At 53.6% G+C, this 139236-nt stretch overlaps 2 protein-coding genes across 2 annotated transcripts in view; one reads left to right on the top strand and one right to left on the bottom strand.

Annotated features, from left to right (window-relative positions):
• The window catches only part of SRD5A3 (steroid 5 alpha-reductase 3), a 10076-nt gene extending 2756 nt beyond the window's left edge, over window positions 1-7320 (bottom strand). Inside the window, 5 exon segments of the mRNA XM_064149291.1 lie at window positions 1181-1303; window positions 3759-3953; window positions 4969-5120; window positions 7117-7163; window positions 7165-7320. Coding sequence (XP_064005361.1) covers window positions 1181-1303; window positions 3759-3953; window positions 4969-5120; window positions 7117-7163; window positions 7165-7320 — 673 coding nt within the window.
• A 62210-nt stretch (window positions 7321-69530) lies between these two features.
• On the top strand, window positions 69531-117088 carry KDR (kinase insert domain receptor). Its single transcript, XM_064149290.1, has 30 exons — window positions 69531-69657; window positions 70887-70977; window positions 72214-72410; window positions 74075-74199; window positions 75462-75630; window positions 76834-76973; window positions 77125-77293; window positions 79304-79415; window positions 80140-80303; window positions 82114-82270; window positions 85291-85411; window positions 87186-87294; window positions 89070-89414; window positions 91084-91230; window positions 91383-91514; window positions 93559-93665; window positions 94105-94240; window positions 95910-96014; window positions 97713-97826; window positions 100371-100459; window positions 103861-104020; window positions 105156-105256; window positions 107268-107390; window positions 107663-107774; window positions 108972-109071; window positions 109281-109386; window positions 110670-110821; window positions 112964-113060; window positions 114012-114100; window positions 116508-117088. The coding sequence occupies exons 1-30, from the start codon at window positions 69606-69608 to the stop codon at window positions 116731-116733; spliced, it is 4047 nt and encodes a 1348-aa protein (XP_064005360.1). The 5' UTR covers window positions 69531-69605; the 3' UTR covers window positions 116734-117088.
• Window positions 117089-139236: the final 22148 nt, after the last annotated feature.

Below are 139236 nucleotides of genomic sequence, written 5' to 3'. Positions count from 1 at the left end.
GACAGGAGGGGACAGAGAGGTGACCTCAGCAATGGTTCTCAATGTGTGCAGGGTGAGTGGCAGGAGGCTGGAGCCAGGATCTGCTGGGTGATGCCCAGGGACAGCACAAGGGGCACTGGGTGGCAGCTGAGGCAGAGGAAGCTTCATGGAAACAGGAGGAGGATTTTTTCCCTGTGAGGGTGGCAGAGCCCTGGCACAGGCTGCCCAGGGGGGCTGTGGAGTCTCCCTCTCTGAAGATATTCAAACCCAGCCTGGCTGTGCTGCTGTGTGATCTGCTCTGGGTGCTGCTGCTGTGGCAGGGGAGCTGGCCTGGATGAGCTTTGGAGGTCCCTTCCAGCCCCTGATATTCTGTGATTCTCTTCCACCTAAGCTGGCACCTTGCACCTCTCAATGAATTCAGATGCCACCTGCTGCTGGTACAAACAGAGAGTAAGAAAACTAGAAAACTTGTTTTTACCCTACAAGGAGACAGAAGTGAGGTCCCCAAGGAGTGGCACAGGTTCTAAGCATTAGCATATGGCTCTCCTTGGGATGCTAGACCTTCATTTTAAGTTCTGTAAAGCCATATATATATATATATAGACAGAGGCTCTATATATAGAGATGCCCTATTCAATCACCTGGTCTCTCTTCAAGCAGCCTCATTTAGTCTACTGAAAGTCTTACAGTGTAGCACACTACAGGAGCTGCAACTCAGGTGTTAGGGCAGGAGGACAGACTGAAAGAGTTGGGGCTGTGCAGGCTGGAGCAGAGGAGGCTCCCAGGGGACCATCTAGTGGCCTCCCAGCATCTGAAGTGGGCTACAGAAAAGCTGGGGAGGGACTTTTGAGGCTGTGAGGGAGTGACAGGAGTGGGGGGAATGGAGCAAAGGTGGAGGTGGGGAGAGTGAGGCTGGAGGTGAGGAGGAAGTTGTTGAGCAGGAGAGTGGTGAGAGGCTGGCAGGGGTTGCCCAGGGAGGTGGTTGAGGCCCCATGGCTGGAGGTGTTTGAGGCCAGGCTGGCTGAGGCTGTGTGCAGCCTGCTCTAGGGTAGGGTGTCCCTGGGCATGGCAGGGGGGTTGGAACTGCCTGCTCCTTGTGGTCCCTTCCAGCCCTGACTGTTTCTCTGATTCTAGGTGTTAGGAGCTCCTGGAGCCTAATGAAACAAGCAGGGGAAATTTTACTTCAGTAACTTGCTGTTACCTGATTTACTTCTCCTAAGCTTAGCCAGAATCACAAGACATCTGTGCTGGTGAAGAGAGGCCCAAGTGTACATGGTGACTCCTACAACGTGGTACCAGCAGACGTGGACAGAAAGCTCTTTTCCTGAAAGAAAGCAGGTGTCATTAATACACAGACAGGAAATAACTTTCCAAGCATCACCCCAGAACATTCTAGACAGGTTTTTTAAGTCCTACTGTCTTACAAAATGCCAGCTCTGAGCCTCCAATGACATGGAAGAAGCTTCTGTCTAGCATCACTGAAGTGTTCTGCTGGCAGCTCCCTTTGAACACAGAGCAGTTAAAGTCTTTAGCTTTTAATCCAGCAGCTTGAGGCAGAGCATGATCTGCACAGTTCACAGAATCACAAAAACCAGCAGGTTAACAGAGAGCTCCAAGCTCAGCCAGCCCAACCTAGCACCCAGCCCTGCCCAACCAACCAGACCATGGCACTAAGTGCCCCAGCCAGGCTTGGCTGCAACACCTCCAGCCACGGCCACTCCACCACCTCCCTGGGCAGCCCATTCCAGTGCCAATCACTCTCTCTGTAATGAACTTCCTAACATCCAGCCTGAACCTTCCCTGGCACAGCTTCAGGCTATGTTCCCTTCTTCTGTCACTGCCTGGCAGCAGAGCCCAACCCCACCTGGCTACAGCCTCCCTGCAGGCAGCAATGAGCTCTGCCCTGAGCCTCCTCTGCTGCAGGCTGCACACCCCCAGCTCCCTCAGCCTCTCCTCACAGGGCTCTGCTCCAGGCTCCTCCCCAGCCTTGCTGCCCTTCTCTCCACACCTTCCAGCACCTCAACAGCTCTCTTGAATTGAGGACCCCAGAACTGGACACAGCACTCAAGGTGTGGCCTGAGCAGTGCTGAGCACAGGGCAGAAGGACTGCCCTGGTCCTGCTGCCCACACTGCTCCTGAGCCAGGATGCCACTGGCTCTTTTGGCCACCTGGGCTCACTGCTAGCTCACGTTCAGTCAGCTGTTGACCAGCACCCCCAGCTCCCTCTCTGCCTGGCTGCTCTCCAGTTGATAGCCTAAGACCTCAATATTCAACCCTGTAATTCTTATCTCATCAAAGATGTTGCCATGGCTCAGGTCAACATGGAAGTGCAGAGTTTTGTCTTCACAGTGAGAAGCTTACCTGCAGATAGCTACACACATGTGCAGTGTGACCACTAAGAGCCTTCAAAATCAAAATGTGAACTGGTCAAAGGATGATTTCCAAGCCAATACACCACCTCTGGGAACCTTCCAGGTGTGAAAAGCAGAAGGCATGTCCATACCATGAAAAGGCTTTACCTACACATGGAAGACCTGGTGGGTCTTCCACAAAACTCCCTGCCTTCAGGTAGAGCTGGTGGGGTTGGGAGTGGTTAAAAGCTTCACTGGACTTACACAACCACCTTACAGAAGGCAGCCATGGCAGGAGTGCTACAGCCAGCTCATGCTTCATCTTGTGCAGGGCAACAGCAGCTCAGCTGTGAGACTCAGTGGCATGTGCTGGTAGAAACAAGCCACACAACTCCCACGTCTGCTGTGCTGATGGAGGCATGAGAGTACTGAGGGGAAGCAGAGAGTGAGGGCTGCAAGGTAGAGCAGTGGGGAGTTCTCAATGGAAAGCAAAGGCCAAGCCAGCCTTGTAGACACACAGGGAAGTTTGCAACAACAGAAAAACCAAACTCAGTTTGAGAACAAAATTTGTGTAGCAGCATTTGAGAACCAGACCCTGTTTCTGTCCTCCATGAAGCAGAAGGATCTCAGTGCAGAACAGATCAGTAATGGGCCCAAAAGTATCTATGTGAGATGTCTTTCAGGAAACAACAGTGATAGCCAACATGAAACTCTGCCTGTGTCTGTAGAGGGCAAATTGTTTCCTAGGCTGCAGCCAGAGGAGTGTGGGCAGCACGGCAAGAGAGGGGATTCTGCCCCTTGGCTCTGCTCAGACCTCACCTCCAATCCTGCATCCTGTGCTGCTGTCTCCAGCAGGAAGAGGACACAGAGCTGCTGGAGAGAGCTCTGCTGTGAGCACAGCCTCAGGGAACTGGGGGGGTGCAGCCTGCAGGGGAGAAGGCTCCAGGGGCACCTCAGAGCTGCCTGCCCAGAGCTGAAGGCAGCCTGCAGGAAGGCTGCAGAGGGACTTTGCATCAGGGGCTCTAGAGACAGCCCAAGGGGCAATGGTTTGGAGCTGAGGCAGAGCAGGCTGAGAGTGGAGCTGAGGAAGGAGTTGCTGAGTGTGAGGGTGCTGAGAGTGTGTCCCAGGCTGCCCAGGGAGGCTGTGGCTGCCTCCTTGCTGGGGGTGCTGCAGGCCAGGCTGGATGAGGCCTTGAGCAGCTGAGAGGTGTCCCTGGGCATGGTGTGGAGTTCGGAGATGAGCTGTGAGCTCCCTCCCGAGCTGAGCCACCCTGTGCTGGTGTGACACACTGCCATGCAGCCACTCCAAGCTGTGCCAGCAGCACTTTCACATCCCAGCACCCTGCTCACACACGCAGCTCTCTGCAAAATGATGGAAACAAACGGGAGCAAAACTGCATCTCTGGCAACAACTAAGCAGGCACTCACCTTTCCCAGTGCTGGCAGGCAGCTGGCACAGCAGAGTTGAGCCAAGGCCAATGTAGTAGCCAAGGCCAAAGCAGTACTGCAGGATGTGAATGACGCCGTCGGAGAAGACGCTGGTCCAGAGGCACTCCGCCAGCCTTCGACAGCTGTGCAGCCAAAGCAGCAGCAGAGCAAGCAGCACAGAGCAGTGCTCACTATCTGCTTGCAGATAAAAACCAGCAACTTTGAGACAGACAGAGGCAATTTAACCCCCTTCAAGAAGGTTGTTTTTTCCCCCTCCTCCCAATAAGGCGTTACCCTCGTTTGAAGTTCACTCAGCTTTGGGGGAAAGGTGTGTGTATGTGTCAGGGAAATATTTGTGCATTTCAGGCACTGCTGACCACAGCAAGAGTCCTTCTGGAAGGTGCTAATGGCACTTGGTGCTAAAGGGACTGCTGAAAGCTACTATATCCCAAATCACAATGATTTCTACCTTGGATCATGACAAAAGGACTTAGTATATATGTGGGCAGCAGGGCAAGAGAAGTGATCCTGCCCCTCGGCTCCACTGAGACCCCACCTGCAGTGCTGCACCCAGTGCTGAGCCCCTGGAACAAGAGGGACATGTAGGGGCTGGAAGGGGTCCAGAGAAGGGCCATGAGGATGAGCAGAGGGCTGGAACTGCTCTGCTGTGAGGAGAGACTGAGGGACTTGGGGCTGTGCAGTCTGGAGCAGAGGAGGCTCCCAGGTGACCTTCTTGTGGCCTTCCAGGATCTGAAGGGGGCTACAAGAAAGCTGGGGAGGGACTTTTGAGGCAGTCAGGGAGAGACAGGAGTGGGGGGAATGGAACCAAGCTAGAAATGGGGAGATTCAGCCTGGAGGTTAGGAGGAAGTTATTCAGCATGAGGGTGGTGAGAGGCTGGCAGGGGTTGCCCAGGGAGGTGGTTGAGGCCCCATGGCTGGAGGTGTTTAAGGCCAGGCTAGCTGAGGCTGTGGGCAGCCTGCTCTAGGGTAGGGTGTCCCTGGGCATGGCAGGGGGTTGGAACTGGCTGATCCTTGTGGACCCTTCCAACCCTGACTGATCCTGTGATTCTATTCCATCAGAGTCACCTGGAGTCTAGTTTAAAGGCTGCTGGTGAAGCTGCACGTGAAGAATACAAAATCAACACAGGATGGTAGTGCTGCACCATTTCCAATGCTTACATGGCTGCACCATAACAGCTCAAATACTTACCCATGTCCTCACTCTGAGAATCCCTGCCAAGAGTGTGCTGCATGTGCTGGATCCATGATGGGAGAGATCCTCTGAGGAACTCTGCTTGGAAAAGCCTGACCAGCAGAAAGCCATTCCAGAGCACAGAAACCACATAGAAGTGAGTGAACCACCTGTGGGGACAAAAAGGGTCTTCAGTAAGGTGCTCACTGTTCCTTTTGTGGAGTTCATAGAATGGTTTAGGTTGGAAGGGAGCTCAAATCTCAGCCAGTTCCAACCCCCTGACATAGGCAGGGACACCTCCCGCTAGAACAGGTCGCCCAAAGTCTCATCCAACCTAGTCCTGAACACCTCCAGGGAGGTTGTGGAGCACAGAATCACCCAATGTGATCAAAGATCAAAGATCACATTGGGTGCTTCTGTGCTCCACAATCTCCCTGGGCAACCTGTGCCAGTGTCTCACCACCCTCACTGCAAAGAACCCTTTCCTAACATCCAGTTCCAGTCTCCCCTCTGCCACTTCAAACCCATTCCTCCTCCTCCTCTCATTACCAGACCTTGTCAGTAGTTCCTCCCCAGCCCTCCTGGAGCCCCCTTCAGATCCTGCAAGGCCACTCCAAGGTCTCCTGGAAGCCTTCTCCTCTCCAGGCTGCACAGCCCCACTCTCTCAGCCTGTGCTCACAGCAGAGCTGCTGCAGCCCTCTCAGCATCTTGGTGGCCTCCTCTGCACTGGCTCCAACACTTCCATGTCCTGCTTGTGCTGGGGGCTCCAGAACTGCCCCCAGGACTGCAGGTGGGGTGTGAGGAGAGCAGAGCCAAGGGGCACAATCCCCTCCCTTGTCCTGTGCCCACAATGCTCTTGCTGCAGCCAGCACAGGCTTGTGTCTGGGCTGCACTCACACTGCAGGCTCCTGTGGAGCTTTGCATCAGCCCAGACCCCCAGGGCCTGTTCCTCAGGGCTGCTCTCAGCCATTCCCCACCCAGCCTGGAGCTGTGCTTGGGGTTGTGAATTGCAGCTGCAGGACATGGTGAACACATTCCCTTCTGCTCCCCATACCAGTAAGCAGCAAACTCAGGGCTCCAGTGGTACCAAGCTTGCCTTAACAACTAAGAGGAGGAAGTGTAAACCACAGACTGCAAAGGCATTCCTCGGTGCTTACAACTGAACACGACAAGCTCGACTTTTCCTTTCTCATCTGCACCACCGAAAGCACATTCGGGCTCCTTGTCCCGGCATTTCCAGGCTGCTGCTCCCAGCAGCACCTCCAGTGTTTGCAGCTTTAGTGCCCGTCAGAGTCCACAGCTGAGTGCACAGGGCTGGGTGCTAGGCTGGGCTGGATGAGCTTGGAGGGCTCTTCCAACCTGCCTGATTCAATGATAAACGACACCGAATCTCGGAGCGTTAAAAGGTTGGAAAGGACCTCCAGAGAGCCTAACTAGCTGAGCACAGGGGCAGAATCACCTCCCTTGTCCTGCTGGCCACACAGCTCCTGGTCCAGGCAGGGACGCCACTGGCTCCGCTGCCCGCCTGGGCACGCTGCTGTTCATCCCCCGCACCCTGCGCTGCAGTAACCGCGGTGCCAAGGCAGTCAGCGCTGCCCCTGCTCCCGCGGCACAGGCAGGCAGCCCCCCGCACCCTGCGCTCACTAACCGCGGTGCCAAGGCAGTTAGCGCTGCCCCTGCTCCCGCGGCACAGGCAGGCAGCCTCCCGCACCCTGCGCTGCAGTAACCGCGGTGCCAAGGCAGTTACTGCTGCCCCTGCTCCCGCGGCACAGGCAGGCAGCCTCCCGCACCCTGCGCTGCAGTAACCGCGGTGCCAAGGCAGTTACTGCTGCCCCTGCTCCCGCGGCACAGGCAGGCAGCCTCCCGCACCCTGCGCTGCAGTAACCGCGGTGCCAAGGCAGTTACTGCTGCCCCTGCTCCCGCGGCACAGGCAGGCAGCCTCCCGCACCCTGCGCTGCAGTAACCGCGGTGCCAAGGCAGTTACTGCTGCCCCTGCTCCCGCGGCACAGGCAGGCAGCCCCCCGCACCCTGCGCTGCAGTAACCGCGGTGCCAAGGCAGTCAGCGCTGCCCCTGCTCCCGCGGCACAGGCAGGCAGCCTCCCGCCCCGGCACGGCGGCCCGCAGCCGCCCGGCCCAGCGCGGCGCAGCCCCCGGCCTCCCCCTCACCTCTTGGGCAGCTGGAGGCGGCGCAGCCAGCCCGGCTGCCGCCCCCCCGCCGCGCTTCGTCTTTCCGTAGCGGATGAGATCCTGCAAGAGCCCGGAGACGCCGCCGCCATCGCACCGCCGCCGCGCCGCGGCCTGCCACAGCAGCAGCGCCGCCAGGAAGGCGGCGGCCAGCAGGGCCCAGGCGGCGGCCAGCAGCGCCGGCATGGCCCCGGCCCCGGCCCCGGCCCGCCCCGCTCCGCCCACGGCGGGCGGATGGGGCCTGGCGGCGGCGGCGCTCGTCGCGCCGGGGAGAAGCGTGGCCCGCCCCGCAGCTGCTCTGCCTCTTCCCGCTCCGGGAAGAACGTGGCCCGCCTTGTCGGGACGGGGCAGCCGCCGGCGCTCCGAGGGAGCTGGCGGAAGCCGCAGCCGCGGAGGCTGCGCTGCCTCGTCTCGGGCCGGGGGACGCCGCAGCTGCGGTGGCCGCGATTTCTCCCCCCGCTCTGCGGAAGAGCCTGTCCCGCCTTACCGGGCCCGCGGAGCCGCCGTGGCTTGAAGGCAGCCGGGGGACGCCGCAGGTGCGGAGGTTGCGCTGCCTCTTCTCGGGCCGGGGGAGCCGCCGGGGTTCGAAGGGAGCCGGGGGACGCCGCAGGTGCGGAGGCTGCGCTGCCTCTTCTCGGGCCGGGGGAGCCGCCGGGGTTCGAAGGGAGCCGGGGGACGCCGCAGCTGCGCTGCCCCTGCAGCCGCGCCCGAGCAGCGCGGGGTCGGCATCGGTGCTCGCAACGTTACCCTCGCAGCCTGCAGCACCGGCGGCGGTTCCCTTACGGCTTCTCGGTCGGATGCAGAGGCGGTGAGGCAGCTGCTGGACAGAGACAAAGCTGCTGGTGCCGCCATGGCGCCCGGCAGCCCAGAAGGAGATCAGCTACGGCTGCCCGGAATCCCACCGCGTTGGCGTCTCGGCGCCCGGCTCAGCTCCGCGCTTAGCGCCAGCCACCTCCGCGTGTGCTGACATCTCTGCGTGGTCCCACACTCGGAGTTTTGCTCCAGCCGGGCTACAGGTTTTGTCGCGACAGGAAAGCCTTTCTTTGCCTTTCTTTTTGCCAAACCCACTCGGCACCAGAGCGGGACGGGTCCCTCTGACCCCTAGCGAGAAATGTCCTGTCCCCATTCCTCTTCAGGTGCACGCAGGGATGCAGATCAGACCCTCCCTCCATCAGAGAAACCTGAGTGTTGCTTGCCAGGTGTTGGTTCGTCTGCCCAAGCGCCGTGCGGTCAGTTACCTGACTCGCTGCCTCCCAGGAGATGGTGACAGACGCTTCAAACGCTTCATAACGTAGATAAGAAAAGGAATGGTGCTTAGCCTAGGCGTGGTAGTGCTAGAACTTAGTGAGGTGTAGTGGCTTGAGCCTGGCTGGACACCAGGTGCCCACCAAAGTCCCCTTCAGCTGGGCAGTGGTGGAGAACAGACATCAAAAAGCTGGTGGGACAAGGTCAGAACAGGGAGAGTCCCTGGGTACTGTCATGGGCAGCACAGATTGTTCATGGAAGTGACTTAGTTTTGTTACCAGTCGAAATCAGAGCGTGATAACAACAAACAAACCCTTCAGAACACCTTGTCCCCATCCCAGGCTTGGCTGCACTTCCCATGCCTTTACCTCTTCCCTCACAGGGACCAGGGAATGGAGACTGCAGTCAGTTTGGCACAGGTCGTCTCTGCTGCTGTTTCTTTCTGCTACTACCAAAACCTTGCCACAGAAACCCAACCCATAGTGCTCTAGAGTAAAGTAAGTTGTTGGTTTTTAGTGAGGATTCTCAGGAAAAAAACAGTTTGCCTGTATTTCCAAGTCATTCAATACAGGACAACTTAATTTAATTACTCTTCACTGCACTAATCCCACCATGAGTCAGTAGACTGAGAGTAAAGCAATGGCTACCACCTGGTAACTCACTGAGATTCAGGCCTGCAGTGCTCACAGGCTTTTGACTTCAGGAGGAACTTCTGTTGCTACTGATGTGCTTCCACAGTGCTGCTGTTGCTGCCTTCATAGTGATGCTTCTCCATGTACCATAGAGCACAGCTAGTTAGAGGACAGCTCCAAGCTCACCCAGCTCAACGCTAGACCCAGCACTGCAGAGACTAAACCATGTCCCTGAGTGCCAGCTCCACAAGCTGCTGGAACACCTCCAGGGGTGGTGGCTCCAGCACTGCCCTGGGCAGGCCATTCCAGTGTCTGAGAACCCTTCCAGTGCAGAAATGTTTCCTAGCACCCAGCCTGAACCTCTTCTAGTGCAGCTTGGAAGCATTTCCTCTGCTCCTGTCTCTTTCCACCAAGGAGCAGAGGCTGCCCCCTCCTTGCTCCAACCTCCCTGCAGGGAGCTGCAGAGGGCAATGAGCTCTGCCCTCAGCCTCCTCTTCTCCAGCCTGCACATCCCTCAGCCCCTCTGCAGATTCCAGCTGCTCCAGGCCCTTCTCCAGCCTCTCTGCCCTGCTCTGGACAGGCTCCAGCCCCTCAAAGTCCTTGCTGCAGTGAGGGACCCAGAACTGAACCCAGCACTCAAGGTGTGGCCTCCCCAAACTCTTAAAGATATCCCACCACCACTCTTAGAGATATCCCACCACCACTCTTAAAGCTGCCTTACCACCACTCTTAGAGATATCATAGAATCATAGAACCAAGCAAGTTGGCAGAGAGCTCCAAGCTCAGCCAGCCCAACCTAGCACCCAGCCCTGCCCAACCAACCAGACCATGGCACTAAGTGCCCCAGCCAGGCTTGGCTTCAACACCTCCAGCCATGGCCACTCCACCACCTCACCACCACTCTTACAGATGCCTCACCTCCACTTTTACAGATATTGATGACTTTATCCCATGTGGAGCTGAATTATGTCTTAAGCCCTTCAACTGCATCCCTACCAATCCCCATGCCCATGCAGTAGGTAGGTGAGGCTCAGTTGAAAGGTAAGGTTTTAATTTTACCAGTGCACTTTCCCAACCAAGGGCTCAGAGCCTCCCTAAATTACTCTGGCAGGTGTGACTGTGTTACTCTGTCCTTTGAGTGAACCCTGCAAAGCAGCACATGCTCAGCTGAAGCACTCAGGACATCAGTAAGGTTGCTTGGAGGTCACATCTCCTGCTGAGATATCTCTTGGCAGTTCTTCAGTTGTAACTGCAAAATGGATTCAAATAAATATTTGAAAGGCAATTTAAAATCTGTCAAGTTTTGGAGCTCAGTCGAATTCTGTCAGTTCAGTGTAATTGAATCTTCACTCAGGTTCTGGGATTTCATGGCCAATGGCTTTGGGTAAGTAACATAGAGTCATAGAGTCAGTGAGGTTGGAAGAGACCTCCAAGCTCATCCAGTCCAACCTAGCACCCAGCCCTATCCAGTCAACCAGACCATGGCACTAAGTGCCTCATCCAGGCTTTTCTTGAACACCTCCAGGGATGGAGACTCCATCACCTCCCTGGGCAGCCCATTCCAATGGCAACTAGCAGGAGGTGAAGGTGGCAGGCAGGTGAGTGGACATATGGGGAAAAAGAGAGGGAAGAACAGGTGATGTGCAGGTAATCCCACATCTGACCCTGACCCAAACACTAACCCTGACCCTAACCTAACACCTAACCCTAACCGTAACTATGATCCTGACCTTAACCCTAACCCTGGCTCTGATCCTGACCCTAGCCTAACCCCTAACCCTAACCTTGCAGTGGATGTCCGTCTCTTCTCCTAGTAGAAAATGATAGGACAAAAGGAAATGGCCTCAGGTTGATCCAGGTGAGGTTTAGACTGGATATTTGAAGAACCTTCTTCACTGAAAGGGCTCTCAAACACTGGCACAGGCTGCCCAGGGAGGTGGTCGATTCCCCATCCCTGGAGGTGTTTAGAAAATGCAGAGATACGATGCTAGGAAAGAACAACTCCAGGGGGCAGGATAGGTTGGGGACTGAACTGTTGGAAGGCAGCAAAGGGGAAAAGGATCTGGGGGTCCTGGTGGATGGGAAGATGGGCATGAGGCAGCAATGTGCTCTGGTGGCCAGGAGGGGCAATGCCATTCTGGGCTGGATTAGAAGGGCTGTGGTGAGTAGGTGGAGGGAGGTTCTCCTGCCCCTCTGCTCTGCCCTGCTGAGGCCACATCTGCAGTGCTGTGTCCAGATCTGGGCCCCCCAGATCAAGAGGGACACAGAACTGCTGGAGAGAGTCCAGCACAGAGCCACAAAGGTGCTGAAGGGAACGGAACAGCTCTGTTAGGAGCAGAGCCTGAGGCAGCTGGGGCTGTGCTGCTGGGAGAGGAGGAGCTGAGAGGTGACCTCAGCAGTGGTTCTCAATGTGTGCAGGTGAGTGGCAGGAGGCTGGAGCCAGGCTCTGCTGGGTGGTGCCCAGGGACAGCACAAGGGGCACTGGGTGGCAGCTGAGGCAGAGGAAGCTTCATGTAAACAGGAGGGGGAATTTTGTCCCTGTGAGGGTGGCAGAGCCCTGGCACAGGCTGCCCAGGGGGGCTGTGGAGTCTCCCTCTCTGGAGATATTCGAACCCCACCTGGCTGTGCTCCTGTGTGATCTGCTCTGGGTGCTGCTGCTGTGGCAAGGGGGTTGGACTGGATGAGCTTTGGAGGTCCCTTCCAGCCCCTGCCATTCTGTGACCGTGTGAGGGACAGGGCTTAGCACCAGACTTTAGGTGGAGGTAGAGAACGGTTGGACTCGACCATCTGAAGGCTCCTTTCCAAGCGCAAGCGTTCCGTGTCTCTCTGGGCATCGCGGGACCCGTGCGTGGCACATCGCAGCCCGCACCTTGGGCGATCCTTTTCCCCCTGCTGTGGCAGCGGCTCCCGCTAGGTGGCGCCAGCGCTCTGCGCTCCCTGCACCGCTTGCCCTGCGCTGCTCCGGCGCTGCTGCCCGGGAGAGTCTGGGGGCTGGCCCGGAGCATCCTGCGAGCATCCTGCGAGCATCCTGCGAGCATCCTGCCACCAGCAGCGCTGCGGCACTCGCAGCTCACAGTCCCTCCTTGCGTTAGCTGTTGGCACCAGCCGATAGCCGATCGCGTTTGTAGCCTTTGTAACTTGGCAATCGCAGGCGTCCGTGGCTGCGTGCTAGGCTTGCACGGCAAATAGCTCTTCTTCCATCACCGCGGGAGGAGTTGGGCTTGTCGAACTTCACCCACCTAGAAGTTAAGTGTCTAGCAGAAACAGTTATGTGGGTTGCTAAAATAGGTGCTCCCAGAGTGCCAGGTTTTTTGTTCTTAGCCACAGATGTCTCAGCTGTGGAGCTGAAATGTCCTCCCTGATGGAAAGAATATCTTACAGGATCCAGAATGAAAAAAAAAGGGTATAAATTGTTGATGCTTCTGAATCCAGAGTGGGTAGGATTCATGCCACACAAAGAGGCTATCACAGAGGGGAATCCCCCACCTTTGCACAGAGGCTTGGGCCATGTAACAGCTGTCTGTAAATGTAACTGCCTGATCGTGGAGTCATTGGGTCATAGAACCAAGCAGGTTGGCAGAGAGCTCCAAGCTCAGCCAGCCCAACCTAGCACCCAGCCCTGCCCAACCAACCAGACCATGGCACTAAGTGCCCCAGCCAGGCTTGGCTGCAACACCTCCAGCCACGGCCACTCCACCACCTCCCTGGGCAGCCCATTCCAATGCCAATCACTCTCTCTGCCAACAACTTCCTCCTCACATCCAGCCTAGACCTGCCCTGGCACAGCTCCAGGCTGTGTCCCCTTCTTCTGGTGCTGGCTGCCTGGCAGCAGAGCCCAACCCCACCTGGCTACAGCCTCCCTGCAGGCAGCTGCAGACAGCAATGAGCTCTGCCCTGAGCCTCCTCTGCTGCAGGCTGCACCCCACCAGCTCCCTCAGCCTCTCCTCACAGGGCTGTGCTCCAGGCCCCTCCCCAGCCTTGCTGCCCTTCTCTCCACACCTGCCAGCACCTCAACAGCTCTCTGCAATTCAGGAGCCCACAACTGGACACAGCAGTCCAGGGGTGGCCTGAGCAGTGCTGAGCACAGGGGCACAAGAACCTCCCTTGTCCTGCTGCCCACACTGCTCCTGAGCCAGCCCAGGATGCCATTGGCTCTGCTGCCCACCTGGGCACTGCTGCCTCCTCTGCAGCTCCTCTCTCCCAGCACCCCCAGCTCCCTCTCTGCCTGGCTGCTCTCAGCCACTCTGGCCCCAGCCTCTAGTGCTGCTTGGGGTTGTTGTGGCCAAAGTGCAGAACCCTGCACTTGGCCTTGTTCAGTCTCATCCCATTTTATTTCCTTTATTAAGGAGAACTGGGAAAATACTCAGTTACTCAGTTTTTGCTGCTTGTTTTGTTCAGGGTTTGGTGGTTTTGTTTGGTTTGGAGGTTTTGTTGCATTTGTTTTGTTTGTTTGTTTGTTTGTTTGTTTTTCCCCAATGAAGATTTTAATTTGCTAATGAAGCCCCAAATTAAAAAAGAAGCAAAAGCTTTGTGAGTAAAACAGCTTCAGGTGTGTTTGTTGTGGATTTCAGTGTGAGTTCAGCATGGGGACCACCCTGAAAGGACAAGCAGAGGCCACAACCTTTCAGACCTTCATGAACGTGCTTGAAGCCAACGTGAGCGAGGACTCCAAATGCTGGATGCTGAGTTAAGGGACATGATCACCTCTGTTCATTGAGCTGATCAGCAGCAGTGGGTCTAGAGACATTTGATTGCTAAAGCATTCCCTGATTCAGGTAAGTGGTGTCTTGGGGTAAAAGCACCCAGTTGTGTGATGTGTGGGAAAGCCAAGCAGGGAAGCCAAGCAGAATGCTGCGTGCTGAAGGCTGTGCAAGCCTCTTGCTGGACTGGTTTTAATCACTGGAAGATAATCCTGAGATTCTGGGGGCCTAGAAAGCATAAATCACAGAGCAGACAGAAAGGAGGTGCTTAGGGATGTGAGAAACTCCTGCTGAAATGCAGCTCCCCCTCCATCCAAGGATGAATGAGTGCCCTTGGCTTTCAAATGAGCAGCTCTGAGTGTTTCCCCTGGCTGATGGAAAGCAGGAGGCACTCTGATAAGAGGAGAGCTCCTGTGTAGGGCTGGGGATAAACACTGTTGTGTGTGCACAGCTCTCCCTGCAGGCTGCACACCCCCAGCTCCCTCAGCCTCTCCTCACAGGGCTGTGCTCCAGGCCCCTCCCCAGCCTTGCTGCCCTTCTCTGGGCACCTTCCAGCACCCCCACATCTTTCCTGAATGCATAAATCATGAATACTTTCTTTGTCAAAGGGCACCAGTCCATGCTAGAACCCCAGGGCTTGGCCAAAGGAGAATTCAGACCCTTAATAGCAGGAAATAATGGTCTGAGTCTGCAGCAAACTCCTTGCCCACCTGCCTCTGCCTTCTGCACACTGCTGCTAGCTCAGAAGCATGCCAGAAGGTGTTTGCCTTCAAAAGTGATTGGGGTTTCCCCCCTGGAACAGGCAGACTGCCTTCAGGTATAGGTTCAGGGATTCCTCTTGGGTCTTTTCAGGCTTGAACACAAGAGTGAGGAGTTCAGGGGCACCAACTGCCTACCAGAGGAGAAAGAGCAGCACCCAGAAAAGCTGTGGAGGGCACTTAGGTTTAACAGGGCTATCAGCTGGAGAGAGGGAAAGCCCTGAGGGAGGTTGGCAGCAAAGAGAAAGGTAAGGGTATGGTTTGCAGCTCACACTTGGGAAGGGGCAGCATTTCCTGAAGGAAACAGAGCCCATGTGTGCACTGCTTTGTGCACTGCCTGGCAGTGGGTGGCACCAGTGGCCCCTTCCCTGCAGCCCCTGGCACTGTGAGCAGAGAGCATGTTAATGCTGATAGCTGCTTCATAAGAGCCACCTGGGAAACAGAAAGGAGTCTGGGACACAACTGCTGTGCTCTGGGGCTCCAGGAGTTATTCCAGCAAGATAAAAGTTGCTTTAAAATGTTCTGAAGATAAATACTTGATCTAACTCAGAGCTGCCTGCCAAGAGCTGAAGGGATCCTGCAGGAAGGCTGCAGAGGGAATTTTCATCAGGGTGTCTAGAGACAGGCCAAGGGGGAATGGTTTGGAGCTGAGGCAGAGCAGGCTGAGACTGGAGCTGAGGAATTTGCCAATGGAATGGGCTGCCCAGGGAGGTGGTGGAGTGGCTGTGGCTGGAGGAGTTGAAGCCAAGCCTGGCTGGGGCACTTAGTGCCATGGTCTGGTTGGTTGGGCAGGGCTGCTTCTAGGTTGGGCTGGCTGAGCTTGGAGCTCTCTCCCAACCTGCTTCAGTGTGAGGGCAACCAGTTCTTCAGTGTGAGGGTGGTGAGAGTCTGCCTCAGGCTGCCCAGGGAGGCTGTGACTGCTTCCTGCCTGGGGATGTTCCAGGGCAAGTTGGATGGAGCCTTGAGCAGTGTGTTCACAGGCTCAGAGGATGTCAGGGCTTAGAAGGGACCCAAAGAGCTCATCCAGTCCATCCCCCTGCCAGAGCAGGACCACACAACCCAGCTCATGGCACACAGGAACACATCCAGACAGGCCTGGAAAGGCTCCACAGAAGGAGACTCCACAGCCTCTCTGGGCAGCCTGTGCCAGGGCTCTGGGACCCTTCCAGGCAAGAAGTTGCCCCTTGTGTTGAGCTGGAACCTCCTGTGCTGCAGCTTCCATCCACTGCTGCTTGTCCTGCTGGAAGGTGTCCCCTGCCCATGGAGGGGGTTTGGAACTTCAGGATCCCTTCCAACCCAAACCACTCTGTGAATGTGTGACTGTTGCACTGCAGCATTGCTCACCCAGAGCATGCAGCTCCATTTTAGACCCCCAGGCTTTCTGCACCTGCAGTCCCCTAGCAGGACACTTGAGGAGCATCACCCACAGTTATCGTGGGCTATGCTGCTGCTGCTGCCCAGCAGCTTCAGCTCCTTCTCGACTGGGCAGCATCCACAGAGGGTACCTGACTGTGGCAGACTAAGGAAAGTGCCCGTGTGCCAGAGGTGCTGCCTGCTTCTAGGCACAAGCTGGGTTGGAAAATGCTGAGCTGATGCCTTCTTCCAGAGTGCAGAAGTGTCTTTCATTTGCCCATGTCATCAGCGTGGTGCTGAGCTGTGTCATAGTGCCAGGACACAGCCTTCATTCACCTGGCTGCCCGTACCTGTGCTTATCCTGCCTGGGGACCCTTGCTCACACACACACAGTCACAGAGTGCCAGGGGCTGGAAAGGACCTCCAGAGCTCATCCAGGCCAACGCCCTTGCCAGAGCAGCAGCACCCAGAGCAGATCACACAGGAGCACAGCCAGGTGGGGTTGGGATATCTGCAGAGAGGGAGACTCCACAGCCCCCCTGGGCAGCCTGTGCCAGGGCTCTGCCACCCTCACAGGGACAAAATTCCTCCTCCTGTTTCCATGAAGCTTCCTCTGCCTCAGCTGCCACCCAGTGCCCCTTGTGCTGTCCCTGGACATCACCCAGCAGAGCCTGGCTCCAGCTCCTGCCACTCACCTGCACACATTGAGAACCACTGCTGAGGTCACCTCTCAGCTCCTCCTGTCCCAGCAGCACAGCCCCAGCTGCCTCAGGCTCTGCTCCTAACAGAGCTGTTCCATTCCCTTCCTGATCTTTGTGGCTCTGTACTGGACTCTCTCCAGCAGTTCTGTGTCCCTCTTGCACTGGGGCCCCAGAACTGGACCCAGCACTGCAGATGTGGCCTCAGCAGGGCAGAGCAGAGGGGCAGGAGAACCTCTCTCCACCTACTCACCACAGCCCTTCTAATGCAGCCCAGAATGGCATTGTCCCTCCTGGCCACCAGAGCACATTGCTGCCTCATGCCCATCCTACCAGCCACCAGCACCCCCGGGTGCTTTTCCCCTTTGCTTCCAACAGCTCAGTCCCCAACCTGTACTGCTCCCTGGGGCTGTTCTTTCCCAGGTGCCAGACTCTCCCCTTGCCCATGTTGGATTCCATTCCACTCCTCCCTGCCCACCCCTCCATCCCGTCCCAGGCTGGCTGAATGGCAGCACAGCCTCCTGCTGTGGCAGCCTCCCCCCTCTGGCTGTTGAACCCTTATTGTCCATGACCTGTGACTAGAAAGAAATTCAGGTTTCCAACTCCCAAGTGCAGTTAGCAGCTGTGAAAACAGCTGCAGAAAACACTTTGTATGGCTAAACTTAAACATGTCAGAGGGGAAAATGAAAGCTGTGTGTGAATATTCCATTGTTTTCCCATTTATCCTCGTTGTGTAAATGTTATCCTGGCAAATAAACTCTCCCTGATTAACTCAGAGCAGTATCAGAAAGGTACTGTAGCATCTCCGGGGGTTATTCATTCACACATTGCTGTGAAGGGTCTGTAGGGGGGGAAAGGTGAAGGTCTTTGCTAATGGTAACTGTTTTGTGCTTCAAAATGATGAATTGTCACAGCAGGACTGAATCATAAATATAGAAGCAGAGAATCCAGCAGGTTGGAAGAGAGCTCCAAGCTCAGCCAGCCCAACCTAGCACCCAGCCCTGCCCAACCAACCAGACCATGGCACTAAGTGCCCCAGCCAGGCTTGGCTTCAACACCTCCAGGGATGGCAACTCCACCACCTGCCTTAATTTGCTGTAACAAATCTGTGCTAGAGGCTTTTACACTGCAGAACCCCAGCAGCATGGTGATAAGTGCTGGGGAAAGCATGGAGAGAGAAAGTGTGAAAAGCTTGTTCAGATGCAGCTGAGCAGTGGTAAAGCCCTGGTGGGTTTTGGGCAGGAGAGCTGAGCTTGGCTTGCCTACCAGAGCTGCCTCCTGCATGGTGGCATGAGATGAACTCACAGAATCACAGAAACACACAACCAGACTGGCAAAGCCCCTCAGGATCACCAAGCCCAACCTAGAGTCCTACTCTACAAGATTCACCTTAAACCATAGCCCCAAGCACCACAGCCAAACCACCCTGAAACACAGCCAGGCTGGGTGACTCCACCACCTCCCTGGGCAGCTCATTCCAGCCTCTGACCACTCTCTCTGTGAAAAACTCTTTCTTAATGTCCAATCTAAACCTCTCCAGCCTCAGCTTGAGGCCCTTGCCTCTTGTTTTGTCTCCAGCTCCCTGTGTGCAGAGCCCAGCAGCAGCCTCTCCACAATGTCCCTTCAGGGAGCTGTAGACAGCAATGAGCTCTGCCCTCAGCCTCCTCTTCCTCACATTAACAATCCAGAGAAAAGAGAAGAGAAGAGAAGAGAAGAGAAGAGAAGAGAAGAGAAGAGAAGAGAAGAGAAGAGAAGAGAAGAGAAGAGGAGAGAGGAAGAGAGGGGAAGGGAGGGGAGGGGAGGGAAGGAGAGGAGAGTAGGAGAGGAGAGGAGAGGAGAGGAGAGGAGAGGAGAGGAGAGGAGAGGAGAAGAGAAGAGAAGAGAAGAGAAGAGAAGAGAAGAGAAGAGAAGAGAAGAGAAGAGAAGAGAAGAGAAGAGAAGAGAAGAGAAGAGAAGAGAAGAGAAGAGAAGAGAGGAGAAGAGAGAAGAGAGAAGAGAGAAGAGAGAAGAGAGAAGAGAGAAGAGAGAAGAGAGAAGAGAGAGAAGAGAGGAGAAGAGAGAAAGTCATCCACAAGTTAATCACTTGCAGTGCCTTGCTTACAGGTTAGCACTGCCATAGGCTGCTCTGTTGCTGCCTGCAGCTAGAGGCTAGAAAAATAAACCTTTCTGAGCAGGCAGATAGGACTGGGGGTGTGTGTGGGGTCTCTGGCCATAAATAATCTCAGGCCTCGTGTCCAGCCCCTGCAAGCAGCTGTAGCTAACGTCACGACTTGCTTCCCAGCTCGCTGTGTGCCAGCCAGCAGCAGCGACAGCTCTTAACAAGCACCCCTATTGTCTGAGCCAAAGCACGCCTGGGGGCACGCAGCCTGGCACTGCTGCCTAGGGGGAGATGCAGGCTCTGCTCCCCACGCGGATGTTTTCTGGGCTCTCTTGGTACAGTCTTCCCCTTGGGGGCTTCAGAGCTCTTGGGATGAGAGAGCAACAGGAGGGCTGTCAGGGCAGTAGGGATGCTTGACATTGGCAGAGTCTTGTAGTAAGAGGATGAGGGGTAATGGGTTTAAACTGGCAGAGGGGAGATTGAATCTGGATGATAGGAAGGAGCTCTTTACAGTCAGGGTGGTGAGACACTGGCCAGGAGCCCCCAGAGCTGTCTCCTTCCCCTTGCCTTCCCTGCACACCTTGCTGAGAGCTTGCTGTAAAAGTTCCCTCTTGGTTTCAGAGCCTGGGGACAGCAACCTAGGTCACAGTAACAGAATCATAGAACCAAGCAGGCTGGGAGAGAGCTCCAAGCTCAGCCAGCCCAGCCTAGCACCCAGCCCTGCCCAACCAACCAGACCATGGCACTAAGTGCCCCAGCCAGGCTTGGCTGCAACACCTCCAGCCACAGCCACTCCACCACCTCCCTGGGCAGCCCATTCCAGTGCCAATCACTCTCTCTGACAACAACTTCCTAACAACATCCAGCCTAGACCTGCCCTGGCACAGCTTCAGACTCTGTCCCCTTCTTCTGTTGCTGGCTGCCTGGCAGCAGAGCCCAACCCCAGCTGGCTGCAGCCTCCCTGCAGGCAGTACCTGGGGGTTATTGATCTTTAATGGTTCTTCAGTGTCCCCTGTGAAAGAGCTTCCCGAGCCTTACTCCAAGGTGTCCTTTCCCCATGGGAGATAAAGAGGCACAACCCCCAGGAGGAAGCGCCACAGCTTCTTGCTTACCTCCTTCCTTTCTGCCCTGGAAACAAATGCAGTTGGTGGGTCCTGGCAGTGGGGGCAGCCTGAGCCAGCTGCTGCTGAGGGTTTGGTCCATTCTGCTCTAAGGCTTTGGAAGGGAAGAACAAACTGGCAGTATTTTATGTCTTTCCTGAGCAAAACTCGTCCTCCTCCCCCTCCTCTTTCTCTTTTCCTGACATTTTTTTCCTCCTTTTTTCTTCTTTATATTTATTTACTCTTTTTTTTCCCCCTTCCCCTCTTCAAACCACTCAGGAAATGTTTTGGGAGGGAGAGTCAAGAGACTTAAGTCTGGAATTTTTATGTACACCAGAAACTGCAATGTGTGGCTGCAGCTGATAAACTCACCACACCTCTTTCTGCTCTCTTCCTAGGCTTGCTCCAAATAATCTGGCTTGGAACCTAGACTGATGGTGTGGACAGAAGAAACATAGGCCACAGAGACACCAAGAGATAAGTGTCAGCAGGAGACATCAAAGGGGTTTTGCTCAGCTTTTAAACTGCTTCTTAATGAAACAGAACAACAACACCACCAAAAATTACATCAGAACAGCCATCAAAAAGAAGAAAAGTTCATGTATAAAGGGGCTGCTGAGCAATAGAGATGCTGAACATAAAGCATCACCTCTGCCTGAGTTGTAATTGCCTTGCAGAGCCTTGGCCTGGCTTTCCTGGCACATCCCAGTCTGCATGGCTGGAGGTTGCTCCAGGGGCAGGAGCAGCATGCACAGAGTGTGGGACTTAGAGATTGAAACGAGGGCAGGGAGGCATCTAGGAGCACTCTGAAAAGGAAACCATGGTTTATTTCAGGGGCAATGTTGCACTTCTGTGGTGTTTCATTGGGCAGAGAATAAATAGGTAGAGTCACAGAGTCATAGAGCCACAGAGTCATAGAGCCACAGAGCCACAGAGTCACAGAGTCATAGAGTCATAGAGCCACAGAGTCATAGAGTCATAGAGCCACAGAGCCACAGAGTCATAGAGCCACAGAGCCACAGAGTCACAGAGTCATAGAGTCATAGAGCCACAGAGTCACAGAGTCATAGAGCCACAGAGCCATAGAGCCACAGAGTCACAGAGCCACAGAGTCATAGAGCCACAGAGCCATAGAGCCACAGAGTCACAGAGCCACAGAGTCATAGAGCCACAGAGTCATAGAGCCACAGAGCCACAGAGTCACAAAGTCATAGAGCCATAGAGCCACAGAGTCACAGAGCCACAGAGTCATAGAGCCACAGAGTCACAGAGTCAGAGTCATAGAGCCACAGAGTCATAGAGTCACAGAATCAGTCAGGGTTGGAAGGGACCACAGGGAGCAGCCAGTTCCAACCCCCCTGCCATGCCCAGGGACACCCTACCCTAGAGCAGGCTGCACACAGCCTCAGCCAGCCTGGCCTCAAACACCTCCAGCCATGGGGCCTCAACCACCTCCCTGGGCAACCCCTGCCAGCCTCTCACCACTCTCCTGCTGAAGAATTTCCTCCTAACATCCAGGCTGAATCTCCCCATTTCTAGCTTGGTTCCATCCCCCCCGGCCCTGTCACTCCCTGACAGCCTAAAAAGTCCTTCCCCAAAGAATCATAGAATCACAGAATGCTCCAAAGCTCATCCAGTCCAAGCCCCTCTGCACTCAGCAGAGACATCTTCAACCAGATCAGGTTGCTCACAGCCCTGTCCAGCCTCATCTTGAATGTCTCCAGGGATGGGGCACCAAACACCTCCCTGGGCAACCTGTTTCAGTGTTCCACTACCCTCATGGTGCAGAACTTGTTCCTAACATCCAATCTAAATCTGCTCTGCTCTAGTCTGAAGCCATTGTCCTCAGCCTGTCCCTGCAGGCCTTTGCAACACCTCCTTGGGCAGCTGTCTGCAGCTGCCTGCAGGGAGGCTGTAGCCAGGTGGGGTTGAGCTCTGCTGCCAGGCAGCCAGGGACAGAACAAGGGGACACAGTCTCAAGCTGTGCCAGGGCAGGTCTAGGCTGGATGTTGTTAGGAAGTTCCTGGCAGAGAGAGTGATTGGCATTGGAATGGGCTGCCCAGGGAGGTGGTGGAGTGGCCGTGGCTGGAGGTGTTGAAGCCAAGCCTGGCTGGGGCACTTAGTGCCATGGTCTGGTTGGTTGGGCAGGGCTGGGTGCTAGGTTGGGCTGGCTGAGCTTGGAGCTCTCTTCCAAGTTGTCTGATTCTATGATTCCAATGCCAATCACTCTCTCTGCCAACAGCTTCCTCCTCACATCCAGCCTAGACCTGCCCTGGCACAGCTTCAGGCTGTGTCCCCTTCTTCTGTTGCTGGCTGCCTGGCAGCAGAGCCCAACCCCACCTGGCTACAGCCTCCCTGCAGGCAGTACCTGGGGGTTATCGATCTTTAATGGTTCTTCAGTGTCCCCTGTGAAGGAGCTTCCTGAGCCTTACCCTGACCACAAGCAGCCACCCTATGGCAGTGGCACTGTGGCTGCTCTCAGCAGGCACTTTCCCCAGGGGTTAGGTAGATATTCCAAGGCCAAAATTCCTGCAGAGACAGACCCACGCAGCCAGCCTGCTCAGGATGCCTCTCAGAAGCAGAACTGAAGCACCCCAGCAGCACCAGGTGGGGGATTTATGTCACTCCTACCCGAGCTGTCATTTCCCTGTGGCTGAATCAGATATTTTGCTCCCTACCCTTCCAAGAACACGAAATTAACTTCAGGTTCAGCATCCAAATGTAAACAGATCCTCTCTGGTCCCTAACAAATGAGACTGCTGTGACAAATTATGTAATGCTCCAGGTTTGACCTCCAGTCAGTGCAAACCTTCAAGGGCAGCCTCATCTTTACAAGGGCTTTACTCCAAGCCTGGAGGCAGCTTTGGCTCTGTGGTTTTGTCATGAGCACGTAGTAAATGTGTCCAAACACAGCTACTGCAAACGTCTGGAAGTTACCAGCTCAGACAGGAGCAGCCAACTGAGCACAGCCCCAGCAGGCAGAGCAAACCCTGCCTTGATTTGAATGCTATCTGCAAGCCTTTAGTCTTCCAAGGACGAGATTGCAATTAATTGCATTGCTGATGGAGAAGATGCAAAGCATCCCCTGCAGCTGCTCAAACCTGGCTGCTGATTCAACTCCAACCAAGTGACTGAAATGCCAATAAAGCACCACCCAAAGTCTTTTCTCCCTCTTACTGCCTTTTTAAGGAGGGGGGAGAATGAACAAAATCATTCTGAGATGTTATTGGTTTTATTTAGGGGGGAGGGCAAAACAAGGTCACTCTGAGATGCTGTTACTGGTTTATAGGGGGGGAGTCTAAACAAGATCACTCTGAGATGCTGTTATTGGTTTATAGAGGAGGAGGCTAAACAAGATCACTCTGAGATGCTGTTATTGGTTTATATAGGGGGGAGGTTAAACAAGATCACTCTGAGATGCTGTTATTGGTTTATATGGGGGGAGGCTAAACAAGATCACTCTGAGATGCTGTTATTGGTTTATATAGGGGGGAGGCTAAACAAGATCACTCTGAGATGCTGTTATTGGTTTATATAGGGGGGAGGCTAAACAAGATCACTCTGAGATGCTGTTATTGGTTTATATAGGGGGGAGGCTAAACAAGATCACTCTGAGATGCTGTTATTGGTTTATATAGGGGGGAGGCTAAACAAGATTACTCTGAGATGCTGTTATTGGTTTATATAGGGGGGAGGTTAAACAAGATCACTCTGAGATGCTGTTTTTGGTTTATATAGGGGGAGGTTAAACAAGATCACTCTGAGATGCTGTTACTGGTTTATATAGGGGGGAGGCTAAACAAGATCACTCTGAGATGCTGTTATTGGTTTATATAGGGGGGAGGTTAAACAAGATCACTCTGAGATGCTGTTATTGGTTTATATAGGGGGGGAGGCTAAACAAGATCACTCTGAGATGCTGTTATTAGTTTATATGGGGGGGGGAGGCTAAACAAGATTACTCTGAGATGCTGTTATTGGTTTATATAGGGGGGAGGTTAAACAAGATCACTCTGAGATGCTGTTATTGGTTTATATAGGGGGGAGGTTAAACAAGATCACTCTGAGATGCTGTTTTTGGTTTATAGAGGGGGAGGTTAAACAAGATCACTCTGAGATGCTGTTTTTGGTTTATAGAGGGGGAGGTTAAACAAGATCACTCTGAGATGCTGTTACTGGTTTATAGGGGGGGAGTCTAAACAAGATCACTCTGAGATGCTGTTACTGGTTTATAGGGGGGAGGCTAAACAAGATCTCTGAGATGCTGTTATTGGTTTATATAGGGGGGAGGCTAAACAAGATCACTCTGAGATGCTGTTATTGGTTTATATAGGGGGGAGGCTAAACAGGCTCACTCTGAGATGCTGTTACTGGGTTTTTAGGGGGGAGGCTAACCAAGGTGATCCTGAGGTGCCAGCTGGCAAAGCACCAGTGCTGATGGGGATGTGTCAGGAGCCAGGAGAGTATTTTCCACTGCAACAATTATTTTCACTTAGCACCTTGATGTTGACAGAAAAAGACCAAAGGCAGCCCTGTGGCTCTAGCAGCATGTCATAACAAACCCAAGGCTTAACCTGTGTCTGAAGGATTGACTTTCAGGCAGGAAACTGAAGCTATTTTGGAAACTTAGCTAATGACACTGCTATTTTTTTTCCCCCTCCTGAGTGATAAGGTTGACGGACACAGACCACTTGTATTTGGCTTAATCCTTTTTCTCCCATGCTCAGGACTATCACTTACAGCCCAGGGTTGAGCAATCAGTGTGTATTAGTACCCAGCTCTACTGACAAATGCTCTTGCTTCATCTTTTGCAGCTGTGAATTTATTTGGACAGAATTATCTGGCCCACAGTGTCAGTTTTATCTCTGCTTTCTCCTCCACAGAACTGGAGAGGCTGAAACTTACAGAGAAAGAGTCACAGATGGCTTAGGTTGGAAGGGACCTCCAAGCTCAGCCAGTCCAACCTAGCACCCAGCCCTATGCAATTAGCTAATTAGAAGGGTTAGGTGATAGGTTGGACTGGTTAATTCTCTGGTTCTGTGACCTGGGAGCCCTGCTGGATAACAGGATGCCCATGGCTGAGTCAATTAGAATCATAGAATGGTTTAGGTTGGAAGGGAGCTCAAAGCTCAGACAGTTCCAACTCCCCTGCCATAGGCAGGGACACCTCATGCTGGAACAGGTCCCTCAAGGCCTCATTCACCCTGGCCTTGAACACCTCCAGGGAGGTTGTGGAGCACAGAATCACCCAATGGATCACATTGGGTGATTCTGTGCTCCACAACCTCCCTGGGCAACCTGTGCCAGTGTCTCACCACCCTCACTGCAAACTTCTTCCTAACATCCAGCTCCAATCTCCCCTCTGCCACTTCAAACCCATTCCTCCTCCTCCTGGCATTACCAGACCTTGTCAATAGTCCCTCCCCAGCCCTCCTAGAGCCCCCTTCAGATCCTGCAAGGCCACTCCAAGGTCTCCTCCAAGCCTTCTCCTCTCCAGCCTGCACAGCCCCAACTCTCTCAGCCTGTGCTCAGAGCAGAGCTGCTGCAGCCCTCTCAGCATCTTGGTGGCCTCCTCTGCACTGGCTCCAACACTTCCATGTCCTGCTTGTGCTGGGGCTACAGAACTGCCCCCAGGACTGCAGGTGGGGTGTGAGGAGGGCAGAGCCAAGGGGCAGAATCCCCTGCCTTGCCCTGTGCCCACACTGCTCTTGCTGCAGCCAGCACAGGGTTGTGTCTGGGCTGCACCCCCACTGCAGGCTCCTGTGGAGCTTTGCATCAGCCCAGAAGGATGTGCTAGTTCCAGAACGATGCCACAGCACACAGCAAGCTTCTATGAGATGTGGTGACTTAAAGAGCAATAAATGCAACAGACTTCGGAGATTTAGAAGGGGCACCAGCAAGAAGGGTTCCCACAGGTGTGCAAAACACTCTTCTTTTCACTGAGGTGAGCATTTCAGAGGATCCCAGGCTCACAGGATGTTAGGGGTTGGAAGGGACCCAAAAAGCTCATCCAGTCCAACCCCTGCCAGAGCAGGACCACACAATCTATCTCAGGGCACACAGAACACATCCAGACAGGCCTGGAAAGGCTCCACAGAAGGAGACTCCACAGCCTCTCTGGGCAGCCTGTGCCAGGGCTCTGGGACCCTTCCAGTTCCCCTTGTGTTGAGCTGGAACCTCCTGTGCTGCAGCTTCCATCCACTGCTGCTTGTCCTATGCCAGGGAGCAGTGAGCAGAGCCTGTCCCCCACTCCTGACCCTCAGAGATTTATAACCATTGATTCAATCCCCTCTCAGTCTTCTCTTCTCCAGACTAAGCAGCTCCAGGTCCCTCAGTCTCTCCTCACCAGGCAGTGCTGCAGTCCCCTCACCATCCTCCTAGCCCTCCCTTGGACTCTCTCCAGCAGATCCCTGTCCCTCTTCAGCTGGGGAGCCCAGAACTGAAGGCAGTGCTCAAGATGAGGTTTCAGCAGGGCAGAGAAGAGAGTGAGGAGAACCTCCCTGGATCTGCTGGACACACTCTGCTGAATGCCTCTCCAGGATCTTATTTGCCTTCTTGGCCACAAGGGCCAAGCAAGCTCCCCAGAGCAGAGCCTTCCAGTGAGCAGACAGTAAATGGTGTAAGTGGATTAGAGAGCTCTGCAGGATCAGTGCTTGGGCTCTTTGCAGCACTGAAAACACTTTTGAACTGCTGGGGAAGAGTTTGCAGCTGAGGAGAGAGAGATGCTCAATGAAGCCACAGCTTTACCATCGCCTGACACTTCTGCCAGGTCAGGAGGGCAGATAAACAACTTCCTGCAGCTGTGGCTGCATCTGGCACACGACTGGGGCCAAGAGCGTGCTCCACAGAGGTAAACAGATCAGGTTGTATCCCCATGGCCCCTGCCCTGCTGCAGAGAGCCTGGGGGGCTGAACTTGGCCCTGCAGTGCCAGCACCAATTCAGAGATGAAAATGCTTCACCCTACTGTGTCCAGCTCAAGGGGGACTTAGAACTGCTTGAGAGAGTCCAGCACAGAGCCACAAAGATCAGGAAGGGAATGGAACAGCTCTGTTAGGAGCAGAGCCTGAGGCAGCTGGGGCTGTGCTGCTGGGACAGGAGGGCACTGAGAGGTGACCTCAGCAGTGGTTCTCAATGTGTGCAGGTGAGTGGCAGGAGCTGGAGCCAGGCTCTGCTGGGTGATGCCCAGGGACAGCACAAGGGGCACTGGGTGGCAGCTGAGGCAGAGGAAGCTTCATGGAAACAGGAGGAGGAATTTTTTCCCTGTGAGGGTGGCAGAGCCCTGGCACAGGCTGCCCAGGGGGGCTGTGGAGTCTCCCTCTCTGGAGATATTCAATCCCCTTCCAGATGTGTTCCTGTGTGGTCTGCTCTGGGTGACTCTGCTCTGGCAGAGAGGCTGGACCAGATGATGTTTCTAGGTCCCCTCCAGCCCCTGATGTTCTGTGGTTGTGTGGCTCTGTGACTGCACACGAGGTCTGTAGGTAGTCCTGTTCAGTATCTTTATTATGATCTGGAGCAGGAGATTGAGTCCAGCAGCAGTGAGTTTGCAGTGACACCAAGCTAGGAGCAGCTGTGGAGCTGTTGGAGGGTAGGAGAGCCCTGCAGAGGGACCTGGCCAGGCTGGATGGGTGGGCAGAGGCCAATGGGATGAGACTGAGCAAGGCCAAGTGCAGGGTTCTGCACTTTGGCCACAACACATTGGGTGCTTCTGTGCTCCACAGCCTCCCTGGAGGTGTTCAAGGCCAGGTTGGATGAGGCCTTGAGCAACCTGTTCTAATGGGAGGTGTCCCTGCCTATGGCAGGGGGTTGGAACTGGCTGAGCTTTGAGCTCCCTTCCCACCTAACCCATTCTCTGATTCTATGGTTATGTCCTGGCCCTGTTGCCTGGAGCTGCTTGCAACATCTCCCACGAGAGAGATGAAGTTGCAGGGACCTTGTCCCCAACTTCATCCTTCCTGGAGACTTCTGACTGTATTTAATTCAGCCAAGCAGAGAGCCACAATTCCTGCATGCTAAACCATGTCTTTGCTTTGCCAAAGCCTCACCTCTGCAAGGAGCTGTGGCAGGTAAGGATTTGTCCACACTTCAGCACATCACAGGGGGGGAAGCCGCAGGAGCTGACACCAGGCGGAGCATTTGATGTGGTGTTTCTCCCCCTGCTTCCTGGCAGACACCTCTGAGGGATGACAAGGGAGTATCATTTTTACATGGCAGTGTTTCTACCAAACTGCTGATAGAGCCCTTCACAAGATCACAGAAGGGTCCATATCATCTGATTAGCATTTAGAGAAGCTGCTGGTCCGGGAGGGAGCCACAGGAGACCAGAGGCTGCCGCCCTCCAGGGCTGAGAGAGGAAAAGGCTCAATCAGGGCTTGATAAGGCTCAGCAATGATAAATCACAAACAAGACTCCAGGCTCAGGAATTCACAGCACAATCTGTCATGAATTTCCTTCCCTTCCCTTCCCTCCCTCCCCAATATCTGATGAGAATTTGCCTTTTAAAATGGTCTCTGGCAGCACCAGAAGTGAAGGCAGGGAGAGGTGCTGAGCCTGTGCCTGGCTTTTGTTAGCTTCCTCTGTGCTGTTGTGCTTTGTTTGCTGGCTCTGTCTGGGTAGGGATGGGTGTCTCTGGGCACATTTGTGCAGATCTGGCTGCAGGAGGAGTTTTAAGGTTCAAGGACATTTTGGTGACGTTATAATGCCAAAAACAAACCCCCCAAACAACCCCAAAACACAACCCTCGTGAGACAAAACCTTGGCACCAGCCTATCAAGGGGTGGCCTCTTCTCCCAGGCAACCAGCAATAGAACAAGGGGTCACAGTCTTAAGTTGTGCCAGGGTAGGTATAGGCTGGATATTAGGAAGAAGTTCTTCACAGAGAGAGTGATTGGCATTGGAATGGGCTGCCCAGGGAGGTGGTGGAGGCACCGTCCCTGGGGGTCTTCAAGAAAAGACTGGATGAGGCATTTAGTGCCATGGTCTGGTTGATTGGATAGGGCTGGGTGCTAGGTTGGACAGGATGAGCTTGGAGGTCTCTTCCAACCTGGTTGATTCTATGATTCTATGATTCTATGATCAACACTGTAGCACTGGAGACTGGAAACCTGCCTGGGGGCAGACTGCAAAACTCAAAGCTGTAGACTTCCCTTTGGGATTGACTTCAAATCCAAAGCTCTTCTCTACAGGAGGGATTTCTGCCAGGAAGAGTCCTCTCCACATCAGTTTTCCCACCAGCTCTGAGAGGCTGTGATGCCTCAGTCTGCCAGCTGCAGGTACCCACAGTGCCCAGGTATGGTGGGTACAGGCCACTGCCAGGGCTGGGGACACATCTGCCCAAGCTGTGGCTGTGGAGGAGGATGGGCACTGTGGTGCTGGTGTGGTGGGTAGTGAAGGGACACCTTGGCACTCAGTTGTTGTGGGTGATGGCATTGCTCTAGGTCTGCCCAGGACACTTCTGCTTTGTTCCCTTTTCACCTGTTAATGAGTGAATTGATACAAAGGAGAGAGGCAGAGATCTTCAGGCCTCTCTTTGCCTAAGAATGGTATAAAGAGGACTCAGCAGAGTATGATCACAGAATCATACAATCAAGCAGGTTGGGAGAGACCTCCAAGATCATCCAGTCCAACCTAGCACCCAGATGCAAGATAATGGAGCAGATCATCCTGAGTGCAAGCACAGAACACCTACAGGATGGGCAGGGGATCAGACCCAGCCAGCATGGATTTAGGAGGGGCAGGTCCTGCTTGACCAACCTGATCTCTTTTTATGCCCAGGTGACCACCTGGTGGATGTGGGGCAGGTTGTGGATGTAGTCTGCCTGGACTTCAGCAAGGCCTTTGATACTGTCTGCCATAGCAGACTCCTGGCCAATCTGGCAGCCCTTGGCTTGGACAGGGGCACTCTGCTGGGTTAGGAACTGGCTGAAAGGCAGGGCCCAGAGAGTGGTGGTGAATGGTGCCACATGCAGCTGGCAGCTGGCACTGGTGCTGTGCCCCAGGGATCAGTGCTGGGCACAGTCCTGTGCAATATCTTCAGTGATGATCTGGAGCAGGGGATTAAATCCAACATCAGTGAGCTTGCAGGTGGCACCAAGCTAGGAGCAGCTGTGGAGCTGTTAGAGGGCAGGAGGGCTCTGCAGAGGGACCTGGACAGAGGGGCACAGTCCAGTGCCAGGAGTTTTAACAAGGCCAAGTGCAGGGTTCTGCACTTTGGCCACAACAACCCCAAGCAGCACTCCAGGCTGGGGCCAGAGTGGCTGAGAGCAGCCAGGAAGAGAGGGAGCTGGGGGTGGTGGCAGAGAGGAGCTGAAGAGGAGGCAGCAGTGCCCAGGTGGGCAGCAGAGCCAATGGCATCCTGGGCTGGCTGAGGAGCAGTGTGGGCAGCAGCACAAGGGAGGTTCTTGTGCCCCTGTGCTCAGCACTGCTCAGGCCACCCCTGGAGTGATGTGTCCAGTTGTGGGCCCCTGAATTGCAGAGAGCTGTTGAGGTGCTGGCAGGTGTGGAGAGAAGGGCAGCAAGGCTGGTTCTGTGATTCTGTGGTTCTGTGGTTCTGTGGTTCTGTGGTTCTGTGGTTCTATGACTCCATGCTGAGTGAGCAAAGCACTTGGGAATTAGGTGGCTCCCAGCTGCAGCTCTCCTGCCCTTCTCTTCTCCGGCACCTTCAGAGATGGGCTCAGAAGTGAGGTTAAATGCTCTGCATCTATCCAGCCAAGAAGCTAAAAACAATGAAGAAAAGTAGAGTTAGGATGGAGGCAAAGCAGTGTCAGATGGAGATAAAAAATATATGAAGGGGAATGATGGAAAAAAGTATCCAGAGGCCAGAAGAAAGCAGAGCATAAGGAAAGGAGGCACTTGGAGGGGAATCCACTGTGCCAGGCCTACTGAAACTGCACATAGACTGGTGCCCAGTCTGAGGGGCAGATGGCACTTGCTGCACTGAGCCTCTCACAGAGCTGTGTTTTAAAAGCACACATAGGTGTTGCATTGAGCCCTCGGAGTTTTAACCTAAGCCCTGCTCTGGTTCTCCTGCCGGGCAGCTTTGGGGGCAGCGTGGCACTGCTTTGCCGCAGCGGCTGACAGACCCAGCTGAAAAAGACCCCCCCCACCAAAAAGCAGCAGGGCTGCTCCTTTCAGCCTGAAGGGAGAGAGAACTGTTCCCAGCAGGGGAACGCTGAGGAGCTCTCTGTAATTTATTTTTTGCCTCGTTGCAAACGGCTGTGGGATGCTTTTAACATCTGCACCCCAGGAGAGCAGCAGGATCCCTCCCTGGGACGCCCGAGCGCGCAGAAAGGCTGACGCTAGCCTGGTGCTGGAACTCACAGCCTGCACTGCTTGCTCTTATTAGACAATCACACAGGCCCTGGGGTGTCTCCTCTGCCTTTTGATGAAGCTCCCTGGGATTCCAGCTTTGTAGATTGGCCGCTGTAAACGCAAGGGCAGAGAAGGAAGATGCCAGCGCCTGAGCTCCCAGGGTGGTGCCTTGGGATGCCCTTGCTGGCAGTGGGCAAACAGGGAGTGTTTGTGTTGGTTTGCTCATCAAGTGCTGGGGAGCAAATGAGGCAGAGGAGTGCAGAGGCTCGTGCTGGGAGGAGAGATTGGAGTTTGTCAGCTGCTTCTTGGCAGGGTAGATTTTACATGCAGGGAGGATACAAAAGCGATCCCTCCTGGAGGGGGGGAGGATGCAAAAGCGATCCCTGCTCGAGGGGGGCTGCTCTGCAGAGTTTGGTGTCGTGGCTGAAAGGGGAGGAGGCATTTCCTTGGGGATTTGCTCTTTTCTGGAGGCAGGCTTGGATAATGCCATTTGTTTTCTCTGACCTTTGGTGCAGCGTGGTCAGGAAACACCTCACAACCAGCTAGGGGCAGGAGGTGATGGGAGCAAGCATCTCAATCAGACTCAAGTTGTGCTGGGGGAGGTCTAGGCTGGATGTGAGGAGGAAGTTGCTGGCAGAGAGAGTGATTGGCATTGGAATGGGCTGCCCAGGGAGGTGGTGGAGTGGCTGTGGCTGGAGGTGTTGCAGCCAAGCCTGGCTGGGGCACTTAGTGCCATGGTGTGGTTGGTTGGGCAGGGCTGGGTGCTAGGTTGGGCTGGCTGAGCTTGGAGCTCTCTGCCAACCTGCTTGGCTCTGTGATTCTAGGACACCTCTGTCTATCTCAGCAGAGGCCTGGTAGCACGTGGCAGATGTGGAAAAAGCTTTGGAACTCCCTTTGTGGGGCAAAGTGGAGTCTTCTCTCCAAAGGTCTAGAGGCCAGTGGCAACGTCCATGGGATCCCTTGTCAAGAGGTGATGCCATATGGCAGGAAGCCATTTATCTGCCTTCATTGCTGTAGGGAGTGAAAATTGACAGGACAATGCTATCTGCAGGGCTCAGGGGGGCTGGGTCAGATCCTGCTTACCTTACTTATGTAAATAATTCCCCTCTGCTCAATAGCTCTGTGCTGTCACAAACTGTCCTGATTTGCACTTTGCAAGCTGAGAGCAGAAGCCTCTTCCAAACCTTCCTTTTTCTCCCGAACAGACCAAAGCTTTGACCTGTTCAACCCAGGACTGCAGGAGCCCAGTAGTGGGGGGTGGGGAGTGGGTCTGCTTTTGAAGTCTGCTTGGTTTCCCTCCCTCCCAGGCATAATCCTGCACTTTGCAATCAGCTTCCTATTTCTTTATTTTGACACCCAGCCCACTCTTTCTAATGCACATGTATAAGCTCTTCGGGGTTTAGCTGCTCAGCCATCTGTGGGACCTCAGAAACTCCACAGCCTTGGCTTTGCCATCCCTTTAGAATGGTTGGCAAGGATCAGGCTGGGCTGGCCAGGGGACATTGAAACAAAATACTAAAGGATGGCTTTACAGGCTCAATTGTCTCCCCAGCCAGCAACTCAAACCTCTTGAACTTCTGCCAAGTCTTCCCCACTCAGATCCATTTGAATCTGTTGGAGCAATCCCAAGCACAACTCCAGTCTGGGTGGGGAATGGCAGAGAGCAGCCCTGAGGAACAGGTCCTGGGGGTCTGGGCTGATGCAAAGCTCCACAGGAGCCTGCAGTGTGAGTGCAGCCCAGACACAACCCTGTGCTGGCTGCAGCAAGAGCAGTGTGGGCACAGGGCAAGGGAGGGGATTCTGCCCCTTGGCTCTGCTCTCCTCACACCCCACCTGCAGCCCTGGGGGCAGTTCTGCAGCCCCCAGCACAAGCAGGACATGGAAGTGTTGGAGCCAGTGCAGAGGAGGCCACCAAGATGCTGAGAGGGCTGCAGCAGCTCTGCTGTGAGCACAGGCTGAGAGAGTTGGGGCTCTGCAGCCTGGAGAGGAGAAGTCTTGGAGGAGACCTTGGAGTGGCCTTGCAGTGTCTGCAGGGGGCTCCAGGAGGGCTGGGGAGGGACTATTGACAAGGTCTGGGAATGAGAGGAGGAGGAGGAGGGGGAATGGATTTGAAGTGGCAGAGGGGAGATTGGAACTGGATGTTAGGAAGAAGTTGTTTGCAGTGAGGGTGGTGAGACACTGGCACAGGTTGCCCAGGGAGGTGTTCCAGGCCAGGTTGGAGGAGGCCCTGAGGGACCTGTTCTAGTGGGAGGTGTCCCTGCCTATGTTCTGTGGTTGGAACTGGCTGAGCTTTGAGCTCCCTTCCAACCTAAACCATTCTATTAACTTGACTATGGGCATCCTGTTATCCAGCAGTGCTCCCAGGTCACAGAACCATAGAATTAACCAATCCAACCTATCACCTGACCCTTCTAATTAGCTAATTGCATAGGGCTGGGTGCTAGATTGGGCTGGCTGAGCTTGGAGGTCTCTTCCAACCTGCTTGATTCTATGATTCTATCCCATGGCACTAAGTGCCTCACCCAGCCTCCTCTTAACAGCTGCAGGGATGGTGACTCCACCACCTCCCTGAGCAGCCCATTCCAATGCCAATCAGTCTTGCTGTGCAGAGCTTCTTCCCTAACTCACCCAGGAGTGATCCACAGTCACTTGCTTCCACTACCTGGCACTGTTGGAGAACAGTTCCTTACCTTCCCCCTTGCACCCACCAACACTGGCTGGGGAGGGGACTGAGGTGTGAGCTGGAAGTGGATCCAGGAGGGCTTTGCTCAGCTGTTTAAATGTGCAAGCCTTTCTTCTGAGGAAGATGCAATGTGTATGAAGGAGCAATTCAGCTGCCCCCATCTGGGGTTAAATGCAATCTTGATTTGTTCATTTTGGCATTTGTGAGCATGTGTGAAGCTGGGAGAAGAGGGATTCCTGCAGATCTGTGTATTGGCCTGGCAGGAGACTCAAGAAAGCAAAGCAGCACAAAGCCTGAGATAGGATTTGGTCTGCCTCAGTCTCTCATGGATTCTGCTTCCTTCCACTGGCTAATCTCTCTGCTGAAGCCAGAGATTAGAAGCAGTGTGTCAGCAACCCACACCCACACTCCTCTGCCTCTGCCCCTTTCCACAGTAACCACATTGCTGGAGAACCTCCCAGGAATGGGGTCTGTCTTTGGCTCAGTCTGAAGCAGTTCCTTTGCCTGCATTTGACCAGGAGCTGTTGCTATGCATTTGCCTGCTCAGCAGCTGCTGCAGCCCACAGCAGCCCTTCCAGGCCAGGTCCTCTTCCTTTGGGCAGTTTCTTCCCCTGGCTCATGCTTTCCTCCTCTGGAACACCCCAGCAGAAGGATGGACACCAGAGGTGGCCAGAGGAAGGTCACAGTCTGGACTGGCATGCTCTCCCCATAGAGGTGAGGGGTCCAGGTCACTGGGCAAGATCTCTTCGGGGGAGCTTCTAAGACATCTTCCTTCTGCCATGGTCTTTTTAGTGAGACTCAGGAGCAGGCTGCCCAGGAAGGCTGTGGCTGCCCCCTCCCTGGGGTGTTGAAGGCCAGGTTGGATGAGGCCTGGAGCAGCTGAATGTAGCTGAGACGTGTCCCTGGGAAGTTGAGAGGTGTCCCCGGGCATGGTGGGGAGGTTGGAGGAGATGAGCTCTGAGCTCCCTTCCAGCCTGAGCCACTCTAGGACTGTATGGCTCTGTGACTGAGTTTCCTGTGCTTAGGTATAAAGGTGCCATTAGAAACGCCCTGGGGTACCCAGGGCATCCCTATGACAAATGGCCTGCAGAAGACTCTCCCTTTGCTGGAAGAGCCTAGTGAGACACCCCACCCCTAGAGACACTAGATGTGATGAATGATGAGGCTGAGCAACCCCAACCCTCTCAGCCTGTCCTTGTGGCAGAGAGGCTCCAGCCCTTGCACCAAGTCACTCAGCAAAAGGCTCTGGCATGGCTTGGTAGTTTTCTTCTGGTTGAGGTTTTTCCTTCTTCTAGAAAATATGCTATGAATATAGTGCCAGGAGTGGGGGGAATGGAGCAAAGCTGGGGGTGGGGAGAGTCAGGCTGGAGGTGAGGAGGAAATTGTTGAGCAGGAGAGTGGTGAGAGGCTGGCAGGGGTTGCCCAGGGAGGTGGTTGAGGCCCCATGGCTGGAGGTGTTTGAGACCAGGCTGGCTGAGGCTGTGTGCAGCCTGCTCTAGGGTAGGGTGTCCCTGGGCATGGCAGGGGGTTGGAACTGGCTGCTCCTTGTGGTCCCTTCCAGCCCTGACTGATTCTGTGATTCTATGAATAATGAAGGAAAAATGCATTCAGGGGTATGAAATTCTGCCCCTGGACTCTGCACTGGTTAGACCACACCTTGAGTGCTGTGTTCAGTTCTGGGCCCCCCAGTTTAGGAGGGACATTGAGATGCTTGAGCGTGTCCAGAGAAGGGCGACGAGGCTGGGGAGAGGCCTTGAGCACAGCCCTACGAGGAGAGGCTGAGGGAGCTGGGATTGGTTAGCCTGGAGAAGAGGAGGCTCAGGGGAGACCTCATTGCTGTCTGCAACTACCTGAGGGGAGGTCGTGGCCAGGAGGAGGTTGCTCTCTTCTCTCAGGTGGCCAGCACCAGAATGAGAGGACACAGCCTCAGGCTGCACCAGGGGAGATTTAGGCTGGAGGTGAGGAGAAAGTTCTTCCCTGAGAGAGTCATTGGACACTGGAATGGGCTGCCCGGGGAGGTGGTGGAGTCGCCGTCCCTGGAGCTGTTCAAGGCAGGACTGGACGTGGCACTTGGTGCCATGGTCTGGCCTTGAGCTCTGTGCTAAAGGGTTGGACTTGATGATCTGTGAGGTCTCTTCCAACCCTGATAATACTGTGTGATACTGTGAAATTTCTAGATGATAACTGATGTCCTTTTGGTGATGCTTTGTAACTGTCTGGAGGGAAAAAAAAAAGGCACAAGTCCCATTGTTTGGTGTTATCAGGAATTCCAGTGGGAACTCCCTGGAGAAAGGTGCAGTTGGCTGACTGCACAGCTTTTCATTTCAAACACTGCTGCAGAGGGGCCTGGACACGAGATAAGGAGGATGGGGGCAGTTAAGAGGAAGCAATAAACCATGCCCAAATGGTCTGAAACGATGCTGCTGGGTTGATACAATTTTTCATTTCCCCTTTTTTCCCTCCCCCCTCTTTCCTTCACTGCCATATGAAGAGCACAGCTCACATGTTTTATACTCTCATAGAGTGCACAGTGCAGCTTCACAGCTATGGAGGGAGAGGAAGTTCCTCTTCCCAGCTTCTCAAAACCTGTCACTTGGAGTAAGAGCAAATGTAGGAAGAGCTTGGAGTGGAGTAGTGAGCTGGAGTTGAGCAAATGTAGGAAGAGCTTAGAGTAGTGAGTTGGAGTTGAGCAAATGTAGGAAGAGCTTAGAGTAGTGAGTTGGAGTTGAGCAAATGTAGGAAGAGCTTAGAGTAGTGAGTTGGAGTTGAGCAAATATAGGAAGAGCTTGGAGTGGAGTAGTGAGTTGGAGTTGAGCAAATGTAGGAAGAGCTTGGAGTAGTGAGTTGGAGTTGAGCAAATGTAGGAAGAGCTTGGAGTAGAGTAGTGAGATGGAGTTTTACTTGCTGCAGAGGCTTGCATTTCAGTTCCTTGCTGTTTGGAGTCTGTACCTTGCAGAGCAACAACAGATATGAGATTGGCAGAGAAAAATAAAGCACCACAATTATTATATCTATATTAAACACATATAGATATTTATATGCATATGTATGTGTGTATATATATAGGAACACGTACATGTATATGTTCATATATATATATATATATATAAATATGGTGCCATATCCAGCTGGCAGCTGGCACTGGTGCTGTGCCCCAGGGATCAGTGCTGGGCACAGTCCTGTACAACATCCTTATTGATGATCTGGACCAGGGGACTGAGTCCAGCAGCAGTGAGCTTGCAGGTGGCAGCAAGCTAGGAGCAGCTGTGGAGCTGTTGGAGGGTAGCAGAGCCCTGCAGAGGGACCTGGCCAGGCTGGATGGGTGGGCAGAGGCCAATGGGATGAGACTGAACAAGGCCAAGGGCAGAGTTCTGCACTTTGGCCACAACAACCCCAAGCAGCACTGCAGGCTGGGGCCAGAGTGGCTGAGAGCAGCCAGGCAGAGAGGGAGCTGGGGGTGCTGGGAGAGAGGAGCTGAAGAGGAGGCAGCAGTGCCCAGGTGGGCAGCAGAGCCAATGGCATCCTGGGCTGGCTCAGGAGCAGTGTGGGCAGCAGGACAAGGGAGGTTCTTGTGCCCCTGTGCTCAGCACTGCTCAGGCCAGCCCTGGAGTGCTGTGTCCAGTTGTGGGCTCCTGAATTGCAGAGAGCTGTTGAGGTGCTGGCAGGTGTGGAGAGAAGGGCAGCAAGGCTGGGGAGGGGCCTGGAGCAGAGCCCTGTGAGGAGAGGCTGAGGGAGCTGGGGGGGTGCAGCCTGCAGCAGAGGAGGCTCAGGGCAGAGCTCATTGCTGCCTGCAGCTGCCTGCAGGGAGGCTGTAGCCAGGTGGGGTTGGGCTCTGCTGCCAGGCAGCCAGGGACAGAAGAAGGGGACAGAGTCTGAAGCTGTGGCAGGGCAGGTCTAGGCTGGATGTGAGGAGGAAGTTGTTGTCAGAGAGAGTGATTGGCATTGAAATGGGCTGCCCAGGGAGGTGGTGGAAGCCTCATCCCTGGAGGTGTTAAAGGCCAGGCTGGATGAGGCTGTGGACAGCCTGACCTTAGTGTGATGTGTCCCTGGGCTTGGCAGGGAGGTTGGAGCTGGCTGCTCCTTGTGGTCCCTTCCAACCCTGACTGAATCTATGATTCTGTGACTCTATGCCTCTGTGACTCTGTGATTCAATAACTCTGTGATTCCGTGACTCTGTGACTCTGTGCCTATGGTTCTACGATTCTAAATCCTTTGTGCATTCACCCTGCGTAAAGGAGAGTGGATCTCATGCACCCCAGTTTCAGTTTTGATTCCACCCCTCAAATCTCAGCACACCTGTGGGTCACAGAGCTGAAGGCATTAAAAGAGCTGTTGTTATAAATCCCCTGGTTAATGTCTTCAAGGCACTCATTCTTTGCATTGAAATTTTCAGATCATGGTTCCTGTTCAACAAATTCTGCCCTCCCCCCATTGCTACCTGAGAAACTAAAGGTTAAACACAGTGATAGAGAGAGGATTTTGCCCCTTGGCTCTGCTCTGCTCAGACCTCACCTCCAATCCTGCCTTCAGTTCTGGTGTACCCAGCAGAAGGAGGACACAGAGCTGCTGGAGGGAGGCCACAAAGATGCTGCCAGGGCTGGAGCAGCTCTGCTGTGAGCACAGCCTCAGGGAGCTGGAGGGGTGCAGCCTGCAGGGGAGAAGGCTCCAGGGGCACCTCAGAGCTGCCTGCCCAGAGCTGAAGGCAGCCTGCAGGAAGGCTGCAGAGGGACTTTGCATCAGGGGCTCTAGAGACAGCCCAAGGGGCAATGGTTTGGAGCTGAGGCAGAGCAGGCTGAGAGTGGAGCTGAGGAAGGAGTTGCTGAGTGTGAGGGTGCTGAGAGTGTGTCCCAGGCTGCCCAGGGAGGCTGTGGCTGCCTCCTTGCTGGGGGTGCTGCAGGCCAGGCTGGATGAGGCCTTGAGCAGCTGAGTGTAGCTGAGAGGTGTCCCTGGGCATGGTGGGGAGGCTGGAGAGGAGTTCTGAGCTGCCTTCCAAGCTGAGCTGTTCCAGGATTCCATGGTTCTGTGAGCCAGCTTTCATCTGCATCAGCGACAGATTCACTGAGCCTTGCTCCAAAGGAAAATCAGTTTCTTGGAGTTAAAACCCAGGGGAAGAGATAGAAAATGCCCCATGAGAGAGAACAAACTGGCACTGGAGCAGGCTACAAGCCACAGTCTAACAATGGTCAGATGGTAGGGGGCGAGTAGGGAAAACAGGAAGGGAAACAAATTCACTTTCCTTAGGAGGAGCGCAGGGTTTCACCTGTAACACTATCTTCCTCCCCTCTGTTTGTGTAACTAACAGGCTCCATGTGAGCCAGCAGCCCAGCCCACACCTCTCCCGCCGGCTCTTTGCAGCGAGGGCTTCTCCCCGAGCACACAGCTGACGCCCTAATTGATTCCACCCGCCCCGGGCGGCAGGACCGCAGCGGGCGGCGGCGGCGGCGTGCAGCCTCGGCACGCTGCGGGGCCGGCGGGTGGCAGCGAGGGACTTCCAGAGTGCACCGCAATGGCCTTTGCCTGTCATTAGGCTGATAGGTGTAAAAGTCACTCTCCACGGACCTCTTGTGACACTTGATGGCTTTCAAGAGGTACTTTACAATGTGCAAATCTGGAGCTCCCAGCACAAGCAGGACATGGAAGTGTTGGAGGCAGCATAGAGGAGGCCACCAAGATGCTGAGAGGGCTGCAGCAGCTCTGCTGTGAGCACAGGCTGAGAGAGTTGGGGCTGTGCAGCCTGGAGAGGAGAAGGCTTGGAGGAGAGCTTGGAGTGGCCTTGCAGGACCTGAAAGGGGCTGCAGGAAGGCTGGGGAGGGACTATACTGACCAGGTCTGTGAATGAGAGGAGGAGGAGGAATGGGTTTGAACTGGCATAGGGGAGACTGAAAGTGGATGTTAGGAGGAAGTTGTTTGCAGTGAGGGTGGTGAGACACTGGCACAGGCTGCCCAGGGACAGCACAAGGGGCACTGGGTGGCAGCTGAGGCATAGGAAGTTTCATTTAAACAGGAGGAGGAATTTTTCCCCTGTGAGGGTGGCAGAGCCCTGGCACAGGCTGCCCAGGGGGGCTGTGGAGTCTCCCTCTCTGGAGATATTTTAGACTCCACCTGGCTGTGCTCTGCTTTGGGTGGTGCTGCTGTAGCAGGAGAGTTGGACTGGATGAGCTTTGGAGGTCCCTTCCAGCCCCTGTGATTCCTTTCTGGCCTGCCTTCTGCCCCTGGCATGACATTCCAGGTGGGCTATGTTGTGTAGCTGCTGGCAATGTGCTGGGCGCTGGGGGGACCTGGAAATACACTCAGCTGTGCAGCAAAGGGAAACAGTCTAAAGATAGACTCTTCCATAGTTAAGCTCTTCCTGCTGGACTTAAATTAGTCTTGTTTGGAGGAGAAGGATGCTGCACACTTCCCATCATCAACTCCAAGCATGAATGCAGTTACATAAAATGCACAGGAGCAGGAATCCCAGTGGAGGTTGGGTGATGCTCTTGGGCAAACAGCGCCAGCCTCTAGTGCGAGCTGAGCGGGACACAGGGACTCAACTCTGTAGCTCAGCAACCTGCATGGCTGCCAAGGTCAGCACCGCGGAAGGTGAAGAAATAGCCCTTTCTGAGTGAGGCTTCGACAGCAGAGCAGAGCTGGGGGCTGCGCTTTGCAGCGCTTTGCAGCGCTTCGCAGCGCTTCGCAGCGCGGGCAGCAGGCTGCCGGACGCCGGCCAGGGAGCCGCAGGAGCCGGCAGGGGAGGGGAAGGAGTGGGCTGCAGGTACAAAGGCAGGCAGGACCTCGCCTCGCTTTTAAACAGCCTCATCCACATTCTCGAATGGAATTGAGTTGAATTTCACTTTGTTTTCTTTACTTCTAGCTTTTATTTCTTTATTTTGCTTTTATAGTTTCTTTTTATTTCATTGATTTCTATTTTATTTGTTCTTTATTTCAGTTTGGTTCATTTATTTCATTGATTTATCTTTTATTTGATCTTCATTTCAGTTTGGTTCATTTCTTTCATTGATTTCTATTTTATTTTATCTTCATTTCAGTTTGGTTCATTTATTTCATTGATTTCTATTTTATTTTATCTTCATTTCAGTTTGGTTCATTTATTTCATTGATTTCTATTTTATTTTATCTTCATTTCAGTTTGGTTCATTTATTTCACTGATTTCTATTTTATTTTATCTGAATTTCAGTTTGGTTCATTTACTTCATTGATTTCTATTTTATTTTATCTGAATTTCATTTTGCTTCATTTATTGTATTGATTTCTATTTTATTTTATCTGAATTTCAATTTGATTCATTTATTTTATTGATTTCTATTTTATTTGATCTTCATTTCAGTTTGGTTCATTTATTTCATTGATTTCTGTTTTATTTTATCTTCATTTCAGTTTCGTTCATTTATTTTATTGATTTCTATTTTATTTTATCTTCATTTCAGTTTGGTTCATTTATTTTATTTATTTCTATTTTATTTTATCTTCATTTCATTTTCGTTCATTTATTTCATTGATTTCTATTTTATTTGATCTGAATTTCAGTTTGGTTCATTTATTTTATTTATTTCTATTTTATTTTATCTTCATTTCAGTTTGGTTCATTTATTTTATTATTTCGATTTTATTTTATCTGAATTTTAGTTTGGTTCATTTATTTTAATTGATTTTAAAATTTCAGTTATTTAAAAATATTTTATTTTACTTTCGTTGGCTTTATTTTATTCCACTTTATTTTAAAAAATTTAGTTCAATATAATTTACTTTAGTTTGCTTTATTTCACTTTAAAAATAATTTTATTTTATTTATTTTAATTTAGTTTGCTTTATTTTTTCACTTTAAAAATCAATTTTTAAATTTTATTTATTTTAATTTAGTTTGCTGTATTTTATTTCACTTAAAAAATCAATTTATTTATTTTACTTTAGTTTTGCTTTATTTTATTTCACTTTATTTTAAAAAAATCAATTTTATTTCAGTTTAGTTTAATTTTCTTTATTTTATTCCACTTTATTTTAAAAAAATCAATTTTAGTTTAGTTTAGTTTTGCTTTATTATATTTCACTTTATTTCAAGAAATTAATTCAATTTTATTTAGTTGAGTTTGCTTTATTTTACTTCACTTAATAAAAAAAATCAATTTTATTTTAGCTTATTTATTTTAGTTGAGTTTTGCTTTATTTTATTTCACTTTATTTCAAGAAATTAATTCAATTTTTTTTAATTTAGTTTGCTTTATTTTATTTGACTTTATTTCAAAAAAATCAATTTATTATATTTTATTTAGTTTAGTTTGCTTTATTTTATTTCACTTTATTTAAAGAAATAATTCAAATTTATTTATTTTAGTTTGCTTTATTCTATTTCACTTTATTTTTAAAAATGAATTTATTTTAATTATTTTAGTTTAGTTTAGCTTTATTTTATTTCACTTTATTTAAAAAATAATCCAAATTTATTTTGGTTTAGTTTTGCTTTATTATATTTCACTTAAATAAATAAATAAATTTATTTTATTTATTTTATTTTAGTTTGTTTTATTTTATTTCATTTTATTTTTAAAAATCAATTTTATTTTAGATTATTTCAGTTTAGTTTTGCTTTATTTTATTTTGCTTAATAAAAAAATCAATTTTATTTATTTTAGTTTAGTTAGCTTTATTTTAATTCACTTTATTAAAAATATTTTATTTAATTTATTTTACTTTGCTTTTGTTTCACTTTATATTAAAAAAATAATTCAATTTTATTTCTTTTTATTTTAGTTTAGTTTGCTTTATTTCACTTTATTAAAAAATATTCAAATTTATTTCTTTTTATTTTAGTTTAGTTTGCTTTATTTCACTTTATTAAAAAATATTCAATTTTATTTATTTTTATGTTATTTTAGTTTGCTTTATTTCACTTTATTACAAAATAATTCAATTTTATTTCTTTTTATTTTAGTTTAGTTTGCTTTATTTTATTTCACTTTATTAAAAAATTAATTCAATTTTATTTCTTTTTATGTTATTTTAGTTTGCTTTATTTTATTTTAATTTATTTCCAAAAAATCTATTTATTTTATTTTCATTTAGTTTAGTTTCATTTGCTTTATTGATTCTATTTTACTTTATTTAAAAACATTCCCATTTTATTTTACCTTATTTTCTTTAGTTTTTTTTAATATTTATTTTATTTTAAATGATTTTATAATGAAATTCTATTTTATTCTATTTCCTTCCTTTCTTTAAATTTAATTTAAATTTAATTTTGTTTTAATGAATTTAATTAGAATGTTTTAATTTCATTTTAATTTATTTCATTTTGTTTTATTTTATTTTATGTATTATTTCTATAGAATCACAGAATGGCTCAAGTTGGAAGGGATCTTAGAGATCATCTCCCCACCATGGACAGGGACACCTCTCAACTAGACTTGGCTGCTCATGGCCTCATCCACAATCTAATACAATAATATTTGATACAATTAATTCAATTAACCAATTAATTAATTAATGTTAATTTAGATATTTAATAATGTTATTTATTTTATCTTGTTATGTTTTGTTTTAATTCTATTTTATTTTGCTTTTGTTTTATTTTGATATTTTAATTTAATTTCACACTATTTTGTTTTGTTTTCTTTTTATTTTGTTGTTATTTATTATGTATTGTTTTGTCTTGTTTTGGTTTTATTTATTTTACATTATTTTGGTTTACTTTTATTTGGATATTTTAATTTAATTTCATTTTGTTCTATTTTGTTTTCCTTTTATTTTATTTTGTTATTTTTTTTAATTTAATTTTGTTCTATTTTGTTTTGATTTGTTTTATATTATTTTTGTTTTATTTTATTTTATTTTGTTTTGTTTTTAAATTTCATTTATTTTTTCTCTTTTGTTTTATTTTATTTTGTTTTGTTTCATTTTGGTTTATGTTTTATTTTCTTTTGTTTTATTTAATTTTATTTAATTTTATTTTGTTTTGTTTAATTTATTTTTTCTATTTTGTTTTTATTAGTTTTGTTTTGGTTTTGTTTTTGTTTTGTTTAATTTAATTTAATTTTTCTATTTAGTTTTGATTTATTTTGTTCTGTTTAATTTTGGTTTATGCTGTTTTATTTTATTTTGTTTAGTTTCATTTCCTTTTATTTTGTTTAATTGAATTTTATATTTTCCATTTTGTTTTGATTTATTTCATTTTAATTTGTTTTGGTTTTATTTAATTGAATTTAATTTCTTATTTTGTTTTGATTTATTTTATTTTGTTTTGTTTCATTTTGGTTTATGTTGGTTTGTTTTATTTTGTTTTGATTTATTTTATTTTGTTCTGTTTTGCTTTTGTTTTTCTTTTTTTTTAATTCAATTTGATTTTTCTATTTTGTTTTGTTTTATTTTATTTTGCTTTGTTTCATTTCAGTTTATTTTGTTTTATTTTATTTTATTTTGGTTTATTTTATTTTATTTTATTTTTGTTTGTTTTATTTTATTTTGGTTTGTTTTATTTTGTTTTATTTTTTAAAATTTTGTTTTCTTTTCTTTCATTTTATTTTATTTTATTTTATTTTATTAATTTTGTTTTCTTTTCTTTTGTTTTGTTTCATTTTATTTTAATTTATTTTGGTTTATTTTATTTTATTTTATTTTATTTTATTTTATTTTTTAATTTTGTTTTCTTTTATTTTGTTTCATTCTATTCTATTCTATTCTATTCTATTCTATTCTATTCTATTCTATTCTATTCTATTCTATTCTATTCTATTCTATTCTATTCTATTCTATTCTATTCTATTCTATTCCATTCCATTCCATTCCATTCCATTCCATTCCATTCCATTCCATTCCATTCCATTCCATTCCGGTTTATGTTACGTTATTCCTCCTGTAGAACGCCTGCAGCCGAATGCTTCCAGTGCTGCGCCGAGCCGAGGAGCGTGGCTCAGCCGCTGCGGTCGGGACGGAGCTCCGCGGCCCCGCGGGGACACCCCGGCAGCGCCCTGCTCCGACACCTAGTGGCCGCCAGGTCACCCGGCTGAGCTGCTGCGGAGCTTCCTTCGCAGCCTGCGCGGCACCAGGCGGGCACCAGCTAGAGGCTCCGCCAGGAATGGCACAAAGCCTCTGCTGCGTGCGCGGAGGCTGCGGCTGGGCAGGCCTGCGAGGGGCGGCTGAGGGAGCTGAGGGAGGCACCTCAATGCCGCCAGTCCTCTGCCCAGGTCTCATTTCAGACCTGAAGGATCCTGCAGGCAGGCTGCAGAGGGACTTTGCATCAGGGGCTCTAGAGACAGCCCAAGGGGCAATGGTTTGGAGCTGAGGCAGAGCAGGCTGAGAGTGGAGCTGAGGAAGGAGTTGCTGAGTGTGAGGGTGCTGAGAGTGTGTCCCAGGCTGCCCAGGGAGGCTGTGGCTGCCTTCTGCCTGGGGCTATCACAGTATCACCAAGGTTGGAAGAGACCTCACAGATCATCAAGTCCAACCCTTTACCACAGAGCTCAAGGCTAGACCATGGCACCAAGTGCCACGTCCAATCCTGCCTTGAACAGCTCCAGGGACGGCGACTCCACCACCTCCCCGGGGCAGCCCATTCCAGGGTGCTGCAGGCCAGGCTGGATGAGACCTTGAGCAGCTGAGTGTAGCTGCTTCCAGTGTAAATGAGTTAAAGCTGTGTGTTACCTTCCCAAGTCTATCAGCACAGGGGATAGGGCAGGAGCAAGCTGGGAGATGCATTTACTGCCACAGCATTGCTCTGCCATAAAAATGAGGCACTTAGCAGGCAGCTGCTTCTCTCTGTTGCTCCACATCTATTTATCAGGCTGGAACTCTGCAGTTAGCCACTTTTTAGCAGGCATTCACCCCTAGGTGACCATCGAATCACAGAATCATAGAATCAACCAGGTTGGAAGAGACCTCCAAGCTCATCCAGTCCAACCTAGCACCCAGCCCTATCCAGTCAACCAGGCCATGGCACTAAGTGCCTCATCCAGTCTTTCCTTGAACACCTTCCGGGACGGTGCCTCCACCACCTCCCTGGGCAGCCCATTCCAATGCCAATCACTCTCTCTGCCAACAACTTCCTCCTCACATCCAGCCTAGACCTGCCCTGGCACAGCTTGAGGCTGTGTCCCCTTGTTCTATTGCTGGCTGCCTGGGAGAAGAGGCCAACGCCACCTGGCTACAATGTCCCTTCAGGTAGTTGTAGACAGCAATGAGGTCCCCCCTGAGCCTCCTCTTCTCCAGGCTAAACAACCCCAGCTCCCTCATAGGGTTTGTGATCCTGCATTTGGCGGGGGAAGGTTGGACTCGATGATCTCTGGAGGTCCCTCCCAACCTCTAACGTGCTGTGGTTCCTCACAGATGGCTAACCAGATTGATAAAGGGAAGCCAGGCTGGCTGAGGCTGTGTGCAGCCTGCTCTAGGGTAGGGTGTCCCTGGGCATGGCAGGGGGTTGGAACTGGCTGCTCCTTGTGGTCCCTTCCAGCCCTGACTGATTCTGTGAAAGCCTTTGCCGATCCAAGGTGGAGAAATATCTTCCCCTAAAATGCAAATGATTAAAAGATCATAGGATTAGAGGGTGTCAGGGGTTGGAAGGGACCCAAGGAGATCATCCAGTCCAAGACCCCTGCCAGAGCAGGACCACACAACCCAGCTCAGGGCACACAGAACACATCCAGACAGGCCTGGAAAGGCTCCAGAGAAGGAGACTCCACAGCCTCTCTGGGCAGCCTGTGCCAGGGCTCTGGGACCCTTCCAGGCAAGAAGTTCCCCCTTGTGTTGAGCTGGAACCTCCTGTGCTGCAGCTTCCATCCATTGCTGTTTGTCCTATCCCAGGGAGCAGTGAGCAGAGCCTGTCCCCCCCAGCCCTCAGATCATTATAGCCATTGATTAGATCTCCCCTCAGTCTTCTCTTCTCCAGACTAAGCAGCCCCAGGTCCCTCAGCAGGCAGTGCTCCAGTCCCCTCACCATCCTCATAGCCCTCCCTTGGACTCTCTCCAGCAGATCCCTGTCCCTCTTCAGCTGGGGAGCCCAAAACTGAAGGCAGTGCTGGGTCTGGAGCCCTGGATACCCCAAATCCCTCTCCCTCTGCACTTTGAACGGGAGAGGAAACGCACGGAAAAACCTCCCCCTCCGCCTTGCCCTGCAGGTTCGGGGTGGGGGGGGGGGGCAAAGGGTCCTTCCGGCCGCGGCGGTGCCCGCGCTGGGGCAGGGCACTGGCGGTGTGCTTCGCGCCTCGGCAGTGGCAGCTCGGCTCTTTGTCTGGGGAAGGGATCGGTATTGGGGTGCTGCCCGCCTCGGGGTGCTCCCCCGCCGGCACGGCTCCTGCTGAGAGCGTCTCCTGGCGCCGCGGAGAGCAAGCTGCGGAGGGACCTGCGCGGCCCTCTTTGGGCGGCTCCCCGCCCCGAACAGCCTTTGTGCAGCTGAAGAGGCCTAACGACCCTCGGCTGCCTTTTGGCGAGAGAAGAGCGCTGCAAGCACCTGGGACTGCCTTTGCTCTCGCAGCCTGCCTCCCCTGTGAGTAAATTCCTGCTCAGCCCGGCTGGCGCTGCCAAAAGCCATGGCCTGGCTTCTGAAATGGCCAGGTTTATCTGTAGTGTCCTCTGTAAGACGTTCTCAGTGGAACTGAGCCTGCTAATGAGACTAAATGAACCTCTGTGTGTAGTCCTGGGGGCTGGGTTTCAGGAAAAGAGAAATTACTGTTCTATATAGCCCTGACTCGGCCTCCTTAATTGTCCCTGCTGACTGGAGGGAGGGCTGGACTAGATGACCTTCGGAGGTCCCTTCCAGCACAGCCCAGGAGTTCCCTGCCTCCAGGGCAAGTACTCAAGCTGAGGGAGCTGGGGTTGTTTAGCCTGGAGGAGAGCAGGCTCAGGGGTGACCTCATTGCTGTCTACAACGACCTGAAGGGAGGTTGTAGCCAGGTGGGGTTTGGCCTCTTCTCCCAGGCAGCCAGCAACAGAACAAGGGGACACAGGCTCAAGTTGTGCCAGGGCAGGTCTAGGCTGGCTGTGAGGAGGAAGTTCTTCACAGAGAGAGTGATTGGCATTGGAATGGGCTGCCCAGGGAGGTGGTGGAGTGGCCGTGGCTGGAGGTGTTGCAGCCAAGCCTGGCTGGGGCACTTAGTGCCATGGTCTGGTTGGTTGGGCAGGGCTGGGTGCTAGGTTGGGCTGGCTGAGCTTGGAGCTCTCTTCCAACCTGGTTGACTAAATGATTCTATGAGGTCTCAGCAGAGCAGAGTAGAGGGGAGGGGAACCTCCCTTGATCTGCTGATCTGAATGCAGCAGTAATTGGTTGCACCAGTTGATTGGAAAGGGCTGGGTGCTAGGTTGGACTGGGTGCGCTTGGAGGTCTCTTCCAACCTGGTTGATTCTATCATTAGCTCTTAGTGCAGCAGAAAGTCTTTTCCAGCTGCACTGACTAGTCTTGAACAAGTCTTTTCCAACTAGAAATCCATCCCTCTGCACAGCTCCAGGGCTGGCCTGCACACTTGCCTGGCATTCTATCATCCTGCTCCAGGGGTGCCCCTTTTCAGAGCTAACCCACCTAGGCTCTGCTGATCTAACATAAGAGTCATAGAATGGTTTAGGTTGGAAGGGTTCTCAAAGCTCAGCCAGTTCCAACCTCCCCTGCCTACTAGAACCTCATCCAGCCTGGACTTGAACACCTCCAGGGAGGTTGTGGAGCACAGAATCACCCAATGTGATCTTTGATCTGTGATTCTGTGCTCCACAACCTCTCTGGGCAACCTGTGCCAGTGTCTCACCACCCTCACTGCAAACAACTTCTTCCTAACATGCACTTTCAATCTCCCCTCTGCCACTTCAAACCCATTCCTCCTCCTCCTCTCATTCCCAGACCTTATCAATAGTCCCTCCCCAGCCCTCCTGGTGCCCCCTTCAGATCCTGCAAGGCCACTTCAAGGTCTCCTCCAAACCTTGTCCTCTCCAGGCTGCAGAGCCCCAACTCTCTCAGCCTGTGCTCAGAACATCTTCGAGTGAACATCAACTCAGAGTACAAAGCCAGCAGTGCCTCCTGGCACCTCTGCACGGGTATCAGTTTGCATGCATATGTGTGTGTGTATGTACTGTGTATGGGTTATCAGTTAAATATGTATTAATGCCCAGCACAGGCAATAAAAGCTAAAGGCCAGAGCTGCAATCTTGCCTGTCCTTGAATTTCACTTTCCCCTCCTGTGCTCTGGTCTCCGAGGGTAGTTTACTGCAGGAAGCTGTAGGCTAATCAAGCCTGTAAAATGCTGCTCTGGGGGAGACTGATCCCTGTCAAAGGCTGGGGCAGATAATAGGCTTTGCCTCACTTGACAAAAAGATAAAGCAGGGTATTTTGTCCCTCATTATTTCCCCGGGTTTGAGAGGTGGGTGCTTCTTCCCCTCTCCGTTAAACAACCTAACACCAAGAGTCGTGACAGGAGTGGGAGCCTGTTAATGCCAGCCCTATAATTAGAACGTTTCTATGGGTGAGGCAAAAGGGGGTGTCTTCAGGCCACTTCCTGACCCACTCATCCAGAGATCAAAAACCTGAGCAAGATACAGATAAGAAAATGCCCAGGAAGTGAAACATGCTCCCCACTGCTAATCCAGACGGCCTGATTTTTTTCCCTGTGGCCAGGGGGGGCTGCCTGGGGTGGCACTTCTGGCTGGGTGCCTCCTATCAGCCCTCAATTTGAAAGGGTAGCCAGGCAAAAGGTTGCTGCCCTGTTGGGGCCAAGCATTTTGTCTTCCTCCCTTTGGTCTTCTTTCCTACCCAGAGTGGAGCAACATAGATGTAGTGTGACTCTGGGGGACACAAAGGACTTGGACCTGTACTGCTGAGTCTAGAATGTGCCTTGCCTCTCCTCTCTCTGCATTTTTCTTTCTCCCCTCTCTCTCCTCTCCTTCCTCTGCCTTTCTCTCTCCTATTTCTTCCCTCCTCTTTCCCCTCTCTTCTCTTTCTTTTCTCTCCTTCCTCTGCACTCCTCTCTCCCCTCTCTTTTCTCCTTTCTCTGCACTCCCCTCTCTCCTCTCTCCTCTCCCTCCTCCCTTCTCCCTCCTCTCTCCTCTCTCTTCCCTTTCCCCTCTCTCCCCTCCATCATTCCACCCAAGTTAACAGCAGTGCCAACAAGCTAACAGCACCCAAGTTAACAGCAGTGCCAGCCAGCCCTGTTGGGCTGTTGTCCCTGTTTCATTTTCACGCTCAGCTGCTTGCTTGCTGGCACAATGCCATCAGGTAAGCACCTTGTTTCTTGCACAGGACTCTGCTGTCCTCTCCAACTTGTCTGCATATGGTACAGATGTAGAACATGCAGACTCAGCCAGCAACATCAATCATGTAGCCACCTTTCAGTATTAAATGCAAGTTAGTGCCAGACTGGTTTGAAGTCCAGCTGCTTGGGGCTGGGCCAGCATGGTTCGCTGCGGCTGTGTGTAGCTATCCAGGGAGGAAGGGGCAGCAGGGGTTTGATGGCATTGGCATCTGATCTGATCAAGGAGCCTGACATCTTCACTCTTGGGACAAGTTGTGTGAGCTCTTCGGCACGGACATGAGGCCGGGAGCTTGGCCCTGTGGCTTGGCTGAGCATGTGTACAAACTTGACATGAGTGAGAGAGCTGAGATTGTCTGTCAACAGCTCCATCTCATAATGTGCTGAGAAACCTGGCCCAGCTCCAAGGCTGATTTTGAGCATGTGAGTAGCTTCATTTATGTCAGCGAGAGCAGGAGGCTGAGCTGCTCGCTTCAGGAGAGGGATGCTTGGGCACTGGTACTGCTGGACCCCATGGAGGCAGGGACAGTGCCACCTCTGGCTGTGAGCTCGTGGGCTGGCAAGCCAGGCTCAGCCACATCCTTCCCTGCACACAAGGCTCATTAGCTAGTGCCAGGCTTTCTGGGCTGCTCCTATTGCATAGGATTTCCTGTGCTGTGCTCAAATCCCATGAAGCATATGGACAAGCATATGGGATGTGTCTTTTCCTGTGTTTTCGCAGTAACCAGCCACTCTTCCGGGTGCTGTTCTAGCGAGAGGTGTCCCTGCCTATGTTGTGTGGTTGGAACTGGCTGAGCTTTGAGGTCCCTTCCAACCTAACCCCTTCTGTGATTCCCAGCCCTTCAGCAAAAGCAAAAGGCTTTGCACTCCTCTCTTGTCCCCACGACTCGCAGGGATCCAGTGTTTTCCTGGTCTTTCTCTTTTGGAGCTGCAGCCCTGGGAGCTCATCATCCACCAGGCTGCTTCTGCTGCTGCGGGGAGGTGTGGACCGGGAGCTGCCCAGCTCCTGCCTGGCGCTGTAGGGGTGGAACGAGCCAGCAGGGGCATTGCTTCGTGCAGCAGAGATTCCCCCTTTCCTGTTTGTCCTGCTCTCAAATGAAACCTAATCCGATGGCAAATAAAACCCCCTTCTTGCTAAGTCCTTGAGACTTAGGACCGACTTAACACCGAAGCAGAACTTAAGCTTTCCCTTTCCAGATGTGGATCACCCAAAATGCTGCTCTTGAGGTTGCCCTGAGTTTTTCTTTTCTCTGTAAGCAACCAGAGAGACTTCAGGCTTCAAATTGCAAAGTCTGCAAAAGCTATTTCTATTAATAAGTACATTAAAAAAGTTAAAGGAGATGTCAGGGTTCTGTCACTCCACCCCAACATGCAACAACAGTTGTGGGTAAGCCCCATAGTGAGAATTAAGTCCTCACAGCTGCTATGCTGTTAACTTTAGCTATTTTGTTATTTTGGCTAAGTTGTCAAAACCTTCATTTCCTGGTGTCTGGGAAAGTGGCTGAGCGGTGCTGGGCTCTGCTGCTTGCCCCTGAGAGAGGGAGGCAGGGCAGGAGAGTGCAGGGCTTCAGCGAGCCCCTAATGCAAAGCTGCCTTAGCTCCCCAGCGGCAGTTTTATCTTATCTGTGCACATTGCTTTTCCCAACTCAAGCCCAGCCTTTGCATTATTATAAACAACTGGAGAGTGGGAAAATATTCCCTGAGGCAAGGAGCAGCACTTCAAGTAAAGCACTGTAGTGGAAGCTGCAGGGTGCAGCAGAGTTTATTGCTCCTAAAGATGTGTCCCTGCTGTCACTGTAAGAATCACTTTTGTCCCAAATGATGGGCAGCCTAGCGCCAGGTTCCTGAGCCCTGTGAGCCCAATATGAGCCCAATGAGACCGTGGTAGAAAGACAATATGTTGAGTCACAGCTTTTAATCATGCTCAGTCTCATGAGCTGAGAGTCCTAGCTGCATGTCAGTCCCATAGTGCATGTCAGCCTTAAAACAGTCTCCCCTTTGTGGAAGGCACAGGAGACCTCTCTGTGCTTAAAACCTCTCTATGCTTAAAGCCTCTGTGTGCTTAAACCTCTATGTGCTTAAAACCTCTCTATGCTTAAAGCCTCTGTGTGCTTAAACCTCTATGCACTTAAAACCTCTATTTAAGCCTCTCTGTGCTTAAAGCCTCTATGTGCTTAAAACCTCTCTATGCTTAAAGCCTCTATGTGCTTAAAACCTCTCTATGCTCAAAGCCTCTATGTGCTTAATGCCTCTACATGCTTAGGGCCTCTACATGCTTAAAGCCTCTACATGCTTAAAACTGAGGACAAGCTCAAATTTCTTTTGAGGCAGCAAGGGCTGGGCCTTGCAAGACTGAGCTGAAGTGAGCAAGAAAGCTGGGGAGGGACTTTTTCAGGGCATCAGTACTGATAGGACTGAGTGGAATGGATCCACGCTACAGGAGGGGAGAATAAGATTAGACATTAGGAAGAAGTTCTTGCCCATGAGGGTGGTAAGGCACTGGCACAGGTTGCTCAGGGAGATGGTGGAATCCTCATCCTTGGATGTTTTTAAGGCCGGGCTGGATGTGGGTCTGGGCAGCTTGATCTGGTGGGAAGAGTCCCTGTCCATGGCAGCAGGATTGGAACTGGATGACCCTTGAGGTCCCTTCCAGCCCTAGCAATTCTGTGATGCTGTAAAACTGTACCTGTGTGGCACCAGGGCACAGCTCTTATTAGAGGCTGTGTCCAAACTTCATTCCCTTCCTTGTGGGAAATTGCTTATTGAAAACCAAAGGTTTTTATCAATGAACTCTTTCAATCTGATGACTTCTCCCACTCCTTCTCCCTGAACTGCAGTGCTGTTGTTTTCAGGAGGTGTTATGCACATCCTCCTTGTTCTCACCCCCACCGTGGATCTGCTTGTTGCTGGCCGTAGCAGGCAGGCTCCCTGGGTGTGTTGTGGTGTTGCTCTGTTGTTTGTGAGTTACTGTGTACATCCTGCTGTGCTCAGCACTGCTCAGGCCACCCCTTGAGTGCTGTGTCCAGTTGTGGGCTCCTGAATTGCAGAGAGCTGTTGAGGTGCTGGCAGGTGTGGAGAGAAGGGCAGCAAGGCTGGGGAGGGGCCTGGAGCAGAGCCCTGTGAGGAGAGGCTGAGGGAGCTGGGGGTGTGCAGCCTGCAGCAGAGGAGGCTCAGGGCAGAGCTCAATGCTGCCTGCAGCTGCCTGCAGGGAGGCTGTAGCCAGGTGGGGTTGGGCTCTGCTGCCATGCAGCCAGCACCAGAAGAAGGGGACCCAGGCTGACGCTGTGGCAGGGCAGGTCTAGGCTGGCTGTGAGGAGGAAGCTGTTGTCAGAGAGAGTGATTGGCATTGGAATGGGCTGCCCAGGGAGGTGGTAGAGTCCCTTTCTGTGGAGATGTTTTAGAGGAGTCAGGATGAGACACTTAGTGCCATGGGTTAGTTAATGAGAAGGGTTAGGTGCTAGGTTGGACTCTATGATCCTAGAGGTTTTTTCCAACCTGGTTAGTTCTGTGATCTATCCTTTTTCTCCCCCTGCCTGTGGGTCTGCTTGTTGCTGACAGTAGCACTCAGGTTTCCTGGGTGTTCTTTTCAGTGCTGCTCTGTCGTTTCACCCTGCACTTTGTGCAGCAGAGTGCTGGAGCCTGCCTGCCTGCCCGCCCTCGGAAGGGGCTGTTTGTGAGAGCGTGGTCAAAGTGCACTGCACAGCACAGGATGACAGCCTCAAAGTCAGCCCTGCAGCTGTTGTCCTTCGTTGAAAAAGGCCTCAGTCAGCTCTTGCAAACTTGCTGATGTTACTTCATTTCTATCAAACAGGCCAGAAGCCCCCAGAGCTGTCTCTTTCCCCTTGCCTTCTCTGCACACCTTGTTGAGAGCTTGCTGTAAAAGTTCCCTCTTGGTTTCAGAGCCTGGGGACAGCAACCTAGGTCACAGTAATATAATCTTAGTTTCAAGCAGGTTGGAAGAGAGCTCCAAGCTCAGCCAGCCCAACCTAACACCCAGCCCTGGCCAACCAACCAGACCATGGCACTAAGTGCCCCAGCCAGGCTTGGCTGCAACACCTCCAGCCACGGCCACTCCACCACCTTCCTGGGCAGCCCATTCCAATGCAAATCCCTCTCACAGGGTGCTTGTAAGCAGCCAAAGCTGGACACCAGCTTGAAATGGCACTGCATCAGGTCAGGGTGGTGGAGGTGCTGAGCACAGGGGCACAAGAACCTCCCTTGTCCTGCTGCCAACACTGCTGCTGAGCCAGCCCAGGATGCCATTGGCTCTGCTGCCCACCTGGGCACTGCTGCCTCCTCTGCAGCTCCTCTCTGCCAGCACCCCCAGCTCCCTCTCTGCCTGGCTGCTCTCAGCCACTCTGGCCCCAGCCTGCAGTGCTGCTTGGGGTTGTTGTGGCCAGAGTGTAGACCTGTTCATACTGCAGAAATCCCATGGGTGGAAATACCCTTGCTGTGCATTGAAGCCAGTTGTAGCTGAATTCCAGATATGAGTTCCTGCCCCCAAACCAGAACTTTGTATGTCAGCATTCCTCTGAGAAGCCAGCAGACTTCTATGGGCTGGGCAGTGTTCAAACACTTTGTAAGGGATGAAAGTCTCAGAGTCACAGAGTGTTAGGGGTTGGAAGGCACCTCCAGAGATCGTCCAGTCCAACCTCCCTGCCATGCCCACAAGGGTAGAGCTGTACCTGAGCTGCAAGCAGTCAGGAGCTGGGAAGGAGCTGGTTGGAGCTCCTGTGTATGCCCTTTAGCTTCCTGGCTGCTGTCAGAGAGATTACCTGTTCCCTGGAGGGATAGCAAACCAAGGCTTTCTTCCCTGTCTAGCTGCCAGTGTCCACAAACATGATGATCTGTGCTATTTCTCCCTTTCAGCTTTAGCAGATGTTGGCCAAGGAGTTCAAAAGCTTGCAAAGAGAGTGGGGCTTACACATGGCCAAGCACTGTAATGGCACAGTTAATTTCCTTAGGACAACAGCCTAAAGCTCCATAAGTGTGGAAACCTATCCCAACAGGCTAAGCTGGGACTGCTTTGAACTGGGCATGGAAGAAACAACAAGGCAGTGCAGGTTAGACCACTTCCAGCCCTGTCTATGGGTGAGATCCAGCTGTGAGCAGTAGGATTGCTCAGAGCAGTGAGCTTTGGTTACAAGTTCCCCATTCCCATCCCAAAGAGTGATCTTTGTTCTGGAAGTGTTCACAATGTTCAGGTTCTCATTCCTGAGCCCAGTTCACAGAATCACCCAGTCACGGAATGTGAGGGGCTGGAAGGGACCTCCAAAGCTCATCCAGTCCAAGCCCCCTGCCACAGCAGCAGCACCCAGAGCAGATCACACAGGAGCACAGTCAGGCTGGTTTTGAATATCTCCAGAGAGGGAGACTCCACAGCCCTCCTGCCTGTGCCAGGGCTCTGCCACCCTCACAGGGAAAAAATCCTCCTCATGTTTCCATGAAGCTTTCTCTACCTCAGCTGCCACCCAGTGCCCCTTGTGCTGTCCCTGGGCATCACCCAGCAGAGCCTGGCTCCAGCTCCTGCCACTCACCTGCACACATTGATAACCACTGCTGAGGTCACCTCTCTGTCTCCTGTCCCAGCAGCACAGCCCCAGCTGCCTCAGGCTCTCTTCCTAACAGAGCTGTTCCATTCCCTTCCTGAACTTTGTGGCTCTGTGCTGGACTCTCTCAATCAGTTCTGTGTCCCTCTTGAACTGGGATAGTGTTGAACTCTAATGATCAGTCTTGGAGAGACTTCTTTCCTCCCAGGCCTGAGCATTTCTGCTGGAGAGAGTGGTCAGGGACTGGAATGAGCTGCCCAGGGAGGTGGTGGAGTCACTCAGCCTGGCTGTGTTTAAGGGTGGTTTGTGTGTAGTGCTTGGGGAGATGGTTTAAGGTGAATCATGTAGAGTAGGCTTCTGGGTTGGACTTGGTGATGCTGAGGGGCTTTGCCAGCCTGCCTGTGTCTGTGGTTCTGTGATTTGAGGACAGACACATTTCTCCCCCTTGCTCTGCCTTTTTAGGCTGTTTTATTTCTCTGTTAAGCTACCTCCTTGGTGATGTCTCCTGCCCACCTTCCAGCTTCAGCTCCCGTTTGCTCAGGAGAAACATCTCATGAGGAGATGCTTATCATGGGAAAAAATACCAGAGGGGAAAAAAAATAAAAAGAGTTGAAAAGAAAAAGGCCTTTTGAGTACTGGAGAAAGTGCAGAGAGGTTGGCATTGGAATGGGCTGCCCGGGGAGGTGGTGGAGTCCCCATCCCTGGGGGTGTTGAAGAGGAGGCTGCATGAGGCACTTAGTGCCATGGGTTAGTTAATTAGAAGGTGTTAGGTTGGATTTGATGATCTCAGAGGTCTTTTCCAACCTGCTTGATGCAGTGATCCTGTGATCCAGTGATTCTGTGATTCTGTAGCTCTTTCTTCTGTCCCTTTTCCTGGAAGCATCCAGAGAAATGTAGCTCTGCTTTTTCACAGTTGCTGTCACCACTCTCCCCCATTTTGGCCAAACATTGTGATGCTTTGGGAGTTACCCACCCCCATACACAATATAATCACCCAGACTAGGCTCAGCTGGCTGGAAGTTCAGGAATGAAGTTTATATTCACAGCTTAGCACAGTTATACAAGCAGAGATTTACAAAGTATTACAAACGTTTACAGCTCCAGACTGAAACCCCCAAGTTAAAGGTAACACAGAAACACAACAGCCCTGCCAGGAACCAGTGTCCCCAGGAGGGGCTCCCAACCACCCTTCTGCCTTCTTTCCACCCCTCTACCTTATCCCAGAGTCTGCCTCACATGCAAGGTGAGCTGGAAGGATTGCTAAGGGGGGTTAGAAGCAGAAGGATTAGTTGGGTTACACAGATCCAGCAGAACAGCAGAAGCCAGAGGGAGAAAACACAGACACAACTCTGACAGATAGAGACTCTCTCACTGCCCTGTGTGTGTTTGTGCCCTTGCTTTTAGACATCTCAGCAAGCCTGTGAGTGCAGCAGATGTCACCATTGTTTCCTTTTCACAGCCTAGCAGCTAATTTCTGTCATTAAAATATTCCAATTAGCCTCAAACCAGCCCAGGCATCCATTCACCATCCTGGTGAGGCCTAGAGGGCCAAGCAGAGCCTGGGCTGCAGCAGCAGCAGTGTGGCCAGCAGGGCCAGGGAGGGGATTCTCCCCCTCTGCTCTGCTCTGCTGAGAGCCCACCTGGAGTCCTGCATCCAGCTCTGGAGCCCCTGGGACAAGAGGGCTGTGGAGATGCTGGAGAGTGTCCAGAGCAGGGCCAGGAGGATGCTGAGAGGCTGCAGCAGCTCTGCTGTGAGCACAGCCTGAAAGAGTTGGGGCTGTGCAGGCTGGAGCAGAGGAGGCTCCCAGGGGACCTTCTTGTGGCCTTCCAGGATCTGAAGTGGACTACAAAAAGAGCTGGGAAGGGACTTTTGAGGCTCTCAGGGGGAATGGAGCAAAGCTGGAGGTGAGGAGGAAGTTGTTGAGCAGGAGAGTGGTGAGAGGCTGGCAGGGGTTGCCCAGGGAGGTGGTTGAGGCCCCATGGCTGGAGGTGTTTGAGGCCAGGCTGGCTGAGGCTGTGTGCAGCCTACTCTAGGGTAGGGTGTCCCTGGTCATGGCAGGGGGGGTTGGAACTGGTTGCTCCTTGTGGTCCCTTCCAGCCCTGCCTGCTTCTATGACTCTATGATCCTGCCCCTGTGTGCGTTCAGCTCCCTTCTAACCATTCAGCTCTGCCTGCAGCACACTGCGGTGCAAACAGATTTGTTTTGCAGCCGTGCTTGAGCCCAGAGACAATCCCAGCACACAGCTACCCTCCAGGCTGCTGGAAGCAGCCAGCCCTGGGCAGAGGGAAGGTACAGGATGTGGCTGTGCTAGCAGAGCTGGCGTGCAGGTGCTGAGCCCTCGCAGCAGAGGAGCCAAGGGTCAGGAAACATGCGGAGGAGCAGGGCGGAAGAGAAAGTCCCCAGCCCAGCCTCGTTTTTCCTGATGACAAACATTCCCAAGAGGAAGGCTACACAAAGTGACTTTGGCTGGCTGCAGCAGGCCAGCATGGGCAACCTGCTTACTTATCTGTGCTCTCCTGGCCAGCTGGGGCAGTGCTTAGTGGGTAAGAATGGATTGAGGAAGGGAAGCAGAACACAGAGTCCTATAACAGTCTGGTTCTGCCCCCCCAGTTTAAGGAGGACACAGAACTGCTTGAAAGAGTTCAGCACAGAGCCATAAAGATGATAAAGGGAATGGAACAGCTCTGTTAGGAGGAGAGCCTGAGGGAGCTGGGGCTGTGCTGCTGGGAGAAGGGGAGCCTTAGAGGTGACCTCAGCGATGGTTATCGAGGTGTGCAGGGTGAGTGGCAGGAGGCTGGAGCTGGGTGATGCCCAGGGACAGCACAAGGGGCACTGGGTGGCAGCTTGAATCCTGCTTGATTCTCTGAGTCTATGGGGGCAGGGAGGGTTATTCAGTGGGGTGACTGTTCGTGCATGTGTGGAAGTTAGAGTTCTTTGCTGACTCCAGTGGGGTTAGGAAACAGTTAACTGTCATTCTGCAGAGTCTAGAAGTGCCAGCCCCACACTAACATTCTCACCCCTTATAGAGCCTCTGGACTTCTAAGTCATCTAAAATAAAGTCTTGTTGGAAGCTATCAGTGACCCTGAGCTCAATGCCTTCCTTCCTTGAGCCTCTCAGTTACCTTTTTCTTGGCAGGTGACAGCCAGCAGATGTCAAAGAATGGGGAGGTGCAAACACGTCAGGGCTGGCACAGTGTTTCCTGGTCTAATTCTAGGCTGGTGGAGAATTTCTGCTGACTCTCATCCTGTGGCATTTTATAAAGAGAAAAAAACCTAAACCCAAATCATAATCATCTGAGGTCTGTGATAATCACATACAGCTTCCACCCTAAGTGGTGGCCTCAGCAGAGAGCCCTTCCTGACAGCTTCAGCCTGCACACCTGGGATCCCTCTCTGCTTTGCCACCTGAGTAGCCTGCACTCTGTGCCTCTGGGAGTCACCACTGCCATCTCACGTCTCAGCCTGCACTCTGTGCCTCTGAGAGTCACCACTGCCATCTCACCTCTCAGCCTGCACCCTGTGCCTCTGGGAGTCACCACTGCCATCTCACCTCTCAGCCTGCACCCTGTGCCTCTGAGAGTCACCACTGCCATCTCACCTCTCAGCCTGCACCCTGTGCCTCTGGGAGTCACCACTGCCATCTCACCTCTCAGCCTGCACTCTGTGCCTCTGAGAGTTCACCACTGCCATCTCACCTCTCAGCCTACGCCCTGTGCCTCTGGGAGTCACCACTGCCATCTCACCTCTCAGCCTGCACCCTGTGCCTCTGGGAGTCACCACTGCCATCTCACCTCTCAGCCTGCACCCTGTGCCTCTGGGAGTCACCACTGCCATCTCACCTCTCAGCCTGTGCCCTGTGCCTCTGGGAGTCACCACTGCCATCTCACCTCTTAGCCTGCACCCTGTGCCTCTGGGAGTCACCACTGCCATCTCACCTCTCAGCCTGCACCCTGTGCCTCTGGGAGTCACCACTGCCATCTCACCTCTCAGCCTGCACCCTGTGCCTCTGGGAGTCACCACAGCCATTTCTCCTCTTCCCTGCTCAGCATCACTCTGCTGGTCTCAGATGGAAATGCTGCCAGTGAAGCATAACCCCTGCAGAGGAGCAACGCTCCGGAGGACAGCCTGGCAGCACTCCACAAGATGGTCTCCTGTGTATTCAGTTTTCCCAGCCTGTGGTGTTTTGTGCCCAGGACTTTCCTGGAAACTGTGATCCCAAGGATGGACAGGAACAAGGCTGGGCGTTCTCCCAGGCTGCTCCTTTGCCTGCAGGATGGGTCTCTAGGAAACCCTCCAGCCCTTCCCAAGGGTCTGGGCTTTTCTTAGAGCTTCTTGGCTTGTTAGCCTTAGCCAGCTCCCTCTAAATCTGGGCAGGAACAAAGGGGGGTGCTTACTGATTGGTAGGAGTGTCACAGGGAAGGGACACCTTGTTTGCTGCTATAGCTGCAAGGCTGGGATGGGCCATGGACTGCTTGCAAGCACTGCTGATGCCAGTGTACCAATCAACCATGCTGACTGTCTCCTTCATGAGTACTGTCCTTGCAGAACTCCAGAAGTGGTCCTGAGCCCCCACAAGAATCACAGAATCAAGCAGCTAGGAAGAAAGTCACCTGTCTCTCACTGAGTGCTGGTGTTCACTTGGAAGGCAATGACTGCTGCAGGGAAAGCCTCATCCCACTTACAGTGCAGGAAGAAATCCTTCTCTTCTCCACCAGATCAAAGTAGTCACTTCAGGTAGGTGCTTGATGAAAGCCAACCACTAAGAATGGAATCATAGAACCAAGCAGGCTGGAAGAGAGCTCCAAGCTCAGCCAGCCCAACCTAGCACCCAGCCCTGCCCAACCAACCAGACCATGGCACTAAGTGCCCCAGCCAGGCTTGGCTTCAACACCTCCAGCCACGGCCACTCCACCACCTCCCTGGGCAGCCCATTCCAATGCCAATCACTCTTTCTGCCAGGAACTTCCTCCTCACATCCAGCCTAGACCTGCCCTGCCACAGAACTTGAGGCTGTGTCCCCTTGTTCTGTTGCTGGCTGCCTGGCAGCAGAGCCCAACCCCACCTAGCTACAGCCTCCCTGCAGGCAGCTGCAGGCAGCAATGAGCTCTGCCCTGAGCCTCCTCTGCTGCAGGCTGCACACCCCCAGCTCCCTCAGCCTCTCCTCACAGGGCTCTGCTCCAGGCCCCTCCCCAGCCTTGCTGCCCTTCTCTCCACACCTGCCAGCACCTCAACAGCTCTCTGCAATTCAGGAGCCCACAACTGGACACAGCACTCCAGGGGTGGCCTGAGCAGTGCTGAGCACAGGAGCACAAGAACCTCCCTTGTCCTGCTGCCCACACTGCTCCTGAGCCAGCCCAGGATGCCATTGGCTCTGCTGCCCACCTGGGCACTGCTGCCTCCTCTTCAGCTCCTCTCTGCCAGCACCCCCAGCTCCCTCTCTGCCTGGCTGCTCTCAGCCACTCTGGCCCCAGCCTGTAGTGCTGCTTGGGGTTGTTGTGGCCAGAGTGCAGAGCCTTGCACTTGGCCTTGCTCAGTCTTATCGCATTGGCCTCTGGTCAGGTCCCTCTGCAGGGCTCTCCTACCCTCCAACAGCTCCACACCTGCTCCTAGCTAAGGTAGAAGCAGCCATGTACATGTAGATATTGTAGCCCTCCAGTATCTCTAAGTGTGCAGTTAGAGTTTGTCTGCCTAGAATAATCCTCACACAGTGCCATGATTCCAGCACCCCCCTGGATAACTCCCAAGCCCTTCACCAGACTCTTCACTGTCCGGCTCTAATTCCAGCCAGACTCAGGCTGCTAGTAAATATCCCTGCTTTAGTGGGATTTGCACTTAAATAATGAAGAATGGTGTCCCAGTGGGCTGCCTGGGTTGCTTGTGGTTTTCAAAGGTCAGAGGACATGTCCTCATATTTCCTTTTGGCCTTAGTGACAACTTTATGACTTCTGTTGGGGTTTGCAAACAAAGCAGAAGGTAGTTTTTAACCTTTGGTTGCTGACAAAGTCATCAGGGCAATACAGCAAGTGTCCAGGCCACTTCCTTTTCTCCCCTCTTGATGCTTTTTCTTCTGGGAGGAGAGTGCTGCACAGCAGCTGCTGAGTTTTCAGGGGTTGCTTTAGCTGCAGCCACACCAGAAACCCGTGGGAAGGGAGTGTGGTACTCGCTGGGATGCTTCTGCTTGCGTGAGAGGTGTCAGACAATGAGCAGGTGTTAAAAGCCAGGGTGAGGCCACAGAGGTGAGCAGAGGGCTGGAGCACCTCTGCTGTGAAGACAGGCTGAAAGAACTGAGGTTGTTCTGCCTGGTTCAGGCTGGTTATTAGGAGGAAGTTCTTCACAGCAAGAGTGATTGGCATTGGAATGGGCTGCCCAGGGAGGTGGTGGAGTCACCATCCCTGGAGGTCATGGAATCATCATGGATTCATCATGGAATCAACCAGGTTGGAAGAGACCTCCAAGCTCATCCAGTCCAACCCATCCCTCAGCCCTATCCAATCAACTAGACCATGGCACTAAGTGCCTGGTGTTTAAAAGGAGACTGAATGAGACACTTAGTGCCATGAGTTAGATAATTAGAAGGTATTGATGATAGGTTGGGCTTGATGATCCTAGAGGTCTTTTCCAACCTGGTTAATTCTGTGCTTCTGTGAGAAGAGAAGGCTCCAGGGAGACCTTAGAGCTGGATTTCAGTGTCTGCAGGGGACCTGCAGGCAGGCTGGGTAGGGAACTGTTCAGAAGGGCCTGTGGGGATAGGATGAGGGGCAAAGGTTTGAAACTGGAACAGGGCAGAGTTAGATTGGACATCAGGAGGAAGTTCTGCACAACAAGGGTGGTGAAACACTGCAACAGGTTGCCCAGAGCTGTGGCTGAAGTCTCATCCCTGGAGACATTCAAGGTGAAACTGAGTATGGCCCTGGGCAGCCTGCTCTAGCTGGAGGTGTCCCTGCTGAGTGCAGGGGAGGATGATTTAGTTTGGGCAATTAATGAGGCAGGAGTTATAAAATCTGTAGTTATTTTATGTCCCAAAAGCCCTGCCCACAAACTATACACAAAGCAGTTAAGTTTGGGTTCTAATTGGGTTGGGAAACTCTTCCCAAGAATGCTTCTGGGCAATTCATTCATTTAGGAGAATCAGAACACTGGAAAGGTTTAGGCAACCAAACAAAAACCCCAAACAGAAACCCAAAGAAATCAACCAAACAAAAACCCAAAGAAATCAACCAAACAAAAACCCCCAAACAGAAACCCAAACAAATCAACCAAACAAAAACCCAAAGAAATCAACCAAACAAAAACCCCAAACAGAAACCCAAACAAATCAACCAAACAAAAACCCAAAGAAATCAACCAAACAAAAACCCCAAACAGAAACCCAAACAAATCAACCAAACAAAAATGCAAACAAAAACCCCAAACAAAAAACCCAAACAAAACCCCCCAAACCCCAAACAAAAACCCAAAGAATCAACCAAAGAAATCAACCAAAGAAAAACTTAAACAAAAAACCCAAATAAACCAAACAAAAAAACCCAAACAAATCAACCAAACAAAAATGTAAACAAAACCCCCAAACAAACAAACCAAACAAAAACCCCAAACAAACAAAAACCCCAACAAAAAAAACCACCAAAAAGCCAAACCAAACCAACAAACAAAAACCCCAAATAAACAAAAAAAAAATCAACCAAAAAATGAAACAAAAAAAACCAAACAGAAAACCAACAAACCCTCAAATAAACCAAACAAAAAACTCAAAACCTAAACACAGTCTCAAGGTGTGCCAGGGTAGGTCTAGGCTGGATATTAGGAGGAAGTTCTTCACAGAGAGAGTGATTGGCATTGGAATGGGCTGCCCAGGGAGGTGGTGGAGGCACCGTCCCTGGGGGTCTTCAAGAAAAGCCTGGATGAGGCACTTAGTGCCATGGTCTGGTTGATTGGATAGGGCTGGGTGCTAAGTTGGACTGGATCATAGAATCATAGAATCATAGAATCAACCAGGTTGGAAGAGACCTCCAAGATCATCCAGATGATCTTGGAGGTCTCTTCCAACCTGGTTGATTCTATGATTCTATGCTTCTAAGACACCAAACAAAAACCTGTCCAAAAAACCAAACAACCAAACAAAAAACCAAACCAACTAACAAAAACCCCAAACAAAGAAATCAAACAAAAACCAACCAAAAAACCACAAACCGAACCAAAAGAACCCAAATGAAAAACCCAAGCAACAAAAAAACCTAAACAACAACAAAATCTAAATGAATAAACAGCAAAAAAACCCAAACAATCAACCCTCCCCCCAAAAAACCCAAAGCAACCAAAAACCAAACCCCAAACCAACAAAACCCAACCCCAAGCCCCACCACAACCACAAAGGCAAGACCAAGAGGGAATGAATTGCACCTCACATTTCGCTTACTGCTGTGTAAGGATCTGCAGCTTGTCACTGTCACCACTCTCCCATCCATCAGCCTGCCTGAGCACACGTCCCAGACACTGAGTTTCCCTTTGCTTTCTGCACAGAGGATGATGCTTCAGACCTGCTTCCTGCTGCAAGGGGGAGAGAAATTTCCAGAGGCTTCAGTGAAAAGTAAGCAGATAAAGGCAGGGATCCATCCAGAGGGAGCTGGACAGGCTGCAGAGCTGTGCCCAGGCCAACCTCAAGGCATTCAACAAGGCCAAGGGTAAGGTCCTGCACCTGAGTGGGTGCAGTCCCAAGCACAGCTCCAGGCTGGGTGGGGAATGGCTGAGAGCAGCTCTGAGGGACAGGCTCTGGGGGTCTGGGCTGATGCAAAGCTCCACAGGAGCCTGCAGTGTGAGTGCAGCAACCCTGTGCTCTCTCAGCCTTTCTCCATGGAAGAGCTGTCCCATCATTTCTGTGGCCCTCTTCTAGACCTGCTCCAACAGGTTCATGTCCTTGTGTGAGGGCTTCAGAGCACAGCGCTGACTGTTGCAAGGCTGCAGTCTGCAATGCAGGCAGTGAGGAAGGCACCTTCCACCCTTGCACTGGATGCTGAGGTGTTTGCAGCACCCAGCTGTGGCACAGAGGTGTGACTTTCAGTGGGGTCTCACAGGGGTCAGTACTGGGACCAGTTCTGTTCAATATATTCATCAGTGACCTGGATGAGGGCACAGAGAGCACAGGCAGAAGTTTGCTGATGGCACCAATCTGGGTGGAGTGGCTGCCACACCAGAACACTGTGCTGCCCTTCAGCCAGACTGGGACAGGCTGAGAGGTGGGCAGGGAGAAATGGAATGAAAGTCAACAAAGGCAAGGGGAGAATCTGGCACCTGGGAAAGAACAACCCCAGGGACAGGACAGAATCATAGAATCAGCCAGGTTGGAAGAGAGCTCCAAGCTCATCCCACCCAACCTAGCACCCAGCCCTGGCCAATCAACCAGACCATGGCACTAAGTGCCTCATCCAGGCTTTGCTTAAACACCAGGGGCCTGAGCTGTTGAACAGCAGTGAAGGGGAAAAGGGTCTGGGGCCCTGGTGGACAGGAGGATGCAACGAGGCTGCAATTTGCACTTTGTGGCCAGGAGAGACAGTGCCATTCTGGGGTGCATTAGAAGGGCTGTGGTGAGCAGGTGTAGAGGCAGCTGGGGCTGTGCTGCTGGGACAGGAGGGGACTGAGAGGTGACCTCAGCAATGGTTATCAATGTGTGCAGGTGAGTGGCAGGAGCTGGAGCCAGGCTCTGCTGGGTGATGCCCAGGGACAGCACAAGGGGCACTGGGTGGCAGCTGAGGCAGAGGAAGCTTCATGGAAACAGGAGGAGGATTTTTGTCCCTGAGAGGGTGGCAGAGCCCTGGCACAGGCTGCCCAGGGGGGCTGTGGAGTCTCCCTCTCTGGAGATATCCAAGAGGTGCCTGGCTGTGCTCCTGTGTGATCTGGTCTAGGTTATCCTGCTGTGGCAAGGGGGCTTGGACTGGATGAGCTTTGGAGGTCTCCTCCAGCCCCTCACATTCTGTGGTTCTATGCCTGTAAGCTGACACAACATCTGGCTGCTGAACCCCAGATGTGTTCTGCCCTCACAAGCTTGTTGTGCTCTGTGTGCTACATTGAGCTCTATATTGAGCTCTGTGTTGAGCTGTGGTGTTCCCAGTGCCAGCCCTTATCTCCCCCCAGGTTGTCACTTAATTAAGCAAACAGAGGACATCCTGGCTGCTCTTGTGGCTGCCTTTGCTCTGCCCAGGCTCCTTGGCCAGGCTGCCCAGCAGGCGTTGACAGAGCCGAGGAGCCTGGGGGGAGTCGTGACAGGTCAGGGAGGAGAGGGGAGGGCAGGGGATACTCCAGTTCCTCTGCTCCTTCTTTGTGCCTTGTTCTTAATGAGCTTTTGGCGACCAGAGCAGCAGATGCATAAACAAAAGCTTGCTGGCTCTGTTCGGCCAAGGCCACACTTTGTGCCCCCTCCTGTTGCAGAAACTGTTCTCAGGCACTGTCCACGGCACACAGAGTTTGCCCTGTGTGGAGACCGCAGCAGAAAGAGGCTGCAGGGAAGAGGAAAAATAGCTCCAGGGGCTGGGAACACACTGATTTCAGGATGGGGGCTGCTCTCCAAGGGGCTCTGTTCGATGCTGGGTGCACAGGGTACCAACCCCACAAAGCACAGAGTGCTGCACCTGGGCTGTTCGCAGCCTGTCTGGTGGCTGCCAATGCTCCTGCACGTCTCCAGCCCAGGTCCTGCACTGGCCCAAGGTCTCCTTAGCATAAACAGGAGGGCTGAACACTTGTGGCTTCCCTTCCAGCCTCTCATTGCTTTAGTAGTGTTGCCTGGCCAAGGCAGGGACAGATTTGTCTGAGCTAACCCAGAGCTGCAATGCATTGAAGGGGTTGCCTTGTTGGAGGCAAGTGGCGCTGCTGACACAGAGGCTAGGGCAGCTTCAGAAGCCATTGCATGCTGGTTGGGGGGGTCCTAGGAGGATCCTCAGGTTGACACTGTCTCTGGTGAGGGAAGAAATCCCACCCTCACTCAGTAACATGAAGGTATTTCATGTGGTTCAGCACTCTGGTGCAAGCTGGGCTAAGCTAGAAACGCTACGAGTTTAAAAGGGTGACACAAAGGCTGTGAGGAGACTGCACCCTAGAAGGCTGGGTAAGAAAGCTGCCACCACTTCCATCACTGGGAGCTGAGTTCTGTAACCAGACAGCTGTTGGACGTGAGCCTGTAATGAGCACTTTGTGGCCAGGAGGGGCAATGCCATTCTGGGCTGCATTAGAAGGGCTGTGGTGAGTAGGTGGAGAGAGGTTCTCCTGCCCCTCTGCTCTGCCCTGCTGAGGCCACATCTGCAGTGCTGAGTCCAGTTCTGGGGCCCCCAGTTCAAGGGGGACACAGAACTGCTGGAGAGAGTCCAGCACAGAGCCACAGAGATGCTGAAGGGAATGGAACAGCTCTGTTAGGAGCAGAGCCTGAGGCAGCTGGGGCTGTGCTGCTGGGAGAGGAGGAGCTGAGAGGTGACCTCAGCAGTGGGTATCAATGTGTGCAGGTGAGTGGCAGGAGGCTGGAGCCAGGCTCTGTTGGGTGATGCCCAGGGACAGCACAAGGGGCACTGGGTGGCAGCTGAGGCAGAGGAAGCTTCATGGAAACAGGAGGAGGATTTTTGTCCCTGTGAGGGTGGCAGAGCTGTGGCACAGGCTGCCCGGGGGGGCTGTGGAGTCTCCCTCTCTGGAGATATTCAAACCCTACCTGGCTGTGCTCCTGTGTGATCTGCTCTGGGTGCTGCTGCTGTGGCAGGGGGCTTGGGCTGGATGAGCTTTGGAGGTCCCTTCCAGCCCCTGATATTCTGAAGCTGAAAGTGACAGCCAGGCAAGGTACCCAGGGCTTGTGTCCCATTCAAGAAGCACAGTGTCAGGAGCCAGGTCTCCCTGGGATAACTCAGGGAGATAAAGACACTTTGTGGTTTTGAAATGTGCACTTCCCTGTGGATGCCCAACATGAGAGCTGCTTGGTGCAGGCTGCTCAGCTCCATGCCTGCGCTGATGAGCTGGGAGGTTTGTGTGTTTGAGGGGGTCAGGCCTCTCCTTTCCTTCCCTGCCCAGGAAGGTGGTGGAGTCACTCACCCTGGACGTGTTTAAGGGTGGTTTGGATGTGGTGCTTGGGGAGTCCCCTGCCCTGGATGTGTTTAAGGGTGGTTTGGATGTGGTGCTTGGGGAGTCCCCTGCCCTGGATGTGTTTAAGGGTGGTTTGGATGTGGTGCTTGGGGAGTCCCCTGCCCTGGATGTGTTTAAGGGTGGTTTGGATGTGGTGCTTGGGGCTATGGTTTAGGATGACTCTTGTAGAGTAGAGTTCTAGGTTGAACTTGGTGATCCTGAGGGGCTTTGCCAGCCTGCATGTGTTTGTGATTCTCTTCCTGGGGATGCTGCAGGGCAGAATGAGGCAGGGGACATGACAAATGCCAAAGGGCCTGGGGAGGGCTAGCATTCATCTGTCTTTGCTTAGAGATGCCTGAGGCAGGCAGTAGGTATTTGCTCCCATAAAGCTCAGGCACCAAAACCGATTCTCAGCAAAGAACTCAACCACCCCACTCCAAACTACTCAGTCCAGAGCAGCGGCCGGGCATGAGAGCAGAGCCTGAGTGGCACTGCTGTAAGATCTAGCTGGATGCCATCTGACTGCACTTCAGAAGAGCCACTTGTTGAGACCAGTACAGGGGCATCTTTTGTTTTGCAGATTGCATTTGTGGAAGCTCCCAGAGGAGTGCAGGGAGCAGATCGTGCTCTTTGTAACCATACCCAACCAAACCCACGTCTACACAAATGAGGCTATCGGAAGCAGGTCCCTTTGCTTCTCACCAGGTGTTTATCACCAGCACATGAGCCTTGCCTGCAGCCCAGCCCCAGTGAGGGGGCCATTGTTTGGTAATCACTGCCAGGGCTCCCCGGATCGCTTAGGAACACCAAAGCAGTACAGTGGAGGAGGGGATATGAGTGGGGGCTACTGATTCCCTGCTTTAAGAGCTCCGAGGAATGGGGAGAACACAGTTTGTGCTGCCATGTGCCAGCTCCATACCTCTTCAACCACAGCCTTCATGGATGTTATTGGATCTCTGGGGGAAGTCAGCAGAGAAATTTGGCTTCTCTCACTCCCTGGAAGCAACAGGGGTGCAATTTCCTTTGATATTGCACTCATCTTCCCCTCCAGTACTGCAAACGGACTGGAACTGCATAGCATGCAAAATCAAATCACTGCTTCATTAACCGAGTCATTTGTGGACAAAGCTCACATGCAGATTTGCAGGGATAGCATGTGTGTGGTGTCTGCATGCCTGGCTGTCTAGGTAGCTTTGTGTGTCTGTCTGTCTGTCTCTATACCTCTCCATCTCTATCTATAGGTGGTAGAGTTGCTGTCTGTGGAGGTGTTGAAGCCAAGCCTGGCTGGGGCATTTAGTGCCATGGTCTGGTTGGTTGGGCATGGCTGGGTGCTAGGTTGGGCTGGCTGAGCTTGGAGCTCTCTTCCAACCTAATTGATCCTATGATTCCATTCTAAATCCAGAGACGGTGACTCCACCACCTCCCTGGGCAGCCCATTCCAATGCCAATCACTCTCTCTGACAACAACTTCCTCCTCACATCCAGCCTAGACCTGCCCTGCCACAGTTGAGGCTGTGTCCCCTTGTTCTGTTGCTGGCTGCCTGGCAGCAGAGCCCAACCCCACCTGGCTACAGCCTCCCTGCAGGCAGCTGCAGACAGCAATGAGCTCTGCCCTGAGCCTCCTCTGCTGCAGGCTGCACACCCCCAGCTCCCTCAGCCTCTCCTCACAGGGCTGTGCTCCGACCCCTCCCCAGCTCCGTGGGTGCTTTTCGCACCGGTGGCCTCTGTGCCTGAGGGCAAGGAGTAAAGCTGCCGGCGTTGCCCCCCGGCGGCTCTGCCGCTGGACCCCGGGGCGGGGCCGAGGGCCAAGCCCCTCCTCGGGGCGCGACCGGGGCGGTGCCGCCCGCCGGGGTCCCGCATCCCAGCCGGGCGGTGCGGCTCGGCTCGGCTCGGCTCGGCTCGGCTCGGTGCGGCGCGGCTCGGGTCAGCTCGCCTGGGCTCGGCGCGGCTCGGTTCAACTCGGTTCAACTCGGTTCGGCTGCCGTCCTGCCGGCACCGTCAGGCAGCGTTCGGTTCGCGTCCCGTAGCGCCGGGAGGCGGTGGGATGGAGCTCGGTTCGGCGCGGCTGCTGGCGGTCCTGCTGTGCCTGGCTCCCGGTAAGCCCTCGGCGTCGGGCCCGGCGGGGAGCAGCCGGCGTTCGGCAGCCCCTCGGGGCGCCGAGGAGAGGGGGCGCGGGGACCATCAGGTGCGGCGGACGGAGCGAGTGTGGGGCTCCTTTGCGGTCGTCCGGGCTTGGCAGAGCGGATGAGACGGGGCGAGCCCCGGCGTGGCACGGAACGCTCAGCGCTGCGGGCTGGCTGTGCGCTCCTGCCCTGTCCTCTCCTCTCTTACCCTCTGCTACCCGTCCGCTGGCGCTGGCCGTCGGAGGTGGCTGCCTGCCGTGACACAGCGTCCTACTCGCTTGGCGCCGGCATCGGCTGTCGTTTCCGAGAGCACAGTGTCCCTGGAGCCGAATGCGGGAAACCCGTCATCAGCGGAGAGCCGGCTGGGGATGCCAGCTCCTCCGGCGTGGGGAAATACTAGGGAAGTAGGGAAGGTCCCGGTCTGCCCGCATGCTCTTCTTGCCCGTCGTAGCTGGCCAGGCTGTCTCGGCTGGGGCTGCCGGCTCGCCCCGGTGCGGCAGGGTTGCTGGTGGGGATGGGAGCAGCCAGGGCAGGCAGCACATCCCTCCCTGCGGTACTCGCCAATGTTGTGCAGGGCCTCGAGTCGAGCGCTCGGCGCCCAGATCGCTGCCCTCGTAAGTGCGGATGGATCGGGGTGGGCACAATGCAAGCCCCTGGGCAAACGAAGCTTGGCAGTGATCGTTCTTTGCCTCGCTTCTGAGGAGGAAAGAGAGCAGCTTAGAAACCCGGGGGGTAAAACGAATTGGTGGGGTCCTGAGTTCGTGACAAAGTGTGCAGCACACTCTCCACGTACTTCATTGATCTGCAGTGGATTCGTTTGATTACAAGCAAGTTGGTAATCCCTTCCCCCAGGGAGTGAGATCACCAGATGAAGGTTCACTTCGTTTCAATGTCCCACATCCTCTTGTTAGACCTTGAAGTTGGCAAGGCAAGAAAACAGGAACTCCACCCTGGCTGGCTGAATTGTAGTGCTCTGCAGCTAGCTCCTGACCATCTGCCTTTGCTTCCTGTTATGACAGAGTTTCTGAACTTTCTGGGATGTGTGAAAAGTCATTACTGACCCTTCCACTGCAGAGTAGGTGATGTGAAGCAGTCTCCTTGAAACACTCCTCATGTTCTTCCAGACAATGCTCTGCCAATTGAGTGGCATTTGCCGTGGGTCTTGGTTTAACTGGAGGGGGTTATTGTCTGTGTTTTCACAGGTTTATTTATGTCTCTGGACCAGCCAACCCTGAGCATCCAGAAAGATGTCCTCACAATAACTGCAAATGACACTCTGAACATTACCTGCAGGTAAGGGCAAACCTGCCCAGCGTGGTTTGGATGGGATTCATTCACCTAGGCAGTTTGTTGCACAGAATTGCAGCTGGGTTTGTCTCTTCCCCAGTCACTGCTCTCACTTCTCCCCACTCCCTTTTGTGCTCCCCACCTTGCTTTTCCCTGGCAGACTTCAGAAACTATCTTAGAGGGCTGCAGCGAGGGAGAGCTGGGGAGTGGTGGCTGGGAGGAAGAAGTGTCAGCCAGGTCCTCATGAAGCCTGGTGCTGAGCCATGCTCTTGATGTGGGGTCAAGGCAATGCCAAGCACTAATCCAGGCTGGGCAGTGCCAGGCTGGAGAGCAGCCCTGAGCAGAGGCACTTGGGGGTGCTGGTGAAGGAGAAGCTACACAGGAGCCAGCAGTGTGCACTTGCAGCCCAGAAAGCCAAGCAGAGCCTGGGCTGCAGCAGCAGCAGTGTGGCCAGCAGGGCCAGGGAGGGGATTCTCCCCCTCTGCTCTGCTCTGCTGAGAGCCCACCTGGAGTCCTGCATCCAGCTCTGGAGCCCCTGGGACAAGAGGGCTGTGGAGATGCTGGAGAGTGTCCAGAGCAGGGCCAGGAGGATGCTGAGAGGCTGCAGCAGCTCTGCTGTGAGCACAGCCTGAAAGAGTTGGGGCTGTGCAGGCTGGAGCAGAGGAGGCTCCCGGGGGACCTTCTTGTGGCCTTCCAGCATCTGAAGGGGGCTCCAAAAAATCTGGGGAGGGACTTTTGAGGGTGTGAGGGAGTGGCAGGAGTGGGAGGAATGGAGCAAAGGTGGAGGTGGGGAGAGTGAGGCTGGAGGTGAGGAGGAAGTTGTTGAGCAGGAGAGTGGTGAGAGGCTGGCAGGGGTTGCCCAGGGAGGTGGTTGAGGCCCCATGGCTGGAGGTGTTTGAGGCCAGGCTGGCTGAAGCTGTGTGCAGCCTGCTCTAGGGTAGGGTGTCCCTGGGCATGGCAGGGGGGTTGGAACTGGCTGCTCCCTGTGGCCCCTTCCAACTCTGATTCTATGCTCCTTTTCCTGTGCTGTGTTACCCAGATGCAGCAGAACATAAGCCCCAAGCAGCATCTTCCTAGGTGGATTTGTGTGAATTTATCCTGTGTGTCTTGGTGCTCCAGGTGGTGGGAGGAAGCCTGTTCTTTTCTGTGGCCATGGGGAGTGGGGCCACTGGGCTTTGACACGTTGGCACCAGTACAGCTGCTGCTCACATGCTCATGCTTGTCCAACGTTTGATTTGCCAGTGGTCAGAGACCGCTGGAGTGGCGCTGGCCCAGCAACCAGAGCAGTGTGGAGAAGCGAGTCTCGGTGGCTGACTGCAGCGATGGGCCCTACTGCAGGACACTCACCCTCCTCAGAGTCATTGGCAATGACACAGGGGACTACAGGTGCCTTTACAGGGACAGCCAGGCAGCTGCCACCATTTATGTCTACGTTCAAGGTAAGTGCTTGCACAGCTCCTCCCCTAGCCTCAAGAGGAAAAAGGGCCATGCCTCAAGAGGAAAAAGGGACATGCCTCAGGGGGAAAAAGGGACATGCCTCAGGGGGAAAAAGGGACATGCCTCAGGGGGAAAAAGGGACATGCCTCAAGAGGAAAAAGGGACATGCCTCAGGGGGAAAAAGGGACATGCCTCAAGAGGAAAAAGGGACATGCCTCAGGGGGAAAAAGGGACATGCCTCAAGAGGAAAAAGGGACATGCCTCAGGGGGAAAAAGGGACATGCCTCAGGAGGAAAAAGGGACATTCCCACTGTTTATAAATCTCTAAGGGGTGGAGGTCAGGAGGGGGGGACAGGCTCTGCTCAGTGCTCCTTGGGATAGGACAAGGAGCAATGGATGGAAGCTGCAGCACAGGAGGTTCCAGCTCAACACAAGGGGCAACTTCTTGACTGGAAGGGTCCCAGAGCCCTGGCACAGGCTGCCCAGAGAGGCTGTGGAGTCTCCTTCTGTGGAGCCTTTCCAGGCCTGTCTGGATGTGTTCCTGTGTGCCCTGAGCTGGGTTGTGTGGTCCTGCTCTGGCAGAGGGGTTGGACTGGATGATCCCTTTGGATCCCTTCCAACCCCTGACATCCTGTGAGTCTCTGATCTGCCTTCTTGCCCTGATGGCTTCATGCTCATTTTCTTATGCCCTCTGCTTCCTTTTTCTTGCTGACCTGTAGCTCCCACTTTGAGAAAGGAGTGGCAGTTATGTGCAGGAGTTAGCTTGCTTTACAAAGACTGTTTTGTAGTTTTGTAAGGCCTTGCTTTTTGTTGTGCCTGTCTTTGCAAAGGATGCTGCCACTGAGGGAACCAGCCTAGGATGTCACTGCCTTTAATGGATACTTCCTGCAGTACTCATGCAAGGAAAAGCCACACAAGGGGAAATCAGATTTTTGTCAGCACAAAGACTGCAGGGGCAGGAAGCTGTTTTCCAAAGGCTACACTGCTGCTGGTGACTGGAGAATAATAGCCTTGAAAACCTGGTGGGAAGCGCCCCTGAAAAGATGTGGCCACTCTTTAAGTCTCATCAGTTTGGTCTTTTACCAAAGAGAAAAGAATGAAACTTATGGTCTAGTGGATTGGCCAGGGCTGGGTGCTAGGTTGGGCTGGCTGAGTTTGGAGGTCTCTTCCAACCTGCTTGATTCTATGAAACTGATTTGAGAAGAAAAAAAGACAGGGAAGGACCAAATCAAATATTTTCCTCTCCTTAACCACAGAATAGTTTTGGGTGGGGAACACCTCTGAGGGCATTGACTCCACAACCACCAACCTCACACCGTCATGGCCACAAAGTGCCCTGCCCACACCTCTCTTGAACACCTCCAGGGAAGGTGACTCCATCACCTCCTTAGAATCATAGAATAGGTTAGGTTGGAAGGGACCTCAAAGCTCATCCAGTTCCAGCCCCAGTTCTTCCAGCACCTCCCACTAGAACTGCTCAAGATCTCGTCCAGCCTGGCCTTAAACACCTCCCTGGGCAACCTGTGCCAGTGTCTCACCACCCTCACTGTAAAGAACTTCTTCCTAACATCCAGTTTCAATCTCCCCTCTGCCAGTTTAAACCTCTTCCAATGCCTGCCCACTCTTGCAGGAAAGAAACTTTCCCTAACATCCAATCTTCTTCTAGATTACAGGTCTCCATTTGTGACTTCAGTCAGTGATCAGCTTGGCATCGTGTACATCACCAAGAACAAAACTGTGGTGGTGCCTTGCCTGGGGACTGTGTCAAACCTCAATGTGTCTCTACATGCGGTAAGAACAGAGCCTGTGCTTGTCTGAGTCATAGAAACACAGAGTCAGAGGATGTCAGGGGCTGGAAGGGACCTCCAAAGCTCATCCAGCCCAACCCCCCTGCCACAGCAGCAGCACCCAGAGCAGATCACACAGCAGCACAGCCAGGCAGCTCTTGGATATCTCCAGAGAGGGAGACTCCACAGCCCCCCTGGGCAGCCTGTGCCAGGGCTCTGCCACCCTCACAGGGGAAAAATTCCTCCTCCTGTTTCCATGAAGCTTCCTCTGCCTCAGCTGCCACCCAGTGCCCCTTGTGCTGTCCCTGGGCATCACCCAGCAGAGCCTGGCTCCAGCTCCTGCCACTCACCTGCACACATTGATAACCACTGCTGAGGTCACCTCTCAGCTCCTCCTGTCCCAGCAGCACAGCCCCAGCTGCCTCAGGCTCTGCTCCTAACAGAGCTGTTCCATTCCCTTCAACATCTTTGTGGCTCAAAAGGGTTGGTAGAAATCCCTGCCACAGAAATACATTGCTTGGAGTAGTTGTCTTTAAAACTATTCCCAACCTTGGGAATTTTACAGCCTGTGGTGATGAGGTGAGTGCTGCAGATGCACTCATCTGTGATCCTGGGCTTTTAAAGATCTGCCTAGGAGAGGGAGACTGCCTGAGCTGGGGTGGTAAAACTGAGACCCTAAAGATCTGCCTGAGGTGGGATGGTAAATCTGGAACCCTAAAGATCTGCCTGAGGGAGGGAGACTGCCTGAGTAAGGATGGTAAAACTGAAACCCTAAGATCTGCCTGAGCTGAGATGATAAAACTGGGACCCCAAAGATCTGCCTAGAAGAGAAAGACTGCCTGAGCTGGGGTGGTAAAACTAGAATCCTAAAGATCTGCCTGGGAGAGGGAGACTGCCTGAGCTGGGATTGTAAAACTGGGACCCTAAAGATCCGCCTGAGCTGGGATGGTAAATCTGGAACCTTAAAGATCTGCCCAGGAGAGGGAGACTGCCTTGAGTTGGAGTGGTAAAACTGGGACCCTAAAGATCTGCCCAGGAGAGGGAGACTGCCTTGAGTTGGATTGGTAAAACTGGGACCCTAAAGATCTGCCCAGGGGAGGGAGACTGCCTGAGCTGGGGTGGTAAAACTGAGACCCTGAAGATCTGCCCAGGGGAGGGAGACTGCCTGAGCTGGGATGGCAAAGCGTGGGAAATGTTGGGCTTGAACACTGAATGCTGTTTGATTTTTGAAGCCTGACTCTTGCCTTTTGCCAACGTTTTGAACAGAAATATCCAGAGAAGGTCTTTGTTCCTGATGGTAAATCAATTTCCTGGGATAATAAAAAGGGCTTCACTATCCCCAGTCACCTTATCAACTATGCAGGCATGGTCTTCTGCGAAGCTAAGATAGACGCTGAGAGCTACCAGTCTGTGATATACATCGTGGCAGTTGTAGGTAAGCCAAAGGTTGGGTTGTTTTTACCTCTGTGGCCAATGCTGCCACACACTGAACCAATGACATTGGTTGGACTCCAGGCTCTTCAGTCCTGACAGTGCAGCTAATGCCAAATGGATGCTGTGGTAGAGATCACTTCTCTCTTAAATGCAGTGTATTGTGTGCTCCCTGCTTCAGCACACGGGGATAAGTGCTTCTGTTTTTAGTCTTTCACACAGAGAGCAGGGGTTTGACTTGTTCTTTCCTGACAATGCAAGCCTTTTTTTCCTCAAATCACTCTATTCTGTGCTCTGTTCACTCATTAAGGATCCAAATCACAGTCGAAGGCAACTAGAGGCAGACATCCAGCAGCGGCAGATGGGAGGGAATTGCTCTGAGGGGGTACCAAGGGAATGGGGATCTGAAGGTCACATTAGAAGCTAGGTTGTCTCCAGACCTCTGTCCTGGCTCTCACAGGGGGTTTATGCTCTCCTGGTGTATTTTGCCAGCTGTTGATCAAGCCCCAGAACTAAAGTGATGATTCTGTGGGAGCTCTTTTGACTGACCACTTCAAGTGGGCAGATGGCACCGAGGCAGTCTCACCTTGGCAGGAAGGAATCCTAGCCCTCCAGCCTTTAGTCTGTGCAGCAGGCTCTTGCTTTTCCACCAGTTAATGAGTCTTCATTCTGATGTGGAGCAAATGGAGAATTTCTGCATCCAGAATAGTCAGTTTTGGAATATTTTAAGTGGTTCACTGCACAAAGCAAACTTGGAGTAACTTTGCCAGTGCCAGACTGCTGTTAATATAGTTCCTGCTTACTGCTGGGGAAGGAGATATGTCTCTCCTTTGGTTTCAGGTCTCACAAGGGTAAGAAGAAAGTGTCTAAGGCAGAGGACCTGTGTGGGTCACTGCCTCCTGCCTGCCCTCACTGACTTGGGAGGGGTCTGATCAAGTGCATAGATCCTGCTGTGCTGCTATCTGATGTGGTGCTCAGATAGGAAATGCTCAGGGTCAGCACATCCCTTCCCTCCAAGCTCCTTTGTATGCCTGGCACCAGGCCACACTGGGGCACTGAGGGACCTCTTTCTAGCTGGGGTGCCACCAAAACATTCTAGCTAGCTCCAAACTAGCACACTGGGGTTACAGTGAATTCACCTGGCAAACTTGGCCCTGAGCCCTCTCCTTACTCCTGTGCTTAGTGTCTGCCTTTTTCCCTCCTCTAGGCTACCGGATTTATGACCTGACCATGAGCCCACACTACCAAGTAGAGCTGGCAGTGGGAGAAAAGCTTGTCCTCAACTGCACTGTAAGGACAGAGCTGAATGTGGGAATTGATTTTAAATGGGACTACCCTTCCATCAAGGTAAATCCATAGTGGCTTACTAAAAGGTGCCAACACCAGCACCAGTTTTGTTTCAGGTATAATGCCACTCCCTCCCTTTACAGCCTTGCCTGAGCAAATGATACCACAACTGTGTGACTTCATCAGCTCCTCTCTCTTTCCTCCCTGCCAGGAAAAACGTGCCACCATAAGGGATTTGAAAACCACTGCAGGAGAAGTGAAGAAGTTTGTGAGCACTCTGACCATCGAGAGCGTGGCCCTGAGTGACAGAGGCCGATACACTTGTGCAGCATCCAGCGGCAGGATGAACATGAAGAACAGCAGCTACTTCATTATCCATGGTATGGCATCTCCCACCAAAGTCCTGGCAGCTGCTGCAGGTTTGGGATTGATTCTCCTGGGGTGCAGGAGGCATCTTGGTGGTCAATCAGATGACAGAAGTGAATCAAACTGCAGCTTGCAGCCACTCTTGGATTCATTTTATACCACGTGCTTAGCTAACGGTGAGGCTTTAAAGGATCACAGGGTCACAGGATGGTAGTTAGGGGTTGGAAGTGACCTCTAGAGATCTTCCAGTCCACTCTCCTGCCAGAGCAGGATGTTAGAATCCAGTGCAGGTGGCACAGGAATGCATCCAGATGGGTCTTGAAAGGCTCCAGAGGGGACTTCACAACCTCTCTGGGCAACCTGCTCCAATGCTCTGTGACCCTTATGGTAGAGAAGCTCTTTCTCGTGTTGAGCTGGAACCTCCTGTGCTGTAGCTTCCATCCATTGTCTCTTGTCCTGTCCCAGGATGCTGGAAATCACTGAGAGCTGTAGACCCCCTTAGCAAAACGGGCAGTAAAATAGGCTGAAGCAAGCCTCTGGTTCTCTCCTGTGCTGACCTCTTTGAGGTGCTGTAAAGCTGAATGTGCACAGATGACTTTGTATAAAGGCTGCCTGCTCTCAGTCCAGGTGGACAGGTTCTGGTGGCTCTGCTAGCCTTGAGTCTGGCCCATTGTGAATGAAGCTAAGAAGAGCAAACTGTTAGTGTTTACTTAATGGGCAGATGAATCAGCTGGAGTTTTGGTTGCAAGGAAATGATCCAAAGGAAACAACTCTGGCTAAGTGCATAGATAAGTACGAGGCCACATCCTCCAGCCTGTTCTCAAGCCCCTCTTGGGCACAGCCCCAGCAGCTCCACTGGATTATGTCCTGAAAAAGAGCTTGCCAGCACGGGAATGGCCCATTTTGAACAGCTGAGGCAGACAAAGGGGGTTGTATTTTGAAGGAGACTGGTTTTCCTGGAGGTCTCATTTCAAGGGCCAGAATATTAAGGGCTTTTGGTTGGCATTTTTAAGCATTTAAAATTATTATGGAGCACACTGACTCAGGAGAGACTCAGTTTTCTCCTGGGCTCTCTCTGTTTCTCTCCAGAAGCCAAACCAAGATTGTGTGACTGTATCAGATGCTAAGTCCATACTGACTAAGATTTAGTCCATACTGTGCTAAATCTCAGTCAGAAGTCACTCTGCAAGTCTGTAACTCACAAGTAAATATTTTGAGAGCATTCTGTGACTGCAGAGAATCACAGAACCAAGCAGGTTGGAAGAGAGCTCCAAGCTCAGCCAGCCCAACCTAGCCTCCAGCCCTGGCCAGCCAACCAGACCATGACACTAAGTGCCCCAGCCAGGCTTGGCTTCAACACCTCCAGCCACAGCCACTCCACCACCTCCCTGGGCAGCCCATTCCAATGCCAATCACTCTCTCTGTGGTTCAGATACACACTTGAGTGGTGCTGTAGTCTTGAATGCTGTTAGTTTCTGGACTGATTAGAGTCAGTTCAATCTGTCTCTACCTAACATACACATCCAAGTCTGACCCTGGGGCTGACAGCTGTCACAGCATCCTGAAAGCTCTCCAGAAGTCCTTGGTGAGGGAGCTGGACTGTGTGAGGCAAAGGGCTGGGATCTCATGGTGGGTTTGGAGCCAGCTGTGCTTTACCCATGGCATCCACTCACTCACCCCTGTTTCACAAGATCACAGAGTTAACCAGGTGGGAAAAGACTCTGTGAGGCCAAGGGCTGGGATCTCATGGTGGGTTTGGAGCCAGCTGTGCTTTACCAATGGCATCCTCTCACTCACCCCTGTTTCACAGGATCACTGAATTAACCAGGTGGGAAAAGACCTCTAGGATCATCGAGTCCAACTTATCACCTAACACATTCTAGTTAACTAAACCATGGCAAATGAACTAAACCATCTCATCTGCTTGTTGAGTGCTGACCCAAACGGAGAGCAGTTCCACTTGTGTGTCCCTGTGGTAGGACCTTTTAATTCACTCATTCATTTCTTCCTTTATTCACTTTCAGAAAGTCCTTTTATCCACCTGGAGAGAATGGAGAACGTGGTGGAGACAAGGCTGGGTGACACAGTCAAAATTCCTGTCAAGTTTAAAGGATATCCTCCCCCAGAGGTGAAATGGTAAGAGCTGGGACATGTTGGGTGAAGCTGAGCTCTTCTTAGTCAAGGCAGATCTTGGAGGTAATCATAGAATCATAGAATCAGTCAGGGCTGGAAGGGACTGTAAGGAGGTGTTGAAGCCAAGCCTGGCTGGGGCACTTAGTGCCATGGTCTGGTTGGTTGGGCAGGGCTGGGTGCTAGGTTGGGCTGGCTGAGCTTGGAGCTCTCTTCCAACCTGCTTGATTCTGTGATTCTATGATTCTATGATCATCCAGTTGCAACCCACCTGCCATAGTCAGGGACATCTCACGTCAGGCTGTCCAGAGTCTCATCCAGCCTGTCCTTAAACATCTCCAGGCAAGGGGCCTCAACCACTACCTTGGGCAACCCCTTCCAGGCTCTCACCACCCTCATACTGAACAACTTCTTCTTAACATCCAGTCTGAATCTCCCCATTTCTAGCTTGGTTCCATTTCCCCCCAGTCCTATCACTGTCTAACAGCCTAAAATGTCCCTGCCCAGCTTTGTTGTAGCCCTCATCAAATACTGCAAGGCCACAATAAAGTCATCTGGGAGCCTTCTCCTCTCCAGACTGCACAGCCCCAACTGCCTCAGTGTCTCCTCACCACAGAGCAGCTCCAGCCCTCTGCTTGTCCTCGTGGCCCTTCCTGCACCTCTATATCCCTCTCTTAAGAGGGGCTGCAGAACTGGAGGCAGCACTCAGAGCACTCTGTGTTTTCTCCAGGTACAAGAACGGCAAAGCCATCAGTGCCAACCACACAGTGAAACTTGGCTACTCCTTGGTGATCAGTGAAGCCACGGAGAGAGATGCTGGGAACTACACTGCTGTGCTCACAAACCCTGCCAACAGGATGCAGAAGAGGCACACCTTTGCTCTGCTCGTGAATGGTAAGGGACCTTTCAGAGGGCTGCCCTTCTCCTGCCTGGGGCTGTGCTCCCTTACCAGCCTTAGGATCAAATCCATCCCAGGGTGATGAAGGTTTAAGTGGGGGTGGTGGGCTGGGAAGACAGCACTCGAACCTCAGGAGGGTAGAGGTGCCTCGTGTCTGGATGTGCCAGCCAAGAAGCTGCAGGCTCCTGGTGTTCTTCTTGTGCTGCTACTTGGTGTGTGGTGCTCTGCCTTTTTTCTCCTGTATATTATTACTTTGCCTCTGCATCCTGCTCTTTTCCTGCCCTCCTTGCTGGCTGAGCTGCAAGAGTCCTCCCCCACCCTGCTCCAGCCTAGCCCTGTCCCGCCTCACCCATCCTTCCTGCCCCACGCAGGCTGTCCCTCTTCTGCCCTGCCCTGTGCAACCCTCCTTCTCCTCTTCCTCTTCCTCCTCTTCCACCCACCTCTCAGCTCCCCAGGAAACAGCCTAGCCTCCCTGCTTTGAAAACAGCAGGTCTTGGCAGTGAGGTTACATGCAGTGGAATTAGAACTGGGCAACAGCCTGCATTCAGTGGCTGGGCAGCAGCCTGCATTCAGTGGCTGGGCAGCAGCCTGCATTCAGTGGCTGGGCTGCAGCCTGCATTCAGTGGCTGGGCTGCAGCCTGCATTCAGTGGCTGGGCAGCAGCCTGCATTCAGTGGCTGGGCAGCAGCCTGCATTCAGTGGCTGGGTTACAGCCTGCATTCAGTGGCTGGGTTGCAGCCTGCATTCAGTGGCTGGGCTGCAGCCTGCATTCAGTGGCTGGGTTACAGCCTGCATTCAGTGGCTGGGCTGCAGCCTGCATTCAGTGGCTGGGCAACAGCCTGCATTCAGTGGCTGGGCTGCAGCCTGCATTCAGTGGCTGGGCTGCAGCCTGCATTCAGTGGCTGGGTTGCAGCCTGCATTCAGTGGCTGGGCTGCAGCCTGCATTCAGTGGCTGGGCAGCAGCCTGCATTCAGTGGCTGGGCAACAGCCTGCATTCAGTGGCTGGGCTGCAGCCTGCATTCAGTGGCTGGGCTGCAGCCTGCATTCAGTGGCTGGGCAGCAGCCTGCATTCAGTGGCTGGGCAGCAGCCTGCATTCAGTGGCTGGGTTACAGCCTGCATTCAGTGGCTGGGCTGCAGCCTGCATTCAGTGGCTGGGCAGCAGCCTGCATTCAGTGGCTGGGTTACAGCCTGCATTCAGTGGCTGGGCAACAGCCTGCATTCAGTGGCTGGGTTACAGCCTGCATTCAGTGGCTGGGCTGCAGCCTGCATTCAGTGGCTGGGCTGCAGCCTGCATTCAGTGGCTGGGTTACAGCCTGCATTCAGTGGCTGGGCTGCAGCCTGCATTCAGTGGCTGGGCTGCAGCCTGCATTCAGTGGCTGGGCTGCAGCCTGCATTCAGTGGCTGGGCTGCAGCCTGCATTCAGTGGCTGGGCTGCAGCCTGCATTCAGTGGCTGGGTTACAGCCTGCATTCAGTGGCTGGGCTGCAGCCTGCATTCAGTGGCTGGGCTGCAGCCTGCATTCAGTGGCTGGGCAACAGGGTGCGTTCAGCGGCTGGGCACTGTGGTGGCAGTGCCAGGGCTGCATTTTAAACCAGGGCTGGTGGAGAGATGTGTTGTGGAAAGGATTGCATCTCCAGGGCCTGCTCCTCAAGGTTCATGTCCTTGGAGGTGCTCTGCACTGCACCCAGACATGGGGAACAGTGTGAAGCAGTTGCTACATGTCTGTGTGCCGGCAGTGGTGCTGAGGAGCTGCTGGCAGGAGGGGGAGCCGCTGGCAGGAGCTGTAACCTGCTGCTCTCTCTTGCAGTGCCCCCCCAGATCGGCGAGAACGCTCTGCTGGCCCCCGTGGACTCCTACAAATATGGCTCCACGCAGGCCCTCACCTGCACCATCTACGCCGTGCCACCACCCACCACTGTCCTCTGGCACTGGCAGCTGGAGGAGGAGTGCACCTTCAGCCCCCAGTGAGTGCCAAGCCCTTGCATCTTACGTAGCTCTTGAGGCATCACAGAACCACAGAGTGCCAGGGGCTGGAAGGGACCTCCACAGATCATCCAGTCCAACCCCCCTGCCACAGCAGCAGCACCCAGAGCAGGACACACAGGAGCACAGCCAGGCAGGTCTGGATTATCTCCATAGAGGGAGATTCCACAGCCCCCCTGGGCAGCCTGTGCCAGGGCTCTGCCACCCTCACAGGGGAAAATTCCTCCTCCTGTTTCCATGAAGCTTCCTCTGCCTCAGCTGCCACCCAGTGCCCCTTGTGCTGTCCCTGGGCATCACCCAGCAGAGCCTGGCTCCAGCTCCTGCCACTCACCTGCACACATTGAGAACCACTGCTGAGGTCACCTCTCAGTCCCCTCCTGTCCCAGCAGCACAGCCCCAACTGCCTCAGGCTCTGCTCCTAACAGAGCTGTTCCATTCCCTTCATCACCTCTGTGGCTCTGTGCTGGGCTCTCCCAGGCAGTTCCATGTCTCTCTTGAACTGGGGGCCCAGAACTGGACACAATATTCCAGATGCAGCATGTTGGGCTCTTGAGGGATGTTTAGGTTGGGTTGGGGGTTTCTGGGGGCATCCCTTGCCCAGGCTTGTTACTGAGTTGAAATGCCATGGGCAGTGAATAAAAGCTTGCTGTGTTCCATAGCAGACTACTGCAGGCAGGCACTGCCAGTGGCATTGTTGCCAGCAGAGGCAAGGGCCACCCACGGTGAGGAGCCAGCAGCGAGTTGCTCTCCTGCTTTCTTGAAGGTCATCTCGGGCTCGTGTGGGGTTTCAAACTTCTCTGCCCTTCCCTCAGGTCTCCCTGCAGACAGCAAGCCCCAGACTCCTTCCCAAAGAGAGGGAATTGGCTGTTTGTGCTAACTACAGATCCTTGTGGTGGGGGTGGGGTCTTTTTTTCATCCCTACACCCCCAGTGCTGAGGGTGGTGATGCTCTTTATCTGTGTGAAAGTGCATCCCGGGGCAGGAAGTGCACTGATTGATGCTGGGGAATGATAGAGAGAGTGCCTGACTGAGATTCAGGCAGCTTCCCTTATCTGGGCCTGCCATAAGGCCAGATTTCCTTTAAAGGAAAACCAAACAACAACAACCACCAAAAAAAAAAAAGAGGCCTTCTGCCTTCCTGTTGTTGTTTTCCAAGTGGTTTCCACTAGTTTCTTCCTCTGGTGCCTGGTTGCTCCTCACACAATGGCTGCTGTCCTGGAGAAATTCTTTGTAGGGGGTTCAGTGATTTCTCTCTGGCTCTCTGTCTTCCTTTGAACTAAATTCACTTGAAGCATCCCTTTATGAATGGAGGTTTGTTCCCAGAGTAGCTGCTTCCCTCCCAGCCTCCTGAAGAAGCTGACACAGGCAGATGGCTTGGGACATTCACCTTTAGGCTTAGGGGTTTCCTTTCTGTCCAGAGCACAAATGTCTTAGGAGGTTGTAAGGGTAGGGATTTTTACTGGAAGCACTTCCAGGAGCAGACTTTTCCCTCCCAGATGCAGGCAGTGGGCAGTGATGCATCTCATTTGGATGGACTGGAGAGCAGTCCTGTGCAGAGGGACCTGGCAGTGCTGGTGGAGAACAAGTTAGCCATGGCACAGCAATATGCCTTTGTGGCCAAGAAGCACAATGGGATCCTCGGGTATATTAAGCAGAGTGTGTCCAACAGATCCAGGGAGGTTCTCCTGCCCCTCTATTCTGCCCTGGTGAGACCTCATCTTGAGCACTGCCTTCAGTTTTGGGCTCCCCAGTGGAAGAGGGACAGGGATCTGCTGGAGAGAGTCCAAGGGAGGACAACAAGGATGATGAGGGGACTGCAGCACTGTCTGATGAGGAGAGGCTGAGGGACCTGGGGCTGCTTAGTCTGGAGAAGAGAAGACTGAGAGGGGATTGAATCAGTGTTTTTAAATCTGAGAGTTAAAAACTGAGAGTTAGGAGAGGGGGACAGGCTCTGCTCACTGCTCCCTGGGACAGGACAAGCAGCAATGGATGGAAGCTGCAGCACAGGAGGTTCCAGCTCAACACAAGGGCAACTTCTTGACTGGAAGGGTCCCAGAGCCCTGGCACAGGCTGCCCAGAGAGGCTGTGGAGTCTCCTTCTGTGGAGCCTTTCCAGGCCTGTCTGGATGTGCTCCTGTGTACCCTGAGCTAGGTTATGCAGTCCTGCTCTGGCAGGGGGGTTGGACTTGATGATCTCCTTGGGTCCCTTCCAACCCCTGACATCCTGTGAGCCTGGGGTCCTGTGATTTTGAGGTAAGTCACAGAAACACAGGTTGGCAGAGCCCCTCAGGATCACCAAGTCCAACCCAGAACCCTACTCTACAAGGTGCACCCTAAACCATAGCCCCAAGCACTACATCCAAACGACCCTTAAACACACCCAGGGTTGGTGACCCCACCTCTCTGGGCAGCTCATTCCAGTGCCTGACCACTCTTGCTGGGAAAAAATCTTCCTACTGTCCAGTCTAAATCTAACCAGTGACAGCTTGAGGCCATTCCCTCTTTTTCTAGCACTAATGACTTGTGAGAAGAGACCAGCCCCAACCTCTCCACTAGGTCCTTTCAGGTGGCTGCAGAGAGCCATGAGGATCATAGGATGACAGGGCCTGGAAGATACCTTCAAAGATCAGCTGGCCCAGCCCCCCTGCCACAGCAGGATCACCTAGACCAGATCACACAGGAACACATCCAGCTGGGTTTGGAGTATCTCCAGAGGGGGAGACTCCACAGCCCCCCTGGGCAGCCTGTGCCAGGGCTCTGGCACCCTCACAGGGAAAAATTCCTCCTCAGGTTCACTTGGATCTTCCTCTGCCTCAGCTGCCCCCCAGTGCCCCTTGTGCTGTCCCTGTGCATCACCCAGCAGAGCCTGGCTCCAGCCTCCTGCCACTCACCTGCACACATCGATAAAGAGATGATCTGCACCTTGTGAAGGGAAGCTAAGAGCCCTCCCTGAAGGGTCAGTATTCACCTGATCTAATGCCTGTGCCTCTGCTCCCACCTCAGGAAGGTTCGCTCAGGAGCCAACCCATATGCATGCAGGAAGTGGAAAGTGATCTCGGAGAGGAAGGGAGGCAACCAGGTTGAGATCAAGCACCGAATTGTGACCATCGCTGGGAAAACAAAGGTGAGCAGATCTGCTTTGCCGTCGGCTGAGGGTGATCAGCCCTCTTCAGATGTGCCTGCAGTGCAGCCCTGGAGGGGACTGTATCAGGAGCAGGGAGGGGATTGTGCCCTTGGCCTCTGCTCTGGTGTGGCCACACCTTGAGTTTTGTGTTCTGTTTTGGGCACTGCAGTACGAGAGAGATGTGGAGGTGCTGGAGTGGGTCCAGAGGAGGGCAAGGAAGCTGGGGAAGGGCCTGGAGAGTAAATCTGATGAGGAGTGACTGAGGGAGCTGGGGAGGGGTAGTGTGAGGAAGAGGAGGCTGAGAGCAGAGCTCATTGCTGTCTACAGCTACCTGAAGGGACACTGTGGAGAGGCTGCTGCTGGGCTCTGCTCACAGGGAACTGGAGACAGAAGGAGGAATGGCCTCCAGCTGAGGCTGGGGAGGTTCAGATTGGACATTAGGGGAAGGTTTTTCACTGAGAGAGTGGTCAGGGACTGGAATGAGCTGCCCAGGGAGGTGCTGGAGTCACCCAGCCTGGCTGTGTTTCAGGGTGGTTTGGATGTGGTGCTTAGGGATATGGTTTAAGGTGAACCTTGCAGAGCAGGGTTCTAGGTTGGGCTTGATGCTCCTGAGGGGCTTTGCCAGCCTGGAGGTGTCTGTGGTCCTGTGGATGTTGCCAACCTCCCTCTCATATACTCAAATCTCTTCTGGCTGTGTTTAAGGGTGGTGCTTGGGGCTATGGTTTAAGGTGACTCTTGTAGAGCAGGGTTCTAGGTTGGACTTGGTGATCCTAAGGGGCTTTGCCAGCCTGCCTGTGTCTGTGATTCTTAGACTCTTTTCAGCTGTCATTAAACTTAGGGATGTGGTCTCCCCTGGTCATGCAAGCTCTGCTGAGAGCAGCACATTGCCAACTCCTTAGATACTGACACAAAGTGAGTCTCCATTCACAGGATGTTAGGGGTTGGAAGGGACCTGCAGAGATCATTGAGTCCAACCCCCCTGCCAGAGCAGGACCCTCAAATCTAGCTCAGGTCACACAGGAACACATCCAGACAGGGCTGGAAAGTCTCCAGAGGAGACTCCACAGCCTCTCTGGGCAGCCTGAGGCAGTGAAAAGAGGAAAGTGGCTTAGAACCATAGAATCCAGCAGGTTGGCAGAGAGCTCCAAGCTCAGCCAGCCCAACCTAGCACCCAGCCCTGCCCAACCAACCAGACCATGGCACTAAGTGCCCCAGCCAGGCTTGGCTGCAACACCTCCAGCCACGGCCACTCCACCACCTCCCTGGGCAGCCCATTCCAATGACAATCACTCTCTCTGCCAACAACTTCCTCCTCACATCCAGCCTTGCTTAGATTTCAGTGCTTGCCCTTTAGCAGCCTGTAGTTCATCTTGGCAATTAAGTGTAAGGAGGAGAATCTGGAGAGGCTGAAGAAGAGGAGCAGCTGCAGGTGCAGCATTTATTAACACAAGGTTGATTGGACAGGGCTGGGTGCTAGGTTGGAATGGATGACCTTGGAGGTCTCTTCCAATCTGGTTGGTTCTGTGATTCTACCCACACCAGAGTCTGCCTGCTCTCAGGCTGCTTTTTCTTGCTTTCTTTTACCTGATTGTTACACCTTTAAGGACAAAAAAGTGTAAAGTCCAGGGGTGTGTGTGTGTGTTGGGGGACACTGTTGTGCTCTGTCATGGATCTGGAGGGACTTTTGGTTGTGCAAATCCCTGCAGAGCACTTGCTGAGCCGCTGGGATGGTCAGGCTGAAGCACTGACACGTTGTGCAACTCTTCTTTTGTAGACTGTGAGCACCCTGACGATCCAAGCAGCCAATGTCTCTGCTCTGTACCGCTGTATGGCTACCAACAGGGCTGGCTCAAGTGAGAGAGTCATCTCCTTCCATGTCACCAGTAAGTACACCCTGCTCAATGGTTCCCAGCTCCTCTGCTTGGCTCTGGTAGGTGGTTCAGCACTGGATATGAAATTCCTGCTTTTTGAATGGGGATGTTTGGATGTTTTTAGGGACAGGCTAGACCAGCATCCCTCAGAGCTAGCCCAGATGTAATTGCAGTGGGCTGGATAAATAAAAGCATCTTTGCTCAGCTCTATCCTGAGGAAGACACAAGTGCAGGAAGCTGAACTTCACAGGCTCACAGGATGTCAGGGGTTGGAAAGGACCTGCATAGATCATTGAGTCCAAGCCCCCTGCCATACAATCCAGCTCAGGGTACACAGGAAAACATCCAGACAGGCCTGGAAAGGCTCCAGAGAAGGAGACTCCACAACCTCTCTGGGCAGCCTGTGCCAGGGCTCTGGGACCCTTCCAGGCAAGAAGTTGCCCCTTGTGTTGAGCTGGAACCTCCTGTGCTGCAGCTTCCATCCACTGCTCCTTGTCCTATCCCAGGGAGCAGTGAGCAGAGCCTGTCCCCCCCTCCTGACCCCCAGCCCTCAGATCATTATAGACATTGATTAGATCCCCTCTCAAAAAGCTTCTCTGTTCTTAACCTTGAAATCATTGGCAAAGAGCTTCTCTCTTGAAAACCAATCCCCAGACCTGCATGCTCAAGTAGTATTTTCCATCACAGGATGTTAGGGGTTGGAAGGCACCCCCAGAGATCATGGGGTCCAACCTTCCTGCCAAAGCAGGGTGGGACACAGAGGAACAGGTCCAGGATGGCTTTGAAAGTGTGCAGAGAAGGAGACTCCAAATGTAAACATTAACAACAAGATCCTTGGAAAAATAGTCTCTGGTTGCTGTGAGTTTCTACAGAAGAGAAACTATTCATTACACAGGGCTTCCTTTGGGCCTTTTTGCATGTAGTGAGTCTGTGCTCTTTAGATGATTGATTGATTGATTGATTGATTGAATGGTTGATTATTTATTTCAAGGTTTGGGTTTTTTTTTCCTTATTTACCACTGGATAATCACAGAATATGAACAGGCTGCCCAGGGAGGTGGTTGAGGGCCCATCCCTAGAGGTATTTAAGGTGAGACTCAACAGGACTCTGGGCAACCTGATCTAGTTGAGGTTGTCCCTGCTGACTGCAAGAGGGGGTTGGATCAGATGAGCTTTGGAGATCCCTTCCAACCCAATCCATTTTATGAATATATGTGGTTGGATGAGACCTTCAAGATCCTCCAGCCCAATTTTTGACCCAGCACTGAATCACAGAACCAAGCAGGTTGGAAGAGAGCTCCAAGCTCAGCCACCCCAACCTAGCACCCAGCCCTGCCCAACCAACCAGACCATGGCACTAAGTGCCCCAGCCAGGCTTGGCTTCAACACCTCCAGCCACGGCCACTCCACCACCTCCCTGGGCAGCCCATTCCAATGCCAATCACTCTCTCTGCCAGGAACTTCCTCCTCACAGCCAGCCTAGACCTGCTCTGGCACAGCTCCAGGCTGTGTCCCCTTCTTCTGTCCCTGGCTGCCTGGCAGCAGAGCCCAACCCCACCTGGCTACAGCCTCCCTGCAGGCAGCTGCAGGCAGCAATGAGCTCTGCCCTGAGCCTCCTCTGCTGCAGGCTAGACAAGGGTCAACACCAGTGGGTGTCCCTAGCTAAGAGGAGGAGAAGGCTGCATTTGTAAACTGGCTTCATTGGATTAATGCTGGCAACAAAATGTGCAACCTAACGGGAATTAATTTTAGGGTTTTGGGGCTTTTTATTGTTTTTTAACCTGCAGGAGGTCTTGAAATCAACCTCCAGCCTCGGACTCAACTGACGGAGAAGGATAACCTGTCCCTGCAGTGCACAGCAGACAAGTTCACCTTTGAGAAGCTGTCGTGGTACAAGCTGAGCACCCAGGCCTCCCAGGCTCCCTTTGGAGGGCTGCCCATGCCTGTGTGCAAGAACCTCAATGCCCTGCAGAAGCTGAATGCCACAGTTTCAAACACCAACGGCGAGAACGTCACCTTGGAGCTGGTCCTTCGCAACATCTCCCTGCAGGATGCAGGGGACTACGTTTGCATTGCTCAGGACAAGAAGGCTAAGACACAGCACTGCCTGGTGAAGCACCTCACAGTTCAAGGTACAGCTCCTTTGCTGGCCACCTAAAGAGTTGGGGGGAGCTGGGTGTGGAAATGGCTGTGGCAGTGGCAGCTTTGGAAAGAGGTTTGGAGCAAGAGAGATGTTGAGGTGCTGAAAGGTGTCCAGAGAAGGGCGACGAAGCTGGGGAGGGGCCTGGAGCACAAACCCTATGGGGAGAGGCTGAGGGAGCTGGGGGTGTGCAGCCTGCAGCAGAGGAGGCTCAGGGCAGAGCTCATTGCTGTGTACAACTACCTGAAGGGAGGCTGTAGCCAGGTGGGGTTGGGCTCTACTGCCAGGCAACCAATAGCAGGACAAGGGGACACAGCCTGAAGCTGTGCCAGGGCAGGTCTAGGCTGCATGTGAGGAGGAAGTTCCTGGCAGAGAGAGTGATTGGCATTGGAATGGGCTGCCCAGGGAGGTGGTGGAGTGGCCGTGGCTGGAGGTGTTGCAGCCAAGCCTGGCTGGGGCACTTAGTGCCATGGTCTGGTTGGTTGGGCAGGGCTGGGTGCTAGGTTGGGCTGGCTGAGCTTGGAGCTCTCTGCCAACCTGCTTGGTTCTGTGATTCAGTTGTATATGTGTCATGATCCTTTGCTGGCAACCTAAAGAGTGTGTGGGGGAGTTGGTTGTGAAAATTGCCATGACAGTGGCAGCTTTGGAAAGAGGTTTGGAGCAGCTGTGCATCCATCACAATGCTTTGCTGGCAACCTAAGGAGTTGGGGGGAGTTTGGGTTTGGAGGTCCCTTCCAACCCAAACCATTCTGTGGCTCTATGAAAGCCAATCAAAGCTCAGCTGACAGGTTCCTAGGACAGCAAAGGCTTTTCTGTTTGTCCTTCCCCACTCTGCTTCTCTCCACTGAGAGCTCTCTGAGCACTAGGAGACAACAAGCCTTGAGTGACCTGTTCTAGTGGGAGGTGTCCATCCCTGGCCAATCAACCAGACCATGGCACTAAGTGCCTCATGCAGCCTCCTCTTAAACACCCTCCAGGGATGGAGACTCCACCACCTCCCAGGGCAGCCCATTCCAGTGCCAGTCACTCTTGCTGGGAAGAACTTCCTTCCTAACATCCAGCCTGAACCTCCTCAGGCACAGCTTGAGGCTGTGTCCATTTGCACTATCCCTGTGTGCCTGGGACAAGAGCCCAACCCCACCTGGCTACAACCTCTCTTCAGGTAGTTGTAGAGAGCATTGATGTCCTCTTGCTGTGTCCCTGCTTGCCTAGGCAGTTACATCTAAGGCAGGTTGCATCACAGAATCACAGAATCAGTCAGGGTTGGAAGGGACCACAAGGAGCAGCCAGTTCCAACCCCCCTGCCATGCCCAGGGACACCCTACCCTAGAGCAGGCTGCACACAGCCTCAGCCAGCCTGGCCTCAAACACCTCCAGCCATGGGGCCTCAACCACCTCCCTGGGCAGCACATTCCAGCCTCTCTCCACTCTCCTGCTGAACATCTTCCTCCTCACCTCCAGCTTTGCTCCATCAGTTCTGTTGCCCACTGTAATTATTTGTGTATGTGTGTGCCAAATGGAAGGTTTAACTCTTCCCTTAAGACAAGAGCTGTGGCTGGAGGTGGTGTCAAGGGAGCTGAGAGTTTGTTAGTGGCTCACCAAGGGCTGTCACTGCACAACTGGCTGTGGTTAGTGACTCTGCTCTGGTTTTGCCCCAACAGAGCCCATGGCACCCACACTGGCAGGAAACCTGGAAAACCAGACAACAAATGTTGGGGAAACCATAGAGGTGTCCTGCCCAGCCCAGGGCATTCCTCCCCCAAGCATCCTGTGGTATAAGAACAACGAAACCCTGCTGGAGGACTCAGGTGAGCTGTGACGGTTCCTTGCTCCTCTGCTGTCACTTAAGGGCTGCCCTTCGCTGGGGCTCGCTGCAGATCTGTGCCAGGAGAAGCTGCATGTTGGATGTGGCATCAAGGCAGCAGCAGCAGGGGTTAAAGAAGGCTGGTTTTGGTTGCAGGCATTGTTTTGAAAGACGGGAACAAAACATTGACAATCCGGCGGGTGAGGAAAGAAGATGGAGGCCTCTACACCTGCCTTGCCTGCAACCTCCTGGGGTGCACAACAGCAGTGGCTCACTTCTCCGTGGAAGGTTAGTGGGTGGCTTCTGTCCTGACTGTTCCTGAAACCTTTGTCATGGCTAAAGTCAGCAGGGAGTCCTGGAGCACAGCCCTGTGAGGAGAGGCTGAGGGAGCTGGGGGTGTGCAGCCTGCAGCAGAGGAGGCTCAGGGCAGAGCTCATTGCTGCCTGCAGCTGCCTGAAGGGAGTCTGTAGCCAGGTGGGGTTGGGCTCTGCTGCCAGGCAAGCAGCAACAGAAGAAGGGGACACAGCCTCAAGCCGTGCCAGGAGAGGTCCAGGCTGGATGTTAGGAGGAAGCAGCAGCCAGGCTGGAGGGCAGGGATCCATCCAGAGGCACCTGGGCAGGCTGCAGAGGTGGGCACAAGCCAACCTCAGGAGGTTCAACAAGACCAAAGGCAAGGTCCTGCAGCTGGGTGGAGGCAATGCCAAGCACAACTCCAGGCTGGGCAGTGAGTGGCTGCAGAGCAGCCCTGAGCAGAGGCACTTGGGGATGCTGCTGGAGGAGAAGCTCCACAGGAGCCAGCAGTGTGCACTTGCAGCCCAGAAAGCCAAGCAGAGCCTGGGCTGCAGCAGCAGCAGTTCGGCCAGCAGGGCCAGGGAGGGGATTCTCCCCCTCTGCTGTGCTCTGCTGAGAGCCCACCTGGAGTCCTGCATCCAGCTCTGGAGCCCCTGGGACAAGAGGGCTGTGGAGATGCTGGAGAGTGTCCAGAGCAGGGCCAGGAGGATGCTGAGAGGCTGCAGCAGCTCTGCTGTGAGCACAGCCTGAAAGAGTTGGGGCTGTGCAGGCTGGAGCAGAGGAGGCTCCCAGGGGACCTTCTTGTGGCCTTCCAGCATCTGAAGGGGGCTCCAAAAAAGCTGGGGAGGGACTTTTTAGGCTGTCAGGGAGAGACAGGAGTGGGGGGAATGGAGCAAAGCTGAGGTGGGGAGAGTGAGGCTGGAGGTGAGGAGGAAGTTGTTGAGCAGGAGAGTGGTGAGAGGCTGGCAGGGGTTGCCCAGGGAGGTGGTTGAGGCCCCATGGCTGGAGGTGTTTGAGGCCAGGCTGGCTGAGGCTGTGTGCAGCCTGCTCTAGGGTAGGGTGTCCCTGGGCATGGCAGGAGGTTGGAACTGGCTGATACTTGTGGTCCCTTCCAACCCTGACTGATTCTGTGATTCTAAGTTGTTGGCAGAGAGAGTGATTGGCATTGGAATGGGCTGCCCAGGGAGGTGGTGGAGTGGCCGTGGCTGGAGGTGTTGAAGCCAAGCCTGGCTGGGGCACTTAGTGTCATGGTCTGGTTGTTTGGGCAGGGCTGGGTGCTAGGTTGTGCTGGCTGAGCTTGGAGCTCTCTTCCAGCCTGCCTGATTCTATGATTCTGTGAAAGAAATTCAAGCTCTCTCAGCCTGGCCTCACAGGAGATGTTCACTGCCTGCAGCAGCTTGAGGACTCTGGGCTGGGCTCTCTGAAGCAGTTCCCTGAGGTCTTTATTGAGCTGAGTGGCCCAGAACTGGTCACACTGTTCCAGACGTGGCCTCAGCCAGGGCCAAGTTCCAGTGGTGTCTGCTGGATGTGTTCTCCTGGAGGAGGGCTGCTGTACCTAGGGCTTTGTTTCCATGTGTCCTGGCAGAACCATGTTTTAACATGTCCCAGCTGGAGCATGCAGAGAGACGAGAGAGAGACTGTTCTGGGGTCATGCTCACAGCTCTTTCTGTACTACCTGATGAGCTTTGTTTGTTTGCTGGAGTGAGACTCTTTCATTTCGAGCTTTCCAAAGCAACGTTTGCTATTTTCAACTGTGAGCTTTGACTCTTTTGACACTTGACAAAGCTCCAGGTACTGTTCTTGGCACAGCACCGATGCTAAGGGACAGGACTGTGCAGAAACCAGCAGGAAACCAGAGCCTCATATCCCAACCCAACTGCCCCCAAGCTTCTTGCTTTGTTTTGCTTTGCTTTCCTTCTGCTCCGTGCTGCACTTTTAAAACGAACCTTCCCGACAAGGGCCTCCTTTCTCTGCTCTAACGAATGAAACAACACCAATATGCCCCCAGCTATCACTCAGATATTCATTGACTTCTTCCCAGGCGCTGAAGAGAAAACAAACCTGGAGCTCATTATCCTGGTTGGCACTGCGGTGATTGCCATGTTCTTCTGGTTGCTGCTTGTAATCATCCTCCGGACCGTTAAGAGGGTAAGGACAAAGCTTCTCCTCCTGTCCTGTCAGCCCTGGTCTTGCATGACAAATGAGAGCTGACTCGAGGCCCTTTTGTGTTGTTTCTTTCCATTGTTCTTAAATCAACAGACACATTTCCCCCCTCCCCAACGCCCCCTCCATGCCATAACATTCTTGCCTGGGACCCAGGGCATAGAAATTCGGGGGTTTAATTGAGCAGGCCCTTGCAGGAGAAGAATAAAATCATCCCGATTGGGTTGGTTTATTAAGTAATTAAGAAACAACAACAATCAGGCGAGTCATTAGTGATGCTCACACTCCTGACGGCAGGGTGCAGGGAAGTGGTGGCCTGGCATTGCTGGGAACCAGGGAGACCCCAGGGAGTGAGGGAAATGGCACTCTGCCTGCGCAGCGCCAGCAGAAAATCTCTGCCAGCACAGCTAATTCCATTTTCCAGGCCAGTGGAGGGGACATGAAGACTGGGTACCTGTCAATCATCATGGATCCTGATGAAGTCCCTCTAGATGAGCACTGTGAGCGGCTCCCATACGATGCCAGCAAGTGGGAATTTCCCAGGGACCGGCTGAAGCTGGGTATGTCCTCATCGTGCGCCTCCAGTGAGGCTGTGCTGACCTCACTTCTCTGGGCTCTGCGCTGGGGCAGCACTGCCAGATGGGCTCTGTGCTCCCACAGGGCAGAATCACAGACACAGGCAGGTTGGCAAAGCCCCTTAGGATCACCAAGGCCAACCTAGAACCCTACTCTACAAGATTCACCTTAAACCATAGCCCCAAGCACCACAAAATCTCAGCACAGAGCTCCTACTGCTGTTGCTGCGAGGTAAATGTGGGTAGGGGGAAGAAGAGTGGCACCTAAGCACCACATTCAAACCACCCACAAAGACAGGCTGGGTGACTCCAGCACCTCCCTGGGCAGCTCATTCCAGTCCTGACCACTCTCTCCAGCCAAAACTTCTTCCTAATGTCCAGTCTGAAGGGAGGCTGTAGCCAGCTGGGGTTGGGCTCTGCTGCCAGGCAAGCAGCAACAGAACAAGGGGACACAGCCTCAAGCTGTGCCAGGGCAGGTCTAGGCTGGATGTGAGGAGGAAGTTGTTGGCAGAGAGAGTGATTGGCACTGGAATGGGCTGCCCAGGGAGGTGGTGGAGTGGCCGTGGCTGGAGGTGTTGAAGCCAAGCCTGGCTGGGGCACTTAGTGCCATGGTCTGGTTGGTTGGGCAGGGCTGGGTGCTAGGTTGGGCTGACTGAGCTTGGAAGTCTCTTCCAACCTGCTGGATTCTATCATTCTCTGAATCTAAACCTCCCCAGCCTCAGCCTAAGGCCATTCCCCCTTGTTCTGTCTCAAATTTCCAGTGAGCAGAGCCCAGCAGCAGCCTCTCCACAATGTCCCTTCAGGTAGCTGTAGACAGCAATGAGGTCTGCCCTCAGCCTCCTCTTCCTCACACCTAGGTTGGACTTGTTCTCTTTGAGTCCTTCTCAGCTCCTGTGATCTTAGTCTCCTGTGAAAGCCATGCAGCCTGCAGAAGAGGAGGTTCAGGGCAGAGCTCATTGCTGTCCACAGCTCCCTGAAGGGAGGTTGTAGCCAGGTGGGGTTGGGCTCTGCTGCCAGGCAGCCAGGGACAGAACAACAGGACACAGCCTCAAGCTGTGCCAAGGGAGGTCTAGGAGGAAGTTGTTGGCAGAGAGAGTGATTGGCATTGGAATGGGCTGCCCAGGGAGGTGGTGGAGTTCCCATGCCTGGAGGTGTTTGAGAGGAGTCAGGACGAGGCACTCAGTGCCAGGCGTTAGTTAATGAGAAGGGTTAGGTGCTAGGTTGGCCTCGATGATCTTAGAGGTCTTTTCCAACCTGGTTAATTCTGTGTTTCTGTGCTCCTTGGTGGCAAATCAGAGGGCCAGAGGAAATGGTTCCAAGCTGCCCCAGGGGAGGTTCAGGCTGGGTGCTGGGAAATATTTCTTCACTGGAAGGGTTCTCACACATTGGAATGCTCTGCCCAGGGCACTGCTGCAGTCAGCATCCCTGGGGGTGTTCCAGCAGCCTGTGGAGCTGGCACTTAGGGATGTGATTTAGTGTTGAGCCTGCAGTGCTGGGTCAAAGGTCAGACTGGGTGAGCTTGGACATCTCTTCCAAGCAGATCTGTTCCTATTATCAACTTGCTGTGAGTTTCTGATACACAAACCCAGTTTAGAGGTGCTGTTTGTTCTGCATCTTTTGCCCACTGTGCCAACATTCATCTTCTGACTTGCAGGCAAACCTCTTGGGCGTGGAGCTTTCGGCCAGGTCATAGAAGCAGACGCCTTTGGGATCGACAAAACTGCCACCTGCAGAACAGTGGCAGTCAAAATGCTGAAAGGTAAAAGTGGTGGCTGAATCTCCACCCTGAATGCACAACACAGGGGAAAGTGCCAGCAGATGGGAAAAATCAGATTGCTTGGATCAATAGTGGCATCAAAACCATAACATCAGCCCAATCAAAGGCTACAGGACAGTGCTTCAAGCTGTTCTTGGCTCTAAGAGCAAAAGGTGGTTTTGGCCACAACAACCCCAAGCAGCACTAGAGGCTGGGGCCAGAGTGGCTGAGAGCAGCCAGGCAGAGAGGGAGCTGGGGGTGCTGGCAGAGAGGAGCTGAAGAGGAGGCAGCAGTGCCCAGGTGGGCAGCAGAGCCAATGGCATCCTGGGCTGGCTCAGGAGCAGTGTGGGCAGCAGGACAAGGGAGGTTCTTGTGCCCCTGTGCTCAGCACTGCTCAGGCCAGCCCTGGAGTGCTGTGTCCAGTTGTGGGCTCCTGAATTGAAGAGAGATGCTGAGGTGCTGGAAGGTGTGGAGAGAAGGGCAGCAAGGCTGGGGAGGGGCCTGGAGCACAGCCCTGTGAGGAGAGGCTGAGGGAGCTGGGGGTGTGCAGCCTGCAGCAGAGGAGGCTCAGGGCAGAGCTCATTGCTGCCTGCAGCTGCCTGCAGGGAGGCTGTAGCCAGGTGGGGTTGGGCTCTGCTGCCAGGCAGCCAGCAACAGAAGAAGGGGACACAGCCTGGAGCTGTGCCAGGGCAGGTCTGGGCTGGATGTGAGGAGGAAGTTCCTGGCAGAGAGAGTGATTGGCACTGGAATGGGCTGCCCAGGGAGGTGGTGGAGTGGCCGTGGCTGGAGGTGTTGCAGCCAAGCCTGGCTGGGGCACTTAGTGCCATGGTCTGGTTGGTTGGGCAGGGCTGGGTGCTAGGTTGGGCTGGCTGAGCCTGGAACTCTCTTCCAGCCTGATTCATTCTATGATTCTATGAAAAGCAGAGTGCAAACTGCTCAAAAGGTCTGTGGGAGAAAGGATGTTAGCTTGTCTGGACTCTCTGTGTCTTTCTTCTGATGTACTGCCCTGGCAAATCGTTAAAAGCAGAGCAGAATCCTCCCTGTCACCATCCACCTTGCTTCCATCAGTGCCCTGCAGCACAGCTGACCCAGGCCACCAAACAAGACTGCTCACTGGGCACTGGAAAAATAAGAGAGGAGAATGCAGAGGCAGGGAAAAGCTTGCTGTCTGTGTTCAGTTTTGGGCTCCCCAGTTGAAGAGGGACAGGGATCTGCTGGATAGAGTCCAAGGGAGGGCTATAAGGATAATGAGGGGACTGCAGCACTGCCTGCTGAGGGACCTGGGGCTGCTCAGTCTGGAGAAAAGACTGAGAGGGAATCTAATCAAGGTTTGTAAATCCCTAAGAACTGGGGGTCAGGAGGGAGGGACAGGCTCTGCCCACTGCTCCCTGGCATAGGACAAGTAGTAATGGATGGAAGCTGCAGCACAGGAGGTTCCAGCTCAACACAAGGGCAACTTCTTGCCTGGAAGGGTCCCAGAGTCCTGACACAGGCTGCCCAGAGAGGCTGTGGAGTCTCCTTCTGTGGAGCCTTTCCAGGCCTGTCTGGATGTGTTCTGTGTGCCCTGAGGTGGATTGGATGGTCCTGCTCTGGCAGGAGGGTTGGACTTGATGATCTCTTTGGTTCCCTTCCAACCCCTGACATCCTTAGGACTGTGAACTGTCTGTGATGTTCCTGCTCTGTGCTGTTTTGCCTCTGCAGAGGGTGCAACCCACAGTGAGCACAGAGCACTGATGTCCGAGCTGAAGATCCTCATTCACATCGGGCACCACCTCAACGTTGTCAACTTACTGGGAGCCTGCACGAAGCCAGGAGGTGAGCAGCTTCTCCAGGGGTGGGAAGGTGCTGATGAAAACCCTGTTTCTGCCACTTCTGCTGCATGGGAAACTGCAGCTGCAGAATGAAGGCTTCAATGAAATAGTCACCTTAAAACAAAAAGTAAAATCTGGTAAGAGTGAGCACATCCAGAGGCTGAATTTGGGCTTAGAAGCCCTGATTTATGCATCCAGCTCCATGACATAGCAGCTGGGCTCCCTCCCTGGGCTGCTGGGCTCCATGCCTGAGCAGCTGGGCTCCTTCCCTTAGCAGCTGGGCTCCCTCCCCGGGCTGCTGGGCCCTGTGCCTTAGCAGCTGGGCTCCCTCCCTGGGCTGCTAGGCTCCATGCCTGAGCAGCTGGGCTCCTTCCCTTAGCAGTTGAGCTCCCTCCCCGGGCTGCTGGGCCCTGTGCCTTAGCAGCTGGGCTCCCTCCCTGGGCTGCTGGGCTCTGTGCCTTAGCAGCTGGGCTCCCTCCCTGGGCTGCTGGGCTCTGTGCCTTAGCAGTTGAGCTCCCTCCCCGGGCTGCTGGGCCCTGTGCCTTAGCAGCTGGGCTCCCTCCCTGGGCTGCTGGGCTCTGTGCCTTAGCAGCTGGGCTCCCTCCCTGGGCTGCTGGGCTCTGTGCCTTAGCAGCTGGGCTCCCTCCCTGGGCTGCTGGGCTCTGTGCCTTAGCAGTTGGGCTCCTTCCCTTAGCAGCTGGACTCCCTCCCCAGGCTGCTGGGCTCCATGCCTTAGCAGCTGGGCTCCCTCCCTGGGCTGCTGGGTTCCATGCCTTAGCAGTTGGACTCCCTCCCCAGGCTGCTGGGCTCCCTCCCTATGTTTCTCTGTACCTCAGACCCACTTGGAGAGTGTGGAACAAAGTTTGCCTCCTGACTCCAGTACCAGATTTAACAAGGTGCTCTTAGCCTTGTCACCAGCTGCAGTGTGGCTGCACCTTGTGGCTTCCCTCCCTGGCTGTGTGTGTGTGTGAGTGGGAGGGCAGCCTGCAGTGTGGATGAACCTATTCTGCTCTGTAACCAGGGACAGATGTTTTGTGTTTAACAAATCTAGTACTGCAAGCTGATTTGGAAGAAATTCAGTGTGAAGCCCCTCAGGAGCAACTCTCCAGGGAAGCTGATTTGCTGGATCACCCTGGGAGCAGAATTCCATTTGTTAAGTTCCATGAGAGGACTGCAGGAGTTGAGGGGAAACATAACACATAAATGCTTCTTTCCTGGTTTATTCTATCAGGAGATAGAGGTGGCCAATGTCTGGAAGCTGGGATGGGAATTTAGCACTGTGGCACGAGCATGAAGTGCCACACAGGGTGTCCACACATGGAGCACCACATAGGCTGTGCCCCAGGGAACAGTTCAATGTCTTTGTTGGTGATCTGGGCCAGAGGGTTGTGTCCTCCATCAGTAAGTCTGCAGATGACACCAAGCGAGGAGCAGGTGTGGGTGTGTTGGAGGGTAGGAGAACCCTGCAGAGGGACCTGGCCAGGCTGGATGGGTGGGCAGAGGCCAAGGGGATGAGACTGAACAAGGCCAAGGGCAGGGTTCTGCACTTTGGCCACAACAACCCCAAGCAGCACCACAGGCTGGGGCCAGAGTGGCTGAGAGCAGCCAGGCAGAGAGGGAGCTGGGGGTGGTGGCAGAGAGGAGCTGAAGAGGAGGCAGCAGTGCCCAGGTGGGCAGCAGAGCCAATGGCATCCTGGGCTGGCTCAGGAGCAGTGTGGGCAGCAGGACAAGGGAGGTTCTTGTGCCCCTGTGCTCAGCACTGCTCAGGCCAGCCCTGGAGTGCTGTGTCCAGTTGTGGGCTCCTGAATTGCAGAGAGCTGTTGAGGTGCTGGAAGGTGTGGAGAGAAGGGCAGCAAGGCTGGGGAGGGGCCTGGAGCACAGCCCTGTGAGGAGAGGCTGAGGGAGCTGGGGGTGTGCAGCCTGCAGCAGAGGAGGCTCAGGGCAGAGCTCATTGCTGCCTGCAGCTGCCTGCAGGGAGGCTGTAGCCAGGTGGGGTTGGGCTCTGCTGCCAGGCAGCCAGCACCAGAAGAAGGGGACACAGCCTGGAGCTGTGGCAGGGCAGGTCTAGGCTGGATGTGAGGAGGAAGTTCCTGGCAGAGAGAGTGATTGGCATTGGAATGGGCTGCCCAGGGAGGTGGTGGAGTGGCCGTGGCTGGAGGTGTTGAAGCCAAGCCTGGCTGGGGCACTTAGTGCCATGGTCTGGTTGGTTGGGCAGGGCTGGGTGCTAGGTTGGGCTGTCTGAGCTTGGAGCTCTCTGCCAACCTGCTTGGTTCTGTGAAATTCTATGAAAAGCACAGGCACTGACTGCAGCAGAGACACACACACACACACACACACAGACACACACTCACACACACTGACTGCCTTATCTATGTTTGTGCCCTTGCCCTTATACATCTCAGCAAGCCTATGAGTGAAGCAGACATTCCCATTGTTTTCTTTTTACAGCCTCTAATCTAGTTTTTCTCATTAAAATACTGAATTAGCCTCAAACCAGCACAGGGACCATCACTGCTCTTTCTAAGAAGCTGCTTTCTGCCTTGCACAGGCCCACTCATGGTGATCGTGGAATATTGTAAGTTTGGGAACCTGTCAGCTTACCTGCGGAGCAAGAGGAGTGAATTTGTGCCCTACAAGGTAAGGAGGCTGTAGCCAGGTGGGGTTGGGCTCTGCTGCCAGGCAAGCAGCAACAGAAGAAGGGGACACAGCCTGAAGCTGTGCCAGGGCAGGTCTAGGCTGGATGTGAGGAGGAAGTTCCTGGCAGAGAGAGTGATTGGCATTGGAATGGGCTGCCCAGGGAGGTGGTGGAGTGGCTGTGGCTGGAGGTGTTGCAGCCAAGCCTGGCTGGGGCACTTAGTGCCATGGTCTGGTTGGTTGGGCAGGGCTGGGTGCTAGGTTGGGCTGGCTGAGCTTGGAGCTCTCTGCCAACCTGCTTGGTTCTATGATTGTGTCAGTGCCAGCCCTGGGGAACACACTGACTGTCTCCCACTTCTCATGGGAACGAGAGAGGGCAAAGACATCAGAGGTCATCTACTTCCCCTCCTCCCTCCCAGCTCCTGCCAGGGAGCTCTTTTGCTATTGTTAGCTCTAACGGTGCAGAGGAACTGAGCTTCCACTGCTTCCCTTGGCAGATTGTTCTCCACTTGGCCTCTATCTGCCAGGAAGTGTTTTTTCTGATTATCAGCCTTAATTTTTTCCTTTCTAAGCACAGCTCCAGACCACCTTAAAGAACTGCAGCATCCATCAGCTCCCCAGGGTATCTCCTCTCATCCTTCTCCTGTGCCCCTGGCTCAGTGCTGGCCAGGCCAGCCATTATTTTGGTTCTTTTGCTGTCAATTGTTTTCTGTTACTGATGTGTCCCAGGAGCTCACATTCAGTTTTCCACCTCCCAAGTGCTTTGCAAAGAGGAGATTCATCACAACACCCACTCTTGGCATCCTGATTTGAAAGGAGGAGGGGGATGGATGGAGGGTAGCATATTCAAACTCAACTCTGGATGCTCCTAAAAGAGTGACTGGCATTGGAATGGGCTGCCCAGGGAGTTGGTGGAGTCCCCATCCGTGGAAGTGTTTAAAAGGAGGCTGGATGAAGCACTTAGTGCCATGGCTTAGTCAATCAGAGGGTGATAGATGATAGGTTGGAGTCGATGATCTTGAAGGTCTTCTGCAACCTGCTTTAATTCTGTGATTCTGTGAGAGGGGATCTGATTTCTGGAGAGTGTTGGGAGGTTCCACCCTGTCCAAGGGTCAGATTGCTCTGTGTAGCCATCTGTGTGGATGATGTGCTCCAGAGCTCCATCTCTTCCTTAGCTCAGTCACCAAACCTGGCTTCAAAGACCATTTTCACAACCTCCTCTTAGAGACTGCTCTCTGGGCTCACTCCAAGCCTCAGCTCTCCTCAAGGCTGTTCCTGTGCTGTACCAAGCACTCTGGTGGTACCTTCATCAGGGTCCCTCTCACACCTCTGCTAGCAGGATAGGCTGAAGGAGCTGGGGTTGTTCAGCCTTGAGAAGACTCTGGGAGGATTTGTTCCTTGAGAGAAGAGCCCAACCCCTACCTGGCTCCAGCCTCCTTTCAGGGAGAGCCAGAAGGTCTCCCACCAGCCTCCTTTTCTCTATGAGACCCAGTTCAGGTCTCATAGACTGGTTTGGGTTGGGACCAGTAAGGGAAGAATCTGCCCCCAGCACCCCACACATGCCCCTAGCCTCAAGGAAATTCTGGGGAGGGCCACTCAAGGGTTGTGTGCCAAGAGCTGATGGAGGCCAATAGGGGGTGGGACAATTAGGGACCAGTTCCAGCCCAGCCCCCCACCCCCCATGACCCCCGACCCCATCAAGATGCCCCTCAGCATCCCCCATACCCCCCACTTGGACAGCTTTTGGGCTGTGCTCTGCCATGCTGGTAGGCTTGAGTGTTCCTGCAGTGGCAGTGTTCAGATGAGAACTTCTTCAAGCTGCTTGCTGGTTCCCCAGGGGGCTGTTTCTTCTCTCTCCTTGGAGACATTGTTTGCTATTTGATATTGGCAAAGGCAACTCACTGCATCCTCTTGGGAGGTGAAAGGGATAAACACAGAGCTGAGAGGCCTCGAAAGAAGAGGCAAGGTTTCACCAAGGTGCTGACCCTGGCTTACATAAGTGATGGGGATGGGTGGGGATGGGGACTGACAACAGAAAAAAACCAAAACCCAGTCCTGCCAGGGGAGAAAAAGTCACCAGACTGAAGCAGGAGACAAGGGAAATGTGGGGGAGGAAGCCAGTGTGGCTGGCATCCTTCTGAGAGGAATTCAGTGGCTTAGGAGAAGAAGGAAAGAAAGAAAGGAAGAAAGGAAGGAAGGAATACAGAGAAAAGAAAGAAAGAGGAAGGAAGGAAGGAAGGAAGGAAGGAAGGAAGGAAGGAAGGAAGGAAGGAAGGAAGGAAGGAAGGAAGGAAGGAAGGAAGGAAAAAAGAAAGAAAGGGAGATAATGAGAAAGAGAGAAAGAAAGAAAGAAAGAAAGAAAGAAAGAAAGAAAGAAAGAAAGAAAGAAAGAAAGAAAGAAAGAAAGAAAGAAAGAAAGAAAGAAAGAAAGAAAGGAAGGAAGAAAGAAAGAAGGAAAGAAAGGAAGGAAGAATAGAAAGGAAGAAAAGAAAGGAAGAAAAGAAAGGAAGAAAAGAAAAGAAAGAAAGAAGGAAGATTCTGAGGGCTGGTAGAATTTTGGCCAAGGTAGAGGTTTTTGGCCCTTTGCAGCAGCAGGAGGCAGAAGCTGTAGCACTACGAAGAGATTTGAGTATATGAGAGGGAGGTTGGCAACATCCACAGGACCACAGACACCTCCAGGCTGGCAAAGCCCCTCAGGAGCACCAAGCCCAACCTAGAACCCTGCTCTGCAAGGTTCACCTTAAACCATAGCCCCAAGCACCACATCCAAACCACCCTGAAACACACCCAGGCTGGGTGACTCCAGCACCTCCCTGGGCAGCTCATTCCAGTCCCTGACCACTCTCTCAGTGAAAAACCTTCCCCTAATGTCCAATCTGAACCTCCCCAGCCTCAGCTTGAGGCCATTCCCCCTTGTTCTGTCTACAGTTCCCTGTGAGCAGAGCCCAGCAGCAGCCTCTCCACAGTGTCCTTTCAGGTAGCTGTAGACAGCAATGAGCTCTGCCCTCAGCTTCTTCTTCCTCACACTGCCCCTCCCCAGCTCCCTCAGTTGCTCCTCATCAGATGTGTTCTCTGTGCCCGTGTGTGCTTTGTAGATGGTTGGCACCATGGGCAGCTCCACAGTGTGTTTTATTCCCCAGCAGGTGGAGGCATTGCTGGGGGGTGGTTGTGAGGGTGTGGGAGCAGACTAATGCCATGCTGGGGGGTGGCAGAGTGTCCTTGAGCTCATGAGGCTGTGTGCCCACGGCATGGGGCTTGCTGGTGCTGCCACCGTGCCAGCCTGGCGTGTCCCTACCAGCACCGGCTTGGGTGCGTGGAGCACAGAGCATAGCTGCTTCTCCCAGGGATGCTCCTGGCATGCTCTCTGCTTCCGACGTCTCACCCCCGTGCCCTGGCTTTCCCAGAGCAAGAGCGGCAGGCCGCGGCAGGGCAGGGACAACGACGTGGGCGAGGCCGCGGCAGAGCTGAAGCAGCGGCTGGACAGCATCACCAGCAGCCAGAGCTCCGCCAGCTCCGGCTTCCTGGAGGAGCGCTCCCTCAGCGACCTGGAGGAGGAGGAGGAAGGTAGGATGTGGCTGCTGCTGCGACCCCTGCCTCTGCTGGGCTCTGCTGAGGGGCCAAGGGGACTGTGTGCTTCTCAGAGCTGCCTCCACACACCGGCATCCTGGGCTGGCCCAGGGGCAGTGGGAGCAGGGCAGTCCTTCTGCCCCTGTACTCAGCCACCCCTGGAGTGCTGTGTCCAGTTCTGGGCTCCTGAATTCAAGAGAGAGCTGCTGAGGTGCTGGAAGGTGTGGAGAGAAGGGCAGCAAGGCTGGGGAGGGGCCTGGAGCACAGCCCTGTGAGAAGAGGCTGAGGGAGCTGGGGGTGTGCAGCCTGCAGCAGAGGAGGCTCAGGGCAGAGCTCATTGCTGCCTGCAGCTGCCTGCAGGGAGGCTGTAGCCAGGTGGGGTTGGGCTCTGCTGCCAGGCAGCCAGGGACAGAAGAAGGGGACACAGCCTCAATCTGTGGCAGGGCAGGTCTAGGCTGACTGTGAGGAGGAAGTTCCTGGCAGAGAGAGTGATTGGCACTGGAATGGGCTGCCCAGGGAGGTGGTGGAGTGGCTGTGCCTGGAGGTGTTTACGAGGAGGATGGATGAGGCACTCGGTGCCATGGGCTGGTCAGTTAATGAGAAGGGTTAGGTGCTAGGTTGGGCTGGATGGTCCTAGAGGTCTCTTCCAACCTCATTGATTCTGTGATTCCTGTGGGACTGGCTTTACAAATCTTTCCACTGATAGGACAGAAGAGAGGAGGGTTGAGGTCTGTAACCCAGCATCTTCAGCAGGAGAGTGGTGAGAGGCTGGCAGGGGTTGCCCAGGGAGGTGGTTGAGGCCCCATGGCTGGAGGTGTTTGAGGCCAGGCTGGCTGAGGCTGTGTGCAGCCTGCTCTAGGGTAGGGTGTCCCTGGGCATGGCAGGAGGTTGGAACTGGCTGCTCCTTGTGGTCCCTTCCAACCCTGACTGATTCTATGATCTGAAGGTCTATTTTACACAGCACTGGCCTGGTGTCAGATGGGTCCTTAGTGATAATTACAGCACCAAAAAGAGGGGTGTTTGCTCTTCCAGTCCTAGGTGGCCTAAAGTTCAGATGACTTTTACCCAAGAAGCAGTTAGGGGTGAAATAGGTGCCAAGGGGCACGTTTCACTGTCATCTGATTCTTTACAGCTGGTCCTGAAGACCTTTGCAAGAACCCTTTGACCATGGAGGACCTCATCTGTTACAGCTTCCAGGTGGCCAGAGGGATGGAGTTCCTGGCTTCACGCAAAGTAAGCAGCCCCTCAGGAAGAGTGGCAGCTTATTTATTTGCCTGGGGGAAGTTGTGCTGGAGGTCTGTGGGGGCAAACAGCACATTCAGCCTTGCACTGGTACTCATCTGCAGCCCTTTCCCTTTGCCCGGAGACATACCCAAGCGTTCAACACTAGAGAGGGAAACAATAGAGAGGGAATTGGAGACAGAACAAGGGGGAATGGCCTCAAGCTGAGGCTGGGGAGGTTTAGATTGGATATTAGGAGAAAGTTTTTCACTGAGAGAGTGGTCAGGGGCTGGAATGAGCTGCCCAGGGGGGTGGTGAAGTCACCCAGCCTGGCTGTGTTTCAGGGTGGTTTGGATGTGGTGCTTGGGGCTATGGTTTAAGGTGAATCTTGCAGAGCAGGGTTCTAGGTTGGGCTTGGTGCTCCTGAGGGGCTTTGCCAGCCTGGAGGTGTCTGTGTGGTTCTGTAACTCCTGCATTTATGGACACAAACCTTAGTCATCTCCATAAGGCTTATGGGGCACAGTCAGAGGACAATGGTTGAACAGGTGGAGGAGAGGAGCTGACTTACAGGGGTGATTAAAGGAATTAGGGACAGATCCCTGGCAACTGAAGCTACACTAAAGGCATCTGCTCTCTGTGGTAGGACAAGCAGCAATGGATGGAAGCTGCAGCACAGGAGGTTCCAGCTCAACACAAGGGGCAACTTCTTGCCTGGAAGGGTCCCAGAGCCCTGACACAGGCTGCCCAGAGAGGCTGTGGAGTCTCCTTCTGTGGAGCCTTTCCAGGCCTGTCTGGATGTGTTCCTGTGTGCCCTGAGCTGGATTGTGTGGTCCTGCTCTGGCAGGGGGGTTGGGCTGGATGATCTCCTTGGGTCCCTTCCAGCCCCTGACATCCTGTGAGCCTGTGATCAATTTGGGTCCCTTCCAACCCCTAACATTCTGTCATCCTGTGCTCTGAGGAGGTCGCCTGTAACTTGTCCAGTGGGATTGAAAGAGAACTGTGATGAGAGGCAGTGCTCAGCAGGGAAATTTCATGGATCACTCCTTGGAGAGTTTCTTGCCACAGGCAGCCTGGCAGTCAGTAGCATCTCACCTGCATCTGGGCCTTCTAGAAGTGCTTCCCTGTGGTTTGGTCCTAGATGTATGCCCTCCAGCAGCCTCTTGCCAGGTCGCCCCTCCAGCAGCATCTGCAGTTGTGGTCCACAGCAGAAGCAAATCTGCAGCTACCTTTGGAACTTGATTTGTTTCTTTTATTCTTTTTTACTTCGAGCTCCTGAGGTTTGAGCTTTGAAGTCTTTGGGTCTCAGAACAAGAGGATGCAGCCTCAAACTTGTGCCAGGGCAGGTTCAGGATGGATGTTAGGAAGAAGTGATTGGCAGAAAGAGTGATTTGCATTGGAATGGGCTGCCCGGGGAGGTGGTGGAGTCACCATCCCTGGAAGGTGGTTAAGAGGAGGCTGCCATGGGTTAGGTAATGAGAAGGTGTTAGGTGAGAGGTTGGACTGGAGGATCTCAGAGGTCTTTTCCACCCTGGTTAATTCTGTGGTTCCTGGTGTCTGGCTAAGCTGTCCTGTGTAGGTAAAGAGGTGGACTTTTGTCCCCGTAGTCAAGATCAGATTGTGTTGGAATCAAATCAGTTTCTCACCGTGGTCTGTTCTTCAGAAAGGGAGTGGGGGGCACAGATTTGAGTCAATCTTAGTGACTCTAAGGGTAATCAGAGCTGAACCTGCTTTCTGTCAGCTCCTCACAACAATTCCTTAGCTAACTTCAAAGGCCCTCTCTGCACCGAGGGTAAACAGATCTGTGTTTGGACTGGGGAACACAGGTCCCCTCGAGCCACATCAGTTGTGACCATCAAACAGGCACTTAAAAATCACCAACTGTTGACACTGAGGGCTCTTTTTCTTGCGAGGTTTGGAGAGTGGCCTCTGGGGGTAGGACAGCACATGTGTGAAAGAGATCAGCCCCGCGGGGCAGGGCAGCGGCAGCAGGCAGCAGCCTGAGGTTGTTTGCTTCTCCTTGCAGTGCATCCACAGGGACCTGGCTGCTCGCAACATCCTCCTGTCAGACAACAACGTGGTCAAGATCTGTGACTTCGGCTTGGCTCGGGACATCTACAAAGACCCAGACTACGTCAGGAAAGGAGATGTGAGTTGCAGCTTCTTTGGTGTTTGAGAGAGATCAGGCACACTCCTTTGTGCAGTTCCCTTGAATGGGTTGTGGGAACTCAGTGTTTGACTAAACTGATTCCTTTTTGCCATGGGGATGCTTCCAGGCCAGGCTGCCCCTCAAATGGATGGCACCAGAGACCATTTTTGACTGAGTCTACACCATCCAGAGCAATGTGTGGTCCTTGAGTGGGTTTTGGGAACTCAGTGTTTGGTTAAACTGATTCATTTTTGCTATGGGGATGCTTCCAGGCCAGGCTGCCCCTCAAATGGATGGCACCAGAGACCATTTTTGATCGAGTCTACACCATCCAGAGTGATGTGTGGTCCTTTGGAGTTCTGCTGTGGGAAATATTTTCACTAGGTGAGTCACTTTCATTTTACTGAGCCATCTTAAGTGGAAATGACAGCATCTAAAGCTAACAGTCCAAGTGTCTCACTACCCTCACTGCAAACAACTTCTTCCTAACATCCACTTTCTATCTCCCCTCTGCCACTTCAAACCCATTCCTCCTCATCCTGTCATTACCAGACCTTGTCAATAGTCCCTCCCCAGCCTTCCTGGAGCCCCCTTCAGACACTGCAAGGCCACTCCAAGGTCTCCTGGAAGCCTTCTCCTCTCCAGGCTGCACAGCCCCAACTCTCTCAGCCTGTGCTCACACCAGAGCTGCTGCAGCCCTCTCAGCATCTTGGTGGCCTCCTCTGCACTGGCTCCAACACTTCCATGTCCTGCTTGTGCTGGGGGCTGCAGAACTGCACACAGGACTCCATATCATTGAATCATAGAATGGTTTAAGTTGGAAGGGAACCTCAAAGCTCATCCAGTTCCAACCTCCTGCAGTGGGCAGGGACATCTCCCACCAGAAGAGGTCTCCTGTTTATTTCCTCCATCAAAACAAAAGGCTCCATTTTCCTTACAAATGTGGCCAGAGAAGGGCCATGAGGATACTCAGAGGGCTGGAGCTGCTCTGCTGTGAGGAGAGACTGAGGCAGTTGGGGCTGTGCAGTCTGGAGGGGAGAAGGCTCCCAGGTGACCTTCTTGTGGCCTTGCAGGATCTGAAGTGAGCTACAGGAAAGCTGGGGAGGGACATTTTAAGCTGTCAGGGAGTGCTGGGACTGGGGGGAATGGAACCAAGCTAGAAATGGGGAGATTCAGCCTGGATGTGAGGAAGAAGTTGTTGAGCATGAGAGTGGTTGGAGCCTGGAAGGGGTTGCCCAGGGAGGTGGTGGAAGCCTGATCCCTGGAGGTGTTTAAGGCCAGGCTGGCTGAGGCTGTGTGCAGCCTGCTCTAGTGTGAGGTGTCCCTGCCCATGGCAGGGCGTTGGAACTGGCTGCTCCTTGTGGTCCCTGCCAACCCTGACTGATTCTGTGTAGGATCCTGGATTTGAAATGCTTCTTCACCCAGTATCAGCATGTGAGGATGTGCCTCATTTACTCATTCCCATCACAGCTAGAAGCTGTTTGCACAGCTAAATGCACACAATTACCTTATTAACCCAAATGCTTTGCTCCCAGAGCTGCAGAATCTGAAGCACTGAAGTTCCTGTTGCTCTCATTTTAGGAGCCTCACCATACCCAGGAGTGAAAATAGATGAAGACTTTTGCAGGAGACTGAAGGAAGGCACAAGAATGAGGGCTCCAGACTACACAACACCAGAAATGTGAGCCTGCTCTTCTTCCCCCTGCTCACATTTACCTCACGGCAACAGCAGTGGGAGCTCCCTGCTGAGATTTTGTGGTGCTTAGGGAGATGGTTTAAGATGAATCTTCTAGAGTAGGGCTCTAGGTTGGCTGTGGTGATCCTGAGGGGCTTTGCCAGCCTGCCTGTGTCTGTGATTCTGTGATGTTTTAATGGGCTTTGTCCTTCCAGGTACCAAACCATGCTGGATTGCTGGCATGGAGACCCCAAGCAGAGACCAACTTTCTCAGAGCTGGTGGAGCACCTGGGCAATTTACTGCAAGCCAACGTCCGTCAGGTACCTGCAGTCTGCTCTGTGGTTGCTAAAGCCACCAGCTGGGTGACAAAGCCCTGCAATGGGCTGCCCGGGGGGCTGTGGAGTCTCCTTCTCTGGAGACATTCAAAACCCAACTGGATGCGATCCTGTGTGTGACCTGCTCTAGGGGATCTGCTCTGGCAGGGGGGTTGGGCTGGCTGAGCTTTGGAGGTCACTTCTAACCCATAATAGTCTGTCATGCTCTGAGCTGAACCCTTCCTGTGCTGCCAGCCACCACGAAGTCCCACAGCTGGGTATTGTCCACTGGAGCTGTTGGGCTTCCTTCACTGCCTGGCAGTCAGGGAATGCTTTGGTAGGGAGAAGGCAGAACCACAGGAGCATAGAATTATCAGGGCTGGAAGGGACCTCAAGGATCCTGAAGGGAGGCTGCAGCCAGGTGGGGTTGGTCTCTTCTCCCAGGCAATCAGCAGCAGAACAAGGGGACACAAGTTGTGCTGGGGGCAGATGTGAGGAGGAAGTTGTTGTCAGAGAGAGTGATTGGCATTGGAATGGGCTGCCCAGGGAGGTGGTGGAGTGGCCGTGGCTGGAGGTGTTAAAAAAACCCAGACATGTAGACATGGCACTTGGGGACATGGTTTAATGGCCACAGTGGTGCTAGGGCAGTGGTTGGACTTGATATTACAAGAGGGCTGTGGAGATGCTGGAGAGTGTCCAGAGCAGGGCCAGGAGGGTGCTGAGAGGCTGCAGCAGCTCTGCTGTGAGCACAGACTGAAAGAGTTGGGGCTGTGCAGGCTGGAGCAGAGGAGGCTCCCAGGGGACCTTCTTGGGGCCTTCCAGCATCTGAAGGGGGCTACAAAAAAGCTGGGGAGGGACTTTTGAGGCTGTGAGGGAGTGGCAGGAGTGGGGGGAATGGAGCAAAGGTGGAGGTGGGGAGAGTGAGGCTGGAGGTGAGGAGGAAGTTGTTGAGCAGGAGAGTGGTGAGAGGCTGGCAGGGGTTGCCCAGGGAGGTGGTTGAGGCCCCATGGCTGGAGGTGTTTGAGGCCAGGCTGGCTGAGGCTGTGTGCAGCCTGCTCTAGGGTAGGGTGTCCCTGGGCATGGCAGGGGGTTGGAACTGGCTGCTCCTTGTGGTCCCTTCCAGCCCTGAGTGATCCTGTGCTCTTAGAGGTCTTTGCCAACTGAAGCAATCCTATGATTGACTCTGTACTAAAAGATCCAGGTTAGCTCTGTAGGACTGGACATGTCTGTCAGCCTTTCTGCCTCCATAACCTAGCTAATGGTTGCTGTTCTTTCCCTGCACTCCACAGGATGGTAAAGACTACGTTGTCCTTCCTCTGTCAGTATCGCTCAATATGGAAGAGGATTCAGGTCTCTCACTCCCAACTTCACCTGCTTCCTGTAGGGAGGAAGAGGAAGTCTGTGATCCTAAATTCCATTATGACAACACAGCAGGAATGAGGTATTTTATAGGGCTGACATCCTACTGGGGCCCCTGGGCAGGTTTTGTTCGTGAAAGGAAAAGGCTTCAGCTGCTTGCTCCATATTTAACCTGCCCCATAGAGATAAGAAGGTGTCTGTAGAGTCTGCAGGCAATATCCAAAGGATCTGCTGGAGAGAGTCCAAGGGAGGGCCATGAGGATGATGAGGGGACTGCAGCACTGCCTGGTGGGGAGAGGCTGAGGGACCTGGGGCTGCTTAGTCTGGAGAAGACTGAGATGGGATCTGTCAGTGTTTATAAACATCTGAGGGATGGGGTCAGGAGGGGGGACAGGCTCTGCTCACTGCTCCCTGGCATAGGACAAGCAGCAATGGATGGAAGCTGCAGCACAGGAGGTTCCAGCTCAGCACAAGGGCAACTTCTTGCCTGGAAGGGTCCCAGAGCCCTGGCACAGGCTGCCCAGAGAGGCTGTGGAGTCTCCTTGTCTGGAGCCTTTCCAGGCCTGTCTGGATGTGTTCCTGTGTGCCCTGAGCTGGATTGTATGGTCCTGCTCTGGCAGAGTTGGACTGGATGATCTCCTTGGGTCCCTTCCAACCCCTAGTACCCTGTGAGCTGTGATCCTGAGATTTTTCCTCCTCCTCACTCCCCTGGTGTTGTATTTTCATTTAAAACAAACTCCACAAGAATATTATATTTGCTCTGGTGCTTCAAAATGCAGTAACAAAAGATTTTACTAATCCAGTTCCAGGAAGAGATTTTTCACAAGGGCTTGCAGGGATGGGACAAGAGGGAAGGGACTGAAACTTGGAGATAACTACCTGAAGGGACATTGTAGCCAGGTGGGGGGTGGCCTCTTCTCCCAGGCAACCAGCAATAGAACAAGGGGACACAGTCTCAGGCTGTGCTGGGGTAGGTCTAGGCTGGATGTTGTTAGGAAGTTGTTGGCAGAGAGAGTGATTTGCATTGGAATGGGCTGCCCAGGGAGGTGGTGGAGTGGCCGTGCCTGGAGGTGTTCAAGCAAAGCCTGGATGAGGCACTTGGTGCCATGGTCTGGTTGACTGGATAGGGCTGGGTGCTAGGTTGGACTGGATGAGCTTGGAGGTCTCTTCCAACCTGGTTGATTCTATGACAGGCAGGACTCAGCACAGCCAGCCTGAAAGCTGGGAAATGAGGCTTTGATCAGCTGAATCTAGTTGAGATTCAACCCCTGCCCTGCCTATGACAGAGGGGTTGGAACTAGATCATCTTTGAGGTCCCTTCCTACCTAACCACAGAATCACAGGATGCCAGGTTGGAAGGGACCCCAAGGATCATCTGGTGCAAGCTTTCTAGGTAACAGTAGGGTTTAAAAATGAGGTGGCCCAGCCCCCTTCCAAAACTCTCTAATGGAAGGCAATCCACTGCTTCCCTGGGGATAGGATTCCCATGGAACTGGCTGTCCTCAGCTCTGTGCTGCAGCTGGCTGCAGATTTCTCTTCTAACTACCAGGGGTTTTAACTCACTCCAGTTAGGAACATCAGTTACTCCTGTTTGACTGGGACAACACCTGGTGTATCCCATAAGCACCTGGGCAGAGAGCTGAGGGTGCCTGTTTCTGTTGGCTGCAGCCCTGCCTCCATCAAAGTCCACTTTTAGTTTCTTTATGCAGTATTTCTCATGGATCTCATCCTGACCAGAGGGCTTCTTTTGGAGAAGAGCCTTCAAGGGCAGATGCAGCACTCCCTGTCCTGATCCCCACAGCTTCAAGGCGTCACTCTGCTGTTGTTGTCCCAGGTCCAGCCGGGGGTCTCAGAAGTGTGGTCCAAAGGCAGAGGCACTTGTCTGTGCTCCAGGCTCCTCTGTTTGTTATACTTCTAAGAGAGGCTTGCAGGAAGTGAAGCCTTCCAGAGCAACTGAGGAGAGGAGCTGTGTTCTCAGAGCCAGCTCTCAGGCTCTGCTCAGAGATGGAGGCTGCCAGGAGCAGGGGGTCAGGAACATGCCACTCTCTAGGCCTGTTTGGTCCTTTTCACTTAGCTGGATAGTTTGAGCTTTGCATAATGTGTTTTGACAAAAGGCCTTAGCTCCTCTGCGGAGAGATCAAAGGATTCTGCTCTGGTGGTGCTGTTTGCAGCCAAGCTGTGGAGGGTGGACATGAACCCTGGTTGTGTGTTGGTTTCTCTGCAGTCAGTACCGACAAGGTAGCAAAAGAAAAAGCCGCCCTGTGAGCGTCAAGACCTTTGAAGATGTCCCACTGGTAACCACTGTAAGAGTTGTTCAAGAGGTGAGTTTGGCTGCCCTGGCTGTGGCTTTCCCTCCTATGGGTGTTGGAGGTTTTTTTTGCTTGGGTGGTTGGGCCTTAGGGATTGTTTGTTTGCTTGGGGGGGGTTGTTTTGGTTCTGTGGAACACAGAATGGGCTGGGCTGGAAGGGACCTCTAAAGCTCCTCCAGTCCAACCCCTTGCACTCAGCAGGGACATCCTCAACTAGATCAGGCTGCCCACAGCCCTGTCCAGCCTCACCTAGAATATCTCCAGGAATGGGCCCCCAAACACCGCCTGGGGCAACCTGTCCCAGTGTTCCACTACCCTCATGGTGCAGAACTTGTTCCTAACATCCAATCTCAATCTGCTCTGCTCTAGTTTGAAGCCATTGCCCTCATCCTGTCCTTGCAGACCTCTGCAAACAGTCTCTCTGCAGCCTTCTTGTAGCCCCTTTCAGGTTCTGGCAGGCTGCTGTTAGGTCTGCCTGGAACCTTCTCTTCTCCAGACTGCATATCCCCAGCTCCCTCAGCCTGTCTTCATAGCAGAGCTGCTCCAAGCCCCTTATCATCTTCTTGGCCTCCTCCTGGACCCACTCCATCAGGTCCATGTCCTTCCTGTGTTGGAGAAGACATCCAGTGACAGAACAAGAGGTCACAGCCTCATGCTGCACCAGGGCAGGTTCAGGCTGGATGTTAGGAAGTTCTTCACATCAGGAGTGATTGGCATTGGAATGTGCTGCCCAGGGAGGTGGTGGAGTGGCCGTGCCTGGAGGTGTCAAAGAGGAGGCTGCATGAGACACTTAGTGCCCTGGGTTAGTTAATGAGAAGGGTTAGGTGCTAGGTTGGACTGGATGATCCTAGAGGTCTTTTCCAACCTGGTTCATTCTGTGACCCTGTGAGGGCTGCAGAGTGTATTTTTTTTATTACTATGATTATTTTTACCCCTTTCCACTTAATTTTCACCCCTTTTCAGGAAAACCAGACAGACAGTGGGATGGTTCTTGCATCAGAAGAGCTGAAGACGTTGGAAGAGAGTGACAAACAAGTGCAAATACCCTTCAGGTAAGGCACAAAGACTTGAACGTGGTCTTCTGCCTGCAGCGTGGCAGGAGACTGATCAGTCTGCAAAAGCTTTTTTAGATGAGAAAAATCTTTCCCTGCTGTATTTCTAAACACACAAAGGCAAATGGGGCACTGCAGGGCTGCTAATCCACAGCTGGTACCAGGAGAGGAGAGGTAATGCTGCTGCTGGAAGCATCAGCCAGCAGACAGGACTTACACTGAAGAGCTGCAAAAGCATCACACAGAATCACACAGACACAGGCAGGTTGGCAAAGCCCCTCAGGATCACCAAGCCCAGCCTAGAGCCCTACTCTGTCAGACTGACCTTAAACCATAGCCCCAAGCACCACATCCAAACCACCCTGAAACACATCCAGGCTGGGTGAATGCACCACCTCCTTGGGCAGCTCATTCCAGTCCCTGACCACTCTTCTCTCCACCAAAAATCTTTTCCTAATATCCAATCTAAAGCTCCCCAAGCACCCTTGAATCACAGTATCACAGAGCTGTCAGGGCTGGAAGGGACCTCAAAGATCATCCAGCTCCAATCCCCCTGCCATGGGCAGAAACACTTTCCACTAGATCAGGTTGTCCAGAGCCACATCCAGCCTGGCCTTAAAAACAGCCAGGGATGAGGCTTCCACCACCTCCCTGGGCAACCTGTGCCAGGGTCTCACCACCCTCATGTTGAAGAATGTCTTCCTTTCAGGCTGCAGGGAGGCTGTAGCCAGGTGGGGTTGGGCTCTGCTGCCAGGCAGCCAGCAACAGAAGACGGGGACAGAGTCTGAAGCTGTGGCAGGGCAGGTCTAGGCTGGCTGTGAGGAGGAAGTTCCTGGCAGAGAGAGTGATTGGCATTGGAATGGGCTGCCCAGGGAGGTGGTGGAGTGGCCGTGGCTGGAGGTGTTGCAGCCAAGCCTGGCTGGGGCACTTAGTGCCATGGTCTGGTTGGTTGGGCAGGGCTGGGTGCTAGGTTGGGCTGGCTGAGCTTGGAGCTCTCTTCCTGCCTGCTTGGTTCTGTGATTCTGTAATATCTAATCTAAATCTCCCCTCAGTTCCCTTGAAGGACCTGAGCTGGGGCACACAACTGAACTCAGTTGTGAGGATCTGTCTGTGATGACAAAGAACACTTTTTTCCCCTCCCCCCTGCCTTTTTTTTTTCTCCAACTGACTCTCGAGGTTTCAGGATGTGCCTGGGTATATTTTGAGAGCATTGTAGAGAGCTTCCACTGTGCAGCTCACAGGAAGCACAGTGGTGCTCTGCTGCTGAGAGCTCACGTATGCCCTCGGAACAGCTTCTCAGCAACCAATTCCAGACAGCTGTTGAGGAGCTGGAAGGTGTGGAGAGAAGGGCAGCAAGGCTGGGGAGGGGCCTGGAGCAGAGCCCTGTGAGGAGAGGCTGAGGGAGCTGGGGGTGTGCAGCCTGCAGCAGAGGAGGCTCAGGGCAGAGCTCATTGCTGCCTGCAGCTGCCTGCAGGGAGGCTGTAGCCAGGTGGGGTTGGGCTCTGCTGCCAGGCAGCCAGGGACAGAAGAAGGGGACACAGCCTGAAGCTGTGCCATGGGGTGATGGTGAGGGGCTTTGCCAGCCTGCATGTGACTGTGATTCTGAGGTGGTAGAGTCACCATCCCTGGAAGTGTTCCAGAAGCTGTAGCTGTGGTGCTGAAGGATAAGATTTAGTGGTCATGGTAGCTGGGGTGTGGTTGGAGTGGATGATCCTAGAGGCCTTTTCCAGCCTCAGTGATTGTGTGTTTAGAATCACAGCATCATAGAATCAGTCAGGGTTGGAAGGGACCACAAGGATCACCCAATTCCAGTCCCCCTGCCATGGGCAGGAACACCTCACACTAGATCAGGCTGCCCACAGCCTCAGCCAGCCTGGCCTCAAACACCTCCAGCCATGGGGCCTCAACCACCTCCCTGGGCAACCCCTGCCAGCCTCTCACCACTCTCCTGCTCAACAACTTCCTCCTCACCTCCAGCCTCACTCTCCCCACCTCCACCTTTGCTCCATTCCCCCCACTCCTGTCACTAGCTGACAGCCTCAAAAGTCCCTCCCCAGCTTTCTTGTAGCCCCCTTCAGATGCTGGCAGGCCACAAGAAGATCACCTGGGAGCCTTCTCCTCTCCAGACTGTGGAACGCAGCTGCGGGCAGGGCTCACGGCTGCCGGCAGGGCTCACACAGGCTTGCAGGGCTGGCACAGCTGCGGGCAGGGCTGGCACAGCTGGGGCAGGGCTCACGCAGGTGCGGGCAGGGCTGGCACAGCTGGGGCAGGGCTCACGCAGGTGCGGGCAGGGCTGGCACAGCTGGGGCAGGGCTCACGCAGGTGCGGGCAGGGCTCACGCCGCTGGCTGCCTGCAGCAGCCGTTGCCCACAGCGCTCTCAGCGCGGTCTCTGCCTGCCTTCCGCAGCACGCTGGTGCCCAGCAAGAGCAACGAGTCCGTCGTGTCGGAAGCCTCCATGCAGACCAGCGGGTACCAGTCGGGGTACCACTCGGACGACATGGACACCGCCGTCTGCTGCGGCGAGGAGGCCGAGCTGCTGTGCGCCCGGGAGGCGTCTCCGCCGCTCCGCCGCGCTCTCGGCCGGGCCCACGCCGGCCCCGCGCCGCCGCCGCTCGCATCGCCCCCGCTCTAGCCGCGCCCGGCGGCTCCGGCGCCCCCGCCGTGTGCCTTTGGCAGCCTGGGGGCGATGGGCGGCGAGGCAGCGCTGCCGGACGCGGAAAGGACACTTGGCTGCCCTGGAGCGGAGGCAGCAGCGCCTGCGCCGGGCCTCGGGGCGCGTTGGACTCGGAACCTGCTGCTGGGGGCCGAGACTGCGGAGCGGCGGCCGAGGGACGGCAGAGGCAGTGCCCGCCGCGGGCAGCCGCGCAGCGTCCAGCCGCGCTGGGCCTGGCTGTGCGGAGTCAGGGGGCGCAGCCCTGCCCCGCGGTTCGCGTTCCTCTCCCCTCGTGGCTGGACTCCAGGAAGGAAGCAGCTCGGCGCTGGCTTCTTGTTCCTCAGTCTGCCCTTTGCTTGCACCTCCACAAGCAGCAACACAAACCAGAAAGGAACCTCCGGCTCAAGGCTTTGGCGTTTGCTGATAGCCTGAGCCTAAACATAGGCTGGGCTAAATATAGGCGGGGGAGCGATGGTCTCTGTCCTTGGCACGCAGCAGAGTTTCTGTGCCACACCTCATGAGCTGTGCTCGCTTGCGAGACTCGTGTGGTGAGGCTGGACAGGAGGGAGAAGGCAGAGCGCTCAGGCACGGGTGCCAGGGGCATGCTGCACCTCTGGGCATGACCCTTGGTTCCCTCTGGCACCTTTTAGCTGTGCCTGCTTCTGAGCTAGCCCAAAAGGGCTGCAGAGAACACACCTGCTCCATAGTGCCAGGTCAAGAATCACAGAACCAAGCAGGTTGGCAGAGAGCTCCAAGCTCAGCCAGCCCAACCTAGCACCCAGCCCTGCCCAACCAACCAGACCATGGCACTAAGTGCCCCAGCCAGGCTTGGCTGCAACACCTCCAGCCACGGCCACTCCACCACCTCCCTGGGCAGCCCATTCCAATGCCAATCACTCTCTCTGCCAGGAACTTCCTCCTCACATCCAGCCTAGACCTGCCCTGGCACAGCTTCAGCCTCTGTCCCCTTCTTCTGTTGCTGGCTGCCTGGCAGCAGAGCCCAACCCCACCTGGCTACAGCCTCCCTGCAGGCAGCTGCAGGCAGCAATCAGCTCTGCCCTGAGCCTCCTCTGCTGCAGGCTGCACACCCCCAGCTCCCTCAGCCTCTCCTCACAGGGCTGTGCTCCAGGCCCCTCCCCAGCCTTGCTGCCCTTCTCTCCACACCTTCCAGCACCTCAACAGCTCTCTGCAATTCAGGAGCCCAGAACTGGACACAGCACTCCAGGTGTGGCCTGAGCAGTGACAGGTACAGGGGCAGAATCTGCCTTAGGAGCACAGGGAGCCCTGTGGTCTCGGTGGGGCATCCCAAGGGCACTCGACCTTCTCACCCCCCCCTCCCCTCAGCTTCCACTGTGCAGCCTGGGAGCCTGTGTGCAGCAGCAGAGCTCTGGGCCATTACAGTCCTGCCAGTCTCTGGCTGGTTTCATGGCAGCTTTGACTCCTCTGAGTGGCAGGACCATGACCATGCCTAAGCCTTGGCCAACCTCTTACCTGCGCCCTCATAGTGCCAGAGCTCTGCTGACAGCCACAGTGCAGGCTCCAGGGTTTAAAGCTGCAAAGCTATTTCTACTGAGATTTTTTTTTTTGGGGGGGGGGGTTGGGTTTGTTGTATTTTTTGGGGGGGGAGGGTGTATTTTTATATTTTTTGGGGGGTTGTTTGTACTTTGCCCTGCTGTCACATGCTGGGAACCACGGATAGAAGGCACATACACTATTTATAGCCTCTCTATGTAGAAATAAATGTAATATATTCAAATATAAATCTATATTATCTAAGGGAGATTGTACTGTTCACCTTTTTGTATCAGGGGTGGGGGGGAAGCTGGGCTGTAGCACTGCCAGGGGCACCACGCTTTGGACAGCCAAAACTTTTCACTCTGTTGAGAGGATGAGGATTTAGAGGTGGGGGCTGCAAGCAGACCTCTTTAGAATAGAATCAGAGTGCCAAGCAGGTTGGAAGAGAGCTCCAAGCTCAGCCAGCCCAACCTAGCACCCAGCCCTGGCCAATCATAGAATCAAGCAGGTTGGAAGAGAGCTCCAAGCTCAGCCAGCCCAACCTAGCACCCAGCCCTGGCCAATCATAGAATCAAGCAGGTTGGAAGAGAGCTCCAAGCTCAGCCAGCCCAGCCTAGCTTGATCACATTGGGTGATTCTGTGCTCCACAACCTCCCTGGAGGTGTTCAAGGCCAGGTTGGATGAGGCCTTGAGTGACCTGTTCTAGTGAGAGATGTCCCTGCCTATGTTGGGTAGGAACTGGCTGAGCTTGGAGCTCCTTTCCAGCTTAAACCATTCTGCGACTCTGTAACCTCTAAAGTTGATTCTGTGATCAATCACAGAGTTATTGGAAGTGAGGACAAAACTTTGCTGTTGCTTGCATCTCTCTGTTGGCTCCAAGGCTGGAAGCCATAGCAGGCTAACTTGCTCAGCCTTCAGCTTCAAAGCTGGAATCTGCTGGGTTTGTGTGAAGCCTTCCCAAACTGTGAATCATCTGAGGTCTCTCCTCACCCCTGGTGCTTGAGTACACATCCTCCCTGTGCTGCCTCACAGCTTGGGACCTCACAAAGCAGCAACCAGGGCAAGGAAAACAAAGTTCACTTTTGTCCTCCTTGACTGATGAATTTATTAGGGATAGAAGTTCACCAAGGCAAACCTATTCCTTTGGACTTCAGCCCTGGATGTTCATCCTGCCTGGCTGAGAGCTGCATTCTGTGTCATAGTAAATGTGCTCAGCTCTTCAACTGCTGTGACACTGGGGCTGGTTACATCCCAGGAGGTCATCAGGAAGCATAGCAGGAGCTTGGAACATGTGGTGCTGACCAAGACCTTGGCAGCAAAGGGAAGGAGCTGGGCAGTGGAAGCTTGGGAAGCTCAGGATTTGTTGCCCTAAAACTAGACAATGTAAAGCCTGATCCCTACCCAGGTTCAATCAGCTGTTGGAGGCAGCAGGTTGGTGCTGCTCAGTGTTCTGGCTGTCTAGACAGCAGTCCCTGGCTGCCACCACTTGGCTCAGAAGGGGGTTTAAACTGGCAGAGGGGAGATGGAAACTGGATGTTGGGAAAGGGTTCTTGACAGTGAGGGTGGTGAGGCACTGGCACAGGTTGCCCAGGGAGGTTGTGGAGCACAGAATCACCCAATGTGATCTGTGATCACATTGGGTGATTCTGTGCTCCACAACCTCCCTGGAGGTGCTCAGTAACCAGGTTGGATAAGGCCATGAGCAACCTGTTCTAGTGGGAGGTGTCCCTGCCTATGTTGGGGGGTTGGAAGTGGCTGAGCTTTGAGGTCCCTTCCCACCTAAACCATTCCATGAGTCTATGAAGTATCAGCTTGGTAGGCTGACAGGTTATGGTGAGGGATTGCTGCTCTCTGAAGGCTGGGGAGGAATAAACACATTCAATCTCCAGGCCCAGCTCTAGCATCAGTGGGCTGCATTAGAAGGGCTGTGGTGAGTAGATGGAGAGAGGTTCTCCTGCCCCTCTGCTCTGCCCTGCTGAGGCCACATCTGCAGTGCTGTGTCCAGTTCTGGGCCCCCCAGTTCAAGAGGGACACAGAACTGCTGGAGAGAGTCCATCACAGAGCCACACAGATGTTGAAGGGAATGGAACAGCTCTGTTAGGAGCAGAGCCTGAGGCAGCTGGGGCTGTGCTGCTGGGACAGGAGGAGCTGAGAGGTGACCTCAGCAGTGGTTCTCAATGTGTGCAGGTGAGTGGCAGGAGCTGGAGCCAGGCTCTGCTGGGTGATGCCCAGGGGCAGCACAAAGGGCACTGGGTGGCAGCTGAGGCAGAGGAAGCTTCATTTAAACAGGAGGAGGATTTTTGTCCCTGTGAGGGTGGCAGAGCCCTGGCACAGGCTGCCCAGGGGGGCTGTGGAGTCTCCCTCTCTGGAGATAGTCAAACCCAGCCTGGCTGTGCTGCTGTGTGATCTGCTCTGGGTGATCTAGGTGGGGCACAGAATCATGTTTAAATGCAACTTCCTCTGCCTCTTTGTGGCTCAGTGCTGGACTCTCCCAAGCAGTTCTATGTCCCCCTTGAACTGGGGGGGCAGAACTGGATACAGCACTCCAGATGTGGCCTCAGCAGGGCAGAGTAGAGGGTTCCTGCAAGGATGCAAGTCACAGTTGGGTGCTGGAAGCTCTTGCACTGCTGGGTGTGCTGTGCCAGTCCATGGCTACACCTGCCTTGAGCAGGGCTTGTGATGTTTCCTCTCTCTGCTTTCCAGGATGTTATTGCCATAATCTCTTCCCAGGCTCAGCAGGGGCTGGAGATTGCAGTTTGTTTTCCATCCCTCATTCCTGCTGCACCACAACCTTTGTTTGATCCTGCAGATGATGGAGACCAGTGCCCAGCAGCTGCCTTAGGTGTGGGCTGGAGATTCCAACAGGAGGAGGTGTCACAGAGCAGCAGAGCAGAGTGAAAGCAGGGCCTGGTCTCATCAATTAACTCACTGAGCCAAGACTCAGGGGAATAAAATCCCTCTTTAAACTCTGGGTGCTACCCAGAAACAGAGCCCCGAGGAGATAACTTCAGCAGTGGAGCTTCCTTGGGTGCACTTACATGTGGGCTTGAAATGACAATCAGAGAGACATCTTTATGTGGGCTGACAAAGCTCTGAAGCTGGCAGCATCCAGCTGACATCACTGCTTAGTTAAGTGAGAGAGCAGCAGGCAGTGTGCAGCTGGAGTGCTGCAGTTGTTGATGGGGAGCTGGGGAATGCTATCAGAACAATGGCTTCAGGCACCCCCAGCCTGCTCTCGGGCTAATGAGACTGAGCTTTCTGTGTTCCAAGAGGGTTATTAAGTTTAATTAGCAATTTGCATCTCAGCCTAATGATGTGGCTATTAAGAGAAATCAATATTGTCTAATGGGGAGGCCCCTGATGGCTACAGACTTTGCTCTGGATGTTATGGGACCAGATTTGGAGCCATTTTATGAGGGAGTCTTTTTAATTCTGCTGGAATTGAGGTTCGTGTGAGCAGGAAGATGCCTAAGACAGTGAAGAGAGGGCCACAGAGTCTCTCCTCAGCATTCCAGGGCCTGAAGGAGGCTGCAAGAAGGCTGCAGAGGGGCCACGAAGATGCTCAGGGGGTTGGAGCAGCTCTGCTATTGAGCACAGGCTGAGGGAGCTGGGGGTGCTCATCCTGGAGAGGAGAAGGCTCCAGGCAGACCTAATAGCAGCCTGCCAGGACCTGAAGGAGGGTACAAGAAGGCTGCAGAGGGGCCAGGAAGATGCTCAGGGGGTTGGAGCAGCTCTGCTATTGAGCACAGGCTGAGGGATCTGGGGGTGCTCAGCCTGGGGAGGAGAAGGCTCCAGGCAGACCTAATAGCAGCCTGCCAGGACCTGAAGGAGGCTGCAAGAAGGCTGCAGAGGGGCCAGGAAGATGCTCAGGGAGTGAGAGGCTCTCCGCTCTGGGTGAGAGAGAGGCTTTAGACCCTGATTTGTGGCCGAGGGCTACAAACAAACACCACATTCCTGACATTTCAAGCACACAGTCAGAACGTCCTCAGCCCCAGCAGGCTGCTGACAAGTCGTGCAGAGGAAATCTACTGCAGGCTCAGGAACTGAGAGCTTCCTCCTCATTCTCAGCAGATTGACTGCTGCTAAATATATGCATCCTGTATTTCCACACAAGCTCGGTGAAGAACTCCAACTGTTTACTCTTCTCTTTCTTCTTTACTCCCTAAGACTCAGAAAAACGTAAGTTGAGTGTAAAGAGGTAGCTAATAAAGGAAAGAAACAAGCTGTGGTCACAGAATCAAGCAGGCTGGAAGAGACCTCCAGGATCATCGAGTCCAACCTAGCACCTAACCCTTCTCATTAACTAACCCCTGGACCTGAGTGCCTCATCCTGACTCCTCTCAAACAGGAGGAGTCCTCCCTTCCCTACAGGCATGGGGACTCCACCACCTCCCTGGGCAGCCCATTCCAATGCCAATCACTCTCTCTGCCAGGAACTTCCTCCTAACATCCAGCCTAGACCTGCCCTGCCACAGCTTCAGACTCTGTCCCCTTCTTCTGTTGCTGGCTGCCTGGCAGCAGAGCCCAACCCCACCTGGCTACAGCCTCCCTGCAGGCAGCTGCAGGCAGCAATGAGCTCTGCCCTGAGCCTCCTCTGCTGCAGGCTGCACCCCCCCAGCTCCCTCAGCCTCTCCTCACAGGGCTGTGCTCCAGGCCCCTCCCCAGCCTTGCTGCCCTTCTCTCCACACCTGCCAGCACCTCAACAGCTCTCTGCAACTCAGGAGCCCACAACTGGACACAGCACTCCAGGGCTGGCCTGAGCAGTGCTGAGCACAGGGGCACAAGAACCTCCCTTGTCCTGCTGCCCACACTGCTCCTGAGCCAGCCCAGGATGCCATTGGCTCTGCTGCCCACCTGGGCACTGCTGCCTCAGCTTCAGCTCCTCTCAGCCCACTACTTGCCACAGTCACTGAATACTCCTTTCAAATGGGTTTTCCCCGAGGTTCAGTGGATTTTGTCCTCATGCAAACCACCTCTCTGTGGGGAACACCACATTGCAAAAGGCACTGGGTAAAAGTCTGCCCTCACAAAAAATTCAGGAGCATTTCACCTTGGATTTGAACTCAGCCATAGGACCTGTTCTAGGTCCCCCTGCCTGTGGTGGAGGTTTGGAACTGGATGATCTTTGAGGTCCCTTCTAACTTAAACCATTTTATGATTCTATGATCAGAGGATGTCAGGGGTTGGAATGGACCCAAAGAGCTCATCCAGTCCAAGCCCCCTGCCAGAGCAGGACCACACAATCCAGCTCAGGGCACACAGAACACATCCAGACAGGCCTGGAAAGGCTCCACAGAAGGAGACTCCACAGCCTCTCTGGGCAGCCTGTGCCAGGGCTCTGGGACCCTTCCAGTCAAGAAGTTGCCCCTTGTGCTGAGCTGGAACCTCCTGTGCTGCAGCTTCCATCCATTGCTGCTTGTCCTATCCCAGGGAGCAGTGAGCAGAGCCTGTCCCCCCCTTCTGACCCCCACCCCTCAGAGGGTTATAGACATTGATTAGATCCCCTCTCAGTCTTCTCTTCCCCACACTAAGCAGCCCCAGGTCCCTCAGCCTCTCCTCCTTGCTGCTGCCTCTGCAGGAGCTCACAAAGCATGGGCAGAGAAATTACCTTTCTCGGGTCTCACAGCTTTTGAAGCCCAGGGGAGAGTGTCTGCAGGGGAAAAACCAAAGCAAACCCCAAGACAAATTAGACAACAATGACTCTGGCTTCTCCCTGCAAAGCAGCAGTCCCCTCCCAGGGCAGCTAAAGGAAGCAACAAGGCAGAGGAGGAAGGTAAGCTTGGGATCTGAAAGGAAAGAGGCTCTGCTATTTATAAAAGTCAGAGGTTCACACGGAAACGTGGTCCCAGCACTGATCCCCTCCAGTCTATTTCAGGACAGGCAGCCCTTTCTCAGCTGCAGCCCTGCAGTCCTTACTGCTGGAGTAGCTGTCCTGCCTTCAACCCTTTGCCTGCAAAGCTGGCCCTGCTCTGGCAAGCGGGAGGGGAGCGCTGAGCTTCCATGGCCTGAGTGAGAAGAGAAGGAAAAGAGAGTCGTGGCCTCAGCAGAGACATTCAGCCCACCCTGGTCCTCTGGGATGAACAAGCCCTTGGCATGGAGAAGGGAGAGGTGGCAGCAGCAGGAACTGCGGTGAAGCACAAAGCAGGCTGCTGTGTGCTGCCTCCATGTGTGGCTTTCACAGGGTCACAGAGCAGCCAGGCTGGAGGAGACCTCTGGGATCAGCCAGCCCAGCCCAGCCCCTGACCCTTCTCAGTAGCTAACCCCTGGCACTAAGTGCCTCATCCTGACTCCTCTGAAACACCTCCAGCCACGGCCACTCCACCACCTCCCTGGGCAGCCCATTCCAATGCCAATCACTCTCTCTGCCAGGAACTTCCTCCTCACATCCAGCCTAGACCTGCCCTGGCACAGCTTGAGGCTGTGTCCCCTTCTTCTGGTGCTGGCTGCCTGGCAGCAGAGCCCAACCCCACCTGGCTACAGCCTCCCTGCAGGCAGCTGCAGACAGCAATGAGCTCTGCCCTGAGCCTCCTCTGCTGCAGGCTGCACCCCCCCAGCTCCCTCAGCCTCTCCTCACAGGGCTCTGCTCCAGGCCCCTCCCCAGCCTTGCTGCCCTTCTCTCCACACCTTCCAGCACCTCAACCCATTTCACTGCAGCCTGAGTGACTCACCACAAAGGCTGTTCTTGACTGCAGGAGTTTCTGTTAGCCCAGGCCCCTCTGCTTGCCCAGACCCTTCCTGAGCCATGTTAAATAGAAGCCTTTAGCTTCTCTCAGCAAATTGGTTTGAACTTTCTAACCTCAAAGGTTAAGCCTGCTGCTCAGTGAGTGTCTTCTATTATCTGCCTTTATAAACCGGGAGAGGGCCTGTGGCAGCCCAGCTGGAGCTGTTTGCTGCCCTCCTGGCAGGGTTTGCAGCCTGCAGGTTCCACCTGTTTATCATCTGACCTGAGGAGAGCTGTAGCAGCACCGTGTTTATCCCAGGGCTCAAGCTCAGGATCGTGACATCCTCGGGGGGCCACGTTTCAACTTGGTATCCTGATTTGTTGCCTCTAATTGTTTGCTTTGAAAACACAACTGTCACCAGCACCCCTTGAAAACAGAGCTCTGGGCTTGAACTGTGCTGTAGCAGTCACTTGATACTGCTGCTCAAATGAGAGTGCATGGCAGTGGTAATTGAGGTCAGCATCTGATGTGGTTTATTGGCTTCTCACTGCTACCCTTAGCACCACCTATTACTGCTGCTTACCTTTCTGTAACCTCCTTGCTCTTCCCACGAGGTGAAGGATCAGTTTAATGAGGCTCTTCACATAGTAATAAGTGGCAAATGAATCATAGAACCAAGCAGGCTGGAAGAGAGCTCCAAGCTCAGCCAGCCCAACCTAGCACCCAGCCCTGCCCAACCAACCAGACCATGGCACTAAGTGCCCCAGCCAGGCTTGGCTGCAACACCTCCACCACCTACTTACTGCTGCTTACCTTTCTATAACCTCCGTGCTCTTTCCATGAGGTGATGGATCAGTTATATGTGACTCATCCCATAAAGGAGGTCTAGGCTGGGTATTAGGAGGGAGTTGTTGGCAGAGAGAGTGATTGGCATTGGAATGGGCTGCCCAGGGAGGTGGTGGAGTGGCCGTGGCTGGAGGTGTTGCAGCCAAGCCTGGCTGGGGCACTTAGTGCCATGGTCTGGTTGGTTGGGCAGGGCTGGGTGCTAGGTTGGGCTGGCTGAGCTTGGAGCTCTCTGCCAACCTGCTTGGTTCTGTGATTCTCTGATTCTAGGATTCTATTAGCATCAGCTGGAGATGGGGATGGGGGAGAGTGATGTGTGTGTGGCTCAGGGATGTGCTTCTGTGGAGTTTGTCAGGAGTTGCTCTGCAGGAGCTGTGTGTGCAGTTGTTCTGGTGGAGGTGCCCACTTTGGCTGGCATTGCTCATGTCTCGTTGTGCAGCTCTTTAGTTCGGTGTCCCAGCCCAGGGCATCTTCCTGTGTATTCATGCGGGGCTCCAGTGGCCACACCGGGGAGGGCTTCTGCCCCCTCCCTGCGCTGCTTACCTGCCCATACCCCGAATACACATAAGCCTTTTCGGGGTAGCTGATGTAAGGAGCACACCCCCTGGGCATTGAAGCCAGGCTGAAGCCCTGGAAGGCTGCGAAGGCACTGTCTGTTGGCTTGCATCCCTGAGCCTTGCCTCGGCTGAGCCCGGGAAGCTAACAAAGGCAGCCTTTATCTTTGTTGATTAGAACAAGGGAGGGACGATTTAGCCTCTCACAGATGGCAACTGCAGCGCTGAGAGAGACTCAGTTCTGGTGAGAAGATACCTCCAAACTCATCCAGTCCAACCCAACCACCTAACCCTTCTCCTTAACTAACCCCTGGCACTTCGTGCCTCATGCAGCCTCCTACTTAAACACCTCCAGGAGTGGGGACTCCACCACCTCCCTGGGCAGCCCATTCCAATGCCAATCACTCTCTCTGCCAGGAACTTCCTCCTCACATCCAGCCTAGACCTGCCCTGGCACAGCTTCAGGCTGTGTCCCCTTCTTCTGGTGCTGGCTGCCTGGCAACAGAGCCCAACCCCACCTGGCTACAGCCTCCCTGCAGGCAGCTGCAGGCAGCAATGAGCTCTGCCCTGAGCCTCCTCTTCTCTTTGCCTTTCTTGTCCTTTCCCACACAGCCCCTAGGAGCATCAACAGGATGAAGATTGTCCTGGCTGGTCAGGGCTTAACAAGCAGGGAGAAGTCCCAGGGGCTGAGGGGGTGTGAAATGAGATGTGTTTGGAGGAACAAGGTATGAACACCAAACCACATCCAGGCACTTAAAGGTTAAGGGTTCACAGAGCTGCACATGGCCAAATTGACTTTCCCATCACCATTTGGATGCCATTAGCACTCACCTCATCTGTCCTGGAAGCAAGCTGCGTGCTGCAGACAATGAAACGTTGCATTTATCTCCTCAATACAATGCCTGGCAGTGTCCCCAGTCTGGAGGTGTGTTTGACTCACAAGAGCTTGTAATTAATGGCAAGAAAGGAGAGGTTCAGGCACAGAACAGCTGAGAATAGCTGAGGAGCTGCCCCCTCGACTGATCTGCTGAAAGGTTCTTGGATGGAGAAAAATCATCCTTCACCTTTGGGCTGGAGTTACTTTGGGGATCTTCTTTCAGCAGGAAAACAACCTCAGCTTACAAACCACTTTGGCTGATGTTTACCCAAGGCAAAGCAGGAGGACACAGCTTAGGTGTGCATAAACAGTTGATTTCATGGGGAATTAGGCAGTGCTCCAGGGATCAGCAGGGCAGCAAGGGACACTGGAAGGCACTGGAACTAAAGTTGCAGTAGAGTGTGTGATGTGGCTCAGAGTATTTCCCTTGCTTGCCATTTTGCTGCCCTGATAGGAGATTTTTACTTGCAGATGAGGTTCTTCAGTGTGAGGGTGGTGAGAATCTGGCACAGGCTGCCCAGAAAGGCTGTGGCTGCCTCCTCCTTGGGGGGGTGTTGAAGGTCAGGCTGGATGAGACCTTGGGCAGCTGAGTCTAGCTGAGAGGTGTCATGGTGGGGAGGTTGGAGGAGATGAGCTCTGAGGTCGTAGTCATAGAATAGGCATAGAATAGGCATAGAATCAGCCAGGTTGGAAGGGTTAACTCATCCTGTCCAACCTATCCCCCAGCCCTATCCAGTCACCTAGACCATGGCACTGAGTGCCTCATCCAGTGATTCACAGCTGCAGAGCAACAGCAGCCCTGCCCATGTGGGCACCCTACTGGCTCCTATTCAGCTGCCTGGGCATGCTGCTGGCTCACCTTCAGCTGCCTGGGCACTCTACTGCCTCACCTTCAGCTGCCTGGGCACTCTGCTGCCTCACCTTCAGCTGCCTGGGCACTCTGCTGGCTCACATTCAGCTGCCTGGGCACTCTGCTGGCTCACCTTCAGCTGCCTGGGCACTCTGCTGGCTCACCTTCAGCTGCCTGGGCACTCTGCTGCCTCACCTTCAGCTGCCTGGGCACTCTGCTGCCTCACATTCAGCTGCCTGGGCACTCTGCTGGCTCACCTTCAGCTGCCTGGGCACTCTGCTGCCTCACCTTCAGCTGCCTGGGCACTCTGCTGCCTCACCTTCAGCTGCCTGGGCACTCTGCTGGCTCACATTCAGCTGCCTGGGCACTCTGCTGGCTCACCTTCAGCTGCCTGGGCACTCTGCTGGCTCACATTCAGCTGCCTGGGCACACTGCTGGCTCACCTTCAGCTGCCTGGGCACTCTGCTGCCTCACCTTCAGCTGCCTGGGCACTCTGCTGGCTCACATTCAGCTCCTGCCCATTACAGCCCCCAGATCCCTTTCTGCCAGGCAGCTCCCCAGCCACACTGCCCAGGCCTGCAGCCTTGCCCAGGGTGGCTGTGCCCCGTTGCAGCTGAAAGCAGGAGCTGGCTGCTGTGTGCTGTGTGCTGTGTGCTGTGTGCTGTGTGCTGTGTGCTGTGACATTTAACATGAAAACAAAGCAAAGCACCCAAGTCAACAAGCCCAGCAGAGGTCTTACTTCCAGGAAGCAGCCTATTTTTAACACCCCAAGTGCTTTCCTGTTTTCTTTTCTCCAGGATTCCTCTGCTGCCTGTAAAATTCAAGGTGTGTGGGGGGAGAGGGTTTAAAGATTGTTGTGTTTCCCCTTTGGCCGTGGTAGGCAAGGAGGGAGAGAGAGCAAAGTTTGTCATTTGATTTGAGGCAGACTCTGGGCTGTGTGAAGCTGAGCAGGATGACACTGCCAGGCTTTAGGGTTCACTCCTGGCAGCTCCTGCTCTAGGGGAGAAGCTGCTGCCAGGGGAGAGCATCCCAGTGGATGTGGGGGAGATGCTCTGAGGCTGATCTGCAGTTAGAGTTTAGTTTCTGTGGCACTGGACACAAAAGGCAGCTCAGAAAGAAACAATAGGATCATAGAATCATAGAACCCAGCAGGTTGGAAGAGAGCTCCAAGGTCATCCAGCCCAACCTGGCACCCAGACCTGGCCAACCAACCAGACCATGGCAGATGTTCAGGGCCAGGTTAGATGAGACCTTGAGCAACCTGTTCTAGTGGGAGGGGTCCCTGCCTATGGCAGGGGGTTGGAACTGGATGAGCTTTGAGGTCACTTCCAACCTAAACCTTTCTGTGATTCTACCTCCCTGGGCAGCCTGTTGCAGTGTTCCAGCAGCCTCATGGCAGAGAACTTCCTCCTGACATCCACTCTACATCTGCTCCTCTCCAGTTTTAAGCCATTGCCCCTTGGGCTGTCTCTAGACACCCTGATGGAAAGTCCCTCTGCAGCCTTCCTGCAGGATCCCTTCAGCTGCTGGAGGGCAGCTCTGAGGGATAAATGAGGCACAGCTTCACCTGCTGGTGCTGTGTGAAGAAGCATTTCAAATCCAGGATCCTGTATAGAATCACAGAGTCAGTCAGGGTTGGAAGGGACCACAAGGAGCAGCCAGTTCCAACCCCCTGCCATGCCCAGGGACACCCTACCCTAGAGCAGGCTGCACACAGCCTCAGCCAGCCTGGCCTCAAACACCTCCAGCCATGGGGCCTCAACCACCTCCCTGGGCAACCCCTGCCAGCCTCTCACCACTCTCCTGCTCAACAACTTCCTCCTCACCTCCAGGCTGAATCTCCCCATTTCTAGCTTGGTTCCATTCCCCCCCTCCTGTCACTTCCTGACAGCCTCAAAAGTCCCTCCCCAGCTTTTTTGTAGCCCCCTTCAGATCCTGGCAGGCCACAAGAAGGTCACCTGGGAGCCTTCTCCCCTCCAGCCTGCACAGCCCCAACTGCCTCAGCCTGTCCTCACAGCAGAGCTGCTCCAGCCCTTGGAGCATCTTTGTGGAGCATCTTTGAGCTCCCTTCCCACCTAACCCATTGTGTGATCCCACCCAGCACTCCCCACCGTGTCCCCACCAGAGCTCACCTTAATCTCATGATATTTTTAGGGATGAGCAGAGCACCATCTAAAATATCTCACAAACTAGGGACCTTCTTTTGGAGTCTCCTTCCTCTTGGAGCTGTCCAGGATAATCTATGACTCAACCAGGGAGGAAGAAAAAAATACCTCAAGCAAGTCAAACATCTGTGGTTGATTTTGAGCACATCCTCCCAAAGAGTGTGAGGTGTGAAAGTTCAGGCAGCTTTATTTGAACAGCCTAACCCAGACCCAGCTTTGCTCTGGTTCTTTTGCCTTGAAGTGGTGGCACAGAAGGAGGCTGTGTCGTAGCTGTTGGGGGCTGCAGCTGGGTCAGATCTCCCACCAAGAGCTCCTGCAGAGTTTGTTGTTGAAGAAGAGCCCAGGGAGAGGCACCAAACCAGCCCAAATTAAAGTCAAACACTAAGTCACAGCTGCTGCTTACTCAGAAGCAGATTGAAAAGAATCAGCAGAGAGTCAGTCAGGGTTGGAAGGACCCACAAGGATCATAGGATGCTAGAATCAGGCAGGCTGGCAGAGAGCTCCAAGCTCAGCCAGCCCAACCTAGCACCCAGCCCTGCCCAACCAACCAGACCATGGCACTAAGTGCCCCAGCCAGGCTTTTCTACCTCCAGGGATGGTGACTTCACCACCTGCCAGGGCAGTGTGTTCCAATGCTGGAGGGAGGCCAGAGGAGGCCACAAAGATGCTGCAGGGGCTGCAGCAGCTCTGCTGTGAGCACAGCCTGAAAGAGTTGGGGCTGTGCAGGCTGGAGCAGAGGAGGCTCCCAGGGGACCTTCTTGTGGCCTTCCAGCATCTGAAGGGGGCTACAAGAAAGCTGGGGAGGGACTTTTGAGGCTGTGAGGGAGTGGCAGGAGTGGGGGGAATGGAGCAAAGCTGGAGGTGGGGAGAGTGAGGCTGGAGGTGAGGAGGAAGTTGTTGAGCAGCAGAGTGGTGAGAGGCTGGCAGGGGTTGCCCAGGGAGGTGGTTGAGGCCCCATGGCTGGAGGTGTTTGAGGCCAGGCTGGCTGAGGCTGTGTGCAGCCTGCTCTAGGGTAGGGTGTCCCTAGGCATGGCAGGGGGTTGGCACTGGCTGCTCCCTGTGGTCCCTTCCAACCCTGCCTGACTCTGGGATTCTATGAAACACCTCAGAGTACCTCAGGTCCCTGCCCTGGGAGACACAGAGGTGCAGCCGGGGGGGGCTCCTCTGCCATGCAGCCAGGCTGGGAGCCTTCTGCTCCCCTCTTTCCCAGGCGAAGGAAGCCTGTCCTGCGGGGGGCTCTCTCCGCGGGCTGCAGAGCCATCTGCTGTCCAAGGACACGCTTCCCTCCCAGCATTGCTTCCAGCTTTCTGCTTTCCCCATCCATGCTTGGAAGCTTTTACCACTCTCAGCCTTCTCTTTCGTCTGCCTTTTGTTGCCTTCCCCTTCAGTGCTTACCCTTCCCAGGTCAGCCTGGCTGCAGGGACTCCCCTGTGCTCACACACAGTTTGGGGCTGCTTAGTCTGGAGGAGACTGAGAGGGGAGCTCATAAATGCCTCTGCCCTGCTGAGACCTCATCTTGAGCACTGCCTTCAGTTTTGGGCTCCCCAGTGGAAGAGGGACAGGGATCTGCTGGAGGCAGCCCAAGGGGGGGCCCATGAGGATGATGAGGGGACTGCAGCACTGCCTGGTGAGGAGAGGCTGAGGGCCCTGGGGCTGCTGAGTCAGGAGAAGAGAAGACTGAGAGGGGATTGAATCAATGTCTATAAACCTCTGAGGGCTGGGGGTCAGGAGGGGGGGACAGGCTCTGCTCACTGCTGCCTGGGACAGGACAAGCAGCAGTGGATGGAAGCTGCAGCACAGGAGGTTCCAGCTCAACACAAGGGGGAACTTCTTGACTGTAAGGGTCCCAGAGCTCTGGCACAGGCTGCCCAGAGAGGCTGTGGAGTCTCCTTCTCTGGAGCCTTCCCAGGCCTGTCTGGATGTGTTCTGTGTGCCCTGAGCTGGGTTGTGTGGCCCTGCTGTGGCAGGGAGGTTGGACTGGGTGATCTCCTTGGGTCCCAACCACCCCCTGCCATCCTGTGAGCCTGGGATCCTCTGAGGGAAGATTTATATTAGACATTAGCAAGAGTTTCTTCACCATGAGAGTGGTGTGACACTGGAAGAGTGGAGCAGGTTGCCCAGGGAGTTGGTGGAAGCCTCATCCCTGGGTGTTCTTAAGTCCAGGCTGGATGTGTCTCTGGGCTACCTGGGCTGCTTCTGGGTGAGTTCTGCACTGCCCTTCAGCATTTTAGAATGAGATATTCTCAGACATTTAACAGAATTCAGCAAATGCAGCAGCAGAATTCAGCAAACAGAATTCAGTAACTGCATCAGACTGCAGCAAATCCAACACCACAATTATCATAGAGTCACAGAGTCAGGCAGGGCTGGAAGGGACCACAAGGAGCAGCCAGTGCCAACCCCCTGCCATGCCCAGGGACACCCTACCCTAGAGCAGGCTGCACACAGCCTCAGCCAGCCTGGCCTCAAACACCTCCAGCCATGGGGCCTCAACCACCTCCCTGGGCAACCCCTGCCAGCCTCTCACCACTCTGCTGCTCAACAACTTCCTCCTCACCTCCAGCCTCACTCTCCCCACCTCCACCTTTGTTCCATTCCCCCCACTCCTGTCTCTCCCTCACAGCCTCAAAAGTCCCTCCCCAACTCTTTTGGAGCCCCCTTCAGATGCTGGCAGGCCACAAGAAGGTCCCCTGGGAGCCTCCTCTGCTCCAGCCTGCACAGCCCCAACTCTTTCAGGCTGTGCTCACAGCAGAGCTGCTGCAGCCTCTCAGCATCCTCCTGGCCCTGCTCTGGACACTCTCCAGCATCTCCACAGCCCTCTTGTCCCAGGGGCTCCAGAGCTGGATGCAGGGCTCCAGGTGGGGTCTCAGCAGAGCAGAGCAGAGGGGGAGAATCCCCTCCCTGGCCCTGCTGGCCACACTGCTGCTGCTGCAGCCCAGGCTCTGCTTGGCTCTCTGGGCTGCAAGTGCACACTGCTGGCTCCTGTGGAGCTTCTCCTCCAGCAGCATCCCCAAGTCCCTCTGCTCAGGGCTGCTCTGCAGCCACTCACTGCCCAGCCTGGAGTTGTGCTTGGCATTGCCTCCACCCAGCTGCAGGACCTTGCCCTTGGTCTTGTTGCACCTCCTGAGCTTGGCTTGTGCCCACCTCTGCAGCCTGCCCAGGTGCCTCTGGATGGATCCCTGCCCTCCAGCCTGGCTGCTGCACCACACAGCTTGGTGTGGGCAGCAAACTTGCTGAGGCTGCACTCAGTGCCTCTGTCCATGGCACCCACAAAGAGTCCCTAAATACTCCAGGCTGCAGCAAATCCAAGAACAGAATTCACTAAACACATCAGGCTGCAGCAGATACAACAGAGTAGAAGCTCTGAGCTTACAGCCCTTGGCTCAGCTAATCAGCTGATTCTAATTCAGAGCACAGTCATAAGCAAGTGATGACTCTCAGCTGACTTTAGGTGCACATCTCCATTCCACCTTGGAAATTAAGCAGAGTCAGCAAAGGAAATGAAATGGAGAGAGGAATTACTCCTGCCTGAGGTAGTCAACTAGGTTTGGCCAGAGGGGGTTAGAGATCTCAGCTGGCAAAACCCCTCTGGCAGGATGGGCACCCAGGCAGCAGAAGGCACCCAGGCAGCAGGCTCAGAAGCAGGCAGCTGTGGTGGAAGTCTAATGTTAGGTGAGGTAACGGTGGTTTAGTCCCTCCTGGAGGTGACCAGGCAGAATCATCAGAAGGAGAAGCAAGAAGATGCTGTTTAGCAGCCACCAACTCAGAGCCAAAGCAAAAGGGCTTCAAAGGAGCCAATTTCCCCTCTGCTTGCTGACAGCAACAGGAATCAGAGGGCTTGAGAAAAGCAACTGAGTTCCTAGAGGGCTTAAACAGGGGCAGCTGAAGGTCTTACCTGCACACCTGTGTTCAGTTATTTATAAAGCACTGAGGAAAGATCTCTGCAGCAGCACTCAGGCCCTGCCTGTGCTTCACAGCTAGTGCAGGTTGACCGACAAGTTAGCAGCAGCCCCCCCAGGGAAGCCCACTCTGAACTGTGGTGCCAGCCTGCTGAGGTTGGGCTGAGACCATCTTCTTCACCTCCCTGGGCTTCCAGCAGCCTGGACCTGCAGGAGGAGGTAAGCAGGAGCTGGGAAAGGAAGGGGAAGGCAGCCAGTGCTTGGGAAGCAGCACCTGCACCCTCACTGCAGGCATGGTCTGGAGAGGAGAAGGCTCCCAGGTGACCTTCCTGTGGCCTTCCAAGCTAGAAATGGGGAGATTCACCCTGGATGTTAGTAGGAAGTTGTTGAGCATGAAAGTGGTGAGAGCCTGGAAGGGGTTGCCCAGGGAGGTGGTGGAAGCCTCACAGCTGGAGGTGTTTAAGGCCAGGCTGGCAGAGACTCTGGGCAGGCTGATCTAGGGTAGGATGTGCCTGGCCATGGCAGGGGATTTGGAACTGGCTGATCCTTGTGGTCCCTTCCAGCCCTGATTGATTCTGTGTGTTGCAGCCAAGCCTGGCTGGGGCACTTAGTGCCATGGTCTGGTTGGTTGGGCAGGGCTGGGTGCTAGGGTGGACTTGGAGGTCTCTTCCAAGCTGCTTGATTCTATGGTTCTGCGACATGGGCCTGTGGGTTGGATGAAGAAAATGCTGCCAATGCCAGGAGCAGAGAAGTCACCCAGCCCCAGGTGCTTCCCAAAGCATCTCTGGTGTCCCCAGGGGCAGCTCTGCCAGTGTGCAGGATCCTCACTGACGGTAAAGAGCATTGCGCCGCCTGGTGGCCAGGAAGGGCAACGACATCCTGGGCTGCATTAGAAGGGCTGTGGTGAGTAGGTGGAGAGAGGTTCTCCTGCCCCTCTGCTCTGCCCTGCTGAGGCCACATCTGCAGTGCTGTGTCCAGTTCTGGGCCTCGCAGTTCAGGAGGGACACAGAACTGCTGGAGAGAGTCCAGCACAGAGCCACAAAGATGCTGAAGGGAATGGAACAGCTCTGTTAGGAGCAGAGCCTGAGGCAGCTGGGGCTGTGCTGCTGGGAGAGGAGGAGCTGAGAGGTGACCTCAGCAGTGGTTCTCAATGTGTGCAGGTGAGTGGCAGGAGCTGGAGCCAGGCTCTGCTGGGTGATGCCCAGGGACAGCACAAGGGGCACTGGGGGGCAGCTGAGGCAGAGGAAGCTTCATGGAAACAGGAGGAGGAATTTTGTCCCTGTGAGGGTGGCAGAGCCCTGGCACAGGCTGCCCAGAGGGGCTGTGGAGTCTCCCTCTCTGGAGATATTCAAACCCAGCCTGGCTGTGTTCCTGTGTGATCTGCTCTGGGTGCTGCTGCTGTGGCAGGGGGCTTGGGCTGGCTGAGCTGTGGAGGTCCCTTCCAGCCCCTGACGTCGACTCTGTGGTTTTGCAGAGCCTCCTTGCATGCGAGTTTTTGCCACAGAGAGGCAGTCTCTGCCAGGAAGAGACAAAGTGAACCAAAGCAGGGCACGGCAAAGAGCTGTCGAAGAAGGGCAGTAGCGAGGCTGTGGCTGGGATGCGCGGCAGTGGCTGCCCCATTGCCCGCTGCCCCTGTGCCGTGCTGCGGGGGGAGGCAGCGCTCTGCCAGGCCCTCTGCAGGCAGAAATGAGGGTCAGGCAGGGGTAAAGAGGTTTGTCCTCCTGGCCTGTGAAGATAAAAGAGCTTGTGCCTGGTGTGAAATGAGAGTGGTGCCTTTCCAGCAGCTGCTTCTCAGCTAAGGAGCTGTGCTGATGGTTTCTGTGTCCTCACTGCATGGCTCAGGGGGGTCCTGCAAACAGAGCACCTCAAGGCTGCAGCCAGAGCAGTGTGGGCAGCAGGGGCAGGGAAGGGATCCTGCCCCTCTGCTCCACACTGCTGAGACCCCACCTGGAGTGCTGCATCCAGTGCTGGAGCCCCTGGGACAAGAGGGCTGTGGAGGGGCTGGAAGGTGTCCAGGGAAGGGCCACAAGGATGAGCAGAGGGCTGGACCTGCTCTGCTGTGAGGAGAGACTGAGGGAGCTGGGGCTGTGCAGGCTGGAGAGGAGAAGGCTGCCAGGGGACCTTCTTGTGGCCTAGGATCTGAAGGGGGCTACAAGAAAGCTGGGGAGGGACTTTTGAGGGTGTGAGGGAGTGGCAGGAGTGGGGGGAATGGAACCAAGCTGGAAATGGGGAGATTCAGCCTGGATGCTAGGAAGTTCTTACCTGTCAGAGTGGTGAGAGGCTGGAATGGGTTGCCCAGGGAGGTGGTTGAGGCCCCATGGCTGGAGGTGTTTGAGGCCAGGCTGGCTGAGGCTGTGGGCAGCCTGCTCTAGGGTAGGGTGTCCCTGGGCATGGCAGGGGGTTGGAACTGGCTGCTCCTTGTGGTCCCTTCCAGCCCTGCCTGATTCTGTGATTCTATGATTCTATGACTCTATGATTGTGTGACTCTGTGATTGGGAAGCACCTGAGGAATGCTTTGCTGCAAGCTCATGGAAACCTCTTAAGAGTGCAGCAGTGCCCTCGCAGGATTTGCAGGCTGCGAGGAGGGGAATGAGCCAGCAGTGTGCTCTGGTGGCCAGGAGGGACAATGCCATCCTGGGCTGCATTAGAAGGGCTGTGGTGAGTAGGTGGAGAGAGGTTCTCCTGCCCCTCTGCTCTGCCCTGCTGAGGCCACATCTGCAGTGCTGGGTCCAGTTCTGGGCCTCACAGTTCAAGAGGGACACAGAACTGCTGGAGAGAGTCCAGCACAGAGCCACAAAGGTGCTGAAAGGAATGGAACAGCTCTGTTAGGAGCAGAGCCTGAGGCAGCTGGGGCTGTGCTGCTGGGACAGGAGGAGCTGAGAGGTGACCTCAGCAGTGGTTCTCAATGTGTGCAGGTGAGTGGCAGGAGCTGGAGCCAGGCTCTGCTGGGTGATGCCCAGGGACAGCACAAGGGGCACTGGGTGGCAGCTGAGGCATGGCTCTGTGACTCTCACCAGCACAGTCAGCCTGAGCCAGCATTTACTGCAGGTAGGCATTTACCAAACCCACGAAAGCAGCCCATCCGTTTCACCTCTGACATTAAGAAGTCCAAGCTGAGGACTTGCTGGTTGGTTGGGTGGTTTGTTTGTTTCCACCTGCATGTATGAAGCTTTGTCCTGTTCTTTCCCTGTCACTGGGAACCCTGTGGTCTCAACATTCCTGAGGCCAGCACTGCTCAGCTTTCCACCTGCAAGGCAAGGATGTTTTGGGTATTAGAAGCTGAGTGGTGTCAGTGAGGTGAGTTCATTGTCTCCAAGCCGCTGGCAACAATTAGCATGCTGATGGGCACTGATTAGGAGAAGGACACCCCCCCAGAAAGAAACACAAACCCCAACGAGAGCTCTAAGGTAAATAAATCAACTTCCAGAGCCGTCCCCTGCTGCAAACAACAGCTGCACAGGAAGAGGAAGGCTGTTAGCCATCTTTGGGTGATGCAGCAGGGCTGAGCCAGGCGGTGGGTTTCAAGCAGGCTGTGGCTGTAAGTTCATATATCCTACACTCCTCAGGAAGGAGCTGTGCAGGAAAACACAACACACACACACAGAGGAAAAAAAGAGGCAGAACAATGGTGTGAACCAAACTGCCTCAGCTTATTCTGAGCACATCTGGGCCTCTGAACCTTTCATTCATTCATCTGCTTCATTTGCTGCCAAAGCTGCCCAAGCCCTAGCAGCTCCTCCAGGTTAATAATAGCAAAAGCAAAGGTTGGGAGAGAGATCCTTTGCCTTTTGATTCAGTGGGAGCTGGGCTTAGGAAACAGGAGCCAGCTCAGGCTGACAAGATGCAGAGCAGTCAGGAGGTGCAGTGCTGGGCTTAGGGAGAGCATAAGGAGTGCCCAGGGGGTTGTGGAGAATAGGATGACAGAGTGGGAGGGATGGCTGGAGATGACCTAGTCATAGAATCATACAAGCAAGCAGAGAGTCATAGAGCCAAGGTTGGGGGAGACCTTCAAGGTCATTCAGTCCAACCTAGCACCCAGCCCTGGCCAATCAACTTGATTATAGAACCAAGCAGGCTGGAAGAGAGCTCCAAGCTCAGCCAGCCCAACCTAGCACCCAGCCCTGCCCAACCAACCAGACCATGGCACTAAGTGCCCCAGCCAGGCTTGGCTGCAACACCTCCAGCCACGGCCACTCCACCACCTCCCTGGGCAGCCCATTCCAATGCCAATCACTCTCTCTGACAACAACTTCCTAACAACATCCAGCCTAGACCTGCCCTGGCACAGCTTGAGGCTGTGTCCCCTTCTTCTGGTGCTGGGTGCCTGGCAGCAGAGCCCAACCCCACCTGGCTACAGCCTCCCTGCAGGCAGCTGCAGGCAGCAATGAGCTCTGCCCTGAGCCTCCTCTGCTGCAGGCTGCACACCCCCAGCTCCCTCAGCCTCTCCTCACAGGGCTCTGCTCCAGGCCCCTCCCCAGCCTTGCTGCCCTTCTCTCCACACCTTCCAGCACCTCAACAGCTATCTTGAATTGAGTGCCCCACAACTGGACACAGTCCAACCCTCCTCTTAAAGCAGGTTTAGCAAGATCAGGTTGCACAGGGGTTTGAGTCTCTGCAGAGAAGGAGACTGCACTGCTTCTCCAGGCAACCTGTTCCAGTGCTCCATCACCCTCAAAGAGAAGATCATAGAGTCATAGAATGGTTTAGGTTGGAAGGGACCTCAGAGCTTATCCAGTTCCAGGCAAAGACACCTCCCATGAGATGTTCTCATGGAACTTCCTTTGCTCTAGTTCGTGCCTGTTGCCCCTTGTCCTGTCACTGGGCACCACTGAGAAGACTCAGGCCCCATCCTCTTGACACCTGCCCTTTAGCTATCTATAAGCACTGATAGACCTCCCTGACAGTTGTTTCTTCTCCAGGTCTCTGAGCCTCTCCTCTCAAGAGGGATGCTCCAGTCCCCTCATCAGCTTTCTAGCCCTCTGCCTGCACTCTCTCCAGTAGTTCCCTGTCCCTCTTGAACTGGGGAGCCCAGAACTGGACACAATACTCCAGATATGGCAAAGTAGAGAGGGGAGAACCTCCCTCGACCTGCCCCTTGGCCCTCTTGGCCACTAGGG

Source organism: Pogoniulus pusillus, chromosome 9 (genome assembly GCF_015220805.1).
Source record: "Pogoniulus pusillus isolate bPogPus1 chromosome 9, bPogPus1.pri, whole genome shotgun sequence".
Lineage (NCBI taxonomy): Eukaryota > Metazoa > Chordata > Aves > Piciformes > Lybiidae > Pogoniulus > Pogoniulus pusillus.
This window is presented reverse-complemented; position numbering and strand designations above follow the sequence as displayed.

Bases quoted from the DNA above. Each gene is read 5' to 3' on its own strand.
- KDR (XM_064149290.1), top strand. From the start codon at position 69,606: ATGGAGCTCGGTTCGGCGCGGCTGCTGGCGGTCCTGCTGTGCCTGGCT. The intron at 76,974-77,124 runs GTAAATCCATAG...CCTCCCTGCCAG, and splicing joins GGGACTACCCTTCCATCAAG to GAAAAACGTGCCACCATAAG. The intron at 100,460-103,860 runs GTAAGGAGGCTG...TGGCTTTCCCAG, and splicing joins GTGAATTTGTGCCCTACAAG to AGCAAGAGCGGCAGGCCGCG.